General features: G+C 39.6%; 1 protein-coding gene across 1 annotated transcript; it reads left to right on the top strand.

Annotated features, from left to right (window-relative positions):
• Positions 1-50,833: 50,833 nt before the first annotated feature.
• Positions 50,834-124,410, top strand: PANK1 (pantothenate kinase 1). The gene is given in 8 exon segments (XM_049855927.1): positions 50,834-51,125; positions 51,128-51,541; positions 93,878-94,230; positions 105,088-105,341; positions 110,232-110,408; positions 110,905-111,028; positions 115,989-116,114; positions 119,835-124,410. Coding segments are annotated over 8 exon segments (1,785 nt in total). The 5' UTR covers positions 50,834-50,848; the 3' UTR covers positions 119,895-124,410.
• Positions 124,411-144,179: the final 19,769 nt, after the last annotated feature.

Here is a 144,179-nt window from a genome sequence, read left to right as displayed (position 1 = left end):
TTCAGAATAAAATTTGATTTCCCCATTGATATGAATTATTTCACCACTGCTCCTGAAATTCAGAAGTATTTTTGTTTTTTGCTCTTGAAATTCAGAAGTAACTATGGTCAATTTGGGTTTTAAGTAACACTTGTACGATGTGGAAAGAAGAGCCCACAACCACCAATGAAGAACAGCCAGGAGCCAGCATATTCTTTGCACCCGGGATCCCTGTGCTGAGAAGCTCCCGGACCCAAAAGACAGAGAGTGAGTTGTAACTCTGAAGATGCTTAGAAGCGGCAGCAGCAAAGACCCAGCAGCAAGAAACAGTGTGGTAGGCTTCCTGGCCTGTGGAGCGAGAAAGCTGAGTGCCTTTGGGCAGAGACTGAGGGCCAGGGAGAGGTGTGCCTGAGAACATGGCTGAGAAGAGGCTATCCTGATGGAAGAACTGTATCCTTGAGTATTTCTGAGTCTGAATTGTAACCTGTTACTTCCCTAATAATAATCACAAGTATGGTCGGTAAGTTTTGTGTGGCCATTACAATGAATTACCAAACCCAGCAGAAAAGTAGAGAGTGCTGTGGAAGGGACAATTGGCATCAGAACTGGTAAAGATGGTGGAGAGAGGAGGCTTATCTGGTGGTCTCTGCCTCATGGGAGTCAGCCTCACACTGTTGATCTTGGTTCTCCTCCCTCGTGAAGTTGGAGGTCAGACACTGCCCTCTTGCCATTTTTACATTAGTGTATCATTTCAGGAGTCACATGATGTTGATAAGTGTCATTACTAGTGATGTTAACCATAATTACTTGGTTATGGTGGTATCTGCCTGGTTTCTGCACTGTAAAGTTACTCTTATTCTCTTTGTAGTTAATAAATTTCATGTGTGGAGATACTTTGGGACTATACATATACTGTATCCTGTTTCTCATCATACTTTGGCTCACTAATGTTAGTATCCATCGATAATCCCTATCTACAACAATTATTAGTATAATTTTGGCCTAATGGTGAGGCCAAGATTTGAGCTTTACAATAAAGTTTGGGAAGAGTCCCCAGAAGTAGGTGATAGACATCTTGCAATCTGACAGTATAATGTGGTGAGTAAGAGTAGGAGTTTTGTAGTCAGACAGAGCAAATTTCAAATACTGGCTCTACCATTGGTTATGTTACCACAAAACATTTTTGTTTCATCTTTCAGAAAATTTTCATGTATTAGCCATGTGATCTTAAGAAAATTAGTTAACTTCTTTGAGCATCAACTTAAACATTGGTAATGTGGGGATTTTGAAGTCTACCTTACAGAGTTTTTATGATGATTAAAAATATAATGAATGTAAAGCACTTGGCAGTATCTGGTATGTAATAGTCAGTAATGTTAGCTAGCTATTATTATAATGATGATGATTCTTATTACTGTAACAATCTTTAGAAAGGAAACTAAAAGTTACTTCCTTGACATAGTTACGTAAAAAATGACCTTTCTTTTTCCTTCTTTTTTTTTTTTTTCCTCTTTCTTTTTTTAAATCGTTTATAAAATCTATTTGGGAAGAATATACTTCTTATGAACAAAAATTAAATAAGCGAGAAACTAGATTGAACACATGCCATACCCACAAATATCTTATGCCCAGTGTTTTGGATTTGATGACAAGGGAGAGAAACTAGCAGAGATAAAAGTTTATATAAAAATGTGTAGGATTATTGAGCACTGTGGCAGATATTGCTGGGTTTTCTACCCAATAACTTATTTCCCTGAAGGAACCCTGATAGTGTAATGGTTAAGTAATTGGCTATTAACTGAAAGGTCAGTGGTTCAAACCCACCAGGAGCTCTGTGAGAGAAAAGACCTGGTGACCTGTTCCCATAAAGATTGCAGCCTAGAAAACCCTATGGGACAGTTCTACTCTGTTACATGGCGTTGCTGTGAGTCAAAGTTGACTTGACAGCACACAGCAACAACACATAGTAGTAGAACAATCTCCCACACATAGTAGTAGAACTGTGTGGTGCAGGTAAATGAAAATGTACCAGCTAAAATAATTTGAACTAAGGGTGGCTACCCTGGCTAATAAGCAGAAACGTGCTAGGCATGACTTCTGGGAAAGCTATGAAATTTTGATAATAGGAGGTGGAGCCAAGATGGCAGACTTGTCAGTTGCACTGAGCCATCCCCCTGCAACAAAGACCCCGCAAAAAAACAAGTAAAACAGATACAGACATCAATCCTGGAACTCTGAACCTTAAATGAAAAGGTAAAGTATTAGATCGGAAGCCATTGAGAAGAAGAAACTGACAGAAGACGGTGAAGGAGTAGAGATGTGGAGTGGAGGTTCCCAGCCAAATGGCATGACCCAGCCAAATGGCACGAAATAAAGCCAACAACCCCACATGCACAAAGGGACCTCCACAGAATTCTCAATAGGAGATAGAAGTACAGTGTGGACACACTCTGGGCTAAGTAGGACCACGTTTGCTGGCTGCTCCTCAGAGAAAGCCAAGACTTGCCCAGTAACCACAGGAGCATGCTCCTACATCCCCCATCCCTTTCGTGAATAGGGGCAAGAACCACTCCATTCTGGCAGCCCCAACTTCTGGGAACCACAGTACTAACCCACCCTATGGCCCTCCTCCATCTAGCCCCCTCTGCCCCTGCCTTTGCCCCCCTTCTGCCTCTCTCCTCAGCCCTGCCGACGGACCCCAGGCCCTGCCCAGCTGACTCAGCCACTGCATCACCATGCTCCATGGCCCTGAGGGGAACCAGCCCAGATACCCAGACCCAACCTTGCCAGCTCGGCCACTGCATCACCATGCTCTGCAGCCCTGAGGCAAACTGATCTGAAACCCCAGAACCCTCTCTGCCAGCTCAGGCTCCACCTCACCATGCTCCCCAGCTCCAAGGGGCACTAGCCCACCCTGTCACAGGCATCATTTCAGCACCCAGACCTGGCCAAGTTCATGCTGCAGACAAATGAGATATCTCTTCCCCTTCCCTCCTGCTGGATCTACCCTTCTCCACCATAGCTGAACAACTGGCCCTGCACACCCAGACAAGATAGTGAGAACTATCATTCCCATAGGTGAGCAAGCAAAAAAGCATGCTCAGACTGCCCAGCCAGACATAATGAAACAAAACAAAAAAGCAGGATGAAACAAAGAAACCTACAATCAACAAATAAAGAAAATAACACCTGAATGTCGTGGAGTCAGCAGACAATATCGAAACATATAAAAAGATGGGACAAGATGACTAGAGTAAGTGACCAAAATAAAGCACCAGATGACCTTCTAGCAAAAGAAAAGACGCTGGAACTATTGGGTAGGGAATTCAAGGGCCTATTTCAGGGTTCACCAAATAAAATGTAACCAAAATCAAGGAAAACACAAACAAAGCAATAGAAGAATTTGGGAAATAATACAAGAACAAAATGTCAAAATAAATAAACAAGTAGAAATAACACAAAATCCGCAATTAGAAATCTGAAAGATAAAGAGCAAAATCTCAAAAAATAACAATACGATAGAAGGCTTGAGGAGCAAATTTGAAACAATGGAAGACAGAATCAGCAAAATTGAAGACAAATACATGCATGAGGAAAAATAAGAGAAAAGTATGAGGAAAAACCTAAGAACTATGTGGGATACTATCAAGAGCAAAAATTTGCACATCATCAGAGTTCCAGAACAGGGGGAGAAAATGGAAAACACAGAGAGAATCATTGAAGATTTGCTGACAGGAAAACTTCCGTAATATTATGAAAGAAGACAAGCTGACCATCCAAGAAGCTCAATTAACCCAATATTGGATAGACCCCAAAAGAAAGTCACCAAGACATATCATATTCCCACTTGCCAAAACCAAAGACAAAGAAAGAATCCTGAAAGCAGCTCGAGAAAAATAAAAAGTAACATACAAAGGGGAAGCAATAAGACTAAGCTCTGATTGCCTGGCAGAAACCATCCGGGCAAGAAGGCAATGGGATGACATGTATAAAACCTTGAAAGAAAAAAATTACCAATTGTGATTATTAAGGCTGTGTGTCAGCTTGGCTGGGCCATGATTCTCAGTGGTTTGGCAGTTATGATGTAGTTCAGCAGTTGTGTAATGATGTGATCACCCCTTGATGAGATTTGGCATAATGTGATCACCTCCATGATGGGATCTACTGTGAGTAGCCAATCAGGTGAAAGAGAGTTTCCTTGGGGGTGTGACCTACATCCAGTATAAATGGACTTTCTGGTAAGGCTCTTGGACTTTTCCTTGCACTGGATCCTGTAACTGGCTGCTGTTCATCTGACCTCTGGTTCTTGGGACTTGAGCTAGAAGACTACCTCCAGTATTGCCCGCCAATCTTGGGATTTGTTGATCTTTGCAAACTGTGGGCCAGAGCTTTGCTGTCTGACTTGTCAATCTGGGGTTCGCCAGCCCCTGCAGCTATGTGAATCAGGAGAAGCTTCCAGTCTGACTGACATTTCAGCTTCTACAACTACATCAGTCATTGCCTTAATATATATATTATGGAAATATATATTATATCATATATATACACACACACACACTTTACTGATTTTGCTTCTCTAGAGAACCCAGTCTAAGACACCAACAAAAAATAATACATCCTGCAAAACTCTCTCTCAAATATGATGGTGAAATTAAGACAATGCCAGATAAACAGGGATTAAACTTACAAGAATTATTAAAAGGGGCCCTTCAGATGGACAACCAACAACATCAGACAACAACCTGAATCCAGTACACAGGCCAGTAACAGCCAGATACCGATATAGGTAATGAACTCAAAGGATAAAACAAAAGAAAAAAGACTTAAAACAGTGAACTAGAGACGTCAATCTGCAAATGGTGACAACATCAGAACAATAAAAGGGGGAATACATGGTGTAGGTATAAAACTTTCAAATGGAGAGGAAGGTGATGTTGAGTAATAAAAGACTCATTTAAACTTAAGAAGATAAGGGAAAATTTCAAGATAATCACAAAGTTAACAAACCTACTCATCAACATAAAGAAGAAAAAGTCTTGGTAAACACAAAATCTACAATAACAAAAGAAATGAAAAGAAATTCCGTAAACAAAAGGAACTCAGCATAGGAGAGCAAGAAGCATGAAGAAAACCTCAACACCACAAAAAAAGCACTAAAAAATGACAGCAATAAACTCACACCTATCAATAATCACACTAAATGTAAATGGGTTAAATGCACCCATAAAGAGACAGAGAGTGTCAGAATGGATAAAAAAAATATGACCCATCAATATGCTGCCTACAAGAGACACCCCTTAGAAAAACTGACATAAATATATTAAAAATCATTTTTATTTTATGGGAAAAATATATCAAGCAAGCAACAACCAAAGAAGAGTGGAAGTGGCAATACTAATCCAGGTAAAGTATACTTTAAGGCAAAATCCACCATAAAAGACAAGGAAGGACATTATATAATGATTAAAGAGACATCCACCATGATGACATAAGCATAATAAATATATATACACCCAATGACAGCGCTCCAAAATACGTAAAACAAACTGTAACAGCACTGAAAAGAGAAATTGACAGTTCCACAATAATAGTAGGAGATTTCAACATACCACCCTTGCTAAAGGATAGAATATCTACAAAGAAACTCAGCAAAGATACAGAAGATCTAAAGGCCATAATCAACCATCTTGACCTCACAGACCTATAGTGAACACTCCACCCAACAGCAGCAAAGTACACAGTCTCTTCCAATGCATATGGAATATTCTCCAGCATAGACCACATCTTAGGCCACAAAGCAACCCTCAACAAAATTCAAAACATTAAAACAATACAAAGCATCTTCTCTGATCGGAACACCATAAAAGTAGAAATTAGTAACAGGAGAAGCAAGGAAAGAAATCAAAAACATGGAAACTGCTTAAAAACCACTGAGTAAAAGAAGGAATCAACGATAAAAAATTTCTAGAATCAAATGAGAACAAAAACACATCATTCCAAAGCCTTTGAAACACAGCAAAGGCAGGGCTCAAAGGTCAATTTATAGCAATAGACACAAATGTCAAAAAAGAAGAAAGGGACAAAATCAAAACATTACCCCTACAACTTGTGGGCAAAAAAGTCCACAGCCACCAGAAGAAAGGAAATAATAAAGATCAGGGCAGAAATAAATGAAATAGAGAATAGAAAAACAATAGAAAGAATCAACAAAACCAAAAGTTGGTTCTCGGAAAGATAAACAAAATTGACAAAGCATTGGCAAAATTGACAAAAACAGGAAAGGGTGCAAATAATCCAAATAAGAAATGAAATTGGGAACATTACAAGAGACCCAACTGGAATAAAAAGGATCATAACAGAGCAGTATGAAAAACTATGCTCCAACAAATTTGAAAACCTAGAGAAAATGGACAAAATTCTAGAAACACACTATCCACGTAAACTAATACAAACAGGTAGAACATCTGAACAGACCCATAACAAGAGAAGAGATTGAAAAAGTAATAGAAAAATTCCCAAAACAACAACAAAAGCCCTGGCCCAGATGGCTTCACTGGAGAGTTGTACAAAACATTCAGAGAAGAGCTTGCACCAATACTACTCAAACTATTTCAGAACATAGTAAAGTAAAGAATACTTCCCAATTCATTCTATAAAGCCAGCATAACCCTGATAACAAAACCAGGCAAAGACATCACAAAATGAAAATTACAGACCAATATCTCTCATGAATATAGATGCAAAAATTCTCAACATGATTCCAGCCAATAGAATTCAGCATCATATCAAAAAAATAATACACCATGACCAAATGGGATTCATACTAGGTTTGGAAGAATTGTTCAACATTAGAAACTCAATCAACGTAACCCACCACATGAACAGAACAAAAGAAAAGAATCACATGATCTTCTCGATCGACAAAGAAAAGGCTTTTGATAAAGTCCAACACCCATTCCTGAAAAAAATTCTCAATAAAATAATTACAGAAGGGAAATTCCTCAACATAATAAAGGGCGTCTATACAAAACCAACAGCATTCTCAAAGGAGAGAAGCTGAAAACATTCCCCGAGAAGAGGAAAAAGACAAAGATGGCATTTATTACCACTCCTATTTAACATTGTTCTAGAAGTCCTAGCTAGAGCATTAAGACAAGCAAAAAGAATAAAGAGCATCCAAATTAGTGAGGAAGAAGTAAAACTATCCCTATTCTCGGATGATATGATACTATACACAGAGAACCGTAATAGAGAGATTCAGCAGAGTAACACGATAAAAGATAAATATAGAAAAAACAGTTGGATTCTCACACACCAATAAAGAGAACTACAAAAAGGAAATCGGGAAAACGATACCATTTATAATTGCCCCTAAAAAAATAAAATACTTAGGAATAAATCTAACTGTGGACATAAAAGAAAACTACAAAACTACTTCAAGAAACGAAAAGAGACCCACATAAATGGAAAAACACACCGTGCTTATGGATAGGTAGACTCAACATTGTGAAAATGTCAATTCTGTCCAAAGCAATCTACAAGTACCATGCAATCCTGATTCAGATACCAACAGCTTTTTTTTAAAGAGATGGAAAAACTAATCACTAACATTATGTGGAAAGAATAAGTAAAGAACTATTGAAGAAGACCAAAGTTGGAGGCCTGGCACTACCTCAGAACCTACTATACAGCTACGGTAGTCAAAACAGCATGGTACTGGCACAACGACAGACACGTTGACCAATGGAACAGAATCAAGAACCCAGATATAAATCTATCTACTTATGGCCATTCAGCTTGAACTTGCATATGAGCAATTGATAGCCTGTTCCACAGTCGGCCCCTGGCCTTGTTCTCTTTCCACAGATGTAGTCAAATTGATGGGTCCTGTCTGAAAGCAGAGATACCAGAAGGATGTTTACCTGTGTTTTATTGACTATGCAAAGACATTGGACTGTGTGGATCATAACAAATTATGGATAACATTGCAAAGAATGGGAATTCCAGAACACTTAATTGTGCTCTTGAGGAACCTTTACATAGATCAAGAGGCAGTTGTTTGGACAGAACAAGGGGATACTGATTGAGTTAAAGTCAGGAAAGGTGTGTGTCAGGGTTGTATTCTTTCACCATACCTATTCAATCTGTATGCTGAGCAAATAACACGAGAAGCTGGACTATATGAAGAAGAATGGGGCATCAGGATTAGAGAAGACTCATTAACAACCTGCGTTATGCAGACGGCACAACCTTGCTTGCTGAAAGTGAAGAGGACTTGAAGCACTTACTAATGAAGATCAAAGACCACAGCTTTCAGTATGGATTGCACCTCAACATAAAGAAAAGAAATATCCTCACAACTGGACCAATGAGTGACATCATGATAAATGAAGAAAAGATGGAAGTTGTCAAGGATTTCGTTTGACTTGGATCCACAATCAACAGCCATGGAAGCAGCAATCAAGAAATCAAAAGACACGTTGCATTGGGTAAATCTGCTGCAAAGAACCTCTTTAAAGTGTTGAAGAGCAAAGATGTCACCTTGAAGACTAAGGTGGGCCTGACCCAAGCCATGGTATTTTCAATTGCATCGTATGCATGTGAAAGCTGGACAATGAATAAGGAAGACTGAAGAAGAATTGACGCCTTTGAATTGTGGTGTAGGCAAAGAATATTGAATATACCATGGACTGCCAAAAGAACAAACGAATCTGTTAGAATGCTCCTTAGAAGCAAGGATGGCGAGACTGCATCTTACATACTTTGGACATGTTGTCAGGAGGGATGAGTCCCTGGAGAAGGTCATCATGCTTGGCAGAGTACAGGGTCAGCGGAAAAGAGGAAGACCCTCAACGAGGTGGATTGACACAGTGACAGCAACAATGAGCTCAAGCATAACAATGATTGTAAGGATGGCTCAGGACCGGGCAGTGTTTCATTCTGTTGTGCATAGGGTCACTATGAGTCGAACCAGCTCGACAGCACCTAACGACAACAACTTATGGCCACTTGATCTTTGACAAAGGCCTAAGCCCATTAAATGGGGAAAAGACAGTCTTTTTAACCAAAGATGATGGCAAAACAGATGTCCATCTGTAAAAAAATGAAACAGGACCTTACACCATACACAAAAACTAATTCAAAATTGGTCAAAGTCCTAAATATAAAAACTATAAAGGTCATGGAAGAAAAAACAAGGTCAATGCTAGAGGCCCTAACATACAGCATAAACAGGATACAAACCATAACTAACTATACACAAATGCCAGAAGATAAGCTAGATAAATGGAATCTTCTAAAAATTAAACACTTATATGCTTATCAAAAGACTTCAACGAAAGAGCAAAAAGAGAACCTACAGACTGAGAAAAATTTTGGCTATGACATATTCCATAAAGTTCTAATCTCCAAAATCTATAGGAAAATCCAACATCTCTACAACTGGATGTCTTAGGCTGGGTTCTCTAGAGAGGCAAAAGCAGTAAAGCATATAAATACATATATAGAGAGATTTATATTAAGGAAAAGGCTCACACAATTGTAGAGACTGGAACATGCCAAGTTGGTGGACCAGGACAGGGACTTCTCTCGAGTCACGTAGCTGCAGGGGCTGGTGAACCCAAGATCTGCAGATTAGAGAGCAGGACTCTTGCTCTCAGGCTGTGAAGATTGACAAATCCCAAGGTCTGCAGATAAGCTGGTAGCTCAAGTCCCAACAGCCAGAGGTCAGATGAACAGGAGGCAGCAGCAGGATCCAGGGTGACCAAAAAAGCCAGAAAGTCTGCTTATATTCAAATACAGGCCATACCTCCAACGAAACTCCCTTTCAACTGATTGGCTACTCATGGCAGATTCAATCATGGAAGTGATCACCTTTAAATACCGAGAATCATGGCCCACCCAAGCTGACACACAATCTTAACCATCGCAACAGACAAAACAAAGTGTCCAATGTCTTTGACAAGCAGAACTTCAAATATTACTTACTTGTTCTCTTTGTTGACTACCACCATCTCCAGTTTAATCAGTAAAAATGATCAGGCAGTTCTCTGGCACTGCATCTTTCACTCGTGCCAATGAAAAACATTTTAAACAGTGACGATCAGCTTGTGGTGAGTGTCCCCAGCAAGTAGTTGTTACCCAAGCAATACATCCAAAATGCTAGGGCTTAGATGCAGAGGTCACAAACAGAAGGACAGTAGGTATGTTTTGATTGGCTGGAGGAGATTTTTAATAAATTGCTTGTGTTAGTATTGATATCACATAATAATTGAGATTTCTAGCTGCACTTTAAAAAATCTGGGTCTCTATTCCTGAGTGGCCGTAACTAACTGAACCTGCACCCCTCCAGGATGCCATTCCATTCAACACTGCTTATCTGACTGTAACTCAAAGTATCCATTTCCAAGTATCATCAAGTTTGTTCTATTGTGTTTTTTTGTTTGTTTTTTTATAATATAGAAATATTTCATCCCTATCAAATATTTTATTTATTTTTTTAAAAAAAGAAGGAAAAAGTTGGGTCAATTCCAACTTGTAGCAACCCTATAGGACAGAGTAGAACTGCCCCATAGGGTTTCCAAGGAGTGGCTGGTGGATTCAAACTGCCGTCCTTTTGGTTAGGAGCCAGGATCTCAACCACTGTGCCACCAGGGCTCCAAAACAAAAAGGAGCTGCCAATTTCTTATACTTGGCCCACTTAAGGCATTGCAGTTACCTGCCTGGCCCAGAAGGCATGGAATTTGAAAGAATATTCAAACGAGTACTTCCTAAAGCATTCGTTTAGCAGATCCACAAGTCCTTAGCTCATTCACAGTACTTCCATTTCATGTTACTTCAGCAAGCTTTTACAACAACTTTTGCAGTATTATTGTTCTCACTGGAATGGAACAGGTTAGGTAAGATTTCTAAGATCTTGCCCTTGTGTATTACTGTTAGAATTTTCACTGTTGTTTTGTTAATTTGCAAAGCTGTCATCTCTGAGTATTCTTTTTGGGCAAATGAAAATGGGTGGAATAGGTTGACCAGTGGACCTCTGTCTCACCTAAATTAATGACTTCACATCATCACTTCTTCACTACCCTCTTTCTCATCATTATTATAAAATGAGGGAACATTATTCAGAACTATGTGCCACAGGCACTGTGCTAAGGGCTTTACATGCATTGATTAATTCAGTCATCATAATACCATTCTGGAGTATGTTGAAGGATAATTTTAAAAAGTAAAATCACCATGATTGCATACAAATATAAAACGCACTAAAATTTTTTCTTGTAAGTAAAACAAACGTGTTGAACATATGTCTATGATTTTATTTAGCCTGTTAATTAATTATGAAATCAGTAAAATGTTACAATCAGTTTAAAGAAGAATCTAAAAGCAAGTATATTTACCAATCAGGAATGCTGAAAATGAATATACTTTCATTAAAAAATAAGAAAGTGTACTCTGTTAAAAGTAAAACCAGAAATTTCTTGAAGGTTCGAAACAGTTCAAACTGGGGAGACGTGTGGTCTCACAAAGTGAAACCAAATCCTCCATCAGACTGCAGGCATATTTATACAGTAAAATCAAGAATTAAAGGTACAGTATTTCTGATTGTTGCTCATTGATTTAGGGAACTGGGAGGCAAGATTATTCAATGTTGGGAATGGAAAGGGATTGGTGCAAAACGTAGGTGGGCTATTTGGATTGGTTACATTCTTAGATTATAGAAAGTACATGTTTAAAGCGGAGCATACACGGTTGTCATAAGACAATCACAAGACATTCTTTTGAGGATATTCTGTTAATATAGCTTCTTGAACAAGATGTTTCCTGAGTGCTGCTTAGCAGGAGATTTCTGATAAGCCATTTATGTCAAGACCTCCTCCAGGATGTCTTATCGACATACTCCATTAGCCAACTGTGAAGAAAAACATTTCCTTAACTATACCTTTAGTTTGTACAAAGGTTAATGGTTGTTAGGGAAGTTAACAGAAGTTAAGATGGAGTCTGAACCCAAACCTAGTCCAGCCATTTTACTAGGGTCAAACACCTCAATTTGGGGGCTGGCACCCACTTTATAGATGCAAAACTAATGAATTGCCACAGGATAATTACCAATTGTAACTCTACTAGACACAATTTATATTTCTATGTACAAGGATAATGTGCATTACCCTGTTTTCTAAAATTTAAAGAGTTGTAAAATAGCTCAAAGACAACAAAGTACAGAGAAAATCCAGATAGATAAGCTAGATAGGACACCCACTAATCTTTTCTTTTTTCTTTTTTGTTCTCATCTCAATGTATGTCACAATTTTTCCTGTAAAGTAGTTCTATCATTATTTCCCTTTCACAGATAGGGATATTATAGGCAAAAGAAGTTAACCAGCTTTTTCAAGGTCTTATAACCAGTAGGTGATGGAATCATATTGAAACATGGGTCTACTTGAATCTGGAAAAAATAATTCAGTTTGTTAAATCGGTTTTTCTTTTGGATTTTTTGTGCGTGAAAAATTCAATTCAGAGCAAGCAAGAATCAGGAAATGGGAACCTACTGTTTATTGTTTTATAGATATTATAAACAAGCAGCTTGAATTCAACACAAGGAAACTTAGTGGCTTATAACAATGAACATTAATTTTCTCATGTGGCTTAGCTGGGTGGTATTGACTCAGGGTCTCCCATGAGTTTGCAGACACATCAGCCAGGGCTGCATCATCTGAAGGTTTGACTGGGGCTGGAGGATTCATTTTAAAGGTGGCTCACTCACATGATTGGTAAGTTGGTGCTGGCTATTGAAGGGAAGTTTCAGTTACCCCTTATGTGGGCCTCTTCATAGACAGCTTCAATGTCATAATGACAGAGTAGCTGGCTTCTCCCAGAGTGAGAAATCCCAGAGAAAGCAAGACAGAGTGGCACTGTCTTTTATGACCTAGCCTCAGAAGTAAGTGACATATCATTGCTTCCTCCACATTCTACTGGTCAATCAAACCAAGCCTCATGGGTTCATGGGAGGTGACTACACGACAGCATGAATACTATAGGAAGAGGGTCATTGGAGATCATCTTAGAGACTGACTACCACTGAACATTTAAACATCACAAGATTACACACAAGAATCTAGGTTTCTGATTTCTCTTGAAACATCAGAAGATTTGGCAACCCTGGGCCTGCATTCCTACATGAGAATACTTAATTGGAGTTGAATAGTTGATGGTTGCTTAAGAAAGAGCATGCACTTCCTGAATTCATTCTGGTTCCCATTCAACTCATGCATATAACCTGCTTGGCCCTTGGAACCTCTGCTTCATGGTAGAAATAATGTTGAAGCTATTTGTGCCTTTTGGCAGGTCTGGAATAAGTTTAATAAATAACAGAAGTGGAAAAAAATACAAAACAAAGTAATAAGATTTTCTGGGAGCTCCATGTTTCCCCAGTTAAATTGCGATCATTCCCCCTTCCTGTTTCTCACCTGTGGCTCTCATTTGTATTCTCTTCTCTCAGCTGTTTTATTGCATAGTCACTGTGTCCATGAAGCTTTGTTTGTGAGTTGCTAAGTGTAATTCCTAGAGGAGCTTGGGAATGGGAAGGAAAAGACTATTTCACTTGAGAACTTTTCATGGAGACAAAATATATAATCTCTTCACGGCAGGTAATATAGATAAATTCCCTGGACCTGTCTGTGTCCAGATTACCTCATGACTAGGGTCAGGTAGGCAAAGGGAAATATTCCTACAGGGAAGTGGGAAATGATGCCTTAACATATTCTAGCTGGTTGATTGTCCCATCATTCTCTCGTTATTAGTTCTAGTGTTCCTTTCTGTGAATAGTGAGCCCACTCAAGTCAGTCAAGTTTTTGAGCTTACATAACAAACATTTGTTGGTTTGACTTTCAATATATCTTCTCTCCTCTACTGGTGATTTATTAGGGGGGCACACATCTTATACCTCTCAATCCAGGTTCAAGTAGAGTTGACTCTGGCACCTAGCACTAGGGTTGAGCATGTGAAACAGTCCTGGTAAGGACAACCGGCATTTTCCTAGCCACAAGGATTAGTTAAAGGAAGGGAATTGCCCAATGGGACCAATCAAGGGTTGATCCCAGGGCTTTTCTGAAACCATTGAAGGTCCTACCTGAGAATGAAGCCAACACAGAAGTAAGAAGAACTGAGAGATAAAGACAGATTCCTGATGATATTGTTTCAACACCTGGAACTAGCCATATCTGCAGGTAACTTATCCCTGAATTTTTCTATTACATAAACAAGTAGATTTCTTTTTCTTTTTTTTTTACTTCAGCCATTTTGAATTAGGTTTCTATTACTGTAACCAAGAGTCATGAATAATACAGCAAATAAGTGCATGAAATTGACTTAGGTCCTAGTTTGGCTCTGTCACTTACCAGCCATGTGACCTCGTGATGGTATCTTAACCTATTTAACCTTTAGCTTACTTATTTGTAAAGTGAGGATAACAATAGAACTCATAAGGAGATTATAAGAATTAAGTGAAACAATGTCCTTAAATGCTTGATATAGTATGTGGCACACAGAAAATATCCTACAAATATTTTCACAGTTTACAAAGGTGCTATGCTGCACGACAGTGATTTATTTTAGTCATTTCCTCATACAACTCATAGATAAGGAAGGTAGGTGTGATTTCCCACTTTAGACCAGGAAAATGAGTCTTAGACTAGTTAAAGCACTTGCCCAAAACAAATCAACTTTTAAGTGACTGAGGTAAACCATACTGCCTGCCATCAGCCAAGGGTTCTTGCCATTATGTGAGTCAGAATTGAGGAAATAGAGAACTCTGCAGGTACTTTAAGCAGAAAAGAGTTAATAAATGGAATTAATTGTTGCCAATTCCATTTATTAGTTGGGGGGAATTCTGTTTTCCGTATCTTGGGTAAATGGGAGCTGTGATGGATTTCATTTTATTTGTATCCACAGTCAACACCCATAGAAGCAGCAGTCAATTAAATGATGTATTGCATTGGGCAAATCTGCTGCTGCTGCTGCTGCAAAAAAAAACCTCTTTAAGTTATTAAAAAGCAAAGATGTCACTTTGAAGATTAAGGTGTGCCTAACCCAAGCCATGGTATTTTCAATCACCTCCGGTGTATGCAAAAGCTGGACAGTGGGTAAGGAAGACAGAAGAAGAATTGATACCTTTGAATTATGGTTTTCGTGAAGAATATTGAATATTCCATGGACTTCCAGAACGAACAAATCTGTCTTGGGAGAAGTACAGCCAGAGTGCTCTTTAGAAACAATGATGACAATATGTCGGCTCACATACTATGGACATGTTATCAGGAAGGAACATTCCCTGGAAAAGGACATCGTGCTTGGTAAAGCAGAGGGTTAGCAAACCAAGGAAGACAACGAGATGAATTGACACAGTAGCTACAAAAATGGGCTCAAACATAACACCAATCATGAGGATGGTGTGGCACCAAGCAGGTTTCATTCTGTTGTACATAGGATTGCTATGAGTTGGAACCAACTCGACAGCACCTAACAAAAACATGATCGATCCTCTAATCCCACAACCCGATCGTAGATATAACACAGTCTTTGAAGTATTCCTCATCTTAAGGTGGTAAAAGAGATCTCTAGGAATACTCCATAAACAAATGAATGAAAGCTAAATCTGAAACAACTAGGGAGCAGAGATTGAGTCAGTTAGCAGCGGTAGTTTTGGCCACATGGAGTGGGACATCCTGGAAGTCAGACCTCAGAAACAAGGAGGATGGGAACTAGCTTGAACCAGCAGGGAGGGGTGAGATTATTCTACAGAGTCCTGTAACAACATGGTTGTGGGAATACTAATGGTGGGGATAGCAACAAGAGGAGAAGCCAAGTCTGAGACTCCTAGTCTGAGCAAAACCCCCAATGGGGGGTGGAGGTGGGTTTAGGTCAAGGTCACCACTCTAGGCTACCAGCAGACACAGAAACAAATAATCTTGTAAGGAAAGTCTTAGCCAGTTAGATCCTTCAGTTAAATGCATGACCTTTTCAAGATTACAAATGCATGAGAAGTCAAGTCGCTAAAAGTGAAAAATAAGAAACGAGAGATTTAGACCCCTAAGAACCGTCAATATGCAAGGTTTCAGATATGAAATTCATGAATAGGTTAGAAAAATGTATGAATATGTAGGAAATGTATGCATAAAGACAACATACAGTTATGAAGTATGGAGATAAGCACACACAGCAAAAAACTATCAGGAATGAAAATACAATCTTGAACAAAATGAACCATCTAAATATGGAAATATAATTATTGAAGGAAAAATTTTAATGACATTAAATATCAGATTAGATACAAACGGGAAAGAAGTAGCAAGCTGGAAGATTTATTTAAAGAATTTACTCAAAATTAAGCAAGGAAGATAAGGAAGTAAAAATTATGGAAAAAAAAAAAAACCCCAGTGCCATGGAAAATGGAATTTGAAGGTCTAGTATATATCCAATGCTAATCCTATAAGGACAAGAAGAGAGACTATAATAGATAACAATTACAAATTTTCCAGAAATAATTAAAAACATGTATCTGCAGTACCAAGAAACACAATGAATCCCAGGCAGATGAAATAATAACTCCATGCCATTACCCTGATACCAAAACCAGGCAAACACACCACAAAAAGGAATATTATAGACCAAAATCTGTCATGAATATGGTACAAAAATTCTCAACAAAATTGTAGGCAATAGAATTCAGAATCATATTAAAAAAAATAATATACCACAACCAAGTGGGATTCATACCAAATATATATTTTTATATAAGGGTGGTTCAACATTAGAAAATCAATCACCATAATCCACCACATAAATAAAACAAGAAAAGAATCACATGATCATCTCAATCAAGCAGAAAAGGCATTCATTAAAATCCAACACCATTCCTGATAAAAACTCTCAATAAAAGAGAAATAGAAGGGAAATTCCTCAACTGGGAATGCAAAATGACAGCTCTTATTTCTGTAGGATATATTCCCTAGGAGTGAGATTGCTGGGTCATATGGCATTTCTATTTCTAGCTTTCTAAGGAAGCACCATATCATTTTCCAAAATGGTTGTATCATCATTTTGCATTCCCGCCAGCAGTGCATAAGAATTATGATCTTTCCACAGCCTCTCCAACATTTGTTATTTCCTATTTTTTTTTATTTGTGCCGGTAATGCCAGGGTGAGATGGTATCTCATAGTGGTTTTGATTTGCATTTCTCTAATGGGTAATGATCATGAGCATTTCCTTATGTGTCTGTAGTCTGCTCGAATGTCTTCTTTGGTGAAGTGTCTGTTCATTTCCTTTGCCTAATTTTTTTTTAATTTTTATTGTGCTTTAAGTGAAAGTTTACAAATCAAGTCAGTCTCTCATACAAAAATTTATATACACCTTGTTATATACTCCTAATTACTCTCCTCCTACAGAGACAGCACACTCCTTCCCTCCACTCTCTCTTTTTGTGTCCATTCTGCCAGCTTCCCACTCCCTCTGCCCTCTCATCTCCCCTCCAGATAGGAGACGCCAACATAGTCTCATGTGTCTACTTGATCCAAGAAGCTCACTCTTCCCCAGCATCATTTTCTATCCCATTGTCCAGTTCAATCCCTGTCTGAAGAGTTGTCCTTTGCCCATTTTTTAACTGGATTATTTGTATTTTTGTTGTAGAGGTGTTGGATTTTCCTGTAGATTTTAGGCATTAGATCTTTGTCTAATTTGCAATAGCCAAAAATTTCTTCCCAGTCAGTAGGTTCTCTTTTTACTATTTTGATGAAATCTTTTGATGAGCACGTAAGGGTTTAATTTTTAGAAGATCCCAGTTATCTAGTTTATCTTCTGGAGTTTGTGTGCTGTTGGTTATGATTTGTATCTTATTTATGCCATGTATCAGCACCTCTAGCTTTGATCCTATTTTCTCTTCTATGAACTTTATAACATTTGGTTTTATATTTAGGTCTTTGATCATTTTCAATTAGTTTTTGTGTATGGTGTGAGGTATGGGTCCTGTTTCATTTTTTTGCAGATGGACATCCAGTTTTGCCAGCACCGTTTGTTAAAAAGACTGTATTTTCCCCAGTTAATGGACTTTGGGCCTTTATCAAATATCAGGTGACCGTAGGTGAATGGATTTACATCTGTGTTCTTAATTCTGTTCCATGGCAACGTATCTGTTTTTGTACCAATACCAGGGTGTTTTGGCTACCGTAGCTGTATAGTAGGTTCTGAGGTCAGGTACTGTGAGTCCTCCTACTTTCTTCTTTTTTCAATAGTGTTTTATTTATCCAGGGCTTCTTCCCTTTCCATATAAAGTTACTGATTAGTTTTTCAATCTCTTTAAAGAATGTTCTTCAAATTTGGATCGGGATTGCATTGTATTCGTGAGTTTCTTTAGGTAGAATTGTCATTTTCACAATGTTGAGTCTATCTATCCGTGAGCATGGTATGTTTCCCATTTATGTAGATCTCTTTTGGTTTCTTGCAGTAGTGTTTTCTAGTTTTCTTTGTATAGCTCTTTTACATCCCTGGTTAGATTTATTCCTAAGTGTTTTATTTTTTTAAGTTATTACATTATAAAATGGTATTGTTTTCCTGATTTTCTTTTCATCATTCTCTTTATTGGTATATAGGAATCAAAGTGATTTTTGTATGTTTATCTTGTATCCTGCTACTTTGCTGAATCTTTCTATTACTTCCAGTAGTTTTCTTGTGGAGTCTTTTGGGTTTTCTATGTATAGAATCATATGATCCACAAATAGGGACAGTTTAACTTCTTCATTACCAAATTGGATGTTCTTTATTTCTTCTTCTTGCCTATTGCTCTGAGTAGGACTTCCAGCACAATGTTAAAGAGGATTGGTGATAAAGGGCATCCTTGTCTTGTTCCTGTTCTTAAGGGGAATGTTTTCAGCTCCTCTCCATTATGAATGATATTGGGATAAAAAAGATGCCCTTTATTATGTTGAGAAATGTCCCTTGCATACATAAATGTATTAAGAATTTTTATCAGGAATGGGTGTTGGACTTTGTCGAATGCCTTTTCTGTGTTGATTGAGATGATCATATGATTCTTCCCTTTTTTTTATGAGGTGGATTACGTTGATTGATTTTCTAATGTCGAACCACCTTGCATACCTGGTATGAATTCTACTTGCTTGTGGTGTATTATTTTTTGGTATGATGCTGAATTCTATTGGTTAGAATTTTGTTGAGAATTTTTACATCTATATTCATGAACGATATTGGTCTGTAATTTTCTTTTTTTGTGGTGCCCTTGCCTGGCTTTGGTATCAGGGTTATGCTTGCTTCATAGAATGAATTCGGAAGCATCGCTTCCTTTTCTATGTTCTGAAATAGTTTGTGTAGTATTGGTGTAAGCTTTTCTCTGAATGTTTGTTAGAATTCTCCAATGAAGCCATCTGGGCCAGGGCTTTTTTTGTTGGGAGTTTTTTAAAATTACCTTTTCAATCTCTTTTCTTGTTATGCTTCTGTTCAGATTTTCAGCATCATTTTGTGTTAGTTTGGGTAGGTAGTGTGTTTCTAGAAATTTGTCCATTTCTTCTAGGTTTTCAAATTTGTCGGAGTATAGATTTTTATATACTCTGTTATAATCCTTTTTATTTTAGCTGGGCCTGTTGTAATGTCCCCCATTTCGTTTCTTATTTGGGTTATTTTCATCCTCTCCTGTTTTTCTTTTGTCAGTTTGGCTGGTGGTTTGTCAATTTTGTTGATCCTTTCAAAGAACCAGTTTTTGGTTTTGTTGATTCCTTGTATTGTTTTACTATTCTCTTTTTCATTTATTTCTGCTCTGATCTTTACTATTTCCTTTCTACTGGTGACTGTGGGCTTTTTTTTTTTTTTGCCATTCTCTTTCTATTTGTTCAAGTTGTATAACTGATGCTTTGATTTTGTCCCTTTCTTCTTTTCTGATTTGTGCATCTATTGGTATAAATTGACCTCTGAGGACTGCCTTTGCTGTGTCCCAAAAGTTTGTATGATGTATCTTCATTCTTATTTTATTCTAGGAATTTTTTTATTCCATCTCTGATTTCTTCTATTACCCAGTAGTTTTTGAGCAGGATGTTCCTTTTCCATGTAATTGATTTTTTTTCCTTGCTCTTCCTGTTGTTAGTTTCTACCTTAATGACATCATGATCAGAGAAGATACTTTGTATTATCTCAATGTTTTGGATTTTGTTGAGGGTTGCTCTGTTGCCTAAGATGTGGTCTATTCTGGAGAATGTTCCAAAGCAGTGGAAAAGAATGTGTACTTTGCAGCTGTTGGGTGACATGTTCTGTATCTGTCTGTGAGGTCAGGTTGGCTGATTGTGCCCTTTAAGTCTTCTGTATCTTTGTTGAGTTTCTTTCTAGATGTTCAGTCCTTTACCAAGAGTGGTGTGTTGAAGTCTCTTACTATTATTGTGGAACTGTCAATTTCTCTTTTCAGTGCTGTTAAGAGTTTGTTGTATATATTTTGGAGCCCTGTCATTGGGTACGTAGATGTTTATTGTGATTAATTCTTCGTGATGGATCATTGACTTAATCATTACATAGTGCCCTTTTTTGTTTTTTATGGTGGACGTTGTTTTAAAGTCTATTTTATCTGAAATTACTGTAGCCACTCCTGATCTTTTTTGGTAGTTATTTGCTTGATTTTTTTTTTCCATCCTTTGATTTTTAACACATTTATATCTTTGTTTGTAAGATGTTTCTCTTCTAGACAGCATATTGACGGATCCTGTTTTTTTAAAATCCATTCTGTCTTTATGGGTGCATTTAGGCTATTTACATTCAGTGTAATTATTGATGGGCGTGAGTTTTTTGCCATCATTTTGTAGTGATTTCTTTTGTGGTGCCAACTTTTTCTTTGTTGCTTTTACTCTGCTGAATCCCTTTTGTTTGTGGATTTTTTAAATTTCCTTTGTTTTTTTAGATTTTGGTTTCACTGAAACTTTATGTTTTTCTTCTTTATTTTGGTGAGTAGGTTTGTTAACTTTCTTTATGGTTACCTCGAAATTTACTCTCATCTTGCTGGGTTTGAACGAATCTATTATTACTTAGTATTGCTTTGCCTTCTTCTCCACTAGAAATTTCTATACCTACACCACTTATTCCCTCTTTTATTGTTCTGACGTTGTCGTCATTTAGAGATTAACCTCTCTTGTTCCCGGTTGTAATTCTTTTGTTTGTGGATAGTCCTTGAGAGTTCGTTTCCTAGGTTGCTATCTGGCTGGTACAATCTTGCGTCCTAGATTCAGGCTGTGGTCTGATGTTGTTCTCAAACTGAAGGGCTCACTTTAATAATTCTTGCACATTTGGTTTGATTTTTACATACTCTCTTAATTTCTGTTTATCTGGAAATGTCCTACTTTCACCATCATATTTGAACAAGAGTTTTGCAGGATATATTATTCTTGGTTAGCAGTTTTTCTCTTTCAAGGTTTCATATACGTCATCCCAGTTTTTCTCTTTCAGGGTTTCATATACGTCATGCCTTCTTGCCTGCATGGTTTCTGTCAAATAATCAGAGCTTAGTCGTATTGTTTCTCCTCTGTATGTGACTTTTTGTTTTTCATGTACTGCTCTCAGGATTCTTTCTTTGTCTTTGGTTTTGCCTTGGTGATTTTCCTTGGGGTCTGTCCTATATGGGGTTTGTTGAGCTTCTTGGATGGTCAGCTTTTCATCTTTCATGATATTAGGGAAGTTTTCTGTCACCAATTCTTCAATGACTCTCTCTGTGTTTTCTGTTTTCTACCCTTGTTCTGGAACTCAGATCACTCACAGATATTTCCTTTTGATTGTATCCCACATAATTTTCAGGGTTTCTTCATTTTTCTTTGTTCTTTTTTCTGATTTTTCGTTAAGCAAAGTTGTATCCAAGTGTTTGTCTTCAACTTCACTGATCCTTTCTTCCATTGTTTCAAACCTGCTCCTCAGCCCTTCTATGACACTGTCCATTTCTGAAATCTTGTTGTTTACCATTTGGATTTTTATTGTTGTTTTTGTATGATTTCTAGTTGTGAATTTATTTTTGGCATTTTGTTCCTGTATTATTTTCCCAATTCTTCTATTTTTTTTTGTTTGTATTTTCCATGAATTTGTCTACTTTTTCCTCATTTTTGTCTGCTTTTTGCTTCAACTCTTGGATAGCTCTGAATATTAGAGATTTGAATTCCCTATCAGGTAGTTCTAGTGCATTTTCTCCTACTGGAAAGTCATCTGGTGTTTTATTTTGGATACCTACTAGAACCATCCTGTCCTGATTTTTTATATGTTTCGATATTGTCTGATGTCTTCACGATATTCAGTAGTTATTTTCTCTGTTTATTGATTGTAGATTTGTTTGTTTTGCCATGCTTCTTTGTTTTATTTGGTTATGCCTGATCAGGCAGGTTGTGTGTTCTTTGTTGTTTGCTCATCTGTGGGCGTGATAGTTTTCACTTCCTTGTCCAACAGGCAGGATCAATAGCTCAGCTGTGGTGCATCAGGGCAGGCCCAGCTGAAGGGGAGGGGCTGGGATGGGTTGTTTGTGGCAGTACTAGGGCTGACAGGGCAGGCTGGGAATAGTACAGGCATGTTCTGGTAGGCCATGCCTATGCTACTCAGGTCTATGATGTTCAATGCACAGTGCAGGTAGGCAGGAAGGAGGGGGAAGGCTGTGACATGTGGAGCTAATATGAGTATGGGAAAGAAGAGAGAGAAACCGGAGCCAAAAGCAAGCAAACAAAAAAACAGTGTGAAGGGAGACTGCCATTGGAGTAGAAAGATGAGAATCTGAGAAATGAAGAAAAACACAAAGAAGGAAAAAAAGAATAGAAAGTAAAAAAAAAAAAAAATCAGAAAAAAAGAAAAGACTCCAGTGATCCCATCAGTGCAACTGTGAAGACAAGGGAAGTGGCTTCCAGGTTGTGCAGTACGGCCTGTCTAGAAGGGGCTCCCAAGCCACAAAAAGAAAAAGAAAACAAACAAAATAAAACAAAATGAAAAAATGGGAGGGGGGAAGGCCCCAGGATCCCACAAACGTGGTAGCGCAGACTGGGGAACAAGCTCCCCAGCTAAGTGGCACTTTACAGCCTTTCAAGAAGAAGGAAAGCTGGCACATGGACCCAGGTGTTCTAGAGAAAGGTGGGGGGAGGTGGTGAGAGGCAGGGAGGAAACCAAAAGAAGTGGAAAAAGCAACACCAGCAACAAAGAAATGTAACTTATGGACCAGCCAATGTGGGCAGGGCGAATCTAAGCAGCAAGGGGCTGGAGCCGGTATCTCCAAGCCAAGAAACTGTGGCCTGCAGGAAGCAGTGGAGGCCTGGGGGAGGGGGGAGGGCGGGGGTGGGGAAGTGTATTTTGCTGTTTACCGGGTGCTCTCTCTCCTGCTGGGAGCTCCATGAATCTGCTTTCCTGTACTCCCTTTCCACCAATCTCTGATGTGTGCAGGGTGACTCCAAGTGGCATGAACCCTGCTCTACCCGGCTGGCTGAGTGACTGCAGCCAGCTAGGAAATGACAGAGGCCAAGCAGCAGGGGGGAGAAGGATGGGGGTAGAAAAGCATATATGACTGGTTACTGGGTATTCTGTATCCTGCTGGGAGCTCTGTGAAACTGTTTTCCCGTACTCCCTGTCCACTGATCTCCAACAGGAGTCCAAGGTGGCAAATCCGTGCTGAGTTAGCTGACAGGGGATTTCCACACGTATCTCTCCTCGCTGTCTGTTTTCTGTCAGCTTCTTATTCCATTCACTGCTTGGCTGAGTTCTTTATCTCTTCATTTGATGCTTAGGGTTCCAGGATTGACATCTGTCTTTGTTTCACTCAGTTTTTTGGGACTTTCTATGGAGTGACTGCATGGTACTTCTGTCTATAGTACCATGTTGGCTCTGCCCCTCACCATGTACTTACTGTTGATGGTAACCAACCAAATAAATCTGGTGTTTGTAAGGTTGTTACAGTGTGTAATCAAGTAGCTTGCTGTCTAATTCTGTGTATGTCCTGTTCTACTCCTCCTGTGTCATTTATCCAAATACAACAAGAGGTATTTGCTACAGAACAGACTACACTTTCTTGGGCTAATAAAAAAATCTTAAGGCTATTTTGTTATCTCATGTTAACTTCGCTAATGAGGTCAGAGATTACAGTTGTGTGTTTATCTCATTAGCAAATTTGTCTGTTATTTGTCTCATGATGATTGATAAATTTCTCAAAGATTTCTCCAATTCAAACATACCATAACTAGGAATTAAAGCTACCAACCATATCATGAGTGTTGGACCAATGGATTTCTTTTTGACTCTTGTTTTATAGTGTGTAACAACATAACATTACCTTTTCAATATTTACTAGTATCATTACTATGAATATCTGAAGGTAATCTTAAAATTCTCAAAGTGTATTGCCCATGCATTCACTAGGAATCTAAACAAAAGACTGCCTGCATAAACTCACTGTTAGTTGGAAAGGGATCATTTAAAACCAGTATAGTTTGATCCACCACACTCAAAGTTGTTTAGAGAAAACAGAAAGTATAGAAAAATTCACATGTGGCAACCAGATTTTCGTTAGAGAATACATGATTAACAAGATGATATACGATGGCCTTCTCCTGGTGGAGGTCTTCAGTTAACCTGTTTAAAACATACTAAGTGTTCTTCTTGAGGGCAAGTTGTTCCTCCTTGGTCTACCTATTAACAGTCATGGGTCACTTTCTCAGAAGCAGTAGTGTCACAAAAGTGTTTTTATGAGAGATGAACTTTTATTTCAAGAGTTACAATATGTAAACCCATTAGTTAAATAATTTAGGAGAAAGGAAAATGATTTCTTATATCTAGAAAGCAGGACTTTAAAACATGAGCAATATTCTCACATAAAATCCACAGTTTCCTTTTGTTTACTAAGTCTTACATAATTTCTGTTCTACATCATCTGGATGACCCACAGTCAGCTTCTGTATAGGAGTTCTGGAAATTTTATTCAGTCTAGTCAGTCCTTTTTGCAAGTCCAATATAGCCCATCTTTTTATTGAGATATTTTGGTCAAACGTTTTCAGCAAATCAGCAAAATAAAAACTTATCTGCAGATGACAAAACTTAATATGACAATGATTAACATAAAACAGTACTCTTATAATGAAAGACCTGATAAAATTTAATTACAAGCATAATGTGAGGGCAAAATAAAATCAGTTATATAAAAAAAAAAACTTTAGATAAAAATGTCTCTAAATATAACCATTAACTCTATTTTTAAAGAGCTTCAGATATAATACAGGATAATCTTGAGACATAATACCAGGATATACTAAGTCAGGATAAACCAAGAATATACCAAGATTATCAAATCTTTAAATACCTGAATAGTAATAAAAGAAAACTTCATAGGTAAATGATGTGAACTGCCAATCAAACCATTGACTTTGATAAAGTTGCAACCAAGTTAGCAATTAAGAAATAATAAAATTATGAAATAATATTATGTGTTTGTTGTCTAATATTAGGCAAAAACACAAGAGGAAATGCTAACATATAAATCTTAACCTAAAGAGAATCAATCAGTTATTTTTCTTGATTTTGACAACACCTTCCATGTAATTTATTAAATAAAACTTTTTAGCACTTTTCCTTTATAAAAATTTTTTCGTGGCTTTCCATGAAGTTTCAGAGTTGTCAGGAGTTTATTACAGGTCACCATGAAACAATACTTAAGTTATTTAACCAAAGATCTTAAAGTGAAAATCTTAGCTTTTTGTTTTTTTTCCTAAAAGCCATGTGGTTTTGTTTTCGGCTCAGGAAACTTGTTCTAATGAGAGGCTGAACCTCTGCCATCAAGGGAGATTACACAAAGAATAAATTAATACTTTAACTCAGAAATCAAAGAAAATTTTGTTATTTTAACAGCAAGAAACCAAATTCTTTGTTTTAGATTTTATTTAACGTTAAAGCTCTTAAAAAATCTCATAAATTAAATGAACACACTCATTAGCAGACCCAAACATACACATGTTTATCCTTTTTCTTGTGTCATAAAAGGCAGAAGTATACAAGCTTAAATTATGACAAATATCTATTAACTCAATTTAACATCAGTAAGTTACCTAAAAGGTCTTAGAAATTATTTTAAGCCTGTATACCATAAAACATAACTGTCCTTGAAAGAAAGTCTGTGTAAACATTTTTTCAGTCAACTTTTTCTTTAAATAAAACACGTTTCATATAATTTCTAGCTTAAGTTACTTAGAAAGGCTTTGTTTTTATGATTGGCTTAAAGTTTTTTCAGTATAGCTACTAAAAATCTAAATCTAAATCATAAGACAGATAAGACATAGTTATTTTTGGATAAGGAAAGAGCTGAGGTTCTAAGACAGCCTTATTGAAAAAACAGCAATTCTCAGCCATAGCCTCCAACCTGACACAAGACAGAAGCTTAGACACAATGCTCTAGACCAGAAGCAAGCTCTCAGAACAAAAGAAGACAGAAAGACCACATAAACTCACTGAACAATCCCACACAAAACAAGAATATGGGGATTCTAGTTTTTTAAGGTATATGTAGCAATTTTTGGTAAGATCGACTCAATTCAACAGAAATAACAGATTTTAGATAAAACTCATTAACTTGCCAGAGCGTCAAATGGAGGGATAATATCATGATTCTTTATTGAGAAACTCTATCATGAAACAGGTATGCAAATTTGGCAAAACAGAGCACTATTTTCCAGGTTTTATCTGAACCACAAAAAGAAACCCAAGGAGGAGCACCTCACAGTTTGGACAGTGTTTGCTTAGTTAGGCCAATGTGTATCTTCCTTGCAAAAGCATTTGCTTGTGGGTGGCAGGCAGCCTAGTGCTCTAGCCTTTCTCTCAATCACCTCATCCTGTCATGGGAGTCTTTAATACTCGTGATGAGTGCTGGCAGCCACCCTAATGGCTTTTACTGGTTGACCTGTGTCTGAATTTTTGCAGCTTACAGTGGCTCAGAGCTTTTTCAAAATAGAATTACCTGCTTAATGTTTTGAACACCCAAATCTGGATTTAAACTGCAATTTCACAAAGAGTTACTAGATATCACTCTTAAACAAATGATCAAACAAAAATCTAAGAAAGATTCTCCTTAAGCAAACAACCTGTTTTTCAGACAAAGGTGCCGAACGAAACTTAAGAAAACATGAGAAAAAAGAATAGGCAAATGCTCTTTTTTTGAGAGCACTTGCCCCATGGGTGTCAAAGGGACATGGAGTACAAACCTTTGGATCCAGAAGATAGGACTTCTCTTCTTGCCAGCTTCTGCTCTGCAGTCTAGGTCTCCTCGAGGGCACCTGGATTCGTTTTAGAATCCCTGCAGCAACTAACCGTTGCAGGGTGAAAACACCACAAAGATTAGTTAAACATAAAAAAAAAAAAAAATTATTTGGCACATATTTAAAGAGGCAAAAGTAGGAAAGGGACAAGCATGCTGCCAGAGCCATGTTTGTCCGACTCACTGTTCTCAGTTCTTAAGGATGCGTCTTAGCAGGCTGCATTTCAGGATCCCTTGAATGTTCTCCATTCTGTAGATACGCACACTTACACACTCACACACCTAATCTGGTGCACAAACTTAACAGGTACATGAGCCTTTTATGCCCTCAGCAGTCAGTTCCTCTCACTTCTTGGGACTCTTCTAAGGCCTTACCAAGGAATTACCCTGTTACTTCCCAAGTAACCTCAGATTCCCAATCCGCTCAACGGTTAACTTCTCCCACTTCTTGGGACTCTTCTAAGGGCTTACCTAGCCACTTACCAAAGAACCCAGGTGTGTTTCATGTCTCTCACAGAGCCATCGTTTGGGTCCCAGTTGGGGGATCAGCTTTCAGAGCTGCTCCAAGGTCTCTAGGAGAAATCTCCTGGTGGCTCTAGACATTGGGGCTGTTCTGTTTTCCGATCTAAATCAGGAACCAAGCAGATGGCTCCTGGCCGGCTCACCAGAAATGCTACTGGGTAGAAAACCCAGAGCCTTACTTGGCATGACTCATATTGGCCAATAATGAGACACCAAGGTGGAAGAACAAGAAAGACACCTTTATTTCTTTGTACAAGAAAATGGACTCAGTCAGAGCTACTACCGCCAAGACTGCTGGCCAAGGGGTTTACAAATAGGGAGTTCATACAATTACGTCAGCAACATTCTTAATCATACTACGCAGGCCAGGCACAATGGGGTTTTACATATAACCTGCAAGCAAAAGCAGGATTCAAATGCAAAGCTGAGGGTGGGGAACCCAGCAAAGGAAATGATATAGCAATACAACACTGTAGGGGAGGAAGCCAGGTAAAGAATACAGCACTGTGGGAGTTCTGTCTCTTCTTCACTTCTGTTTCCTGGTTCCTTGGCATCAATCTTCCCCCATCTCTGCTTCTCTGGATTGCTTGTTAAATCTCTTTTTCTATATCAAAAGAGATTGATTTATGCCATGCCGTGCACTAATCCTGTCTTATAAAAAAGACAATCCATTGCCAGATGGGATTATAACCACAGGCATACAGGTTAGGATTTACAACACATATTTTTGGGGGACACAATTCAATCCATAATAACATTGTATTATTTTTTCCAAAAAAAAATTTTACTATGTTTCTCTAAAAGTTAGGGTCCTTCCTTTTTAAACATAACCACAATACTGTTAAAAAATCCCATTGCCATCAAGTCAATTCCAACTCAAAGTGACCCTACAGGACAGAGTAGAACTGCCCATAGGGTTTCTAAAAAGCGGCTGGTGAATTTGAAATGCCGACCTTTTGGACAATACTATTATCACACAAAAAATTAACAATAATTCCTTAATATCATCAGATATCCAGTGTTCAAATTTCCAGTTGTCCCTTAAAAGTTATATTTTTACAATTTAAAGTATCTAAATAAGACCAATACTTGCAATTAATATATCTTTGGAGTCGTTTTTAATCTATAAGATCCCCCTTCATCTTTTATTTTTCTGCCTCACAATTAATTTTTCGAAGAAACCAGGTCATTTGTCCTGTAGAGTTTTCCACAGTCTGGAGTCTCCTGATTGCATTCTTCTGGTTGTCCTCTGTACTCCATATATCTTGTAAATTAGTAGTCGGATCTATAGGTTTAATTAGATTCAGGTTTGTTTTTGTTTTGTTGTTGTTGCTTTTTTTTTTTTTTAATTTTTATTGTTCTTTAAGTGCAAGTTTACAAATCAAGTCAGTTTTTCACACAAAAACTTACATACACCTTGCTACATGCTCCCAATTGCTCTCTCCCCCTAATGAAACAGCCCACTCCCTCCCTCCATTCTCTCTTTTTGTGTCCATTTCACCAGCTTCTAACCCCCTCCACCCTCTCGTCTCCCCTCCAGGCAGGAGATGCCAACATAGCCTTAAGTGTCCTCCTGATCCAAGAAGCTCACTCCTCACCAGCATCCCTCTCCAACCCATTGTCCAGTTCAAGCCCTGTCTGCAGAGTTGGCTTTGGGAATGGTTCCCGTCCTGGGCCAACAGAAGGTCTAGGGGCCATGACCACTGGGGTCCTTCTAGTCTCAGTCACACCATTAAGTCTGGTCTTGTTGTTGCTTTTCTTGAGAGGTGAGGGGCAAAACCTATAGGAGGTGTTGTGTTTTGCTATTCTGCTATCTGGAGACAGACACCTGTTATTTAAACAGATAAGCATCTCCCTTTTCCTTTTATGGTTGTGAACAGCCTCTGATGATTAATACCTAAATCCATTAATTCTTTATGCTACTAAATGGTGATTAGTAATTCTATCATTCCTTCTTCATTTATTAGCTGGAATGCTTCTATAGAGGAACTTTCTGCCTGTACTATTGGTTACCCAGTGGTACAGATAACAAAGGAAAGGTAAATGCTTGATTCTTTCCCGCAGTTTACCAGTTTTGATAATAACGAATTGATTCACTAGCATTCTCCAATAACTAGTCAGGCTTTTTTCTTTTTTTTTTTTAACTATCAATACCAACTCATGGATTTAAGCATATTTGGTACATTTCAATCCATTGCCGTTATTATCCTTATTCATGCTTAAATTGTCCCATCTTGGGCCACTGGGACCTTCTCCAACTTGTTCTCCGATTCATTTTTCTCAGAAAACACCAAAATTTCCCAAGACATCGCTTGGCTGATTTCCACTTCTGTCTCACTGGCCAGAATTGTGTCACATGACCTCCCTGAGCTGGTGATGGATGGGTTTTGAGTCATTCATCATCTCCTCAAAGACACCCTAGCTAAAGACGGCACACCCTATTATTCTGCAGAACACTATTTCCTTTATATTACTAACTGTAAACTATAGCTGTTTTTTTTAACTTTCTTTTTTAAAAATAAAATTTTATTTTATTTTATTGTTGTTGTTGAGAATATACACAGCAAAGTATACACCAGTCCAACAGTTTCTGCATGTACAATTCAGTGACGTTGATTACGTTCTTCGAGTTGTACAACCATTTTCACCGCCTTTTTCTAAGTTGTTCCTCCTCCATTAACATAAACTCCCTACCCCCTAATGTTCCTATCTAATCTTTTGAATTGATATTGTCAATTTGATCCTATATAGATAGTTCTTAAAAGAGCATAACGCTCAATGCAGATTAAGAGAAAGTTAAGATAAACTATTATTTGCTTTTAAGAAGACTTCAGGGGATATTTTTGGCTTAAAATTTAAAGATTATCTGGGGGCAATAGTTTAAGGGATTCATCCAGCCTCCACGGCTCCCAAAATTCTGGAGTCCATGAGAATCTGAAATTCTGTCCTACATTTTCCCCTTCTTGATCAGGATTGCTCTACAGACTCCTTGATCAAAATGTTCAGTAATGATAGCTGGGCATCATCCAGTTTCTCTGGTCTTGTGGCACAGGTGGCATTTGTTCATGGAGGCATTAGCTAGCTACACATTCCATATCCTCCTTCTATTCCTGACTCTCCTTCCTCTGCTGCTCCAGGTGAATAGAGACCAACTGTTGTGCCTTGGATGGGTACTCGCAAACTTTTAAGATCCCATGCACTACACAACATACTAGGAGGTAGAACTAGAAGCACCAACCTTATTATTAGGCCAATTAACTGGGATATGCCATGAAACCAGGACCCTAAACCTCCAAACCAAGGAACAAAACCCCATGAGGTGTTTTGCTGTACATAAGCAGCCTCAAGAGCTATTTTTTTTTTTTTTTTTGTCATTGTTGTAAATATATCTATCACACAACTTTTGCCACTTCAGCTTTTTACAAGTGTGGAACTCATCTACAGCAATTATAATAATTGACTGTGAAACTATAGTTATTTTATTTGTTCACTTGTTAAGGGTCTGACTGCTTCACTAGATTATAAACTTTGTTATGTTTTGCTCTTCATTGTATCCTCTAGCACAATACCTACGGGTGTTCATAGAAGCTGTTCAATAAATATTTGTTGAAAAAAATGAGTGAATGAGGTAGACACTATATTGCCATCCCCATTGCATATAATGCTGTCCAATGTACTGGTTACTAGCCACATTAGCTATTGAAATTTAAATGTACATCAATTAAAATGAAATAAAATAAAAGTTTTAGTTCCTTCATAGCATTAGCCACATTTCAAGAGCTTAAAAGCCACATGTGGCTGCTGTTGTTGTTGTTAGGTGCCATTGAGTTGGTTCCGACTCATAGCGACCCTAGTGAGTATTATATTGGACAGTGCAGATACAGAGCATTTCCCACATCACAGAATTCTATTGGATAGTGCTAAATGGAAGAAGAAACTGGCTAAGAGGTAAGTTAACTTAATCAAGGTCACACAGCTACTCAAAGGTGGAACTGGGTTTCAAATCTATGAGTGACTTCAGAGATAGAACTCTGAACACCACAATGTAGTTATCACTGTTATTACCTGCTTAGTCTTGCTTTCAATTTCAGCTCCTCTGGAGGAATTTACAGGGGCTTTTTTTTTTTTAATCCTGGCTACCTCATGTGGTGACCAATCTGGGACTGAGGTAATTCCCCAGACTTGAAAAATTTCCTGTGAAACCACACAATTGCATTATCAAATTCTCTGTTGAGGTTTGTAATGGGTAAATAAATTGGCTCACTCAACTCCACTTTAACTCCTTGTAATATGGCATACTGCATGCTAGAAGAGAGAAAGCTAAAGACTTCATTTTCCAGACTCTCTTACAGTTTCGGTCCTATACAAGGCCCAGCTCTGCCAAGCATGTCCCAGTGTCTGATCCTTAACTTCATAGATTTGGAAACACAGGGTATGGGAATGCATTTTGCCGGTGTAGATTCAGCCTGAAACAGTTAGTCTTGGAACCAGCAGTTGAGGTGGTGACTTTCTGATTTCTCAGTTTATGATGGTAACAGAGGTAGCAGTTCCCTTACTGTCTCAGTTATCTAGTGCTGCTATAACAGAAATACCACAAGTGGGCAGCTTTAACAAACAGAAGTCTATTTTCTCACAGTATAGTAGGATAAAAGTCGGAATTCACGGTGCCAGCTCCAGGGCAAGGCTTTCTCTTTCTGTTGGCTCTGGAGGAAAGTTCTTGTCATCAATCTTCCCCTGCTCTAAGAGCTCCTCCGAGCAAGAACCCCAGGTCCAACGGACGCGCACTGCTCCGGGCACTGCTTTCTTGGTAGCATGAGGTCCCTCGTGTCTCTCTGCTTGTTTTCTCTTTTATACCTCAAAAGAGATTGACTTAAAACACAACTAATCTTGTAGATTGAGTCCTGCTTCATGAACAAAGCTGCCACTAATCCCACCTCATTCACATCATAGAAGTAGGATTTACAACACACGGGAAAAATCAAAATGGTGGACAATCACTGGGAATCATGGCCTAGCCAAGTTGACACATTTTGGGGGGATGTAATTCAATCCATAACACTTAGTGAGCTAATTCTGCAGTGGAATTCGGGAGTCATTACTCCGAGCCTAGCCTAGAGCCTGTTCCTTCAGCACTTCCAATGATTTTCTATCCACCCAATACCCTGTATTAATTCCTTTTTTGATGAAATGAGCTCAAGTGGTTTTTATTATTTGCTGTTGAACCCTCACTATTCACAGGGAACTTCTGGCAAATAAGGAATAGGTGAGGCAAGTGGAAATGTCCTGCATGCTGGAACCCAGTATAAGGCTCTCCCTTTCACTGCTCTCACACTCAACGGAATGAATACATACCCTAGTCACTGGAATTCTGACAATAGTGGAACTTTTATTATGGAGAGATATAAAAGGAGACACAACTTAATCCAAGACTCTGTGTGTGTGTGTGTGTGTGTGTGTGTGTATTTCTTTCTCTCGTTTTCCATATGCTAGAATGCTCATCCAAATCTCTTGACATGACAGGTCACATCGGAACATTCCGGTACCAGTGTACATGTTGCTTCTTTAACTACTCTTGTCTAAACTGGGCCCCTTTTTCAGTTATTTTTCACAGCATTTTGTTTAATTTTTTCTGATCACTTTAAATAATCTGCATTTACTTACTTACCTAGTGTCTGTCTTCCCCTGTGACCTCCATCTAGAGGAATGTATGCTTCTTGGTGCCAGGAACATTTTTTTGTCCTTGCTCATCACTGTACCTCAGTACTTGGAACAGTGACTAGCACCTGGTAAGCATCATTTAAAAATATTTGTTGATTAGATACGCAAAATAGAAATCATTATAGCTTAGACAATTTTTAAAAAGGACAAAAAAGCTCTTTTGGAAACAAGAAGAATGTGAGATGCCAGACTACAAAAAAATTACAGTGACAAAGGAACTCAGTAATTGTTATTAAAGGCAATACTGTGTGGGCAGTGGAATATTATATCATGTATTTGTAACCCATGGTTTGTAAAGCCTGCAGGTAATGGGAGATAAACTGCTTTTTTGGAAGCCACTAGAGTTGAGTTATAAACTGTGCAAGTTCTGGAGTCACCCAGACCTGATTTCAAATGCCTGTTACAGAGAGGGTGGGCAAGATGGCTGACTAGGTAGAAGCTACCTTGGATCCCTCTTGCAACAAAGACTCGGAAAAACAAGTGAATCGATTACATACACGACAATCTACGAACCCTGACCAGCAAACACAGATCTAAAGAATTGACCTGAGTGACAGGTGAGTGAAAAGCTGCGTCCTGAAGCAGCAACTGCCTCTGAAGCCAGCGACAGGCACCACAGCCATGAGCCCTCGCAGTTCCCTGGTGCTGAGTGGCGGGGCTGATTGTGGCTTGCTGAGGCGGGGCAGGCACGGGACACAGCCCTAACCCCTAGCCCCCTGGGGTAACCTCCGTAGAGACTCAGCCATCGCAAGCAGACTGCACACTGACGCGGCTGACGAGAAAACGAGCAACCACAGAGAAGCAGCGACTGTTTTCGGAACCTGGAGCCAGCTTCCCAGTGAGAAAACCTTGGCGCCGGGCTTTGGACTGGGTGCAGGGGAGCTGAGCATGGCATCCTGAGACGGCGCAAACACGGGATGCAGCCCTAGCTCTCTGAAGTGACCTCGGGGGAAGCCCAGCCAGTGCACGCAGGCAGTGCAGTGACGCGGCTGACAGGATGAGAGGTCACTGGGAGGCAGCGACTGGTTTTGGAGCCTGGAGTGTGGCGTCCCAGCCGGGGAACCTTGGTGCTGGGCTTTGGACTGGGAGCGGAGAAACTGACCACAGGTTCTGGAACAGCACAAGCACAGACGCAGGCCTGACCCTAGGGGGCAATCTTGACCCAGCCAGCGCACACAGGCTACACGCCCCTCAGGAATTTCAGAGAAAACAGTCATCACCAAACAAGATAAGTAACTTTGTCTATATTCCTGGGTGCTACTCTGTCCTATCTATCTGATCCCTCCCCTCCCTTCTCAGGTGGCTTCACTAACATTGGAATTTCCTGGGCCAGAGAGTGAAGTGCTCTGCGGTTTTTTTTTTTTAATCTCTACCTAACCCATTCTCCTGGCCTGAGCGAAGCAGCTACAAAAAAACTAGGCACCAAAAATCCTTCCCTTACTTCCCGGAATTGGAATGAAAATACAGAACCAGCTCCAGCCAAGCATATGAGATCCACAGTCTTGGGCTTTCATCCCTACGGGGAAGAAGGTGGCTATTATAATGCAAAGGCAATTCTGATACGGATCTGACTGTAATTTTTTAGCGGATTACTGGAAAGACAAGTTCTCCAGGTCTGATATCTCTACCTATTAAACAGAGCCCTCACTGACCCACAACGGGGAACTGAGGGCTGAAGCTCTACCCAAACCACCTAGCCTTCTGCCACAGGGATATGAGGATAGTGACACCTACCAATCTGTAGAGGTACTTGCCTTGGGGGCCTAAGGTACAGCTTCAGAGCCCACCCACCAAAGTGCTTTAGGAATAGAGACACACCTGCCTCACTGGCACTTGGGGGAAGCCTATCAGCATCCTGCCCCCTGCTGGAGTGTGACCCCCTGCTGATGCTAGAATCTGGTGCACACAACTATCACCACTACTCCTCTAAGTGAACACGTAACAGTCTACACCACACACTTGGTGATCCAAAATCAGATTCTACTCAAGAATAGTGAATGGACTCTTAGACTTATTTATCTGGTAACAGCCCAAACCAGCTGGTAATAGGACATAAGTGATTCAAAGGCTACAGCAATCAAGACAGCACAATCTAGTACCCCATCTATGCATACTGAAAGAAAACAAAACAAGATAAGACTCAGTGAGCAAAAATAAAATAAATCATTACAATATCTTATAGATGGCTCGGAGACAGGAGTCGATATCAAACCATATAAAGAAGCAGACCATGATTGCTTCTACAACTCCCCAAATTAAAGAATCAAAATCTTTCCCAAATGAAGATACAACCCTGGAATTGCCAGATGCAGAATATACAAAACTAATTTACAGAATGCTTCAAGACATCAGGGATGACCTCAGAAATGAAATAAGGCAATCTACAGAAAAAGCCAAGGAACACACTGATAAAGCAGTTGAAGAAATCAAAAAGATTATTCAAGAACATAGTGGAAAAATTAATAAGCTGCAAGAATCCATAGAGAGACAGCATTCAGAAATCCAAAAGATTAAAATTACAGAATTAGACAACTCAATAGGAAGTCAGAGGAGCAGAATCGAGCAGTTGGAATGCAGAGTGGAGGAGCTGGAGGATAAGGCAATTGACACCAATATAGTTGAAGAAAAATCAGATAAAAGAACTTAAAAAAATGAAGAAAACCTGAGAATCATGAGGGACTCTATCAAGAATAACAACTTGCATGTGCTTGGAGTTCCAGAACAGGGAGGGATAACAGAAAATACAGAGAGAACAGTTGAAGATCTGTTGGCAAAAAACTTCCCTGACATCATGAAAGACAAAAGGATATCTATCCAAGATGCTCATCGAACCTCATATAAGATTGATCCAAAAGGAAAATCACCAAGACATATTATCATCAAACTTGCCAAAACCAAAGATAAAGAGAAAATTTTAAAAGCAGCCAGGGATAAAAGAAAGGTCTCTTATAGAGGAGAATCAATAAGAATAAGTTCAGACTACTCAGCAGAAACCATGCAGTCAAGAAGGCAATGGGATGACATATATAGAGCACTGAAGGAGAAAAACTGCCAGCCAAGGATCATATATCCAGCAAAACTCTCTCAAATATGAAGGTGAAATTAAAACGTTTACAGATAAACACAAGCTTAGAGAATTTGCAATAACCAAACCAAAGCTACAAGAAATACTGAAGGAAATTGTTTGGTCAGGAAATCAATAATATCAGATACCAACACAACACAAGGTCACAGAACAGAACATCCTGATATCAACTCAAATAGGGAAATCACAAAAACAAATTAAGATTAATGTTAAAAAGAAAAAAATGCTCAAAACAGGGAATCATTGAAGTCATTATGTAAAAGATCACAATAATCAAAAAGAGGGACTAAATACAGGAGGCATAAAACTGCCATATGGAGAGGAAAACAAGGCAATATAGGACGATACAAGTTAGGTTTTTACTTAGAAAAATAGGGGTAAATATTAAGGTAACCACAAAGAGATCTAACAATTCCATAACTCAAAATAAAAACCAAGAAAAACATAATGACTCAACAAACATAAATTCAACTACTATGAAAATGAGGAACACACAATTTACAAAGAAAAACGTCTCAGCACAAAAAAGTGGAAAAATGAAATTGTCAACAACGCACACAAAAAGGCATCAAAAGGACAGCACTAAACACATACTTACCTATAATTACGCTGAATGTAAATGGACTCAATGCACCAATAAAGAGACAGAGAGTCTCAGACTGGATAAAGAAACACAGTCTGTCTATATGCTTCCTACAAGAGACACACCTTAGACTTAGAGACACAAACAAACTAAAACTCAAAGGATGGAAAAAAATATATCAAGCAAACAACAAGCAAAAAACAGCAGGAGTAACCATATTAATTTCTGACAAAATAGACTTTAAAGTTAAATCCACCACAAAGGATAAAGAAGGACACTACATAATGATTAAAGGGACAATTGACCAGGAAGATATAAGCATATTAAATATTTATGGACCCAGTGGCAGGGCTGCAAGATACATAAAACAAACTTTAACAGAACTGAAAAGTGAGATAGACACCTCCACAATTATAGTAGGAGACTTCAACACACCACTTTTGGAGAAGGATAGGACTTCCAGTAAGAAGCTCAATAGAGACACTGAAGACCTAATTGCTACAATCAACCAACTTGACCTCATAGACTTATACAGAACACTCCACCCAACAGCTGCAAAGTATACTTTTTTTTTCTAGCGCACATGGAACATTCTCTAGAATAGATCACATATTAGGTCATAAAACAAACCTTTGCAGAATGCGAAACATCGAAATATTACAAAGCATCTTCTCAGACCACAAGGCGTTAAAAGTGGAAATCAATAACAGAAAAATCAGGGAAAAGAAATCAAATACTTGGAAACTGAACAATACCCTCCTCAAAAAAGACTGGGTTATAGAAGACATTAAGGAGGAAATAAAGAAATTCACAGAATGCAAAGAGAATGAAAACACTTCCTATCAAAACCTCTGGGACACAGCAAAAGCAGTGCTCAGAGGTCAATTTATATCGATAAATGCACACATACATAAAGAAGAAAGAGCCCAAATCAGAGAACTGTCCCTACAACTTGAGCAAATAGAAAGCGAGCAACAAAAGAATCCATCAGGCACCAGAAGAAAACAAATAATAAAAATTAGAGCTGAACTAAATGAATTAGAGAACAGAAAAACAATTGAAAGAATTAACAAAGCCAAAAGCTGGTTCTTTGAAAAATTAACAAAATTCATAAACCATTGGCCAGACTGACTAAAGAAATATAGGAAAGGAAACAAATAATCCGAATACGAAACGAGATGGGCCAAATCACAACAGACCCAACTGAAATTAAAAGAATCGTATCAGATTATTACGAAAAATTATACTCTAACAAATTTGCAAACCTAGAAGAAATGGATGAATTCCTAGAAAAACACTACCTACCTAAACTAACACAATCAGAAGTAGACAAACTAAATAGACCCATAACAAAAAAAGAGATTGAAAAGGTAATAAAAAAAACTCCCAACAAAAAAAAGCCCTGGTCCGGATGGCTTTACTGTAGAGTTCTACCAAACTTTCAGAGAAGAGTTAACACCACTGCTACTAAAGGTATTTCAAAGCATAGAAAATGGTGGAATACTACCTAACTCATTCTATGAAGCCACCGTATCCCTGATACCAAAACCAGGTAAAGACACCACAAGAAAAGAAAATTACAGACCTATATCCCTCATGAACATAGATGCAGAAATCCTCAACAAAATTCTAGCCAATAGAATTCAACAACATATCAAAAAAATAATCCACCATGACCAAGTGGGATTTATACCAGGTATGCAAGGCTGGTTTAATATTAGGAAAACCATTAATGTAATCCACCATATAAATAAAACAAAAGACAAAAACCACATGATCTTATCAATTGATGCAGAAAAGGCATTTGACAAAGTCCAACACCCATTCATGGTAAAAACTCTCAGCAAAATAGGAATTGAAGGAAAGTTACTCAACATAATAAAGGACATCTATACAAAGCCAACAGCCAACATCTCTCTAAATGGAGAGAGCCTGAAAGCATTTCCCTTGAGATCGGGAACCAGACAAGGATGCCCTTTATCACCACTCTTATTCAACATTGTGCTAGAGGTCCTAGCCAGAGAAATTAGGCTAGACAAAGAAATAAAGGGCATTCGGATTGGCAAGAAAGAAGTAAAATTATCTCTGCTTGCAGATGACATGATCTTATACACAGAAAACCCTAAGGAATCCACCAGAAAACTACTGAAGCTAATAGAAGAGTTCAGCAGAGTCTCAGGTTACAAAATAAACATACAAAAATCACTTGGATTCCTCTACATCAACAAAAAGAACATCAAAGAGGAAATCACCAAATCAATACCATTCACAGTAGCCCCCAATACTTAGGAATAAATCTTACCAAAGATGTAAAAGACCTATACAAAGAAAACTACAAAGTACCAGTGCAAGAAACTAAAAGGGACCTACATAAGAGTGGAAAAACATACCTTGCTCATGGATAGGAAGACTTAACATAGTAAAAATGTCTATTCTACCAAAAGCCATCTATACATACAATGCACTTCCGATCCAAATTCCAATGACATTTTTCAGTGTGATGGAGAAACAAATCACCAACTTCATATGGAAGGGAAAGAAGCCCCGGATAAGAAAAGCGTAACTGAAAAAGAAGGAGAAAGTGCGAGGCTTCACTCTACCTGATTTTAGAACATCTTATACAGCCACAGTAGTCAAAACAGCCTGGTACTGGTACAACAACAGGCACATAGACCCATGGAACAGAATTGAGAACCCAGATATAAATCCATCCACATTTATGAGCAGCTGATATGTGACAAAGGCCCAGTGTCAGTTAACTGGGGAAAAGATAGTCTTTTTAACAAATGGTGCTGGCATAACTGGATATCCATTTGCAAAAAAATGAAACAGGACCCATACCTCACACCATGCACAAAAACTAACTCCAAGTGGATCAAAGACCTAAACATAAAGACTAAAATGATAAAGATCATGGAAGAAAAAATAGGGACAACGTTAGGAGCCCTAATACAAGGCATAAACAGAATACAAAACATTACTAAAAATGACAAAGAGAAACCAGATAACTGGGAGCTCCTAAAAATCAAACACCTGTGCTCATCTAAAGACTTCACCAAAACAGTAAAAAGACCACCTACAGATTGGGAAAAAATTTTCAGCTATGACATCTCTGACCAGTGCCCGATCTCTAAAATCTATATGGTTCTGTCAAAACTCAACCACAAAAAGACAAACAACCCAATCAAAAATTGGGCTAAGGATATGAGCAAGCACTTCACTAAAGAAGATATTCAGGCAGCTAAGAGATACATGAGAAAATGCTCTCCATCATTAGCCATTACAGAAATGCAAATTAAAACTACGATGAGATTCCATCTCACTCCAACAAGGCTGGCCTTAATCTAAAAAACACAAAATAATAAATGTTGGAGAGGCTGCAGAGAGGTTGGAACTCTTATACACTGCTGGTGGGAATGTAAAATGGTACAACCACTTTGCAAATCTATCTGGCGTTGTCTTAAAAAGCTAGAAAGAGAATTACCATACAACCCAGAAATCCCACTCCTCGGAATATACCCTAGAGAAATAAGAGCCTTTACATCAACAGATATTTGCACACCCATGTTTATTGCAGCTCTGTTTACAATAGCAAAAAGCTGGAAGCAACCAAGGTGTCCATCAATGGATGAATGGTTAAATAAATTATGGTATATTCACACAATGGAATACTACGCATTGATAAAGAACAGTGAGGAATCTGTGAAACATTTCATAACATGGAGGAACCTGGAAGGCATTATGCTGAGTGAAAGTATTCAGGTGCAAATGGACAAATATTGTACAAGACCACTATTATAAGATCTTGAGAAATAGTACAAACTGAGAAGAACACATACTTTTGTGGTTATGAGAGGGGGGAGGGAGGGAGGTTGGGAGAGTGTTATTTACCGATTAGACAGTAGATAAGAACTACTGTAGGTGAAGGGAAGGACAATACTCAATACATGGAAGGTCAGCTCAACTGGACTGGACCAAAAGCAAGGAAGTTTCCGGGATAAACCGAATGCTTCGAAGGTCAGCGGAGCAAGCGCGGGGGTTTGGGGACTATGGCTTAAGGAGACTTCTAAGTCAATTGGCAAAATAAATTCTATTAGGAAAACATTCTGCATCCCACTTTGAAGTGTGGCGCCTGGGGTCTTAAATGCTAACAAGCGGCCATCTAAGATGCATCAATTGGTCTCAACCCAACTGGATCAAAGGAGAATGAAGAACACCAAGGTCACATGATAACTATGAGCCCAAGAGACAGACAGGGCCACATGAACTAGAGACTTACATCATCCTGAGACCAGAAGAACTAGATGGTGCCCGGCCACAACCGATGACTGCCCTGACAGGGAGCACAACAGAGAACCCCTGAAGGAGCAGGAGAACAGTGGGATGCAGACCCCAAATTCTCCTAGAAAGACCAGACTTAATGGTCTGACTGAGACTAGAGGAATCCCAGCGGTCATGGTCCCCAAACCACCTGTTGGCCCAGGACAGAAATCATTCATGGAAGGGATTGGACAATGGGTTGGAGAGAGATGCTGATGAAGAGTGAGCTACTTGTATCAGGTGGACACTTGAGACTGTGTTATCTCCTGTCTGGAGGGGAGATAGGAGGGTAGAGAGGGTTAGAAACTGGCAAAATTGTCACGAAAGGAGAGACTGGAAGGAGGGAGCGGACTGACTCATTAGGGGGAGAGTAAGTGGGAGTATGGAGTAAGGTGTATATAAGCTTATATGTAACAGACTGACTTGATTTGTAAATGTTCATTTAAAGCTCAATAAAAATTATTAAAAAAAAAAAAGAAACCAGACACACACACACACACACACACACACAAATGCCTGTTACACCATTTTCTGCTGTGTGAACTTGGACAAGTTCATGATCTACTTTAAGCTTTAGTTCCCTGTTATGGAATATGAGGTTAATAATAGTATTCAACTCACAGGGCTGCTGTGGTGATCAAAAATGATGACATTCATAGTGTGCTTCGTATGGTGTAGGGCACATGAGGACTAAGTAAATATTAGATAATGTGACTATTATAATTTTGCTGAACACAGCTCCATTCATGAAATTATGCCCAGTACTTGGGGTCACTGTAAATATAGCCTATCAAATTTTTAGGCAGTCACACCCTATACCCCTTCACCAAAGCAGAATTAGTAGGTGTTCAAAAAATATTAGTGATAGACAGGAAGTTTGTTCATGTGGGATGTGTTTCACTCCTGAACACAGTTATTACTGGTAGTGGCAGCTGCTGATGCTTTTTTTTTTTTTTTTCCATTTATGCTGACAAAAAAACTTAAATAGGCAACATGAGTATCTTGGGTAATAGTGTCTGAAGAAACTACTCCATTACCAGGGAGAAAAGCAACCAAAACAGAAGCATTAGAGAATGAGGTTATTGTCTTCTGATCAATTATTGTGAAAGACTCATTACCAGAGGAACTGGACTCTAACCCTCTCTAATAGTTCATTCTGGAGCCCTGGTGATGCAGTTATTAAGAGCTCGGCTGCTAACCAAAAGGTTGGCATTCAAATCCACCAGCCACTCCTTGGAAACCCTATAGGGCAGTTCTACTCTGTCCTATAGGGTCACCATGAATTGGGATCGACTTGTGGGGAATGGATTTTGTTTTCGCAGTTCGTTCCAGTGAACAATTTTTCTCTCATTTGATTTGCGCTATGAAGAGGGACAGTTTCAACTCATTCAACACTTAATTTAGCAAGTATTTATTGAGAGTCTACCATACTTATGAAATGGGGTAGCCAAAGGATACTCCCTCCACATCCACGCCAACAGTAGTTGACTTCCATTCAATTTTCAGAATTCAGTTGAAATAATCACTTCTCTACTCAAGTCTAAGACTAGGCCTGGCCACCTTGGTATGGACCCCCTACAGCCCTTAGAGTCTTGCCTTTTTTTTTTTTTTTTTGAGTAGTTTTAGGTTTACAGAAAAGTTGTGCAGAAAGTACAGAGTTCTTATATACCCCCTCCTACCCACAGTTGCTCGTATTATTAAAATCGTGTGTTTGTGTGGTACATTTATTACAACTGATGAACCAATGTTGACACATTATTGTTAACTAAAGTAAAAAAAACAAAAACTGTTAATATTAGGGTTCGCTCTTTGTGTTGAACAGTCCTACGCATTTTCACAAACGTTATGTGTCCACCACCATTACAGTATCACACAGAATAATTTCACTGCCCTAAAAATGCCCTGTGCTCTACCTATTCATCCCTCCCTCTTCCCCCTGGCTCCTGGCTACCGATGATCTTTTCACTATTTGTATGGTTTTGCCTAGGAGCTCTCATGGCACAATGGTTAAGCCTTCAGCTGCTAACAGAAATGTTGGCAGATTGAATCCACACAGCTGCTCCAAGGGAGAAAGACCTGGAGATCTGCTCCCATAAGATTAAAAGAAAACAAATCAAACTCGTTGCCGCCAAGTCAATTCTGACTCATAGCAACCCTATAAGACAGGGTGGAACTGTTCCATAGGATTTCCAAGGGGCAGCTAGCGGATTTGAACTGCCAACCTTTAGGTCAGCAGCCGAACTCTTAACCACTATGCCACCAGGGCTCCCCGGTAAGATTAAAAAAAAAAAAACACAGCCTAGAAAATCCTATGGGGAAGTTCTTCTCTGTCACATGTAGTCACTATCAGTTGAAAATCAACTCAATTGCATCCAACAACATGGTTTTGCCTTTTCCTCAATGTCCTATAGTTTGAATCATAGAGTATGTAGCTTTGTCAGACTGGCTTCTTCCACTTAGCAGTATGCCTATGAGGTTCCTCCATGTCTTTGTGTAGCTTGATAGCTCATTTGTTTATCACTGAATAATTTGTTTTTATTACTGAAGAATACTCCATTGTATAGATGTACCACAGTTTGTTTATCTATTCATCTACTGAAGGACATCTTGGTTGTTTCCAATTTTTGGCAATTATGAATAAAGCTGCTATAAGCATTTCTGTGCAGATTTTTATGTGGACATACATTTTCATCTCACTTGGGTAAGTATCTAGGAGCATGCCTTCTGGATCGAACGGTCAGTCTATGTTTAGCTTTGTAAGAGACTGTCTTCCAAAGCGACTGTACCATTTTGTATTCCCACCAGCAATGAATGAGAGTTCCTGTTGCTGTGTATCCTTGCCAGGGTTCAGTAGTGTTAGTATTTTGGATCTGAGCCATTCTAATTTTTTTTTTAATAGGTATGTAGTGTTATGTTATCATTGTTTTGATTTGCAATTCCCTAATGGCATTTTTTTTAAATATGCAAGCATTTTTTCATATGCTTATTTGCAATGCATATACCTTCTTTTGTGAGGTTTCTGTTTAGATCTTTTGCCCATTTTGAAATTGGGGTGTAGTTGCTATAGTTGTAATTGTTGAGTTCTAAGAGTTCTTTGTATATCATGGTGTCTTAGGCTGGGTTCTCTAGAGAAGCAAAACCAGAAAAGGGTATAAATATGTATACATTGAGATTTATATCAAGGAAATGGCTCATGCAGTTGTAGAGGCTGGAATGTCCCAGGTCCGTGGGTCAGGACGTAGGGATCTCCTGATTCATGTAGCCAAGGACTGGAGAATCCAAGATTGGCAGGTCAGAGAGAAGCGCTCTTGCTCACTGGCTACAAAAATTGACAAATCCCAAGATTGGCAGGCAAGACTGAAGGTAAGCTACTAGCTCGAGTCCCGGAAACTGGAGGTCAGATGAGTAGGAGCTAGCCGCAGGATCCAGAGTGAACAAAAGCCCATGAGCCTTGCCAGAATGTCCACTTACATTTGATGCAGGCCACACACCTAAGGAAATTCCCTTTCAACTCATTGGCTACTCACAGCAGATCCCATCATGAAATTGATCACATTATATCAAATCTCATCATGGAAATGATCACAGCATCATATGACTGCCAAACCACTGAGAATCATGGCCTACCCAAGTTGACACACAACCTTAACCATTACATATGCATTCAAGTCTTTTATCAGATATGTGTTTTGCATGTATTTTCTCACAGTCCATGGCTTGTCTTTTCATTCTCTTCACAGTGTCTTTTGCAAAGCAGAAGTTTTTAATTTTAATGAAATCCAACTCGTCAATTTCTTCTTTTATGGATCATGCTTTTGGTGCTATAACTAAAAAGTCACCAAACCCAAGGTCACTTAGATTCCCCCTATTTTATATTCTGGAAGTTCTATAGTTCTGTGTCTTATGTTTAGGTCTGTGATCCATTTTGAGTTGATTTTTTAAAAGGTGTAAAGTCTGTATGTAGATTCTTCTCATTATTTTTGCACATGGGTGTCCAGTTGTTCCAGTAGAAAGACTACACTTTTTCCATTGAATTGCCTTTGCTCCTTTGTCAAAGGATAGTAGTGTGATCCTCTAACTCTGTTCTCCTTTAGTACTGGGTTGGGTATTCTGGGTCTTTTGCTTTTTCATATAATCTTCAGAATTAGTTTGCTGATATCCACAAAATAACCTGCTGGAATTTTTATTTGGATTGCGTTGAATCTATAGATTAAGTTGAAGAACTGACATCATAATAATATTAAGCGCTCCTATCTATGGATACGGAGCCCTGGTAGCACAGTGGTTAAGAGCTTCGTTGCTAACCAAAAGTTTAGCAGTTTGAACCCATCAGCTGCTCCTTGGAAACCCTATGGGGCAGTTCTACTCTGTCCTACAAGGTTGCTATCAGTCGGATCGACGGCAACAGGTTTGATTTGGTTTATCTGTGAATATGGAATGTCTCTCCATTTGTTTAAATCTTCCCTGATTTATTCATGGGCTTTATTGTTTTCATCATATAGATAGTGTACATATTTTTTTAGATTTATACTTAAGTATTTTATTTTTTTGTACTAATATAATTGTGTTTTTTTTTTTTATTTCAAATTCCAGTTGTTCATTGCTTCTATACAGGAAAGCAGTTGACTTTTGTGTATTATCCTTGCATCCTGCTACCTTGCTATAACTGCTTATTAGTTCCAAGAATTTTTTAAACTTTTTATTCTCTGGGATTTTCTGCATAGACAATCATATCATCTGTGAACAAAGACGGTTTTACTCCTTCCTTCTCAACCTATATACCCTCTATTTCTTTTACTTGTCTAATTGCATTAGCTAGAACTTCCAGGAGGAGTGGTGAGAGGGGACATCCTTATCTTATTCCTGATCTTAGAAAACAGCTGGTTTCTCGCCACTGAGATGCATTCAGATGCAGGTGGCCAAAAAGAACACATCTTGACAGGGAGGGGAGATTTGGTATCCTGTTTGATGGTCTTTGAAGAGACAAAAAAAAAAAAAATTACAATAAAATGTGATAAATGTTTAATTAAACCAAGATAGACATAGAGTGATATGGCATACACCAGCGAAGAGTGGCGATCTGCTCAGAGGTTTTGCACCGAGTACTTAAGTTGAGCCTTGAACAATAAGCAGGTGATAATCAGGCTGGGGACATGGAAGTTCCTGGAAGCAAAATAGCACAGTACGTTTGAGGAACTGCATAGAGTATAGCTTCACGGGAGCATCGGGTATGAATTGGGAGAGGTAGGACATAAAGGCTGAGGCAGACAAGGCCAAGGACATGAAGGACCTGCTAAAGGGTTTAGATTTGCTGTGAATTATGGCACAAGCAGTTTGCGATCAGTTACTAACCTGAAAAAGGTTGGCAGTTTGAACCCACCCAGTGGCTCTGCAGAAGAAAGGCCTGACAAACCACTTTCATAAAGATTACAGCTAAGAAAACTCTAGGGAGCAGTTCTACTTTGTAATACATAGTCTCCACGACTCAATAGCAATGGGTTTTTGGTTCTGGTGGAACATCAATAAAGGAATTTAGGTACAGAATGTCATGATAAGATCTGCATTTTTAATGGATTATTCTTTTTAAAATGTGAGTCGCAGGGAGAATATAGTTAGAAGGTTTGACTTTTTCTGTATTCTTTGTGTTGCATATGGATACCACTACATCCCCAGTTGCCCAAATTGGAAACAAATCATTCTAGTCTTAGCTTTTTCTCACCCTCCAGTTGGCCACCAAGTCATATAGATTCTACCTTTAAATAACTCTTGAATCTACCCAAAGTTCTTATTCTGACTGTTATGTCCTTTACTCAATCTGTTATTACCTTTTATCTGGTTTCATCCAATACTCTACCATTTGGTCTTCGACTCTGGGCTTCCTCCTCCAATCTATTCTCCACACCGCTCCTGGGAATCCTCTCAGAATGCAAATCCAGTCCTTTTTTCACTGCTTAAACCTCTTCTCTTCTGGGGGCAGTGTTGGTTCAGTGGTAGAATTCTTGCTTCTAATGGAGACCTGGGTTTGATTCCCAGCCAATATACCTTAAGCACAGCCACCACCCATCTGGCAGTGGGGGACTGTGTGTTGCTGTGATGCTGAACAGCTTTCAGCAGAGCTTCCAGACTAAGGAGAAAGGCCTCTAATCTACTTCTGAAAATCAGCCAATGAAAACCCCATGGACCACATGACGTTGTGCGTGGGGTTGCCACGAGTCAGGAGCGACTCACGGCAACTAACAACAACAACAAAGCTCTTCTAAGGTTTCCCTTGGCCCTCAGTATAAAGTCCAAACTATCTCCCGTGGCATAGAAAGTTATCTGGGGATTCGGGCCCCACATAACCTTTTCAGCTTTATCTCCTCCCTTCCTAGGTAGTCGATCAGCCTTGATGAACTGGCAATTTCTCAAACATGCCAGGCCGTTTGAATTCCCTCCAGCTTTCCCTCACTATTCACCTGGAGAAAACCCATTTTTATTCAAAGATCAGTTTAAGGGTCACTTCCTTACTGAAACTCTTCTCAACAACCAGCTCCACACAGTCTCCTCTGGTCTCCCCTCCCTTACTCCATCATCGCTCATTCTGGAGTCTATTGGGGTTACTTCCCACCACACAGGTGATATACTTCGCACATTTGCTTCTCCAAGCAAAGAACATATGCATCACAACCTTTTTAAAAAAACTCATTTTGTTTTTGAATTTATTTATATACTTATTATCACTATGCAGATTCCTGTGCTCCAAATCTACTGAATCAATCGCTGGACCGAGGCCTGGAATCTGCCTTTAAAAAATTTCCTAGGTTACTGATAATGCTCTGTTTCCTGACCAGGTGCTGGTTACATGAGTTGTTCATTTGCACAAAATGCACTGAAATGTGCCTTTAGGATATGTGTGCTTTCCTTCATGTATGTTATTTTTCGGTAAAAAGTTACGATGTAAAGACTCCCTAGGTTATTCTTAACCTGAGAATGGTACCTGAGAACCACTGACTTATCTCTCTACTGGCTTGTAAATCACTTGGAGGCAGTTAAGCCATCTACAACATAGCACATACTTAATAAGGAATTGTTAAATAAGTGAATGAACGGAAGGAGGGAGAGGAGTGCCTTGTGGATGCCTTTCGCCCTCACTCCCTTCCAAACATTTGTTTCACGTTCCCACTGGAGCACATGATAATCTCATGCTTCAAAGTTATACCCCCAACACTCCCCCTGAATAAACCTGCGCAATGGCACCTGGCTTCTTCCCCACCATGCCCAGGGCGTAACTGATCCAGCGTGCCAGTCTGACAAGAGGGGAAAAAGGCAGCAGGTGGAGGATGTTCTGTCCCCAGAACCAGCTACTTCTGCCCTGCCTGGGTCTGAGCCACCTGGCTCAGGACTCCTCACCACACGTGGGAATCAAGCTGGACAGAATATGTCCCTGGAGATACTGCAATGCCAAGCTTCTATTTGCATCTCTAGTGTGATTTTTAGCAAATTTTGTGAGTTCTGGTGAAATATCACCTAAATTGTTCATTTAGTCATAAGTACCAAGAACTTCCTAGGCTCACAGTGATGAACCAAAGACAGACATACCCTGCCTTAGTGGAGCTGGCAGTCTAGCGGGGGAGACAGCCAATCAAATAACATCTAATCTTTTTTTTTTTTTTTTTTAAATAGTACTTAGGATATGCTGGGCACTGGTTTTTTACATTTATTCATTCATTTATTCTTTACATCCATTAATCCATTACATCATTGTAACAACTCAGTCATGTCCTATTATTATTATTCCCATTTTACAAATGAGAGGACTGATGCGTTGTATAGTTACATCATGATAAGAGTCATGAAGGTAAAGCATAGGGAGGTGGAATAGGGTTTACCAGGAAGACCTAATCTAGTCCTAAGGATCAGGGAAGGTCCTTAGATATGTGAGGCTGAAGAGAAGATCTGAAGGGTAAGGTGGAATCTAGTAGGCAAAGAGTCCTGGGTGAAGGATTTCAGGCAACGGAAACAGCTGATAGAAAAGGCTAATCATTTGTCTCAGGAACTGGAAGGCGGCAGCCAGTGTAGTGGCAGCACAGGGAGCCTGAGATGGGGCAGAAGAGGTGGGCACGGTCCAGATCACTCAGGGTTTTTTCCTCTATGTCTTCAAATAGCATGATAAGGTCAAAGAGGCAGAGAGGAAGTTAGGAGATTTAGGATTTAGTTCTAGCTTTCCTCCAAACAACCCCAACCACCTCTCCATGTCTCATTTTCCTCATCTGAAAAATAAGCGGCTCCTGTCATTCTAAAGCTCTAAGCTCTGTTGTAAGGAATTGACAATCAATCAAATCCTGGATGCTGCTAGATGCATCAAGGCCCAACTCCTTTGAAGATGCAGTAAATACAAATTACAGAAAACAATAAATATGGCTCCGAGCATGGTTTATTCCCTTTTCTTGAAGTCTGAACCGCTAATAGTGTTGTAAGAGTAGCGATCTCTTTTGAGCATGTACTGTGTGCCAGGATTATGCTGGGTACTTTTAGATAAATTTCCTCACAACACCCCTGTTAACAGGTAAGAAAGCTGAAGCCTCAAGGATTACACAACTTCGGGAAAGTCTTCACCACCCAAATATACCCTGCGACTGAGCATGCCCAGTCCTGTTTCGTAGGGCCAGGTGTGTTAACTTGAGCAAGGGCATTCTCTTGTTTTGCTCACTGGCTGAGTTGAACTTTGAACCTAGCTCTGACTTCAAAGCTCATCCTCTTGACCAGGCCATGCCGCCTTCCCTTATAAAACATAGGCAACTCTTTATAAATAACGTGACATTGTCTCTTGAAGTCCTTTCTGGGTGAGGAAAGTGCTTTTTATAGCTAGGGGTTGCTTTCTGTTTACTTGGTCTCTTCCAGCACTGCTTAATCCTGCCTACAGCTGTGTCCTTCACTGTCCTTACACTGTACTCCTAGGTTTCCTCCCTGCAAGACAACTCCACCAGACCACATGGTGTGTGTGTGCCAGCAAATTTCACTCCACTTCCTAGGCCTCTGAGCGATTTGGTCACCTAACACAGACACACACAGACACACACGGGGGGAGAGGGAGCAACGTGAGTGACCTTGGTCACCTCACGCACACACACACGCAGCGGGGGCGGGGGGAGAAGAAGCAAGGAGAGTGACCTTGCAAAGGTATCTAGCCACAGAGGACAGGATTAGCAAACCTGAAACTTCTGTAAATATTTATTCGGTTTTCCTCCCGCATTTCTACCGAAGCTGCACGCTCCTCGCGCCTGCCTTGCCCAGTCCCCTCTCGGCTTTCTCCGCCACACAAAGTCCAACCCGTCCATCTCCTCTTTGCAAACCTAGAGAACTTCAGTCCCCATGTTGAAACTCGTCGGTGGAGGTGGCGGGCAGGACTGGGCATGCTCAGTAGCAGGGACAGGTCTGGAAGGCGAGGAAGCCGCGTTTGAAGTCGCGCGGCCGTGAATCGGGGGGACACAGGCCGTGGGGACCCCGGCCGGGGGTGCGCGGAGACCGGGTTCCACGCCAGGGGTGGGCAGGCTGAAGGCGGGAGCCGCGGGGCCGACGGGTGGGGGGCAGGGCGTGAAGGAGGGGAGGGAGCCGGTGGGAGAAGGGGAGGAGCGCCCGGCTCGCCATCCCCGGCGTCGGCTCTGCGGCTGCTGAATCGGAAGCCGCAGGGAGGATCCGGGGAAATAAGGACGCCCGAGAATGACCTCCAGCGAGGCTGCCTGAGCCGGTGCCCGCGCGCTGCCCCGCCAGCCCCCAGCATGGACGACGGCGGCGGGCAGCCGGAGCGCTCGGCCCCGCACGCCCCCGGGGCCCCCGCCGGCACCGCTGCCGTGAACGGGCTGCTGCACAACGGCTTCCACCCGCCGCCAGTCCAGCCGCCGCGCCTCTGCAGCCGGGGCCCCGCGGGCGGCGGCGACGCGGCGCCCCCGCGCCTCCCGCTTCTGCCCGAGCTCCAGCCGCAGCCGCCGCCCCCTCAGCACGACTCCCCGGCCAAGAAATGCCGGCTGCGGAGGAGGATGGACTCGGGGAGGAAGAACAGGCCGCGTAAGTCCGGCCGAGAGGGGAGCGCGGGCGCGAGGCGGGCTCCGCGCGCTGGGTCCGGGGAGCCGCGGGGGCGGGGTTCGCAGCGCGCCCCGTGCGCCTTAGCGGCCGCCGTCTGGGGCTGCATGGAGGGGGTGCCTGGGACCGAGTCTTTCTCCGGGGCGCCAAACAGGATCGCAGCCTGACCCCGACCATGCTCGCTTGCATCCGTAGAATGGACCGATTGGAGATGCAGCCGCAGCTGGTTCTGGGTCACGGCTCTATAAAAGGAGAACGCACTGCCGGCCCTTATTTGTAGCTGGGAAAATAAATGCGAGTGTGTGAACATATGATGGGGTCCGGGAGTGGGGGTAAAGCGGGTGCGCACAGTCGGAGCTGCTCTCTGCATTCTCCTCGCCCTTCTCCCGTCTCAGAGCTCGCCTTTCTAGGGTTGGCGCTCAGGCGACTAGCTTGTCCGTTGAATCGCAGAGTAGCGGTCAGCACCTCGGGTCTATTGGCGAGCGCAAAGTCCGGAGGCGTGGAGTTTGACAACCCCCCAAAATCACAGCCTATTAAAAGCTGTTTCTTAGCAGCCAATGGGAGGGCTTGTTGGGCGGGACACACCCACTGATACCATGTGGGCTGGAACTGTGTGGACCAATGAGGATTGGAGGTGTATCTTTGGAGGAGGGGGATGTAAAGTTGTAGGTTTGTAATTGTAATGTTAAGCGCAGAAAACTGAAATGAGTTATTTCACAATCTAAAGCGCGTATATATAATGTTAGTTTATAAAGAGTACCTTCCCGGCAGAACGTTCTGGAATGTAAATTTGTAGATCGTGTTTCAAACAGTTGTTTTGTTTTATCTGAGCCGAACCTCATTCAACTGGTTACCTCTTTCTGGGTTTCTTTAATGAAGCTCATAAATGGAAAAAAGCAAAGTAAGTAGAATGCATGTTATAAGCGATTGCGTTCAAACATGCACCTTTTGTATATAGATGATTCTGATAGGAAAATTGCTAGGTAGAGTTTTGATTTGTAAAAGCTTCATCTTGTTTCTGTTTTGACTTTTAGTTTTTCTGCACGGAATCAAACGTTTTAAAGACTTTGGAAAGCACTTTAACTTGACAGTAGGTTCATGGTGGCTCTGAACTTGTGTTTTGTAGGTTTAAAATGTTAAGTTTGAAAGGAAAGGTTTTGTGTGGCCCTTTGAAGCCACACTACAGTTTTGGCTATGGCTCTAAATAAGGCATCTAGCGCCCGAATTTTTATTTTACTTTTATTTTCCATACATGTCAGAGAATGACTTTCTTTATGAACGCGATATTGGTTATTTAAAATATACCAATCCGTTTTGCTTCTTTTGAAACCACATTTTAGGTACTTCTCTGATCTGCAGTAACAGGTAGCACTAGAGTTTGCAGTGTAAATAGCCTGTGCTGAAATACAGTGAAAGAAAATTGTATGAATTTTTTGTTTAGAATTGCCACTTTGAATAGTCTATGCTCAATTCAGGGCATAAGACCTCTCAAAATAATTTTCGAGGAATTGAAAATACACTAACAGTGTCTTCAAGGCAGAGAAAAACTAACCTGGAGCCTTAACGTGTGCTTACAAATTCATAGGAATTACTGTTTTAAAGTACAAGAAAATATCACCTTCTGTCTGTCTGCTGCGTGTTAGAAATTAAAGTGGTATTTCTTTCAAAAGTTAATATCTTAAGTGCTTTGTAAATTAAAAAAAAAAAATTAATCAAAATTGGCGTTTCCTTATCCTGCTGTGTTTTCTCAGATTTGAACGTTTCTAAAATAAATTTTACATGTTCCCAGTCACATCTGTTGTGTTCGCCATCAAAATTTCTTAGTTAGAATTTAATATCTTTATGCCTTGCCTATTAACATTCATGATTTTTTAAGAAAAAGAAATATTGTTCAATCATTTGATATTTAGTTCCTCTAAGAGAAATCTACTCACAGTTAAACATCTCCCTATTTTCTGATGACTGATAGATGTGACATGAGCAGTTATTACAGTGAATATTGGGGTGTTTAAAATGTGAAATTTAAGAGTATGTTGGTGGTGGAGACAAGTAATTCCTGCTTACCAGCTTACAGCGTCAGGCTCCTGCCTCTGACTAAACCAGAGGCGGGTTAGGACAGGCAGTGTATCACTTCCATCAGATAAGCACCTGGAACGCATATGTAGGCAGGCGTGTTTGCTATTTGGTGATATTTTGGAAAGAGTGCAATACATACTAAAATACTTTATGTATGAAAATGATGAACGGAATGAAAGAAAGTTCATTCCATTTTTAGACTATTTGAAAATTGTAAATCTGACCCCTCAGTGTGGGGACCATTCACGATTTTATCTATAAATCAGATCAGTGGCAGGTTGATTTCCCTAAGCAGGAGAAGGGAAAATTGCCCACTGTTTTTATTCAACGTGCCATCACCTCACTCTGTTCATCCTTGGAGGGCTTTTCCAAGTCTGACTGCTTCACCAAGCTTCCTTGCTTACTTCACATGCCTCTGCTACTTAACAGCTGTGTGACCTCAACCAAGTTACTCTCCTTGACAGGATGGAGTTGGACTAGGTGATTTCTACGCGCTGTTTCTCGTACCTTTGAAATTCTATGTTTGAGAGCTCACAGATACTGTTCCTACGTGACTTCTATGCTGGTTATCCACTTTGTCACGTAACTTAGCATCTAATGATGTGCAGTTTTTTTTTTTTTCTTGTGCTGATTCTTTTATGTGTGTCATCTCCTCAGTAAATTGAAAATCTTTGATGAGACAAAATTTTTCCTGTATGCCTTGCACCTTGGTTGGGTTCATGGATGTTTGATTGATGTCACAGAATAAAGCTGATGTCATCACCGTTTCATTGTTTGAGGTAGACATTTCCACCCCTACAAGGGACTTTGGCAAAAGTTCTTCAAAGGTATTTGTGGATTCCATAAGGTATCAGTAGGGAGATTCGTGTAGTCTCCTCCTTGGTGCTCTGTATTCTTTGAAGGATATACAAATAGCAGCACCTCATGGGGTCAGCTCAGTTCCCAAATATTTTGAAACGAATGATAATCCTGACTTAGATTCTGTGAATGCGTAACGTGTTGTAAGTGGTATAGTCAGTCATTCAAACCTCAGAGCTTGGGTTTGAACCTTAACTGGGTGAACTGGGGCCAGTTACTTACTCTGTATGGTTCAGTTTCAGTGTAAGTCAAATAGATACAATCATACTAACACATCAAGGGGCCCTTGTGACACAGCACCTAAAATGCTTGGCTGCTAACAGAAAGGTCGGCAGTTCAAACCCACCAGCCTCTCCGCAGGAGAAAGATGTGGCAGTTTGCTTCCATAAAAGATTTACATCCTTGGAAACCCTATGGGGCAGTTCTTCTCTGCCCTAAAAGGTCACTGTGTCAAAATTGACTCAACGGCAGTGGGTTTGGTTTATACTAACTTATCAGGCTGATGTGAAGATTAAATGAGATAGCATATTTAAAGCACTTGAATTCCTCTTGGATATATAGCAGTTATTCAGTAAATGCCAGCTGTCATCGTCACCACTGTGTGGAATGCCCTTAATCCACAGGACAAAACAGGTTAGCTGGCAGAATCAACCTTAGACTGATTTTCATAATTTTAAAAAATATTCACGCCTAGAATAAGAAAAACTGGTTTTTAAAAAGGTTTTATTTGATTAGCTAAATACTCCTAGCCCTACATTTACTTTTTTTTTTTTTTTCTTTTCCTCCTGGGTATTGGTAAAAATATTTGATGGTACAAAAATGTAGAAAAAAAGGCTTATGGTATATCACTCCGAGACAACCCTCGTGCCATATTTTAAAGTTAATTTTGGATCATACTAAGATAAGGTTTTGATAACTTTTTTACTGAAAAATTTTAGTATAAGTATTTTTTATGGTATTAAAACAAACATCATTTTTAATGGTTGTATAATATTCCCAATATTCCATTATAGGGATATACTATAATTTAACCACTCTCTCAGAGGTTTAGGCTATGGTCAGACTTTCTATACCATAAACAGTGTTGCAGCAACTTTGTGCATAACTTTTTCTACCCAATTAGTTATTCTCGATGAAATTGGTGAATGTATACTTTTAGGGGAAGGAACAGAAATGACACGACATAGCGTGTGGGTGTTGCCTTGAGATTCTGTACATTTTAGACATCAAGAACGCTGGTTTAGATGAGCCACAACATTAGCAGAGACAGGAGAAAAATGAAAAAATCATCGACTCACAAATCATTACACTGCAGAAAGGCAAACATTTGAGCATCATCTGAAAGGCTCACGGCAGTCTGCTACCCTCTTCTTACAGGTGTGTGGCCACATTCGGGAATAATGGCTGGATGGTACTGGCAGCCTTCTAGGGGCAAAGTTCTGACTTCTCAGATTATCTTGATAGAACACTAGCAGAAAATGGTGAGAGTTCATTGTGTCCATGACATACTCTTGGTAGAAACTGAAGAATCCCAAATCTTTTACCACCATTATGAAAGTACGAGGCTCCGGTTTTCTAAATAGTAGAATATTTAGGTTTGACACTTGGACTTTCCATTACTCCTGAATCAGGCTAATTAGAAAAACCAGGATAAATAGATATTTTAAGATAGTTGGAATTTTCTGGTTGTATCTGCATAAAAACATAGAGAGTGGATATATATGCTTTCTTTTTTTTTTTTTTTTTTGGTGTAATTAATACTGTTAGAGGGGAAGCACTTCAAATTTGAGAACAGAAGACTAAAGTGGAAAGCAGGGGCATATTCTAGTATGGCTACTTCCTGGGACATGGTCAAATTCTCAAGTTTTCAAGCCTTTATTTTTTATTTCTAATCTAAAAAGCCATAAATTGTCATCCACTACTTATTTTACTAAGATACCAGATGTAATGATACTTTGTCTTTGATAGATTTGAATGACCCAGTCTCTGTGTTGTCTGTTAAGACTTGTACCATACACATTGAAGCTGAGGATTAAGAATTTATAGCCCAAGTGTTCAGCATCTAAGTGGTTAAATCAGGTATCAGGATTCTGTTAGACATAAGAACACCACTTTTCCCCCTTTTCAATGTTAGTCTGAAGCGTGTATATATATATATATATATATATATTCTTTTTTTGGCCTAGTAACCAAAGATGGAAACAGTGCTATTAATTCTTAACGTGGGATATTTAACAAGTGAATAAAAGAAAACTCAACTTGGTTTTAGAGAAAGAATTAGTAGGGAAACAAAGGAGTGCTGTTTTTTTTTTTTTTTAATTTTTATTGTGCTTTAAGTGAAATTTTACAAATCAAGTCAGTCTCTCACACAAAAACTTACATACACCTTGCTACATACTCCCAATTACTCTCCCCCTCATGAGACAGCCCGCTCCCTCCCTCCACTCTTTCTTTTCAGGTCCATTTCGTCAGCTTCTAACCCCCTCTACTCTCTGATCTCCCCTCCAGGGAGGAGATGCCAACATAGTCTCAAGTGTCCACCTGATCCAAGAAGCTCAAGGAGTGCTGGTTTTAAATGGCAGGCTTGTTTGTTTTAAGACAGCCTTTTTTTTTTTTTTTTTTTGGCTTTTGTGCGTTGTTATTAATTTTTTAAATATAAGCCGTATTAAAGCCTTAGCTGTCAGCTCGTATTCACCTTGGGATGACAATATTTAGAATCAGATATGGAAAGTATTCAGTGCGTACCCAGCACAGTGAACAGAATTTCTAAGTAGACCTTTCCTCTAGATAGTGCAGCTGTCAAGCTTGGTATCTCATTACTTAATTTAAGACATCTCTTAGATGCTTAGAGTTGGCTAAATCGTACTTGTGTATGTGCGTGTGTGTTTTCTCCGTGGGAATGTATTTGAAAGCAGCAGATGATTTGAAGGGACTAGGGAATGCTATTTTTAGAGGCAGTTACATCAAAATAATGTTCTGGGCCTCTAACAGATTTCTCTGTAGTTTAGAGAGAGGGTGGAAAAACTTACGATGGTAGTTGGTACCTACAGTAATTACTTTGATATACTGAGTAATTAGAGTAGCTGTTATTGAACAAGGAGTCCCTGGGTGGTGCAGTTAAGCACTTGATTACTAGCCAGAAGGTTGGCAGTTCATATCCATTCAGAGGCATCTCGGAAGACAGGCCTGGCAATCTGCTTCTGAAAGGTCACAGCCTTGAAAACCCTAGGGAGCAGTTCTACTCTGCACACATGGGACCACCTAGAGTCGGAATTGACTTAACTGCAACTAACAACAACAACATTATTGAGCATCAGCTATACACCTGTTGTGCTGTATGTGTTTTTACTGGTCTTTTCAAAATCGTATGATTATGCTCCCACTCTCTGTTTTACAGACAAGGAGAAAGAGGCTCAGAGAAGTCAAGCAACCTACCTAAAGACCTATAGTCAGTGAATGGCAGGACCAATATTCAAGCCCAAGCCTAACTCCGTTACCAGCAGGCTTTCTTATCTACCACATATACTTATTACTTAAATTGAGAAAAGGAAGTGTGTTCTATAAAACTTCCAGAAAAGATGGATGTGTGTAGTCTGTACCTTTGGCAAAAAGTTCATCTGTGCAAATGTTTGTGTGTGTGTAAGTAGCGGTAACCAAATTTTAATGAGTGCTTACTATGTGCCAGGCACTAAGCTAAACACTTTACATGGCTTATATCATCAAACACTTCCCCCACCCCCTGAGATTGGTGCTATTGCTATCCTCCTTCTATAGATGAAGCAACGGAAGTTTCATGACTCAGAGAATAAAATTATCTGAGTTCAGATTTTGAATCTACTGGGCCAGGGTACCAGACGCAGGACGCTAGGGGTTCCCCAAGGAAATGTGGGCACTGCTACCTTGCAGAGCAGGGTTCTGTTTTGGAAAGAGCTTTGCAACTCCCAGACCTCCATTTAGATAGATGCTCATTCTGCTACTTACTAGCAGTGTAGCATTAGGTCAGATTCTTAACTCTTTGAGGCTCACTTTGTCTCATGGAGATAATGATGCCCATCTTATCCATTTTGGGGAGGACCAAATGTGAAAAGTATATGTAAAGTTTATACTAGAATGCCTGGAGCCTGGTAGGTGCATAGTTCAAGCTAGTTTAATATTAATATTATTGCTATTATTTAGTCACAGAGGCTTTTAAACTTTCTGAAGTCTCAGGATTTCCTTGAGCTCATCTTGCTGTTTTGGGGACTGAGTGTCAGAGTATCCTCCAGTCTGATCTGACATCATCATCTGGAAACCTCCCTAATTCCCTCTGACATTTCTAGAAGCAGGGCCTGCGTCACAAGTCTTGACCTCTTTGTCACTTTCATAGATTGCCCCACTGGAACTCCTGAGACCAAGTATAGTGTGACCTGCCTGAAAGTAATGTTGGTAACTTGGTAAGAAGACAGTAATTTATTATACTGCTAATATAGTGTCAGGACAAAGTTATTTTTTTAAAAAGGAAGTCTCCTCCTTTGATCTTTAGTGTTTGATATCTCAGCCCTTGAGTGAAGCAGATATGCCCAAAAGAGATGAGAAGGATCAAAAGTGAGCACTTTTCCTTTATAAAAGCCACATGAACTGAACAAGCCTTCAGAATTTAAAACAGCTGTATTCAGTCCATGGTTCATTCCCCCTCCCCGCGCCGTGGTTCATTTTTCAATCCATTCTCTCGCAAACAGCCTAACAAACTTTATTCTGGCAGATGATGAGATGGATATTTCTGGGTGCTTGGTGCTTTCAGGACCAGCACGTGGCCTTTCTGGTGTGCCTGGCCTTGACCCTACACTGAGAGTGAGATCACAAGGATTTTAGATAGAGGCGTGGGACAGACTGGACCTGCATGAACCTCTGTGAACCCTGGCCAGCCTGGGCAGTGCCAGTTACTTGGAGCCTTCTGGGGCTTCTGGACAAACAACTGCTTTGCAGCCTAAGGTGGTTGGTCCTGGGGTGAAAGAAGCAAGGGTCGACTTAGTTGACTGTAAGCTTGATATGAGCCAGCAGTGTAGTGAGGCTTCTAGTAAAACTTCAAAAAACCACCAAACCCAGTGCTGTCGAGTCGATTCCGACTCATAGTGACCCTATACTTAAGTACCCAGTAAATGTTAGCTATTATTATTGGTGGTGGTGTTACATGTTCTTTATCCTAAGTCAAAATCTGCCTCTCAATAACTTCTACCAGTAAAGCATGTCTAATCCAGCTTCTGTGTGACAGCTCATTAGATATTTAAAGATAGTTTTTTTTTTTTTTTTATTGTATCCCAAAGGAGTCCCAGTGGCACTGGTTAGGCACTTGGCTGCTAACCAGAAGGTCTGCATTTGAACCCACCAGCTGCTCCTAGGGAGAAAGATTTGGCAGTCTGCTTCCATAAAGATTTACATCCATGGAAACCCTATGGGGCAGTCAGAATCAAGTCCTTGGCAATGGGTTTTAGTGTTTTCTTTTCTTTTTAATTGTATCCCAAATATCCCTTTGGTTCTAGACTCGGAAGAACCAAGACCCACATTCTGGACTGCCAGACTCTATCACCCATGTGATCCAGTATGTGGAATGGCTGGAAAGTATTAAAGCTTAGACTGAAAGATGGCCTCTTGAGGTTGTCATAGAGGGGTTCATGTAACTATTGACCTAGGTGGTCTCGAATGCCACCAGTATTTATTCCTTTGGCCCAGGCATTGTGCTAGACTCTAGAGGTGATATTTGATTTCGTGTGGCTCCAAGCTGGAGTGTAGCCTGAGGCCAGTCACTTGGCTTGATCTTACCTAGTTGCTGTGGTAGTTCCGGTCCAGACCAGTCCAGTTGCCATTGAGTCAGTTCTGACTCCCAGCAACCCCATGTGTATTCAGTGTAGAATTGTGCTCCACAGTGTTTTCAGTGGCTGATTTTTTGGAAGTAGATGGTCAGGACTTTCTTCCAAAGTATCTCTGGGTGGACTCGAACCCCAGTCTTTCAGTTAGCAACTAAGCACGTTAACCATTTGCACCACCCAGGGATGTTGTGGCAGTTTCAGAAGTCACTGAACTTTGTGTGAGTTAGGAAGTTCTGAACGTTAGTTGAGGCTCTTAATTATTCATATGTCCCCAACTAGCAATGTTTGATGAAAAAAAATTCAAAGGATAGTCTGTATGTTGGGGTGGGGGTAATATAAATTTGGACAAGGGGATATCATATCTTCTTACTTTTTATAGAAGGACTAAGATCAAATGTCCTTACTGTGAGGAAGTGGCCCAGATATGATTACTCTTTGGGGTGATGACATAACATTTCAACATGTTTGAAGAGTGGTAGGGGGTACCGTTAATAATTATACCAGGACCACAGGCATAAACGGATTATTTTAGGCAAACTCAGAGTCCCAGTGGTGTGCTGAAGGCAGCTTATACAGGCTCTAGGAGCTAATTATACATGTCATTCCCAGTTCTGTAATCATTGTCCTTGTGTTGGTAGCTTGAAATTGGCCGTGGTGGGTATGTTTATACTACGGAAATTGGCAAACATTGCAAATCCAGGGCTTTATTTTCAGAGAGCCAATGTTGAGCATTTGACAGGGATACAGGTCACAGAAGAGGCTAAAAGTCCCAGAAGACATCAGTAATCTCAATTGAATTATTGAAGTATTTGAGGCATATAACGAGTGACGTAGTAGTTAAGAGCTATGGCTGCTAACCAAAAGGTCGGTGCTCTTTGGAAACCCAATGGGGCAGTTCTACTCTGTCCTATAGAGTCGCTATGAGTTGGAATTGCTTGATGGCAACAAGTAATGGGTAGAAAAGACAAGTCCTTCACTAAGGAGAACAATGTCAGAAGATGAAAAGTTAGATGAGGGAGCCTTATCCTTGGGAAAGAAAGTATTCTACAGATATTAATCAGTGGTCCACTTTGGTACAAGGATAGAATTTCTTAGCATCATGTTGTTATCTGCCTCTCTTTCTCCTTCTTCAATTCCTGCCATTAATATATTGGGCCCCATGCTGGATTACCTAATAGATAGACCGAACAGATATACCAGCAAAGCAGCAAGGGGACCCAGGAAAGAAGATGAAAATTACACACGTATTTTTTTTTTTTTATATGTCTTTAGGAAACCCTGGTGGCCTAGTGGTTAAGTGCTACGGTTGCTAACCAAAAGGTCCACAGTTCAAATCCGCCAGGCGCTCCTTGGAAACTCTGTGGGGCAGTTCTACTCTGTCCTATAGGGTCACTATGAGTCGGAATAGACTTGACGGCAGTGGGTATATGTCTTTATGTATACAATATGGATATATACCCCTGCACACACCAAAGTATTAATCACAGGAAAGTCATAACTCTGGATTCATTTACATTTATTTCTTGATTTAGTATTTTTATTTTGAATGACTTGAAGTATTTTAAATTATTTACCCATTACTTATGTGCTGGAGAGCACTGTAATCTTTTCAGTACTTTAAAGCCTTTTTAATAGGTGTAAATCTGGCCCCGGTTTGGGTCTCACACCTTTTTAGTGTGATTTATAGTTTATTTATCGCTGCTTGAATGGCAGGGTGGACTTGCCAAAAAAATCTTCATTTCATGTTTCTGCTTGGACGGGCAGGTTGAAATTGGTCACAGGCAAGAGAGACAGAAGCTTGGTATGTTTGTCTCCCCAAGCAGGATCTGCGAGATAAAACAGGGACTTCCTCAGTTCCTACGGATTTGAATTATTCAGAGATAACTCACTGTTTTCCACTTATCCTCTTCTTGTTGTGTGCCGTGGAGTCAATTGTCACTCACAGCGACCCCATGTGACAGAGTGGAACTGCCCCACAGGGTTTTCTAGGTTGTAATGTTTACGGGAGCAGGTCTTTTTCCCACAGAGCCGCTAGTGGGTTAGAACCACCAGCCTTTCACTTGGCAGCTGAGTGCTTAACCATTGTACCACCAGGGCTCCTTATCTTCTAGCTGACCTGAATGAGAACTGGAAGAGTATGAGGATTTAAAAAATCTTTTTATTTAGGAAAATTTCAAACATTATACTAGATAGTGTAGTATAATGACCTGCCAGGTAACTGGTATTCATCACTCAGCTTCTGTAATTATCGACCCATGTCCAATCTTATTTTATTTATTATATGCCTCCCCCCAAAATAGATGGATTGTATTGAAGCAAATCTCAGATACATATCATTTCAACTGAAAATGTTTTCATGTTTTTCTGAAAAATAAGAACTCTTTAAAAAACATAAACAGAATTCTATTACACTGAAAAAAAAAAACCCACTGTGTTGATGTAATCAGATATCCAGTAGAGATTATAGTGTTTTATGATATCATATTAGATCAATACATTCAGTTATCTAACCACAGTCAAAATTGTTACATCCTGTTTGTAGGTAGATAGATGAAAATCTGATATTGTGTTGTATCTGGACATTTATTTGCCATTATCTGTTATTTCTTTGTTTATGATTTAATTTTATGTGGACAGATATGCAGATAAATTTTTTAAAAGACTTCAGGGTTACAAAGTTGCCAATTACTGGTCTATTTATAAGAATTCCGAAGAAGCTTATTCCAAGGTCTTTAAAAAAGTTAGTTACCTCAGCATCAGCATTGTTCCAGCTAACATTAAGGGTTTATTACATGCCAGTCACTGTGATAAGATCTTTACATACACACTGAAGTAGGCACTGTTAGTATGCCCATTTTACAGATGATGAAACTGAGACTTGGAGAGGTTAAGGAACTTGCCCAAATGTTAGTTAGGCAGTCTCCAGTATGCTGGAATATGGTATAAAACACATACATGCTTTTTAATTACAGCTTTTAAATGGACAGAAATATTTTTAAAGAAGAATTTGGAATGAAACACTTGGACCCCCTGAAAGTTATGCCCAGCATGTAGCAGCTACGTAACAAATATCCACTGAATGGATGAATAAATAAACAAAAAAAACAAACCCAGATAGTTTGCAAAAATTACCTAAGACTTCCCTGTATTACAGCCCAGTATAAAATCTGATATTAACGATGTCCCTAAATTATCAGGAAAATATTAAACGGTACTCAGTATGCTGGCAAGGAAGGCAGGAATATATGAAATGCATTTTCAGGGCAGTATTCATAAAACTGGTAAAAGTAAGATAAATTCTTGCAGTTACACAGGTAAGAATTCACTTAGGTGTAACTGGCTTGATCCAGGACTGTTTGATAAACAGTGACACTAATCAGGTTCAGGATCCTGTTCATTGTCCTTGTGGCTAACTTGAAATATAGGCTTATGGTCTAAAGATTGCCTAGAATCTCTGATTTCCCAAATTTCAGCGGTACCACTCCTGCAAACCCCAGGTTCAGCCCTGAATCCAGCACCTCCAGATTCCCAAGCCTGAGCTCAGCCCTATACCTTACGTGTCTTCAGGATGAGTGCTGGCTTGCCTGTCCCCACCAGCCCCACCTTAATGACTTCAGAGAAAAGAAGCATGGAATCCTTTTAATGCTGTTCCTAATCTCCTAATTTGTGTTACAAGACAAAAACTATATAGGAGATACTAGTCAAAAAAAAAAAAAAAAAGTTTTTTTTTTTTTTCAAGTCACTTCTAGTCCAGTGATTTTGGGGGTGATCCCAAAGTACCATTTTTTGCACAGGACTGTTTTCCAAGAATAAGGTTTCACATCTCAGACCATGAAGAAATGATTTGTAGCTCTGATGTCTTTTATCTACCTATATATACAAGGCAAGACACCAGTACAGCACACATGTACCACATTTGGTTAAAACTTAGGCAAGGTTTCTGCATACCTGCTTGGCGTATGCTCTTTCTCTAGGTTATGTAACAACCAGTAAATTGGTAACCTGTCAAGTCCTGATTAATACTGTCTTAGAGTTTTAGCATGTATTATAAGGTTTGGATGCTTTTTGTTTGACTTATATCTATTGTAAGAAAAAAGCAAAAACCAAACCCAGTGTCATCGAGTTGATTCCGGTAAGAAAAATGAGTTTTTTTTTCGTATTCAGCTTTTCTTGTGAAACATTTTCAGTGAATCTTTCAAGCTTCTGAATCAGTTTTGATTTAAGAAATCGATGAGACTGCAGGAAAAGCTGTTAAAAAAAAGGGGGGGTTATGATTATCTCAGGGCAATAGTTTCAGGGGTTCATCCAATCTTCATGGCTCTAAGAAGCCTGGAGTCCATGAGACTTTGAAATTCTGTTCTGCATTATTCCCCTTTTGATCAGGATTCTTCTATGGACTCTTTGACCAAAATGTTCAGTAGTGGTAGCCGGGCACCATCCAGTTCTTCTGGTTTCATGGCACAGGAGGCAGTTGTTCATGGAGGCAATTAGCCATACATTCCATATCCTGAAACTATTGCCCTGAGATAATCTTTAAACCTTAAACCAAAAATATCCCCTGAAGTCTTCTTTAAAACCAAAGGATAGTTTAGCTTAACTAGTAAAAAATAAAATAATATATTATTTTTTTAGTAAAAAATGTCTGCCTTGAGCACTATGTTCTTTTAGCAGCTATCTGGATGGGATCAAATTGACAACAGCAACTCGAAAGATTAGATAGGAACCTTAGGGTGCAATGAATTTATATTAATGGAGGAGGAACAACTCAGAAAAGCAGGGTGAGAATGGTTATACAAATTGGAGAATGAAATCAGTGTCACTAAATGGTACACGTAGAAACTGTTGAATTGATGAAATCATATATTTTTATAAAAAGAGCTATGATTTGCAGCTGCTCTCCTTGAATAAAACTTTATCTAGAAAAATTAGAGAAATAAATTGTATGCCGAAGCTCCTGAGAGTCTCTAGCTATCCTCCATAAATGACATTTCCAGCTTTTATGTTCATCAAAACAGCATCATTAACTTTAAGTGTGTGATATATATGTATTTTTTTTTTTATCACTTTCATATGTTGGGCCCAGAATTAAGATTAAAAAAAAAAAGGAGTCCAAGGCTAGAAAGTTTGAAAATCTATCCCTAATGGTATAGAAGGACATACAAAAAACAAACCCATTGCAATTGAGCTGATTCAGACTGATAGCGACCCTGTAGAACAGGGTAGAACTGCCCCATATAGTTTCCAAGGAGCGCCTGGTTGATTCAAACTGCCGACCTTTTGGTTAGCAGGCATAGCTCTTAACCACTATGCCACCGGGGTTTCCACAGTGCCCTAAAACTCAGTAGCCCCAGACCAAAATATTATTTTTTTACTAATAAAATATTTTTGACTGCTCATATTTACTCTTTAAGAGTGTTAATCTTTTTTCCCAATCATGTATTACTTCTAGGTATGCCTTTCTTAAAAATTGTTATAGTAGAAAACACTACTCATTACAATGACTATTACGTCTCTGGCAACTAGCCATCGATAACCTAGAAGGCAGCTGAGAACCTGGAAATAAGCAAGCACTAACGAGCAACCAAGGTCCACGTTGGAAAGAAGGTAAAGACCCTCCTGTGCCTTACACTAAAGAGAATTCTCTGGTGGTGTAGTGGTTAAGTGTTAAGGCTGCTAACCTAAAGGGCCGGCAGTTCGAATCCGCAAGGCGCTTTTTGGAAACTATGGGGCAGTTCTACTGTGCCCTATAGGGTTTCTATGAGTAGGAATCAACTTGACGGCGCTGGGTTTGGTTTTTTTTTTTTTTTTACACCAAAGCCACAGTTTTAACAGACTTGATCTTCTGGTTTCTCTGCATTCATGCATAGCAGGCGGAGTAGATACACTGTAGTAACACTGACAGCATCAGCCAAAACACAAAACACAGAAAGTTATAATAAGACAAAAGGATACTTAAACCATAGTCTGGGAGGCAGAGGCTTCGGTAGTTCCTGAGAGCGCTCCTGGGCACAATAATTGATTCTCATATGATGACCCTCAGTCATCAGAAAAGAGCTAAAATTCTCTTTAGTCTATTTTGTTTAAGAATATGCAAAAGGGGGTCATGCATTTTTAGCAAGATTTCCTTTATGAAGTATTATACTTTATCGTTTGTATTTTAAAGTGTGAGTTACCTATAAAATGAGGGGCTTTGAAAATACCATTATGGAGATGTAATTCACATATTATACAATTCACCCATTTAAAGTGTACAATTCAGTAGTTTTTGGTGTATTCACGGAAGTGTGCAAGCAACGCCACAATCAATTTTAGAACATTTCTATCATTCCCCCCCTCCCCCCAAAAAACCGCTTTAGTAGACGCTGCCCTTTCCTCGCACACCCACCAGCCCTAGGCAGCCATTTTCTGTCTCTATAGATTTGCCTGTTCTGGACATTTCATATAAATGGAGTTATACAATATGTGATCTTTTGTGATTGGCTTCCTTTACTTAGCGTGATTTCAAGGTTCATCCTCGTGATAGCATATATCAAAACTTCTTTCTTTTATGGCTAAATAATATCGCATTGTATGTATATACTACGTTTTGTCTCCTCGTTCATCTGTTGATGGACACTGGCACTGTTTCTATGTTTTGGCTATTGTGGATAATGCCACTGTGAACGTTGGTGTACAGATATCTCTTTGAGTCCCCCTTCTCAAGTCTTTGGGATATATAACTAGGAGTGGAATTGCTGGGTTGTATGGTAATTCTATGTTTAACATTTCGAGGAACTTCCAGACCCTTTTCAAAAGTGACTACACCATTTTACATTCCCACCAGCAATATGTGAGGGTTCCAATTTCTCCACATCCTGGCCAACACTTGTTATTATCTGTCTCTTTGATGGTAGCCATTCTAGTGAGAGTAAAGTGGTATCTCATTGTGGTTTTGAGTCACGTTTCCCTAATGGCTAATTGGAACCCTGGTGGAGCGGTGGTTAAAAGCTGTGGTGAGCTACGGCTGCTAACCAAAATGTTGGCGGTGCGAATCCACCAGCTGCTGTTTGGAAACCCTATGGGGCAGTTCTACTCTAGGGTCACTATGAGTCAGAATCTACGCGGTGGGAACGGGTTTGGTTGGTTGGTCGCTCAATGGTTAAGGTCACGGCCGCTAACCAAAAGATTGGCCATTCAAACCCACAGTCACTCCTCAGGAGAAAAGACCTGGCGATCTGCTCCTGTAAGGATTACAGCCTAGGGAACCCTATGGGGCAATTCTACTCTGTCCTGTAGCTTTGCTATGAGTCAGAATCGACTCCATGGCACACAGCAACAATGGCTAATCGGTGGCACAAACTGTTAACTTGCTCAGCTGCTGACCAAAAGTCGGAGGTTCAAGGCCACCCAGAGGCACTTTGGAGGAAAGGCCTGGTGATCTACTTCTGAAAAATCAGTTATTGAAAACCCTATGGAGCACAGTTCAACTCTGAGGTACATGAGGTCACCATGAGTCGATGGCAACTAGTTAATGGCTAATTATGTTGAGCATCTTTTCATGTGTGAATTGTAGGCCAGAGCTCTTAAATCCTTCCAAGACTAACATGCTATGATTTTAAGCTTTTTATAAATTTGAGTCTTGTTTCCACCTTAATTACAATTTTCTTCAATGGCTAGAAAAAAGTGTCAGGCTTTCCATTGTGACAATTACTTTGCTAAAGAGAGTGCTCTATTACTTTGCAGAAGAGAGCTGCCATTAGTAAACATTAAAGGATTGTTTGTTAAGTAGTTCCTGGTTTTAGGACAATGTGGATTTCACTCAGAGCAGTGTTTTCATGCCTTCTTTCCAGACTATTCTTCTTGACTAATGATCAGTCTGTGAGGACTAGAATGTAAGTGCCAACAGGGCAGGTTCACCAACGCATCCTAATACTGTCTGTCACAGTACCTCACACTGTCTAGAAACAAAATCAATAACTAATGAATTCGTGAATAAGCATGCAGTCGGTCTCAAATTATTTGAGGAGATCACTTGGAATCTTGTTTGTATTTCAAGTGTGCCATGCAAGCGGCTGGCACATCTTTTCTTCAGTCCCCACCCATCCTGACTTTAAAGATTTGCCAGACTTTCATAACCCAGGCTAAAATAAATGAACAAAGGTGGTTTCTGGTAGACGTGTTCTTCTTCCTGGCAGTACAGCCTAGCAATGCTGTTCTCCCTGAAGCCTCTTTAATTAACCACTCACTGGAGTGTCAGCAGCATCCCTGGAGTTAAGTAAGCATGCTCTGGTGGCTAGTCAAGACAGATAGCTAAACCTCTTGATGGTTTAAACTGGGATTTGTTTAAGCAGGTAATGAGATTACCATCTTGAGCCTTCGCACTGGGCATTAGGTAGTGCTGGAAGAACCGTTCCCAGGTAGATGCTGCGATCAGCTTGGGTTGTTTAAAGGATCACATTGGAGGTATTCAGACAAATAAAATGTAGTTATGTAGTCAGGCCCATCTATTTAGTCAAAAGTATGAAATTAATTTTTAGTTCAGACCCTATTTTTCTGATGAAGAAGGTGGTGTAATTAAAACTGAAGGCCATGTGGAAGGTTGGTGTTCCATCTTCCATCTCTTCTGGATTGAGCAGAGCAGATAGCTTCTTGTGAGGGTAGGGGTGACATAGCTTTCTGTAATTGTATTTTCCTCCTATCTTCTCCCAGACAACTTGAGAACGTTACTGTGGAAAGGGAAACAAATTTCAGTTGCCCACCATTTCACATCCTTTAGACCCTGAAGTACAGGGCTTGACTGTGGGGATAATGGAAGGAAGGCCATCATGGTAGTCACTGGAGTCACACTCCTCTTTCTACTCTGATTTCTCATGTAAGGGTGGCATGGAGAGGCTCCAGTGACCTTGGAAAAGAAACTGTACCTCACTGAGCTACTCAGAGACTTTAGGAAGAGACTGAAGGATAAATGTTTTTTAACCTCGTGGGTTTGACATTTTTGGGTCCCCTCATCTCTAGCTCCATCTCGCCTCTACTTCTGCCTGGCCCAGATCCAAGCTAAAAATACATGTACTTGTGTCACCAGAATGGTGCCTCAGTACGTGACTTCCTGTGCTTCTGAGTTTTTTTTTCCAAATCTCAACCTTAAAAAAAAAAAAGCTGCATAGCTTTTACATTGGTGTGTCTGTTCTGATTTTATGTGGTTGTCTTGTATCAAGGTCAGCCACATGGATTGCAAACCAAAGAAAGTCTGCCTGCATGGCCTAAATACATGAGTACTGTTGTCAGCTTCTTTATGGAGGATTGCTTGCTTACCTTTACAGTTTGGTCGTCGGGAGAGAGGATCCCATTTATAAAATTTAATTGTATGTTTTCTAAACCAATAACCGTAGGGTTAGTCCTGGCTAGCTAACACCTGGAACTTCAAAACCTGTATTTAAAATTTGAACATCACCTGTGGTACTCATCTTATAAATTGCCATAAACAATTTCATTAAGAAGCAATTAGATGTGTTCAAGCTCCTCCTGGGAGTGGGAACAGTGTACAGTGTCATTACAGTGTATTGCCATCAGCTGTCAGCCTCACAATTACAGGCAAGGGCAGCCCATTCAAACTCGGATTTCTCAGACAGCTTTCTAGCACTTTTAATATGCGGTCCAGCTACTAAAAGCATTTATTTTGATTCCACTAGAATAGTAGTAGTTCTGAACTTGACTAATGAGAATTTCAGGGGCTCCTTTTTGGAAACGCTTTCTGGGGCACCACTCCAGTGCCATAGAACCAGAAACTCCAGGTGAGTTCTTGGCCTGGCAATCTGTGTCTTTAACAAGTGTCTTAGGTGATTTTTATGATTAGGCAAATTTGGGAAAAATATAGTTGCATATGTACAGTATTTTAAAAAATAAATATAATTAAACCTTTGACTTCAAAATTTAGTTGCACCAAACACTAAAATTGAAGTTGCTTTAAGGAAATGCAGTTATAAATGATAGAGATTCAGTAAAAATTGCGAATGCAAAGCAGACTCTGATATGGTAGAGCCTCAATTCTAACCTGAGGTTGGATGTGGAGCAAAATGTCAACAAAGACTCCAAAGAAAACATGTCAGAAGGACTGCATTATGATTTTCATGGGTCCTGGACACACTTGAGGAGCCCTGGTGGCACAGTGGTTAAGAGCTTGGCTGCTAACCAGAAGGTCAGCAGCTCGAATCCACCAGCTGCTCCTTGGAAGCTCTATGGGGGCAGTTCTGCTCTATTGTATAGGGTTGCTATAAGTTGAAATTGACTCAGCAGCATCAGGCTTTGGGTTTTTTTGTTTGTTTGTTTTTGGGCACTTCTGCCTTCATGGACAGTGCCGGGGTGGATTACCCAGTAAACAAAGCATGCACTGGGCTTAATTGTATTTACTTATTTACTTAGTGCTCAGTATTATACCCCCCACATGTCTGTCAGTTTGTCATACTGTGGGGGTTTGTGTGTTGCTGTGATGCTGAAAGCTATGTCACCAGTATTCAGATACCAGCAGGGTCACCCAGGGAGGACAGGTTTCAGCTGAGCTTCCAGATTAAGACAGACTAGGAAGAAGGACCCGGCAGTCTACTTCTGAAAAGCATTAGCCAGTGAAAACCTTAAGAATAGCAGCGGAACATTGTCTGATATAGTGCTGGAAGATAAGCCTCCCAGGTTGGAAGGCACTCAAAAGACGACTGGGGAAGAGCTGCCTCCTCAAAGTAGAGTCAACCTTAATGATGTGGATGGAGTTAAGCTTTCGGGACCTTCATTTGCTGATGTGGCATGACTCAAAATGAGAAGAAACAGCTGCAAGCATCCATTAATAATTAGAACCTGGAATGTACAAAGTATGAATCTAGGAAAATTGGAAATGGTCAAAAATGAAATGGAATGCATAAACACCGATATCCTAGGCATTAGTGAGCTGAAACAGACTGGTATTGGCCATTTTGAATCAGACAATCATATAGTCTACTATGCTGGGAATGACAACTTAAAGAGGAATGGTGTTGAATTCATCATCAAAAAGAAAGTTTTAAGGTCTATCCTGAAGTACAACGCTGTCAGTGATAGGATAATATCCATACGCCTGCAAGGAAGACCAGTTAATATGACTATTATTCAAATTTACACACCAACCACTAGGGCCAAAGATGAAGAAACAGAAGATTTTTATCAGCTGCTGCAGTCTGAAATTGATCGAACGTGCAATCAAGATGCATTGATAATTACTGGCAATTGGAATGCAAAAGTTGGAAACAAAGAAGAATCAGTAGTTGGAATATATGGCCTTGGTGATAGAAACAATGCTGGAGATCGGATGATAGAATTTTGCAAGACCAATGACTTCTTCATTGCAAATACCTTCTTTCACCAAAATAAACGCTGACCATAATTTTTTTTTATACACATGGACCTTACCAGATGGAACATACGGAGATCAAACTGACTACATCTGTGGAAAGAAACAATGGAAAAGCTCGATATCATCAGTCAGAACAAGGACAGGGGCCGATTATGGAACAGACCATCAATTGCTCATATGCAAGTTCAAGCTGAAACTGAAGAAAATCAGAGCAAGTCCACGAGAGCCAAAATATGACCTTGAGTATATCCCACCTGAATTTAGAGACCATCTCAAGAATAGATTTGACGCATCGAACACTAGTGACCGAAGACCAGACTAGTTGTGGAATGACATCAAGGACATCATCCATGAAGAAAGCAAGAGGTCACTGAAAAGACAGGAAAGAAAGAAAAGACCAACCTGGATGTCAGAGGAGACCCTGAAACTTGCTCTTGAGCATCAAGCAGCTAAAGCAAAAAGAAGAATTGATGAAGTAAAAGAACTGAACAGAAGATTTCAAAGGGCCTCTAGACATGTGCAAAGAGCTGGAGATGGAAAACCAAAAAGGAAGAACACACTCAGCGTTTCTCAAGCTGAAAGAACTGAAGAAAAAATTCAAGCCTCGAGTTGCAATAGTGAAGGATTCCATGGGGAAAATATTAAACGACGCAGGAAGCATCAAAAGAAGATGGAAGGAATACACAGAGTCATTATACCAAAAAGAATTAGTCAATATTCAACCATTTCAAGAGGTGGCATATGATCAGGAACCGATGGTGCTGAAGGAAGAAGTCCAAACTGGTCTGAAGGCACTGGCAAAAAACAAGGCTCCAGGAATTGATGGAATATTAATTGAGATGTTTCAACAAACAGATGCAGCGCTGGAGGTGCTCTCACTCATCTATGCCAAAAAATATAGAAGACAACTTCCTGGCCAACTGACTGCAAGAGATCCATATTTATGCCTATTCCCAAGAAAGGTGATCGAACTGAATGTGGAAATTGTAGAACAATATCATTAATATCACACACAAGCAAAATTTTGGTGAAGATCATTCAAAAACGGCTGCAGCAGTGTATCGACAGGGAACTGCCAGAAATTCAGGCTGGTTTCAGGAGAGGACATGGAACCAGGGATATCATTGCTGATGTCAGATGGATCCTGGCTGAAAGCAGAGACTACCAGAAGGATGTTTACCTGTTTTATTGACCATGCAAAAGCATTCAACTGTGTGGATCGTAACAAACTATTGATAACACTGCGAAGAATGGGAATTCCAGAACGCTTAATTGTGCTCACAAGGAGCCTTTACATAGATCAAAAGGCAGTTGTTTGGACAGAACAAGGGGATACTGATTGGTTTAAAGTCAGGAAAGGTGTGTGTCAGGGCTGTATTCTTTGACCACACCTATTTAATCTGTATGCTGAACAAATAATACAAGAAGCTGGACTATATGAAGAGCAGGGCATCAGGATTGGAGGAAGACTCATTAACAACCTGCACTATGCAGACGGCACAACCTTGCTTGCTGAAAGTGAAGAGGACTTGAAGCACTTACTAATGAAGATCAAAGACCACAGCCTTCAGTATGGATTACACCTCAACATAAAGAAAACAAAAATCCTCACAACTGGACTGATGAGCAACATCATGATAAATGGAGAAAAGATTGAAGTTGTCAAGGATTTCATTTTACTTGGATCCACAGTCAACAGCCGTGGAAGCAGCAGACAAGAAATCAAAAGACACATAGCATTGGGCAAATCTGCTGCAAAGGACCTCTTCAAAGTGTTGAAGAGCAAAGATGTCACCCTGAAGACCAAGGTGCGTCTGACCCAAGCCATGGTATTTTCAATCACATGATATGCATGTGAAAGGTGGACAATGAATAAGGAAGACCTAAGAAGAGTTGACACCGTTGAATTGTGGTGTTGGCGAAGAATATTGAATATACCATGGACTGCCAAAAGAACGAACAAATCTCTTGGAAGAAGTGCGGCCAGGATGCTCCTTAGAGGCAAGAATGGCGAGACTGTGTCTTACATACCTTGGACATGTTGTCAGGAGGTATCGGTCCCTGGAGAAGGCCATCATGCTTGTCAGAGTACAGGGTCAGAGGAAAAGAGGAAGACCCTCAACAAGGTGGATTGACACAGTGGCTGCAACAATGAGCTCAAGCATAACAACAATTTTAAGGATGGCGCAGGATCAGGCAGTGTTTCGTTCTGTCGTGCATAGGGTTGCTATGAGTCGGAATCAACTCGACGGCAACTAACAACAACAACAATAACAACAACAACAGTAATATACAGTTTCACCTGGGTTTCACTATATATTTGTTCACACAGGCTTAATTGTGAAATCCAGGTGAAATTGTATACTACAGATTAGTAAGTAAACACACTTAAGCCCTGGCATAACTTGCTTACTGTAAGCCGGTACATACCATGCTTACTGGTTAATCTGTCTGTGCAGTGAACCCTCTTCTCCATAAAAACATTAAAAATTACGCTTTATGACTGTGTTTGGTATAAAGATGAATATATTAATATACATTAAAACATTTTCTTTGGCCTAGAAGTTCATGTTTTTTGTCTCCTGATTTTCGAAAGAAATCAAAATATTTTCTTGAATACCTAAGAATATTACAGGCTCTAGGCATTATGCCTAATGGATGTCAGGCCTGCATGGCTGAAGCGGTGAGATGCAGACTGTCGCTGGCTGTGTGTCTAAGCTGATAATAATTCTCCCTGCCTTAGAAGTTCCAGAAAGAATTCTCGCTGTTCTCTTTTATGTCTCACGTATGGGAATATGATCAGCCCTTTTGTTCTCACCCTTGTCCAGGTGAGAGGGAGAAAACCAATCGGAACCTGGGGCTGTGCCAGTGGGGAAGGATTATTCTCACAGGAACGTGGCCTTTCCCACAGTGATCCTTTCCTGCAAACCTGTCTGTGCCCCCTTAGGTGTGTTTTGAATTGCCAAGTTTTTGCCCTGACAAAAGAGTAGGTGGGTGAATTAACCTTAGGCCTCTTCTCACCCCAGGAGCCCTTGTGGTATCGAGAATGTAACTGGCTGAACAACTCTGCTCTTGGATGTCAGGCTTTCCCTGTGGTTCTTCATGGCTTGTGTCTGACAGGCTTTGATAATAGGCTTGGTATGGGTAAGGGTATTGCATAAGAAGGGGAGAAAGTGTTGAGTTGGGGAATGAAGTCATACTGTTGCCTTGGGCAGGACCACAGATCTTCTCTCTGCTTGTTGAAGCGAAGTTAAAACAACTTCTTGTTTTTCGCATCGTTACAAAGAAGTAACTTTTTTTTTTCCTGATTATAAGGATAAAACGTGTTGATTACAATCAAAAACCTTCATCAGAAAAGCCAGAAGAAAAAAATCATCCTAATCCACGATCCAGAGATAATTGCGGTTAATATTTTGGCCTGAAGTTTCTGGTCTTGATTTTTGTGTCCAAATTGCCATTTCATTTTTAGACAAAATTGTAGTCATATGAAACGTACCATTTAATCTCCTGCCCTTTTCACCTGGTGATATATAATAAACATACTCCTCACATCAGCTAACTGCTGTCCTACAAAATTATTTTAATAGCGATGTATTTTTCCTTGTGTCACTGGTCCGTGAACAATCATTTCAGACCACTCTTGTTGGGCAATGTGTTTTTTTTTTTCATTATTATAAATAAAACTTCAATGATTTAAAAAAATTTTAGTTAAAATTTTGGATGCATGCCTAATTATTTCTTTAGGGTAACCTGGAACTAATATATCGAAGAGCATAGAAATGTGGAGCTTTTTAGTATATATTTCCAAATAACCCTATGGAAAGATTGTACCGGTTTACATTCCTATCAGTAGTGTGAGTGCTTGTGTACTTGTGCTCTTGCCAACACTGGGTATTATCATGTGACTAAAACTCAAACTAAAGAAATCTGGTATGCGTTAATTTGAAAGAAACCCTAACTCAAATTTCTTTTCATACTTAATGGTTAGCAGATTGCTCTGTGTGTAATAATTATGGGTTACTTTACAGTGTGTGTAATAATTATGGGTTACTTTTTTTTTTTTTTTTGGTTTTACAGTGTAACAGAAAGCCTTTTACTAAATTTTTACATTTACCACTTTCTTCAAGGCTTTCAATGCTTATGTTTTATGCTGCTAAAATTATGGCTTTAGGAGGCTGTGTAGGTACGGGTGTGTATATGTGTTTAGGATCATAGACTATCAGAACTAGGCAGAATTTCAGTGATCAGTTAGTCTTCCTTCATGTTAAAAATTAGTAAATGGTTCAAGTAAGAAACATGCCCATAATCACTCTATCTGTTGGGACTTTTTTGGTTGCAAGTGACAGAAAACTCAATGTAGACTGGCCCAACAAAAATGGGGAATTTATTGGTTTATGAAACTTAAAGGACGTGATTAGACTGACTTCAGGCAAGGCTTAAATTAAGGGGCATAAACAAAGTTCCTTCTCCATCTGGTGATATTGCTTTCCTCCACATTAGCTTTATTCTTAGGTGGCACATGTTGGCAAAATGGCTGCCAGCAGCTCCACTTTTGCATCTTGCCAGGTTCAAATCCTGTAGGAAAGAGTGTGCCTTTCTTCCCACAGTCCCAAATTCTAGGTAGTTCCTATATCCACCTCTGAACCATTCACTGTGGCTGAAAAGAATGCAGTCCTCCTCTGATTGGCCAGGTCTAGAAGTAGCACCAGCTCCACTCAAAGTACATGGGGTGAGAGTAGATGGGATGCTTTCCAGAGGGGGACTGTATTTTTATAAATGAAGAGAATTGATTTTTGGTAGTCAAAGAACATGAAATATCTCTATATTCATAAATCTAGTGACCTTGAAAAGACTAAAAAGCCTGGGTATCCCATCACTCACCCAGGCCTGTGCTGTTTCTACCATAGCATTGTTCCTGCATATGAAACAGTAAAGCAAACATTATGTGTGTAATAATAGGGAATTCGTTTGCTTGTAAATGTACTGTATAGTTATGTAGTTTAGTGGCAACAGAAGAGCCATGATAATGGTATCTTGTAACTCTCCCATCTCTGGACCCATGTCCACCTGAGTTCTCTGTATTGCCTGCAGATAGAGGAGAAGCCACAGTAAAATACATTTAAGCACTCAGTCTTCCTTCACCCCCACCCCCTATACACATGCACACTCCTATACCTGCATGGTGGTTATAAACATTTTACCCAATGAGACAAAAATGTAAAAAATTCCAACTTGGTAGAACCTTGAGAGTCGTTACTGACTGTGGCTGAGACAGATTCATGCCCAAAGGAGCTAAGAACACTCGATGCCCAATTTACATTCAGGAGGAAATATTCGCCTGAGGGAAACTTGCCTCACCTGGCACACATCTTAGAACTCTGGCTGGTTGTTGTAAAACTCAGATTTTACATTTAGTTCCCTACACTGTCAAATCAGCAGTAGGTGGATTATCTCATGTCAGTATCCCTTAACTCTTTAAAATAGTTTCTTCAGCTGGTAGGACACATTTTCTATTTTGTTTTTTCATTTTTGTGTTTGTTCATTATGGTATTTGAAGTTCACTGTGTACCCCTGAAATTTACTGAAGGAAATATGAGTTCCCTCAGATTATTCTAGTGCTAAAAAGGTCTTTAAGAAACAGTCGGTGTTTCAAAGTCATTGAGCACTAATACAAATTTTAAATATTTTCTCAATATATTCAGAATACAGATTTACTGCATGGTTACTACCAGATTGACAATCTTGATTTGTATTGAGAGTAATTTTTAGACAGAAATAAATACAACAGGACCTACATATCTTTTTATTAAGACTCAGCTACCACATGTTTGGACTCCCAGCATGTAACAGGTAGTTAAGGGCCCAGCTACTAACTGAAAATTTAGTGGTTTGAATTCACCCAGAGAGACCTTGCAAGAAAGACTTGCTGATCTGCTTCCGAAAGGTCACAGCCATGAAAACCATATGGAGCACAGTTCTACTCTGCAACACATGGGGCCGCCATGAGTTGATCAGCCATGGTGGCCGGTTTATGACATGTTTATCAGTAATAATGGTAGTCCCCAACAGAGGGGGCCAAGATGGCTGACTAGGTAGATGCTACCTCTGATCCCTCTTGCAACAAAGACTCGGAAAAACAAGTGAATCGATCATATACATGACAATCTACGAACCCTGCTCAACAAACACAGATTTAAAGAGTTGACCTGAGTGACAGAGACCGAGAACAAACAACTACAGGGAAGCAGCGACTGTTTTCGGAGCCTGGAGCCAGCGTCCCAGTCAGGAAACCTTGGCGACGGGCTTTGGACTGAGTGCAGGGGACCTGAGCACGGCATACTGTGACGGCACAAACACGGGGCGCAGCCCTACCCCCCTGAACTGACCTCGGGAGGGGGCCCAGCTGGTCCGCGCAGGCGGCGCGGCGACGCGGCTGGCGGGAGGAGAAGTTGCCGGGAGGCAGCGACTGTTTATGGAGCCAGGAGTGCAGCGTCCCAGCCGGGGAACCTTGACGCTGGGCTTTGGACTGGCAGCGGAGGAACTGACCGCGGCTTCTGAGACACCTCAAGCACGGGACGCGGGCCTGAACCTCGGGGGCAATCTCTACCCAGCCAGCGCACACAGGCAACGCCCCCTCGGGAATCTCAGGTAAAACAGTCATCCCAAGCAAGATAAGTAACTTTGTCTATATTCTGGGGTGCTACTCTCTCCTGTTTTTCTGAACCCTCCCCTCCCCTTCCCAGGCGGCTTCATTAACATTGGAATTTCCTGAGCCAGAGGGAGAATTGCTCCGCGGTTTTTCTTTTCCTTTTTTTTTTTTTTTGGTCTTTTCCTAACCCATTCTCCTGGCCTGAGAGAAACAACCACAAAAAACCCAGGGAGCAAAAATCCTTCCCTAATTGAACTAAAAACACAGAACCAGCTCCAGCCAAGCATATGTGATCCACAGTCTCCAGCTTTCATCCCTACAGGGAACAAGGTGGCTATCATAATGCAAAGACATTTCTGATAGGGATCTGACTGCAATTGTTTTAGCGGATTTACTGGAAAGACAAGTTTCCCAGGTCTGATATCTCTGTGTATTCAACAGAGCCCTCACTGACCCACAACAGGGAACTGAGGGCTGAAGCTCCCCCCAGACCACCTAGCCTCCTGCCTTAAGGGTCTAAGGAGGGTGACACCTACCAATCTGTAGAGGTACTTGCATTGGGGGCCTAAGGTACAGCTGCAGAGCCCTCCCACCAAGGTGCTTTAGGAATAGAGATACACCTACCTCACTGACACTTGGGGGAAGCCTGTCAGCATCCTGCCCCCCCTGGAGTGTGAACCCCAGCTGCTACTAGAATCTGGTGCACACAACTATCACCACTACTTCTCAAGGCGGATAGGTGACAGTCTGCATCACAGACTTGATGACCCAAAATCAGATTCTACTCAAGAAGCAAATGGACTCTTAGGCTTATATATCTGGTAACAGCCCAAACCAGCTGGTAATAGGTCGTAAGTGAGTCAAGGGCTACAACACTCAAGACAGCGCAATCTAGTAGCCCATCTACGTATATTGAAAGAAAACAAAACAAGATAAGACTCAGTGAGCAAATATAGAATAAATAACTACAATATCTTAGTGATGGCTCGGAGACAGCAGTCGACATCAAACCACATAAAGAAGCAGACCATGACTGCTTCTACAACCCCCCAAACTAAAGAATCAAAATCTTTCCCAAATGAAGATACAATCCTGGAATTACCAGATACAGAATATAAAAAACGAATTTACAGAATGCTTCAAGACATCAGGGATGACCTCAGAAATGAAATAAGGCAAGCTACAGAAAAAGCCAAGGAACACACTGGTAAAGCAGTTGAAGAACTAAAAAAGATTATTCAAGAACATAGTGGAAAAATTAATAAGTTGCAAGAATCCATAGAGAGACAGCATTCAGAAATCCAAAAGATTAACAATAAAATTACAGAATTAGACAACGTAATAGGAAGTCAGAGGAGCAGACTAGAGCAATTAGAATGCAGAGTGGGAAATCTGGAGGACCAGGGAATTAACACCAATATAGCTGAAAAAACAATCAGATAAAAGAATTTAAAAAAATGAAGAAACCCTAAGAATCATGTGGGACTCTGTCAAGAAGGATAACTTGCGTGTGATTGAAGTCCCAGAACAGGGAGGGATAACAGAAAACACAGAATAGTTGAAGATCTGCTGGCAGAAAACTTCCCTGACATCATGAAAGACGAAACGATATCTATCCAAGATGCTCATCGAACCCCATTTAAGATTGATCCAAAACGAAAAACACCAAGACATATTATCATCAAACTTGCCAAAACCAAAGATAAAGAGAAAATTTTAAAAGCAGCCAGGGAGAAAAGAAAGGTCTCCTACAAGGGAAAATCAGTAAGTTCAGACTACTCGGCAGAAACCATGCAGTCAAGAAGGCAATGGGATGACATATACAGAGCACTGAAGGAGAAAAACTGCCAGCCAAGGATCATTTATCCAGCAAAACTCTCTCTAAAATATGAAGGCAAAATTAAGATGTTTACAGATAAACACAAGCTTAGAGAATTTGCAAAAACCAAACCAAAGCTACAAGAAATACTAAAGGAAATTGTTTGGTCAGAAAACCAATAATATCAGATACCAGCACAACACAAGGTCACAGAACAGAGCATCTGATATCAACTCAAATAGGGAAATCACAAAAACAAATTAAGATTAATTAAAAAAAAAAACAAAACACTCAAAACAGGGAATCATTGAAGTCAATATGTAAAAGATCACAATAATCAAAAAGAGGGACTAAATACAGGTGGCATAGAACTGCCATATGGAGAGGGATACAAGGCGATATAGGACAATACAAGTTAGGTTTTTACTTAGAAAAATAGGGGTAAATATTAAGGTAACCACAAAGAGGTATAAGAACTCCATAACTCAAAATAAAAACCAAGAAAAACATAACGACTCAGCAAACATAAAGTCAAATACTATGAAAATGAAGAACACACAATTTACAAATAATGGTAGTCCCTGTACCTGGCTCTCTAGGGTCGCTGTAAATAAGAATCCACAAGATGGCAGCGGGTTTGGGGTTTTTTTTTTGGTACCTGGCCCTATAGGAGAAGGAGGGCTCCACAGAAAAAAAAAAAAAAAGCAGCCAAGGAATTTGATGGAGGGTTATTAGCTTAGGCAAGGTTATCCTGCAATAATAGATAACACTCAAATCTCAGTGGCTTAAAACAGCAAAGGTTTATTTCTCATTCCTTCTACATGCCATTGAGGGCTGGCTGGGAGCTCTGTTTTGCCGCATCTTCACTCCAAGATCCAGTTGATAGGGCAATCATTGTCTTGAATTTTACTGGTCAGGGAAATGGAGGGAAAAAGAGCTATGGAGGGTGTCACACCAGCCATAAGTGCTTTTACCTAGAAGTGACATATACCGTTTCCATTCACAACTCACTGGCCCTATTAGTCACCTGGTCCAGCCCAATTATAAAATGGCCAGTAGTTACAGTCCAACCCCACAGGCCTGGAAGGAAGAGAACCAGAAATATTTGGCCAGCAGCATTAATGACTATTACAGCCTGCCCTCCTGATGACCAGATATTTGGCTCACTCCCCAACTCCATTCCTCATAGGCAAATACACTCATCCCTTCCCCAAGGGAGACAACCCCCAAAGGAGACCACCCAAAAGTTCTATCCAGTCACAGCATCTGGGTGGTGCACAGCAGTCTCTAAATTAGGGGGTGATACAAAGCAGATTCTATGTCAACTCTAAGTGATTCCTCTTGACCTACTTCTGGGTTAAAGAAGACAAGTTATCTGTTGTTCAGTGCCCCCCACCCCCACACTCACATAGTATATTAATATACAATGGTAAAACAAAGATTGGAAAACTGTACATACATTTCCATTTGGAAAGAGAGTGAATGAGACACACCCAGCAGTCTCTGGTCAGAAGCCATTTTAAATTGCTGAAGCAATTCTGAAATCCTTCTGGGCTCCTGCCTGTAGATGGAAAATGTTCCTTTGGGCCCTTGGTTCTTCCCCGTGGGAGGGGCTCCCCAACCTGGGAGGCCTCCTTTTCTAATAGCCTCCTTGATCACCTCTGAAGTAATCACTGAAGAATATGCCCTCCTTAGGGACTGACCGAAGCCCTGGGTGGCGCAGGCGGCTAACATGCTCAGCTACTACCTGAAAGGTTGGAAGTTTAAGTCCACCTGAAGGCACCTTGGAAAAAGGTACTGTCAACATCTGAAAAATCAGCTATAGAAAACCCTGTGGAGCACGGGTCTACTCAGACACACATGGGGTAGCACAACTGGTTTTTTTTGGCTTAGGAGCTGACAAGCTTTCTCAGTGGCTTCCTGTCTGTAGAAGGTTGCGGGCTCAAGAGTTCTTTTAGGTCTTGAACAGTTTTCCCAGACTTTTTGGATTCATGTTCATGGTTTCCTTGATAGTACAATTCTCTTAAAAACTCAACAGATTTCTTATCTATTTGATCTCAGTTTATTTTCAAATGTCAGTAGTCAAGCCCTCAGTTCTTTTCTAGACCTTGTTCTTTATTTGCTGGATGTCTTTGTATTTTTGCTTCCATACTTTTCTTTATTGACTTAATTGATGATACTTTGAGCTTGTCAGGCTTTGGTAGGGGAGCTACACCTTAGTCTCATTTTCCATGAGCCATTCTAATTGAAAGAATTAACTGAGAGGCCACAATTTTAACTGTAGCTGTGTTTGAAGACATCTGAAACTTTCAGTGTTAACAGTGGGTGCAATAGTCATTCTCTTGGTTTGAACCTCACCACAAAGCTGAGTGCTAATTGACCTTTTTTCACTGAAGGGGTTTCTCAGTTTTATTGTTTATCTCTTGGGGAAGAGAAGCAGCTGCTTCTTCCAGCCCTGCAAGTCCATTACCTTGTGGACTCTAGTTTTTTTTCCTGTTTGTAAACCAGTCAATATTTTCTGGGCTCATCTCTCTCTCTCTTTTTTTCTTCCTTTTTTTTTTTTTATTGTATTTTAGATGAAGGTTTACAGAGCAAATTAGTTTCTCATTAAACAATTAATACACATATTGTTTTTTACGTTGGTTGCCAACCCCACGACATGTCAACACTCTCCCTTTCTTGACCTTGGGTTCCCTGTTACCAGCTTCCTGTCCTCTCCTGCCTTCTTGTCCTTGCCCCTGGGCTGGTGTGTGTGCCCATGTAGTCTCGTTTTGTTTTATAGGCCTGTTCTCTCTCTCTTTTTGATTGTACTTTTTAATTGTAGGCAGTAGTAACCAACACATGTTACTAACCTTTGGCTTTCAGTCTCTTCCACTAGATCTACTAATTCTTTAGGTATATTATCTGTCTTCCCAGTTATACATAATACCCAAAACACCAAACAAACTTGTTCCTGTCAAGTCAATTCCAACTCATGGCGACCCCATATGTTACAGAGTAGAACTGAGCTCCGTAGGGTTTCATTGACTGTAATATTTATGGAAGCAGATCACCAAGCATTTCTGCTGTAGTGCCTCTGGGTGGGTTCAAACAGCCAGCCTTTAAGTTAGTAGTGGAGTGCTTAACTGTTTGGGAACTTATGTTTGATATCCGTTGCTATGGAGTCAATTCCCACTCATAGCGACCCTATAGGACAGGGTAGAACTGCCCCTTGGGGTTTCCAAGGAGCAATTGGTGGATTCGAACTGCCGACCTTTTGGTTAGCAGCCGGGCTCTTAACTGCTGCACCATGTTCATGCATGATAATTTTACCAAATGCTTTACCAGTCTCCAAAATCCTATTTGCCTGCCGCCTGGCCTGTAAGCCACATTTTTTTGTTGTCAAAGCAGCGTTCCACTTTTGGTGTTGGTCAGAATAGTCCATGCTCCATTGCAGTAACAGTTAACACCCAAATCTCAGTGACTTAAAAGAACAAAGGCTTATTTTGTGCTCATGCTGTATGTCCATCTGTTGAGGATTGGCTACATCCTCATCTGTCATCCTGTAGGCTGACAGATCAGTCACTGGCTGAATGTTTCTTGTGTCTGTGTCAGAGGGAAAGCTCTGGAGGGTCTCATGCCTGGATGTGACCCACACATTATTTCTGCTCATGCTTAAAAATTATTTCCTTCAGCATTGTTTTTGAGCTATACATGTGTTGAGACACAGATCTAGTTGATTCTCTTGACTGTATATAGTACTCCCTCATATTGATACATCACATTTGACTTACATATTTCCATATTGATAGACTCTAGGTGGTTACCATTTTTCCATTGTCACAAATTGCCGCAGTGAACATCTTTGTATGTGTTTCCTAATGCATGTGTGCAAGTGTTTCTCTAGGAAATCGTTCCTTTTATTTTTTACAATATGCTAAGAGAAAAAATGGACTTAAAGTCAGCCATTTATCTGTAGCACCTAGTTTTCTAAAATGTTAGCGTCTAATTTATGTACACCTCACCGTGATAGAAACCATTTTGAAGGAGTAGATCTGTGTCCTTGTTTGTGGAAGTCTTCTTGGGCGGTTTGGACCTGGACTCTTACTGAGCATCTTTGATGAATATCCTAGAAGCTTTTAAAGAATGACATCTGGTTTAAGAAGGAATAAGGAGTACATGTAAACATTCAGTATCTAGAACTGCTTCTCCTGAAAACACAGGACAGGCTCTTCTTATCAGCGATTCAGCTGAATTTATCAAAACATCTGGATTTCTTGGATTAAAAAAATGAGTCATGGTTGACAGCTGCATTAAGATACTCTTCTTTCCCCTTCTCTTTTAACTTTACCCAAAGCTTGTGTAGGAGAAGTTTAGGTTAGATAGACATTGAGAATCCCACCCACCCACTGCTGTCGAGTCGAGTCTCACTCATAGCAATCCTATAGGACAGAGGAGAACTGCCCCATAGAGTTTCCAAGGAGCACCTGGTGGATTCAAACTGCTGACCTTTTGGTTAGCAGCCATAGCACTTAACCACTATGCCACCAGGGTTCCCAGACATTGAGATCAGGAAGATGAATAAAGCCTTACATTTAGAATACAACAGTGTCCTGGGAAAGCATTCAAATGTAAATATAGGAGCATTACATCTTCCGTGAACGTAAGAAATGAACATAGATAAATGAAAGCAATTTCTATTGTCATTTAAACTAATACAGTATTTTCAGTTTTGATTCCCTGTTTACTTTAATCAAAGCTGCTGAGAAAATATTTAACTGGTTAAATTTTCTAAATGCTACACTTTTTTCCACGGTTTTGAGTTGCCAGCTAAAGCTTTGAAATGGCTCAAAAATGAGTAGAAGAAACAGGAAGAAACCAGGTTTTAAAATAACTTATGAAATGTTTCTGCATTCCCTGCAGTGTTTTTAAAGTGAGACCTCTTTTCAGTTTTCTGTGTTTACCAATATCCAACCAAATAAAAACAATGTGTGGGGGTTGTTCCTCTCAGAGGTAGCAGCTGTGGCTCGGGGAAATGCTCGATTTCTGGTACAGAACTAGGTTATTTTTTGTGTTTCACACAGTTTGTTCCTTCCGTTCTCTGCTGAGATGTTGCCTATCTTAGGACACATTACTGCTGAATTCTTATCTTTTCACTTTTGCATGTATAGAAAAAATATAGAAAGCTCTGTCTAAATATAGTATTTTCTCCATCCCCTCTGCCTGGTTCTCCAGCTTCTACAACTGCTCATCCTACCACCCTCTGTAAATATTAACAACCTGGGGGCTGTCCTTGCATACTTTTCTGTAGAACATATAATCATAAGCATATATGGGCCTGCCTATCTTCCTTTCTTTGTCACTTTCTTCTCTCCTTCCCTCCCTCACCTCTTTTTTTTTTCTTTTTCTCAAACTAAATGGGGTTTAGGCATTTCTGTCTTACTTTTCTCATTAACGGAAGATTGCAGGAATCTCTCCAGTCAACTGGTATAGATCTCACTCGTTCTTTGTCATGGCTACCTAATATTCCATGGGGTCGCCATGAGTCAGAATCGACTTCATGGCAACTGGTAGTGGTGGTAGAATATTCCATGGTTTGGAAGTCACACACCTTATTTCACTTTCCCTATTGAAGGGCATGTACTTTGTTCCCAGTTATTTTTGTTTTTAATTTAGACTCCAGAGGGTACTGCAGTGAACTCCAAAGGGTATTGCAATGAACCTACCCTTAAATACTGGTACTTTTATTTATATGGTCCAGGAGAGGGCTTAGCTGTGTTAAAAATGTATGTGTACTTTTAATTTTAATAGATGTTGCCAGAATCTTTCCAAAATATTTATCCCAGCAGTATCCTTAATACCGGTCTCCCATTCTGTCCAGGGTAGGTATCTTTTCTATTTTGATAAGAATGGAGTATGTGTAACATTGGTTACCTAGCACAGGTGACCACTAACATGCCACAGAGCGTTTCCAGGGAGTTTAATACTAGGGATCTGGTTAGCCTATGTGATTGAGGGTCATTGTGATTTTTCTTTTGTATTTCTTGAAGAATTCAGAGGAAGCTTATAACTGGGAGGAAACTGGAGACCATTCTAATGCCCTCTGCTCTTTTCACAGGTGAGGGAATTGAGATAGAGAGGTGGTGGGACTCAGAGTGAGCTAGTTACTGGCCACTGGTACAGGAAAGGAGTTGTTCTGAATCCTAGTTTGGGGCTTTACCTATTACGTGGTGCTGATCCTACACTGTGGGCCATGCTGACAGTGAGCGTTAAAGAATGGGCCAAGAAATATTATCTGTGAGCTGAATTGACTTTTAGGGATGAACTGTTTGCAGTTTTCTATTATCTTCTGCCAGGACAAGCAAACTTCCCAGCCTGTACTGGGCTGTGTGGGATTTGCCTTGCAAACTTCTGCAAAGATAACGGGACATTCATTATCTTAGTTTTGTCAGTGGAATTTATTGGTCTTAATCTTTCGGGAGCTTGGAATTTTATTTTTCTATAATGTTATAGTTTACTGTTTACCAAGTGTGGAACAGCTGATTTGGATCACAACTAAAATGATAACAGCGACGCACAGGGGAGAAATTTTTGTTTCAGGGATGATTCTCTGCCATATATCCCTCCCTCCGCTCTCCCCAACTTACTGATAAAGTGAGCTAAGTAGTAAAATCAAACCAAACCAAACCAAGCCAGTTGCCATCGAATCAATTTTGACTCGTAGTGACCCTGTAGGACAGACTGGAACTGCCCCATAAGTTTTCTTAAAAAAAAAAACAAACCCCAAACCCATTGCTGTCCAGTCGAATCTGACTCATAGCAACCTGTTATCTTTACGAGAGCAGATGGCCAGGTCTTTTCTCCTGAGGGCTTGTTGGGTAACAACCCAGCGGCACCTGAACCCAAGGTCAGCTGCATATCCAAGAGACCGAAGACAGACTCCGGAGCCAGAGATCATGACATACGGTTTATTTGGGAAGCTTACTTAAAGGTCCATGGCCCAAGGCGGTGGCTGGACCAGTTTAGCACTCCGCAACCATCTAGCAAGGGACACAAGCGTATATACCATTCCAGCTGGGACCAAGCCTTGTTGTTTTTCTCCCACATCCATGGGCAGTCAGTGTTCCCAGGGACTTCACATCCAGGCCGAGATGTTTTCCTTCCTGTCACTAAGGCATTCCTCGGCCTTGGCCGCTCGCCCAATCCTGCTACTCCCAGCATTGTACCTTAGCCTGAGTCCATCCCGAATTCATTCCCAGCATACTTCAGGGAAGAGCACAGCTGATTCCATTAGGAGGGTATGCGTATAGCTGAATGGCGTCACCCTACAGAGCTAAATAGTAGAGGTACCTAAAAAAAAAAAATTTCTGTAGGGTCTAGTAGTGTTCTGGTAATATAATCTCTAGGTGTAATATGCACAGTTTGACAAGGGCTCATTTGTTTTCTGTGCTTTAGATAAAGGTTTACAGAGCAAATTACCTTCTCATTAAACAGTTAATACACATATTATTTTGTGACGTTGATTGCCAACCCCATGATGACATGTCAACACTTCTCCCCTTCTTGACTTTGGGTTCCCTGTTACCAGCTTTCCTGTCCTCTCCTGCCTTCTCGTCCTTGCCCCTGGGCTGGTGTGCTCATTTAGTGTCATTTTGTTTTATGGGCCTGTCTAATCTTTGGCTGAAAGCTGAACCTCAGGAGTGACTTCTGTACTAAGTTAAAAGGGTGTCCGGGGATCATACTCTGGGTTTCTCCAGTCAAGACCAGTAAGTCTGGTCTTTTTTTGTGAGTTAGAATTTTGTTCTACATTTATCTCCAGCTCTGTCTGGGGCTCTCTATTGTGATTCCCGTCAGAGTGGTCGGAGGTGGTAGCTGGGCAGCATCTAGTTGTGCTGGACTCAGTCTGGTGGAGGCTGTGATAGCTGTGGTCCATTAGGCCTTTGAACTAATCTTTCCCTTGTGTCTTTGGTTTTCTTCATTCTCCCTTGCTCCAGATGGGATGGGGCCAGTGGAGTATCTTAGATGGCTACTCACAAGCTTTTAGACCCCAGACACTATTCAGCAAAGTAGGATATAGAACATTTTCTTTATGAACTATGTCATGCCAATTGAGCTATATGTCCCCAAGACTATGGTTCTCAGCCTTCAGCCCAGTAATTTGGTCCCTCAGCAAGTTCGGATATATCTGTGGAACTTCCATGACCTTGACAAGGACTCATTTGGATGGTCTTTCTCCAAAACAGAAACCAAACCAGTTGTCGTTAAGTCGATTCCAACTTGTGGTGACTTCATATGTGTCAGAGTAGAACTGAACTCCATAGAGTTTTCAGTGGCTGATTTTTTTGGAAGTAGATCACCAGGTCTTTCTTCTAAGGCACTTCTGGGAGGGCTAGAACTGCCAACCTTTCAGTTAGCAGCTGAGTATGTTAACCATTTGCACCACCCAGAGATGGATAGTTTTTAGGGTTAAATTAAACAGAAACTTTTTTTAAAATAATTTTTATTGTGCTTTAAGTGAAAGTTTGCAAATCAAGTCAGCCTCTCACACAAAAACCCATATACACCTAGCTACACACTCCCAATTACTCTCCCCTTAATGAAACAGCCCGCTCTCTCCCTCCACTTTCTCTTTTTGTGTCCATTTCACCAGCTTCTAACCCCCTCTACCCTCTCATCCCCCCTCCAGGCAGGTGATGCCAACATAGTCTCAAGTGTCCACCTGATCCAAGAAGCTCACTCTTCACCAGCATCCCTCTCCAACACATTGTCCAGTCCAATCCATGTCTGAAGAGTTGACTTTGGGAATGGTTCCTGACCTGGGCCAACAGAAGGTCTAGGGGCCATGACCACCAGGGTCCTTCTAGTCTCAGTCAGACCATTAAGCCTGGTCTTATGAGAATTTGGGGTCTGCATCCCACTGTTCTCCTGCTCCCTCAGGGGTTCTCTGTTGTGTTCCCTGTCAGGGCAGTCATCAATTGTAGCCAGGCACCATCTAGTTCTTCTGGTCTCAGGATGATGTAGTCTCTGGTTCATGTGGCCTTTTCTGTCTCTTGGGCTCGTAATTGTCTTGTGTCCTTGGTGTTCTTCATTCTCCTTTGATCCAGGTGGATTGAGACTAATTGATGCATCTTAGATGGCCATTTGCTAGTGTTTAAGACCCCAGACGCCACTCTTCAAAGTGGGATGCAGAACGTTTTCTTAATAGATTTTATTATGCCAATTGACTTAGATGTCCCCTGAAACCATGGTCCCCAGACCTCTGTCCCTGCTACGCTGGCCTTCAAAGCATTCCGTTTATTCAGGAAACTTCTTTGCTTTTGGTTTAGTCCAGTTGTGCTGACCTCCCCTGTATTGTGTGCTGTCTTTCCCTTCACCTAAAGTAGGTCTTATCTACTATCTAATTAGTGAATGCCCCTCTTTCACCCTCCCTCCCTCCCCACTGTCGTAACCACAAAAAAATGTTTTCTTCTCAGTTTAAACTATTTCTCAGGTTCTTCTAATAGTGGTCTTATACAATATTTGTCCTTTTGCCTCTGACTAATTTCACTCAGCATAATGCCTTCCAGGTTCCTCCATGTTATGAAATGTTTCACAGATTCCTCACTGTTCTTTATTGATGCGTAGTATTCCATTGTGTGAATATACCATAATTTATTTATCCATTCATCCGTTGATGGACACCTTGGTGGGTTCCATCTTTTTGCTATTGTAAACAGTGAACACATGGGTGTGCATGTATCGGTTTGTGTAAAGGCTCTTATTTCTCTAGGATATATTCCAAGGCCTGGGATTGCTAGATCGTATGGTAGTTCTATTTCTAGCTTTTTAAGGAAGCACCAAATTGATTTCCAAAGTGGTTGTACCATTTTACATTTCCACCAGCAGTGTATAAGTGTTCGAATCTCTCCACAGCCTCTCCAACATTTATTATTTTGTGTTTTTTGGATTAATGCCAGCCTTGTTGGAGTGAGATGAAATCTCATTGTAGTTTTGATCTGTATTTCTCTAATGGCTAATGATCGTGAACATTTCTTCATATATCTGTTAGCTACCTGAATGTCTTCTTTAGTGAAGTGTCTATTCATATCTTTTCCCATTTTGTAATTGGGTTATTTGTCTTTTTGCGGTTGAGTTTTTGCAGTAGCATGTAGATTTTAGAGATCAGGCGCTGATCAGAAATGTCATAGCTAAAAACTTTTTCCCGGTCTGTAGGTAGTCTTTTTACTCTTTTGGTGAAGTCTTTGGATGAGCATAGGTGTTTGATTTTTAGGAGCTCCCAGTTATCTAGTTTTTCTTCTACATTCGTTATGTTTTGTATACTGTTTATGCCATGTATTAGGGCTACTAACATTGTCGCTATTTTTTCTTCCATGATCTTTACCGTTTTAGATTTTATATTTAGGTCTTTCATCCATTTGGAGTTAGTTTTTGTGCATGGAGTGAGGTATGGGTCTTGTTTCATTTTTTTGCAGATGGATATCCAGTTATGCCAGCACCATTTGTTAAAAAGACTGTCTTGAATAAAGCCTAGAGAAATAAGAGCCTTCACATTAACAGATATATGCACACCCATGTTTATTGCAACTCTGTTTACAATAGCAAAAAGCTGGAAGCAACCAAGGTGTCCATCAACGGATGAATGGTTAAATAAATTGTGGTATATTCACACAATGGAATACTACGCATTGATAAAGAACAGTGAGGAATCTGTGAAACATTTCATAACATGGAGGAACCTGGAAGGCATTATGCTGAGCGAAATTAGTCAGAGGCAAAAGAACAAATATTGTATAACACCACTATGATAAGATCTTGAGACATAGTATAAACTGAGAACACATACTTTTGTGGTTACGAGCGGGGCAGGGAGGGAGGGTGGAAGAGGGCTATTTACTGATTAGTTAGTAGATAAGAACTACTTTAGGTGAAGGGAAGAACAATACTCAATACACGGAAGGTCATCTCAACTGGACTGGCCCAAAAGCAAAGAAGTTTCTGGGATAAACTGAATGCTTCAAGGGTCAGCGGAGCCAGGGCAGGGGTTTGGGGACTATGGCTTAAGGGGACTTCTAAGTCAATTGGCAAAATAATTCTGTTATGAAAACATTCTGCATCCCACTTTGAAATGTGGCGTCTGGGGTCTGAAATGCTAACAAGCGGCCGTCTAAGATGCATCAATCGGTCTCAACCCACCTGGATCAAAGGAGAATGAAGAACACCAAGGTCACATGATAACTATGAGCCCAAGAGACAGAAAGGGCCACAGGAACCAGAGACTTACATCATCCTAAGACCAGAAGAACTAGATGGTGCCCGGCCACAACCGATGACTGCCCTGACAGGGAGCACAACAGAGAACCCCTGAGGGAGCAGGAGAACAGTGGGATGCAGACCCCAAATTCTCATAGAAAGACCAGACTTAATGGTCTGACTGAGACTAGAGGAATCCCGGCGGCCATGGTCCCCAAAACCTTCTGTTGGCTCAGGACAGGAACCATTCCCGAAGACAACTCATCAGACATGGAAGGGACTGGACAATGGGTAGGAGAGAGATGCTGATGAAGAGTGAGCTACTTGTATCAGGTGGATCCTTGAGACTGTGTTGTTATCTCCTGTCTGGAGGGGAGATAGGAGGGTAGAGAGGGTTAGAAACTGGCAAAATTGTCACGAAAGGAGAGACTGGAAGGAGGGAGCGGGCAGACTCATTAGGGGGAGAGTAAGTGGGAGTATGGAGTAAGGTGTATATAAGCTTATATGTAACAGACTGACTTGATTTGTAAACGTTCACTTAAAGCTCAATAAAAATTATTAAAAAAAAAAAAAAAGTTGCCATTGAGTCGATTCCAACTCATAGTGATCCTATGGGACAAAGTAGAACTGTCTACTTTGGTGGATTTAAACTGCTGCACCTTTGGTTAGCAGCCAAGCTCTTATTAAAATTTTTTAAAAAATTTTTTTAAACACAAAAAAGTATTAACCCACCGCCAAACCAAAAAAGTATTAAGGTAAGAAAATTGCAAACAATGAGGATAACATGTGGGAAAACATAAACGTTTTAAATAGACTTGTATCATGGTAAAGAAAGGAGAGGAGGGGGCTAAAAAAGTAGATTATAGCCAGGTTCTAGAAGCCTTTATATTTCAGACTCACAGATTTGGATATTATACTGAAATCATAAATAAAATGTTTTTGTCTAGGAAATAGAAACAAATAATCAGTTATAACCCTGTCTGAAAAGTACTCTACTAGCGATATCAGAATCTCTGTTTCTTTTTCCCAAGGAGGCAGCTCTCAGGACATTTGACACGGACTTTACAGAACTATTTTTGCTTACAAGTGGATCAATATAATCTAGTTAATTCAATGATGATAATAAATATTTTAATGAATGATTAAAAAAAAAAAAGACTGTCTTTTCCCCATTTAACTGTTTTGGGGCCTTTAAACAGAAACTTTTTAAAAGAAGGGACTTGAGCTCTGAGTTTTAAACTCTAGTTTTAATATTATGGTTTCAGACTTAGCAAATGGATTCTACTGTGGGAAACAAAAAGGGAGACTCCACCATTTGGGTTCACTCTGTTCATTGCAGAGGATTTGACAGCTCAGCCTGTTGCTATAATAATAAAAGTAATTACTATGGAGATTCATTATATCATAGAAAATCATCTCAAGCTGATTAAATGTATGTTTTTCACCTAACTAGAGGCTTACCATCCAGTTTCAGACTTGATCAGGAACTGGTGGTTATTTGTCGGCTTGCCGGTCAGTGGCCATGGTTCTTCTGGTTTATGGTTCCCAGGCCTGCAGATTGGAATCACTAGGGAACTTTAAAAAAAAATACTAATGCCTGGCTCCTATCCCTGACGAAGTCAGAAACTCTGAGAAAGGGAACCAGAAATTGGAATGTCAGCTTCCCAGCTAACGCACAGCTAGGGTGAAACTCCTGGGTGGCCATTTGAGATGGAGAGAGAGTCTCTGCTTAGTGTTGAAAGAAATAAGAGGTAACATGAGCTGTTCTTTTTACAGTTCCTGCCACCCTGGGGATCATCGTCTGCCCATTGTCTCTCGAATTGTACTTTCTCTCCTTCACCTTCCTATTTAGTCTGTGGATTAAAACAGTGGTGGTACATCTTCGATAGCACTATTTTTTGTGTGTGTACCTTATAAAGTCCGTTCACGAAGCAAAAACTGAATGCTGTAAAAATGATCATTGAGAGTCTCCTAGAAAGGCACTGTGTGTTTTGGAAGCCAACATACCATCTCTCAGTACACACACAGCATAGCCAATTTTTCCTCTGGCATTTGGAACGGATCACTGTTTCTTTGGCTGATACCCTGATAAAATAGTTAGCATTTGAGAGGCATTTTGAATGCAAAATATCTTTAGATATTGGAATTGTACTCAGCTTGGGGAGCTACTCAGCTGTGCGAAGCACATGGGAGTTGAGAGTGGCTTAGGGAACTGCAGAATCATTTTTTATCTCACTCAATTCTGGGGCAGACTTGTATTGAGTAGAGTGTGGGCAGAGTCATGGGCACCATTTAAATCATGACTTGCTTTCTGCCTGTGTCTTTTTTTAGGAGCGTATAGTTTAAGTCAAGCAAATTGAATGTTAAATGTGCATATAGATATGACACTGCATTATTTAATGTTCAAGAATTGAACATTTTGGGGGGGTCAAATTGCCCCTTTTTGGGAATGTGTAGAATTGAATAGCACTTTCTTTCTGCCCTCTAGCATTCCCATGGTTTGGCATGGATATCGGTGGAACACTCGTTAAGTTGGTCTACTTTGAACCGAAGGATATTACAGCCGAAGAGGAACAAGAGGAAGTAGAGAACCTGAAGAGCATCAGGAAGTATTTGACTTCTAATACGGCTTATGGGAAAACTGGGATCCGAGATGTCCACCTGGAACTGAAAAACCTGACCATGTGTGGGCGCAAAGGGAACCTGCACTTCATCCGCTTTCCCAGCTGTGCTATGCATAGGTTCATTCAGATGGGCAGTGAGAAGAACTTTTCCAGCCTTCACACCACTCTCTGTGCCACTGGAGGTGGGGCTTTCAAGTTCGAAGAGGACTTCAGAATGGTATGTCGGCTTTGTCCTTATTAAAACAACAAAACCACCTCTAAGAGAAAAAAAGAAAACCTCTCACCTGTCCATAATCTCCACACCTCATGCCTAAAAACTAGGCTACTGTCCTTGGGACTTTGGACAAGTTTACTTCACCTTCAGCTTCCTCAACTGTGTGAAAATAAAAGTAGCTCCTACCTCATAGGGTTTTTGCAGTAAAGGCTAAATGAGATAATATGTGCCAGGCACTTAGTAAGTGCTCAATAAATATTAGCTAACATCATCATCATTTTTGTCACAGTTACTACTGTGTAATATACTAAAGACTACCCTGTTGCCGCTGAGTTGATTCTGACTAATAACGACTCTATAGGACAGAGTAGAACTGCCCTATAGGGTTTCCAAGGTTGTAAATCTTTATGGAAGCAGACTGTCACATCTTTCTTCCATAGAGAGTGGCTGGTAGATTCGAACTGCCCATTTTTTGGTTAGCAGCCAAGTGCTTAATCACTGTGCTACCAGGGCTCCTTCACTAGAGACTAGATGGTATAAACCCCCTTCTGAGGTAGTTTAGTTAGAATTTTTCAGACTCTTACTACCCGTAAACCCATTGCCATCAAGTCACAGCGACCCTACAGGACAGGGTAGAACTGTCCAAGGAGCACCTGGTGGATTTGGACTGCCAACCTTTTGATTAGCAGCCAAACTCTTAACCACTGTGCCACCAGGTCTCTAACTCTTACTACAGTTTCATGGAAAGCATAACCATTACACCAGTATTATGTACATATACAGACTGAGGCCCACAGGAAGGTTTTCCACGACTTCTAAAAATCACTACTTCTGTCTACCCATTTGCTCTCATAAAAATCCTTTTTGATTATGTCATTTAGAAGTTTCACTCAGAAAAAATGAAGTCTTTGCTGCCATTTGTAGGTGAATTCCTTTATTAATGAATACCATTTAGGAAGTATGGTTCTATAGCATGAGAATAATGCTGTATCGAGACTGGCGGTACATACGTCTACGTTGCTCATTTAGATTCCACAAATTTGGCTAAACAGAGGATATGGATGAGTGATATACAGTCCAGAGCTTCTCTTTATATAGCAATCCCTTAGCATCTGTGTGTTCCAATTTCACCATCTTTTCCAGTTAAGATAACAACCTTTGTAATGTCGTACCTCATTTCATAGGACCTTGTAAGAATACAGTAAAATAATACATGTAGATGTAGTTTGGAAAATAAAGAGAGCTAGATAAACGTAAAAGGTGGCTGGGTGGCGCAAACGGTTAAGCACTGAACTACTAGGTGAAAGGTTGGTGGTTTGAACACCCAGAGGCAACCTTAAAAGACAGGCCTGGTGATCTGCTTCTGAAAGGTCTCAGCCTTGAAAACCCCACGGAGCAGTTCTACTCTGCATACATGTGTTGCCATGAGTCAGAATCTTCTCAGTGGCAACTAACGATAACAACACATAAACAGAAGTGATGGAACATAGGAGAAGGATGGATTAGAAGTTTTAGAATTAGTCTTGCCCGCTCCCAGTGCTGTAAGAGTTACCTGGGTCTTTCAAAGACTCACCCATGGGGTTCTATTTTGTCATGGGACTAATGTAATACAGTCTTGTTATAAAGCCTATCATTAATTTTATTTCTGGAATGTATTATTCCTGGTATTTAATAAATCTGTAAATGCATGGAAACCCTGGTGGCGTAATGGTTAAGTGCTACAGCTGCTAACCAAAGGGTTGGCAGTTCAAATCCACCAAGTTCTTCTTGGAAACTCTATCGGGCAGTTCTACTCTGTCCTATAGGGTCGCTATGAGTCGGAACTGACTCGACGGCACTGGATTTTTTTGTAAATGCATACCATTTTATTTGTATCATCTAAAGTGGCACCATTTATCTCATTGATTGTAGTGAGTAGTTTCTTCAAAGCTGGCAACAGAGTACTAGAGCAGTGTCCTAGGTGGGGCCACTCATGTTCAGGTTTTATCTTTTTTCTTCTGTGGCCCCTTTCCATACCCAGCAGTAGAGTTTTATGCTGTTGCTTACTTCAGTGACCAATGGGGACTTTTGTCCCACCAAAGAGGTCTAAGGGTCAAAGAGTTTTGAAGCTGAGAAAGTTGAGATCCATAGGAATTAAAATCAAATACATCATGGAAAATCATTGAACCTGAATTCTAGTCCTGCTTCGGTGTTTAACCAGCTGGGCGACTTTGGGTAAGACATGTCCCTCCTGTGGGCCTCAGTTTCATCATCTGCAAAACAATGGCAGTGGGTGGGAAGAGGACAGAGGATTTTTAGATGTCAGAATGTCAGAACTAGATGTGATCTTTGGAGATCAGAAAGTATGGCATTTATATGCCACACGGATGAGGAAACTAAAGTTTAAAGAGATTAAGAGGTTCCCAGAGTACTTCTTGGGTAGGAGCTGGGACATCGGCTCAATTCTGAGTCAGAAGAAAATGCTGACCTCCCAGTGCCTGTGAGCCCCCTCAGTCCCTCAAGGACACCTCATCTGGTCCATCTCCGCAAGGGAGCCTGAACTGAACCCAGGTGAACGGGAGGATTTATGCAACCTCTCTGGTGCCCTATAGGGCAGTTCTACTCTGTCCTATAGGGTTGCTATGAGTTGGAATTGACTCAATAGCAGGAGGTTTGGTTTGGTGGTGCCCATCCCTCCCCTAAGGTAATGTGTATTCTGGGAGAAAGTTACTAAATATATGTTGGCCATAAGCAAGCAGTGTTACTCAATACTCAAGGTTCTGAACTGAGAAGGATCATATCCTATTACAACTAAAATAAGGAAGTCTATGCTTCTTCAGGCAGGCTAAGCTGTTGGAACCTAGTGAATAGACTGGAGCCAAGAGCCAGTGCAGAGTGTTTGCCAAACGGCCTAGCCAGGCCAGCATACATCTGCAAAAGAAAAGTACATGAGATGCCGTCTGTTTCCACGCTCAGTCTTGGCCAAAGTAGAGACAGAATTGAAGACAAACCTTTTCCTGCAGCCTCTTTGTCGGTGATATGCCCTTATCCTTCCAGAGTTTGTGAGGCTTTTAGAATTTGGATAGGTTTTATTGTCCTCTTTCCTAAGCATTCATTTACTCACACAACAAATATTTATTGAGCTCCTACTGTGTGCCAAGTCCTGTAATGAACAAAACAAAGCCCCTGTCCACCTTGAGCTTAGATTCTAGTGGGGGAAGGCAGTCAATAATTGAAAAAGCAAGTGAATATAGAATATATCAAATGATAAGAAATGTTATAGAGGGAAAAAGAGCAGGGCAAGGGGGGTAGGGAGTGTGGGGATGGACTAAGTGTGATGAATTAACATTGAAGCAGAGACAGAAGTAATAGAGCAAACCATGAAGGTGTCTGAGGAAGAGTATTTTAGGCAGAGGGAACAGTGCTGAGGCCCATAGGTGTCCTATAACCAAGCTCTCTCTTCCCAGAATAGAAAATTGGAGGTGCTTACTTAGTAGTAAAGGATCAATATATTCTACTATATGTATTGAACAAGTAGACAAATAATAAAGCAGTGCATATGCATGCCTGTAAATTCCTGCTGTTATTGTGTAAAATCACTGTTTTTGCTCTAGTGCCACTTTGCACTATATGAGTTTTAACAATCTGTCTGCATGAGTAGGGCTAAATAAAAGCTGTTCGGCAGACCCTGAATAATTAGCAATTGTTATGTTTGATAACTATATCCTTTCATATATGAAAAAATATACTTAAATCCTTAGATAATGATAACTAGTCTTCATACAATTTAGAATGTACATAAAAGAACTATAAATCATGAGATAAGTGTTAAATTAAACCCCTGTTAGAATACTTTCAGTTGAACAAAAGCTTCATTCCTTTCGCCCTTACACCCTCCCTCCATCCATCCATTTTATGCTTTTAAATATTTTAGGATCACTGTCACAGTCAGATTTCTGACTGGTTAAAGTTAGCCTTCAAAATCAATGATTTACCAAAATGGAACAAAGAAGAAAAATGTAATCTAAGTACAAAAGATCTAAGAAATTGATAAGGCAATGAAGAATCCCATCATTTTTTTAAAAAGTGGTACTCCTAGCTATAGTATTCTTCTCTTCGAGAGGGTACTGGCGTTTGGCTGTGCACCAAGCACCTAGCACTATAGGTTTCAGTTAACTTTATGTTTATCCCCACTGTCTGTATTCTGTGGGTTTTGTTTAAAGAATTTATCAGAATATTTAGTTTACCAAATGTATATTTCTCTACAACCACACTTCTTAACTTCAACAAGAGTATTCTTAACAGTGGAAATTTTGTAGAAAAAGTCATTCTTTCTGTCCATTTAGCTCTTCATTACAACAGATAATTTCTCCATGTGAGTTTTATTCAGCCCAAGGCTAAAACTAATTAGAAATTAAAAATGATTCTTTCAATTACTTAAAAAAAGACCCACTGAGCAAACAGGGTATAATGGCAATCTTTTTTGGTTGGTTTGAGATTTAGGGCAGAGGAAAGAATTTTCTGATTGTTATCATCATGTTTTTCAGGGTATGAGGACCTAGGGACTGGCTGTCCTTATGCCAGAAATCTCCAAGGGAACAGCCTCAAAAGTTAATAATGGTAGAAAAAATCATCAGGAGAGGGATAGGGTAATCGTGGATATGTGAAATCTCTGAATCTAAGTGAACCATTCAAGAAGATTCATTAGTTTGGTTATTTCTGTTAATCTAGGGACTGATTTGTGCAGAGACATAAGTGTGGTAGACACTGACATTCTCCACTTTGTTCTGCTGTGACACTTTTGATCTGTGTCCCTCATGTATGGCCCCTTTCTTCAATGGTTAGGGAAGGAAGAACCCATCTCTGAGGTTTTGATGTATTTCTCAGTCACCAAACATGTTTGAAATTCATTTTTCTCTCAGGTCTCTGTAAGGTCTCTTTCGTGAAAAGAGTCCTGAGTATAATTTATAATTCAGAAGCAAACATTTTATCTATGCAAGTTGTTCTTGGTTTAGTAGGATAACATTTTTTGCCACTTAAAGTTTGGTTTATGGAGCTAGTGTCTGGCAAAAGCATCCTGGCAAGGGTAAGGCAGTGTACAAATGTGTGTTTTATTCATGTCTGAAATGACTCTTTTCTGAGCTCCAGTTGAGTGATATAACTGGTTTGGGGTAGGTCCATTGAATCCTCTCAGGTAGGAGGTACGGAACCTCTTGGAATCATTTCTAACAGATTTGTTTAGTTATTTAACTATTTTGTTATTTTTGATAGAATGAGCTGAAGTACGTAATACTTTTACAATGTTTCCAGATCATGCCTTGTGCTTAAGACTCATATTTTTTCTAAATTAACATATAGGGAATCATTGAATTTCCTCTAAAAATTAGAGTCTTCAGTTTGGAAATGGAGTTTCCAAATGCATTTCAACATAAGATAAGAAGACCTGAATTATTTTACTTCTCTCATAATTATAACTCAGGAGTATAGCACTTTATACTTTTTAAAAGCATTTTAATCTCATTTGAGTCTTGAAAACAGCCCTTTGAGTTATTTAGGGCAGATATTATTAGGGAGATTATAACTTTATCAAACCCTGGTTATTGCTTCACTGGGGATATGGTAGTGGACTCCATCTCAGCTCCTCAGCTCCAGGCACTGTACAGCTCTTGGTACATCAGTTCGCAAAGTGTGGTCCCAGGACCAGCAGAACCAGCATTAGCATCACCTGGGATATTGTTAGACACACAATCAGACACTCTGGGAGTGGGACCCAGCAGCCTGTGCCTCAACAAGCCCTCCAGGTGATTCTGATGCACCTACAGTTTGAGAACCTCATGTACCCATACTTGCTTCGGTGACTTTAGTACAAGGCAAAATAATGTTATCATAATTGTAGTTTGAAAGTTTTTCTAATTTTACCACTTCCTCCACTTGCTAACCTTGGGATCCTGAGTAGGTCACTTAACCTGCTGACCCTCTGTGATGTATTTCATCTGCAAAATGGGGAAAATAATAGCTTCCTTGTCTAAAGACTTGCAGATGGAATCCATACACCTACTCTCTACTTACCAGCTATCTTGCTGTCTGATATTTCACATTTACGACAATAGTAAAAAATCTACTATCCGACTGTTTTGTACATTGACGTACATCTGGCAATAACGAAAGCCGATGTGTCAGGCGAGAGTAACGCTGGTTGTGATGGTTAAGGCTATATGTTAACTTGGCTGGGCCATGATTCTCAGTAGTTTGGCAGTTATGTAATGATATAAGTTGGCAGTTATATAATGATGTAATTTGGTCATTATGTAATGATGTAGTCATCCTCCATTTTGTGATCTGATGTGGTCATCCTCTATTTTTGCATAATACCAACCTGCTCTTTGGAACCTAACCATGTCGATAAGTGAGGAGTGGGTGTGCAATTTTTTATTTGAGAACTTCCACTATTTACAGAGGGTTTGATTCTTAAGGCAATCCCAGGCTTGTTTTTAAGTTTTGTGAGTGGTGATTTAGGAATTGGAAGAACTTATACTCTCCAAAAGTTTGCTAGGGAGAGTTCCAAGCACTGGTGTGCATGAGCCAGTTCCTATTAACTTAAAAGGGCCCATTATGTGCATCTCTTCCCAACTCTGTGTTTAGTGACATCGTTTTGATAGCTTGAAATTGGCCATGGTGGGAGAGATTCCTGCCTGCCCCCACTCATTGCCCTCAGGTTGACTCTGATTCATGGCAACTCCATGTATTATAGAGTAGAGCTGAGCTACACTGAGTTTTGTTGGCTGTAATCTTTACAGAAGCAGATGGCCAGGCCTTCCTTCCACAGAGCTGCTGGATGGGTTCAAGTCATCAACCTTTTGTTAGCAGCTGAGGTAAACAGTTTGCAGCAGGGGTAATTACACCATGGAGGCTGGCAAATGCTACAAGCCAAGGCTGTTGCTCCCAGAGAGCTGGTTGTTTACCAGCAAACCTTGGTTACAAGGTTAGGTTCAAATTAACTGAAGCTTCATCTGCACATTGACTGGATCTGATATTTCAAATTTGTCATCACTTACACCCCATTATAAACATCAACACTAGAACATACATACAGTTGACAGCCCGACAGCTAGGTTCAGTCTACAGATGTGATTTATTTGGCCTGTAATATTTATTTAAAAAAATTTTTTTTTTCTATTAGCTTAAAATGGGAAGATTTCACGTAAAAATCTGGATTTCTTGAAAAATTGGCTTATTTGGCAACACTGGGCTCCGTTACCACATGGCAACAGTAGGCTGGAGGTGAATCATAACCGTCTTTCTAAATAGGAGTGGGTTGTCTTGTTACTTTACATCTAGTCAGGGGCTTCACTGATTTATGTTTTCTTACTGTCTCCCCTAGAGATTTGAGTTTGTTGCCCCTGACAGAAAACTAAGCCCAGAGAGAGAGAGAGTTTCTCAACAGCTGACATCTTAACATGCTGTTTTAATAAGCTTTCTACAAGTTAACCCAATTGTACTCATGAACTACAAAGTCTGTTGAGTGGATTAATTTCCAACTTGTTCTGAACTTCAGCTAGCCTTGTTTCAAAACCCAAGTAGCTACCTGGAACATTGCTTACATTTGGGGGCCTGTCTTTTTCCTGGATGGTGAAGACTTTTGAGGAAGTCTTCTGGAGGTCTCTGTGAAAGTGACTAATATCTTTGACTCTCGGTCTGTAGATTTGTAACCTCAGGCTTCAGAAATAACCATCCCTCAGGAAAATGTGCAGAGATGTTTGTTCCTAGCGCTCTATTTGAAGATGATTTTGAGGGGAAAGTTGAGCTAACAGTGTTTCCTTTCAGATCTGTGTTGTATGTGCTTAGTTTATTTGCCTCAACAGATTTTTCTTCATCCCTAGTGTAGTTTCAGGATGTCCAGCTGGACAAACTGTCTTTGTCCATGTTTATAGTGTTGGTTCTGGACATGACTGTCAATATTGTTGATTGACCTGTGATTAATTTTTAAGCAGACTAACCTATGGTCCCAAGACTCACTGATGAAATTGCTACCTTTCAGTTCAGAATGATCGGGGGGAGGCAATAACTCTTTCACTGTCCCATTTAACAACTGTTTATTAAGCAAGTATTACTGAGAGGCCTTTGAGCATGGTGCTGAAGGGCACCCAAAGAACCAGAAAACAAACAAGCCAGAATGTGGTGAATGCTGTAAGTGCCATGCAAGAGGTTAATAGGGCTGAGAATCAGGAGGGACAGAGGATATAGCATTTATACTGCTACAACCCACTGTAGTCTCTTTTAGGTTTCCAGATAGCTTTGTACCTATAATATTGGGGGGAAAAAAAAAAAAACGAACAGTAGCTGTTGAGTTGATTCTGACTCATGGTGACCCCATGGGTGTCAGAGTAGAACTGTGATCCATAGGGTTTTCAATGACTGATTTTTCAGAAATAGATCACCAGGCCTTTCTTATGAAGCTCCACTGGGTGGACTCGAACCTCCAACATTTTGGTAACAGCTAAGTGCATTAATTGTTCACACCACCCAGGGACTCCTACTATACAGTATTAACAGCCCTTAAAATATTTATAATTACATACATTTCATCCAAAGTGAAATGGAACCTTTTATGGGATAGGTTTACTTATCGTCAAGTCTCATTTAGAATGTTTGTTTCTGTGTATCAAGAATAATTCCACCTCCTGGCTGGTAATTTATTCTAACTAACTCTGCTCTATGGGGGTAAATTGCTTGGATTTTGTTGACTAGGAAATTCAAGCAAGTGATACAAAGTCAGAAGTTTCTCCTACAATCAACTTTTGTAGTAAAGATGATGTCTTTTTGGCAGAACATCTAAGCATAGTACTTGTATAGGTTGTTTCCAGACCCCAGAAGCAGGACCCATTATGACAACAAACTATAGAACAGTGGATACTTGCTAGTTATATGACTTAGGGAAAGTTCTTTAATCTCTGTGAGCCTTAGCCATAAAATAAGGATAACAGTGCCTACTTAGAAGATTTTTTCTGTGATAATTAAATGAGCTGATACAAGTAAAATGCCTATGTAGTAAAAAGAAAAAAAAAGTAAGCACTCAATAAGTATTTGGAGATTTTTTTAAATCTAGGTTTTGAACTGCTGATCTTTTGGTTAGCAGCTGAGCACTTTAACCACTGTGCCACCAGGGCTTCTAAAATCTAAAAAAAAAAAACAAAAACCCATTGCTCTCCAGTCGATTCTGACTCATAGTGACCCTATAGGGACAGAGTAGAACTGCCCACAGGTTTTCCAAGGAGTGCCTGGTGGATTCAAACTGCCGACCTTTTAGTTAGCAGCCGTAGCGCTTAACCAGTACGCCACCAGCATTTCCAAAATCTAGGTTAGACCTTATAAATTAATTTTGGATCGTTGGCTTAATTTCATTGGCTTAGTTTCTTGTTGATAATTGTTAGGTTTTTTTTTTTTTTTTAATTCATGGAAAATAATCATCAACCTGTGAAAGCCAGGACTGCCTTGTTTTTCTGGGTCTTGCAAGTTTTCTGCCTTTAACGGGGCAATCTTCCCACTTTTCAGTTGTTCTCTATTAGTGGAAAATACTTGAGTTTTCCTTCTCTGACAGATTTTCACCTTATACAGGTTCTGGCTTTTGCAGGTTTTACTGTACCGTTTGTGAAGATTACAGAGTAAATTCTTGTGGGTACAAAGTGGCCACTAGCTCCTAAGGGTAGCCTACAGCCAACTCATTCCCCGTTTTTGTCCTGTCCCTAGGAGGGTGGCACTTCTTGTCTCATAGAAATGGGGGACTGTGGGGCCGCTCAGCTAGTAACAAAAAAGCCATCATTTTTGAGCCCTTCGTATGTGCCAAGCCCTGTTTTAAGCATTTTACATATATTATTATCATGTGATCTTCACAACACTGTACAGCGGGCATTGTTATTATCCCTATTTTATAAATGAGTAAGCTGAGGTTTGGGAAGTTAAATAACTCGCCCCACAATCTTCAGTTAGGTAAGTGTTGGAGTTAGAATTCAAAGCCAGGTCTGACTACTTCAGAGCCTGTACCTGGGAAGGGTAGTTGAGCTTTGTGACCTCAAAGGAGATTCTTCCCAGCTCCCAGGTTCCTTTGGGACCTCATGAACCCCTGTGGGAGGAAAGTGTAGGATTCTTGCTGCTTTCCAAACAGTCTCACCCTCCTGGGGAGCCCCCTTTGCATGGCACGTTTTAGTCATTTCCTGTGGCTGCTGTAACAAATTACTGCAAACTTGATTGCTTAAAACAACAGAGAGATTTTGCCCAGAAGTCCAAAATCAAGGTGTCAGCTGGGCTGCACTCCCTCTGGAGGCTCTAGGGGGATTCCTTTCCTTGCCTCTTCCAGCTTCTGGTGACTGTCCTGATTTCTTGACTTGTGACTGCACCACTGCAGTCTCTGCCTCTGTCATCACATGGCTTTTTCCTCTGTGTCAATCTGATCCCCCTTGTGTGTCTCTGATAAGGGTGCTTGTCAGTGGATGTGGGGTCCACCTGGATAATTCAGGATGATCTCTTCATCTCAAGAGCCTTAACTTAATTACACCTGCAAAACCTTTGTTCCAAATAAGGTTACCGTCACGGGTTCTGGGAATTAAGACCTGTGGGAAGCCACCTTTAACTACGACAGACACATGCCACGAGTGCCTTTCCAGTAAGCTCCCCTCCTTTAGCTCGCTGGTGGGCGGTGTGGTGTCTGGTGAACGCTACTTTTCCTGTGGGGTGACTAATTATCACCACGATTTCACCACTTGGTATTTCAAGGGTGTTTCCATGCTTTCAGTGTTAATGACCCAGTCTTAAATCCTGCTACAACCTCTCAGGCTTTCCCTGCGGTGCTGGTAGCCTCTCTCACAAAGTCTTGTTCTCTTTCAGATTGCCGATCTGCAGCTCCATAAACTGGATGAACTGGACTGTCTGGTTCAGGGCCTGCTTTACGTCGATTCTGTGGGCTTCAATGGCAAGCCGGAGTGTTACTATTTTGAAAATCCCACAAATCCAGAATTGTGTCAAAAAAAGCCGTATTGCCTCGACAATCCATACCCTATGTTGCTGGTTAACATGGGCTCAGGTGTCAGCATTCTCGCAGTGTACTCCAAGGACAACTATAAAAGAGTGACAGGGACCAGGTAAACATGTTTTACACTAGAAGAACCTTTTTGTGCTTACACCCAGGCCTTTTCCTTGATAACCAGTTTACAGTGGAAGGCTATTTGCATTAAATACATCTTTTTCAAAGGTCTTTTCCTCCTCCGAAAACCTGGTGGCATAGTGGTTAAGTGCTATGGCTGCTAACCAAAATGTCAGCAGTTCGAATCCAGCAGGCACTCCTTGGAAACCCTATGGCGTGGTTCTACTCTGTCCTATAGGGTCGCAATGAGTCAGAATCAGCTCGAAGGCAATGGGTTTGGTTTTTGGTTTGGTCCTCCTCAGCCAGCCAAAAAGGACTAATTGAGTGATATGTTAAAGGAGTAAGAGGGTAATTTATCTAAAGATGTGTAAAACATAGTCCTTGCCCTGGTGGCAAGGTGGTTAAGCGCTTGGCTGCTAACCAAAAGGTCAGCAGTTCGAATCCACCAGCCACCCTGTGGGAGAAAGATGTGGCAGTCTGCTCCTGTAAAGATTTCAGCTTTGTAAACCTTATGAGGCAGTTCTAATCTGTCCTATAGGGTCATTCGTTATGAGTCAAAATCAAGTCGACAGCAACAGATTTGGTTTGGTTTTTTGGTTTTGCCCCACTGGAGAAAGGAGATTGTGGTCAGGTTGAGGAAAGAACGGTCACTCACATCAGAAGAAGCCACACACACCAATAAGGCAGTACATATTAAGTGCCAAATGAATGGCAAGGACAACTAGTACAGTAGAATCCAGATGGAAGAATCACTGGGATGGTCAGAGAGGACTTCAGAAGAAGCCTTCTTTTGGAACCACCTTGGCGCCTGGCACAATGCTGGTACATACAAGGTACTCACTAAGGATAAACTGATGGACATAACATGCCATTCCAACAGCAAACCAAACGGTTTACAGAGAATATTTCTTCCCCTCAGGTCAATGCTCCAGCTGAAAACTGGAATGGCACACCTCAGGGAATTTCGGAATGCAGTGGACAGGAAAACAGCCTTGTGACTGTAGTTGAGCAGAGCTGTCTTGTTTCTCACCCACACTTACCAGGGCAAATGGGCTCAGCTTTCTGTTTTTGGGGATTCAACATAGGAAAAGGGTCTGGGGTGAGAAATTTTTGAGAAATTCTAGTGTAAACAAAATTAAACAGGTTTTCCTTACTGTAGAACTTTTTAAAGCCTTTACAATGTGCACATGATTTGTCAATTTCTAAGAGAAGGATTTGGTAGGAAGCATTTCTCTAACTTTTTGGACCACAGAACCCATTTTTTGAGGAACAACTTAAGGAACTAGTGCCTTGGGACATGTTGTTGAAGCCCTTGTCTTTTATAGATGAAGACATCATGTAACTTCTCTGGGTGTCAGTGTCCTCTTTTGTGCCACGGGGGAGCTGTTTCTTAGGTTGTTTTTATGGGCTTTTCCAGCACTGAAATTCTGCTGTACTGCTCACCCATTAGGAGGCGAGCACTGCTTTTCCAGTGTATTTCCATGACTGGTGATGGATCTGCACAAATCAGTGGTCTCCACTGGGAAGGGGGAAGCCTTAGCTCCTCAAGAGATGTTTGGCAATGTCTGGAGATTGTCACAACTGGGGCTGAGATGCTCCTGGCATCCAGTGAGCAGAAGCCAGGGATACTGTTAAACATCCACAATACACAGCCCAGCCCCTCACAGCAAAAAGTTATTGAGCCTCAAATGTCGATGGTGCCATTGCTGAGAAACTGGCCTAGATGCTCATGCAAGTGTGCATGTATGCGTACACACCTGTGTACTTGTGCACACACACACATTCTGATTGAATCCTGCTTGTGTCCAGAGTACAGGCTTTGGTAAGTTAATTGCCACTAGGTGTACATTTTCTTACTGGGAATACAGAACTAAAGCTTGCTTGCTCACATGGGAATCAAAACTGTGACTCCATGGTCTCATTTGGACTGTGAGGAGTATCAGAGATAAATAAGCATTTCAGCTGAGCTAGTTTTACTTCAGAGAATAATCTGATACAGGAACAATTTTTAAGATACTGTAGACTTCTTCCCAGGAATCACTTGAATTGGGGCTAATTCCAAGGTAACAACAAGCTAAACATTTTTCCACAATTAGAAATATTTATGATTGTGTCGATTAACATTTAACGTATTCATGAATTGCATTAAAGGTACACTTTCTCAGACTTGGAAATTCCTAGAATCTGGGTCGTCTTCACGAATAATGGCTAATGAACTAATTGCAGTTTTTGGCTTCGGTTACGTATGGGATACAAAAAACCAAACCAAACTCGTTGCTGTCAAGTCAATTCTGACTCATAGCAACCCTATAGGACAGAGTAGAACTCCCCAATAGAGTTTCCAAGGAGCGCCTGGTGAGTTTGAACTGCCGACCTTTTGGTTAGTGGCCATAGCACTTAACTACTACACCACCAGGGTTTCCAACACATGTAATAATGCCTATAAATTCCAGCTATTGGTAATTGCTCATTAATGACCAGTGCTTTGCCATCATCAACAAATCCTGTCTGGATATCCAAGCTTCCCTATAAGCTCTGTCTTTAATCAGTAGTTCTGGAAATGTACTATAGTATTCTGAAGGTTAATAAAGAGCTCTTTCAGGGGCTGCCACATGCCAGGGGCAGGGGAAGTGAGACATCAGACCTGTGGGGCTCTAGGTCCTCCATGTCCAACTAGAACACTTATTCCAAAGATACCTTTAGATCCAAGTTAAAAAAAAAAAAAACACTGACATATACTGTTAGGGTCAGCAGTGAATAGCGTATGGAACATACTTTCGGAATCACTGATTTAAGCAAATTGCTTAATCTTTAAGCTTTGCTACTCCTATTATGAGACTGAGAAGGAGCCCTGGTAGCACAGTGGTTACAGCACTTGGCTACTAACCAAAATTTACTAGCCGCTCCATGGGAGAAAGATGTAGTACTCTGCTTCCATAAAGATGACAGCCTTGGAAACCATATGGGGTCACTATGAATTGGGATCAACTTGACGGCAATGAGTTTGGCTTGGTTTAGTTTTATTACGAGACTGATAGCTGTCACTCCATTAAGCATTTTTAGTTTTAGGAAACCACATCATTACATGATATCAATTTTGTTTTATAAATGTATGTTTTTTAAATGGTTTGTTTTAGTCTTATGTGTAATTTTATTGCATCCCAGATTGGTAGGAACATTTTTTTCCTAGTAACATAACTCCGATTTTATAATACAAGTCAGTGAAAAAATAGGACTTTGCAGCTGACATTGTTAGAATGTATAGCCTAGTAAAAGAAACGTAGAGAATTTGTCATCTCATCATTTTGAAATCTATTTTAAAGGCACCAGCACTCAGTAATTGAAGGTTTCTTCTGTTCCCTAAAATCCCTTACTACAAGATTATTGGTTTTTTTGAATAATGATAATATTCAGCAGCTGTTTCCAGCTATATGTTTTTCTCTCTGATTTACCGAGGATCTTATTGTTTATCTGCCGAAGTGAACAGTTGTGTCTGATTTTGAGTGAGGGAATCAGTTAATTAAATAATGGTTAGCAGGTTGAGGATATTAATAAAGTGCTGGGAGACGTTTTGACTTTCCTCCTATCTGTGGTGTACCAGTTGTGCAGACGCATGCTCGCTTCCCCCATTCAGCACAGATTGCTTTGTCTGGAATCACCTGTCATTTTCCAGTCATACAAAACACTTGTCCTTTTTCACCCATACCAACGCATCAGTTGATGAGTTGCCTTCTTTCTAAGTCAGCCAGTGTTCCTGTTCCCTGTGCTTGGAGTAGGTTGCCCCACGCTTTAATTAATATGAATACCTGACATTCAAAGAGAGGTTATTAGTTGAGGGAGGAGGGTAAAAGCCATTTAGAAGCTAGAACATGAAGAAAGCCTTCCTGTTTAAAAAATACACACACAGAAAACAAAACATTCAGATGACACACAAACTAAAAAGCGTTCCCATTAAAACACACTAGCTTTGTAGTTTCATTTGAAACTGACAAGCAGTATGAAATGTCCTGTTAAATGTAAATAAAAAGCTTCTTAGAGGAAAGCCAAACTTTCTACTCTGCCTGATTTGACAAGGTGATGAAGTACGTGGAGTTCTTATTTTCCTCATGGGGAAAACAATGGAAAGCTTTTACAAACATGGTTCCGAGCATTGGAACCATTTTATGACCTTTGTTACTATTTTATGACTATTGTGTGGCAAATAAAATATTAACAACTTTTCCCAAAGTCTACTAGAAAAAAAATTTTATATCACATGGATGAATAGGTTTCCTCCCCTACCAAAAAAAAAAAAAAATCTCCAAGGAGGGTAAATGGGGTTACCTCTGCTAGAGAAGACGTCAAGTGAAAGATACAGCTTTCGTTCAGGTTGACTAGACCTGGTAGAGTCCTGGGTCAGTTTTGTCGTCTGAGGGTTTGGCTCCATAGTTGTGAACATATTTCATGTACACACAGTTTCTTTTTCTGGGTGCTTATATTCAGCTGCAGGTGTGTTTTGTTTTATAGTAATCATTTCTCTGGTTAATTGCTGCTTATAAGGCACCCAAATAGGAGAGATTACATTGGTCCATCTTATAGGTGGGAAGACTGAAGCATTTAGGGTAGTGGCTAGTTGAAGGTCTCACAACGGAAATCAGTGAGAGTCTTTCTCTGGTTTTGGGTTTAAATTTAGGGGCAGGTTTTTCCTGATGTTTCTTTTTAATCTCTGCCCTCTTTCTTAGGTAATCTACCCTAAAGCTCTTTGGCACTCTAGCACTTCAATTCAAGTGCCCTTTGTTTTTCTTCACCTGTTTTTATTAACCCATATTAATGGCGTTGATGTAGTTGGGGACTCGGATGGGCATATCTTAAAAGTAAAATTTAAAAATAAACCTTATTGTTCCTTCAGTCTTGGAGGTGGAACATTCCTAGGCCTATGTTGCTTGCTGACTGGTTGTGAGACCTTCGAAGAAGCTCTGGAAATGGCAGCTAAAGGCGACAGCACCAATGTTGATAAGCTGGTGAAGGACATTTACGGAGGAGACTATGAACGATTTGGCCTTCAAGGATCTGCTGTAGCATCAAGGTAGAGGCTAAGTAGCTAGGGGCAGTAGTGATTAAACACAAGGCAACCTCTCCACCCTGGCCATTCATTCAATTGTTTTTTTAAATGTCAACTTACCAGCCTGGTGCAAATATCTGTCAGAATGGAACTCAGACTTCATCCTCTGCCCTTAATGAAGCACTAAGATGTATAGCTCCTGATGCTTATGCTTAAAATAGAGCAACTTTGAAAGAAGGTTCTGGAAAACTGCAACAGTTTCCTCTGTTCAGTTCTTATCCTGATATCTAGAAAAAGCATTAAAAATTCTATGTCCCCATCAATAGCCATGCTATGTTGTCCCTATTAAGAAAAGGGCAGCCAACCATTCATATCATAATTCTGCTTATGAATCATGGTAGCCAAATCTGGTCATTTGAGTTTGAACAGGGTTATTCGTAGAGCTTTCCACATTTCTTTAGTGGAAGCATAGACCTGTCTGAAGATCATTTGAACATTCTCACTAATATTTCCAACATAGCTTTGGCAACATGATGAGTAAAGAAAAGCGAGAGTCCATCAGCAAGGAAGACCTCGCCCGGGCCACATTGGTCACCATCACCAACAACATTGGCTCCATTGCTCGGATGTGTGCCTTGAATGAGGTAAGGCTCCAAGCCAAGGAAAGCCATGTGTCATCCGCACGCATCACCTTTGGCAGTGCAGTAACTGTTGACCCTTAAAAAACTATAGATTTTGGGAAACCTGCTTTTTTGTTTCAGACACACAGTGTAGAATGTGAGGGGGATGGCAGAGAAGTGGGAAGGAATAAGTGTTTTAAGCAGGTACTGGATGATAACAGATGATAAAACATCCAACCATGAAATGTGGTAAAATTATAACTCATGTCACATCCTCTCTAACCATCATTATTGCCATGTGCCTACCAAAAAGTGTGAGGGAAGTCTCCTGCACATAGTTGGCCCCTTTGTATCCTTGCAAATAATTTCACATAACGTGCAGTTTCTACAGATGGACCCATTTTATTATCAGAAACACTGTGGGAAAATCCACTTGCTCAACTTGAGACAGTCGATATTCTCTCTGCTTTCAGCTTCTTTACAGTGTTGCCTTGTGGCATGGAGTTCAAGCAGCATTGTACAGGGCTATCAAAGCATAGAGAGCTTGCTGCAGCCGAGGTCATCCAGAGCCCCAGGCACCAGAAGGGGTGGAGCTGGTGATAGACAAAGTGGGTTTTGAAACATGGCAAAATTCCTCTGAAAAAAAATGGAACCATTTTCTGAAATATAAATTAGATAGAACAGCTCTCTTCTTGCTGAGAAGTGTTAGGAAGATAGGAGACAGGAGTTAGGGCATGGAACAAGGTAATAGGAGAAGTGTTAAAGAACCACAGTGGCATCAGTAATGGTTTTTTTTTCTTTAATATAATTTTTAATAGAAATATACATACAGATGCGGGCTCAAATCCTAGGTGTATGACTCAATGAACTTTCACACTCCTGTATGGCCACCACTTAGATCAAGACATGCAGCACTGCAGGAGCACCTTTGTGTCCCCTCCCAGTTGAGCAGTGGAGTGTTAAACGGTATGAGACAGTCCTTATGATAGGTATGTGCTAGCCTTGCCTCTGAGCTCTGGGGTTACAAAAGGGACACCCTATTTTTATGGCATTTGATAGAGTGTATTACTGGCCAGTAAATCAGGGTCCTAACTTTTTAAAGTTTAGAAGTCCCCATTTCAGATAGAATTTAAATGCAAAATGGAAGAATGTATTCTAGAGATGTGCCTTTTCAAAGTCCACTTCTGTCATGGGACTCACTGCAACAGAGGGTTTATTTCTTAACATTGACTTTTAATGTCCAAGTGGCCAAACAAGCCCTCAGACTAATATGTGTGTACTTGGCTGTACCCATGGGCTCTCAAAGGTGAATTAGATGGGAACATCCTTACCCGAGAGAGCAATAGGTGCCCTTTTCCTGGCTTTCCACAGAGCTGGCTTCTGGCTTGTACATTTGGCTTCAATGAGCCAGCAGGTCTTTTTACAGGTATTGTAATCACTTTAAGGGCAGGGCAGATGACTTTGTTTTTCACTTTTGACCTCAATTTCAATACCACTTATTGTTGGAGTCTAGCGAAAGTGGCTATTTAAAAGCGTTGCCACGTTGTACACTACACTGGTTTGAGTAGTTATTTTAGATGGTTTTGTGGAGTTGAATAAATGAGGGGAATCACTGGATTGCCTTGGGGCAGAGGCTCTTTTAAATAAGGGTTGGAGTCCCCATAGTCCCATGTCAGTGCAGACTGCCTATGGGCACACCAGTGAGAGCGGTGACTCAAGTTCGTTGGTCATTGTTTTGCCCTCTGGAGTCACTGATTTGAAAATCTTTGATTTCAGCCATATGATAGATGGGACACCACATTTACTGCCTCTAACATAGTGGAATGCTGTGAAATGTTCTTTATCAACTTTAAATTTTTTTTTTTTTAATAGATAATACAATCACAGTACAGAGTTCAAAAGATATCAGAAGCATATACAGGAAGGTGAATCATCATTTCCACCTCTAGCCCTTGATATTAACCTCACTAGAGGTGGCCATTGTTTTTAGTTTTTATCCTATATTGTATGCAGTTTAAGATACACACATACATATACAGGGGTGTGTGTGTGTGTGTGTGTGTGTGTATACACACATATATATAATATATTCTTTCAAAGGTAGCAAACTCTACAAACTATTATTTAATAATAGCTTTGTTAAGATGTAATTCATATACCATACAGTTCACCCTCTACATACTATTCTACATCTTGGTGTGTTTATTTGACTATTTGTTTATAAACTTTTAATTATAAGAATTGACAAACATACGTGAGAGAGAGAATAGTATAGAGAACCTCCATACATTCATCAACCCTGATTCAGCAGTTTTCCAGACTTTGCCACTCATGTTTATCTGTTTTCTTCTTCCTCCTCCCTCTGCTCTTTTCTCTTCCTCATCTCTATTTCACTAAAGTATTAGAAAGCAAATCCCAGATATTGTATCAGTCTACCCTACATGTTTCAATATGCACCTCTGAAAATATCACCTCTTGCTTTTCTACATAATAATACATCTTGAGATTGTTCATAGCAGTACATTTAGAACTCCGTCATTTTTTAATGGCCATAGAGTATCCTATCATATAAGTAAGCTATTCTTGATTTGATCAATTTCCTAATCATGTTTCAGTTTTTCTAGTCTTTTGCTATTATTAAAAAATAGCAAAATGTTTTATATATAATACAGGCAGTCCTCAGGTTATGAACAAGGTCAGTTCCCACCTGTGTCTTTAAGTCTTGAGGTTGAGTTTGTAGGTAAATCAGAACAGGTGCCTACGGTTCTTATTTGGCCGTACTTCAGTGCAAGAAAAGGCTCAAAGGCTTTTCTATGATTTAAAAACTGCACATGCAGCAAGTAAAGGTGACTGTGATCAAGAATTTGTTGGGAGCAGGGGGTGGTTCAGTCATTCCAAAGTGAGGGCAAATTTATGTAACGTTAAAGGGCAAGTGTGAGTTTTCCGTAAGTCAGATGTTCATGGCCCAGGGACTGCCTATATATATATATATACATATACGCATACCATTTTGCACACACACATCGTTATGCATTATGCGAGTATATCTGCAGTATAAATTCCTAGGAGGGAAATTGCTGAGTCAAAAGATATGTCAATTGACAGATATTACAAAATTCCCTGGTGGTGCTAATTTATATTCCCACTAGCAGAGTACAGTCTAAGAGTCCAAGTTTCTCCACAGAGGGTTAGCAGACATTTTGTTCTTTTCTAATCTAAGAGATAAGAAATGGTGTCTTGTTTTGTTTTCATTTGCATTTTTCTTATTATAAATGAAGTTAAACCTTTTTCATGTACTTAACAGCCTTCAGTGTTCCCCCTCTTGTGTGTGTAAACTGTTAATACTGTTTACCTATTTTTCAGTTGGATTGTTGTCTTTTTTTTTTCTTATCGATCTGTAGGAACTCATTAACTAGGTAATTAACTCATTTTGTATGATATATACTGAAAGTACTTTCTCTTTATTGCTTTCCATTTAGATTTGTTTATGGTGACATTTTCCTGTGAATAAATGTTTGAATTTTAAGTAAATATATCAATCCTTTTTTAAATCTACGTATTATTCCTTTTCTATTTTAATATTTTTTAAAAGAATTCTCCCATGTTTTCCTCTAATATCTTTTTCATTTCTTTTTTTAACATTTACGTCTTTGACCCACCTGGAGTTCGTTTGAAGTAAGAAATACACATCAGCTTTTAAACAAATGTAATGTGTTTGATGATTATTGTTGTTGTGTGCCGTCCGAGTCAACTCATAGCAGCCTCCCATCAGCTTTTAAGGCCACTTCTATTCTTCTGTCTTTCTACCAGGGTAATGCAGGACTGGGGTTTTGAGCAAATCCTACCTTAGGTGCCTTCGTTTTGGGAGAAAGGTTCAGAGCTCATACATTTAATTAAATTCCTCTTTAATCTGAGTTTCTTACTTTGAGTGTTTCTTACCACCTCTCAGCCTGGGTCATTTGGGCTGTGTCTGTTTTTGTTGTGTAGAAACTTGCTAAACTAAAATCACTCCCACCCCTTTACCCATGGAAAATTTTCAGAGTGGCTAATGGGCTGATGAATGTGTATTGTTAAAACTTGAGACAGTTAAAAGGTGATGTTCTCAGACCCTGATTACTTTTGATAGACTGAGCAGAAAATAATGCCAGCTTCAAAGATTCTCCTTCCTTTTGATATGAGTGACCATAGCAACTGGCCCTTTCAGTGGTGAGCAGCCTCTGTGTGGTAGACAGGCCGAGCTCAGTTTTAAGCTTCTGAAACATCTGAGGGAGTAGGGAGTGCCATGAGCACACTGGAGCTTGAAGCTTATGGGATTTTAAATTATGTCTGCAGGGACAGGATAGGAGAGAAAAGTGTGCGATCAGAATGCAAAGCTATATCCATGCCTTGACAGAAATATAAATATATATCTTAACCCTTATGTTGACCAAACAGGATATTCCACCGTATTTTCTGAGGGCAGAGACTGGGTATTGTTTCTTTTTGTATTCCCGGTGTTTGGCACAGAGTAACCCCTGAGCAAACTGATTAGATGAATAAACCATACCATGACTAGCCTTATTAGCGTGAATATTTATGAGTTGGGTATAGTAATATTCTATAGTTGGAAGTTTGGAGGATTTGTGAAATGAACAAGCATATTTAGCTAAACTCCAGTTACAATTTTATGTATGTGTGTTGGGAAGTGAATTTTTCATATCAGGCCTTAAGGCTACCAAACATAATACCTGCAAACAGGCTCAATATCAGTCTCTGCCTCACCTATCAAAAATCTCACCCTCCTAGAGAATGAGATCTCTTGTGGAATGTACTACAAAGTTTGCTTGACTTCATCTTGGAAATGCTGAAATAGTTCCATTAAAAAGAAGAAAATTCACTGTGCAAGGCCCTAGGTGGAGGACAATGGCATACGGAACATTGGGTCCTTGCTAAATGCTATTTTGATGCCATGCTTCAATTGTTTTCCTTTAATCTTCTTTTTCAGAATATTGACAGAGTTGTGTTTGTTGGGAATTTTCTCAGAATCAATATGGTGTCCATGAAGCTGCTAGCATATGCCATGGATTTTTGGTCCAAAGGACAGCTAAAAGCTCTCTTCTTGGAACATGAGGTAGGTTGAGGTTACATGGATTGAATTGCCCTATATGGAGTATATTTTGGGTTGTCTCATTTTTGGAGCCCTGGTGGCACCGTGATTAAGAGCTTAGCTACCAACCCAAAGATCAGTAGTTCGAATTCACCAGCCACACCTTGAAAACCCTATGGAGCAGTTCTAATCTGTTCTGTTGGGTTGCTGTGATTTGGAATTGACTTGACAGCAACAGGGTTTTTTCGTTAATTTTTGAGTGGATGTTCTTAGTTTGAAAATTAGTCAAATAGGAAAAGTTGTCATTTATACTGCATTTCTGCAAAGGATAAGGAGAAACTGTATATAAAATGAAGACGTTTTATCCAACAATCAGGACTGGTTGTCAGCTAATCAAAAAAAGCCAGTTAAAATATCTCCCTACTTCAACCATTGTATTTTAATTTTAAATGTATAAATATATATTCATTCAGCAATCTTTTGATGTAGGGCCAAGGCCTATTTTTGAGCATGGATTCTGCTGATTAGAATTCTGTAGGTGTCTAAATCACAAGTATTATACACTCTCCTTGATTTCGACTGTTTCTTTACGTTGAATCAAGAAACTAAAGACACTTGTGAAGCAATCTGGGTGTAGAATCCTTCTAGATTTTTCTCTCAATTTTTTATGCTTTGTCATTCACACCTAAGCAGAGAGCAGGGTTTTGTGACTACCTTTTTTGAATCTTTCTCAAGCATTTAATTGAGTTTTCATAGCTGTAACCATTCTTTTTGCATCGAGTTTTCATTGGCTTATGCAATATGTAATTAAATTGCATTATTACATTGACAATAAAACTGTCATAAATGAATTCAAGGGTAAACACAGCTGATTGTTAGTAAGTACACAACTCAGCTGGGCAGAGCAGAGGTTCCTGGGCTACTGAGAATAGCCTACCACTGTGAGAGACGAGTGTACCTGGGCATCACTCAGTCTGTTTACAGAGTAAAATGGAGAGCATTTGCCAACCCAGAGAGCCCTTTATATAGAGTTCCTACAGTAATATAAATAACAGGTTCCCAAGAGTCTCCCTACCCTTTCTGCCACCCCTTCAGAATCAGCTCTACAGAAAGCCACTATTTATCATGGACAGTATCTAACCCCTTGGGTATAAATTCCCTGGGTGGTGCAAATGGTTAACATGCTCAGGTGCTAACTGAAAGGTTGGAGGTTCACGTTCACCCAGAGGTGCCTTGGAAGAAAGACCTGGTGATCCACTTTTGAAAAATCCATCATCGAAAACCCTATAGAGCACAGTTCTACTCTGACACACATGGTGTCACCATGAATGACAGTTGACTCAATGGCGAGTGATTGGTTGGTTAGGTAGTTAGGTATGTTGCAGCAAAAAAAAAAATTTGAGAGAACTATTAGTGTAAAATTGAACTTCAATTTTCTCATCTCCAATGGAATTATTTATTTGAAAAGTCACTGATGCATTTATAAGTTAATTAGAACTGACTATGCCTATATTTTGTTTTATGCGCATATTTTGTTTTAGTATAAAACCCACTACCATTGATGTTTTAGTATAAAAGCATATAAAACAAGGACTTACTAAACTATCAAGGCCCTATGATAGAAATTAATACTTTAAAAAGTCTGTTTGATTTTTTAAAAAAATTTTTAATGCAGGCTTAAGGAAGCAATAGCTTTTTTTTTTTTTTTTCCTTACATTTGGGGATAGAGTCCCAGAACTTCATTCCATCTCCCCAAGCTAGAGAAGCTCTTTTTTTTATCTTCTTCACTGAGTTTCCATGTAAGAGTTTGCTTGTTTAAAAAACAAAACAAAACACTTCACCCTTAAGAAAAATAAATAGAAAAAAGAAAGAAAATCACTGGTCTAACCCACATAGAGTTGCCACATTTAGCAATAACAGTATAGGACATCCAGTTATTGTATTTGTGTTGTATCTGGCAACCCTAAATCTGGATCCTCTTGGACTAATGCAGACAACAAAGCCTGGAAACAGCCAGGGATTAAAAACCATCTACAGGATCACAAAGGTAGTTAGTTGGTGGGAAAGTAGGGAATAAGATTCAACATTTTGGGAAAATTCACCTCTTTAGGTAAAAATGTAGTCATCTGTGTCACTTTGTACAGTCCTAGGCTACTGTGGAATATAGGTTTGATTTATTACTAAGTATCATAACTCAGCCTCTATGGCCAGTAAAAGAGGAACATTCTTATAATCCCTTGAAGGTGGCCCTCAGAAAATTCTCTACAGTCCTAATTTCACTCTGGCTTAGATAGACTTTACCAGATGACACCATGGAGAGAGAACTTTTGGAAGGAGCTGGTGTGGTGGCTTTCTAGTGCACTGACCTGGCCTTAGGAGTCCTCACTCAGTCTCTCATTCATTCAGCTAGAACAGTTGAGCATCTATGAGCAGTAGGTTAGCAAAGCAGTTAAGAGCACAGCCTCTTACTGACTTTGAGAACCTACAGACAACAATTGTACCTCTCTGTCTCCATTTTAGCATCTGTAAAATGGGATAATAGTATTTGTCTCACAGAGTTATCATGAAATTAAATGCATAAATCCATGTAAAGCACTTAGAACAATTCCTGGCATATAGCGAGGCCTCAGGTGGCACGGTGGTTAAGCGTTCGGCTGCTAACCAAAAGGTCAGCAGTTTGAACCCACTAGCCACTCCACGGGAGAAAGATGTGGCAGTCTGCTTCATAAAGATTACAGCCTTGGAAATCCTATGGGGCATCTCCTCTGTCCTGTAGGGTCACTATGAGTCAGAACTGACTTGACAGCAACGGGTTTGGTTTGTTTTTGGTAGTGAGGCCTTTGAGGCCTAAAATTTTAGCTGTTGTCATCAGCAATGGCAGCAAAGATCCTGCCGTCTAGTGTCCTGACACATTCCCACCTGTTCCCATTGTGACTGTTGAGTCAGGCACATACCAGCGCAGCAGAGCCTCCTGCCTTTTGGAAACCAAAACCAAACCAGACACACTGCTGTTAAGTCAATTCCGACTCATAGCGACCCCACAGGGTTTCCAAGGCTATAAATCTCTACAGAAACAGACTGCCACGTCATTCTCCTGGGGAACCACTGGTAGATTGGAAACCAGGTTCTCTAAAAATTTCTATCTTTCGTTTTCCCAGAAACGTGGGCTTTTATTTTACAGATGAGCAAAGGGAGTCTCTGCTGATTTAGGTGCCTTCCAAGGTCTATGGAGGGAATGTTAGACTTCTTTTCAGTGAGATACAGCTTGGAAGTCAGACAGATTTAGGGTTGAGTTCTGGCACAAGCCGTGTGATCTTGAAAAGGTAATTTATTAGTTTCCATTTCTCATCTGGAAAATGAGATTTTACCATTGAATTTTGAAATGGTATTTTACCATTGCAAAGATTAAGATGAAATAATGCCGATTTCACCATGGCAAAGATTAAGATGAAATAATAATAAACAATACCCACCACTTGTAGAGCACACACCATGTGCTGGACGTTGTTCTAAGCACTTTACGTATACTAACTCATTTAATCTGTATAAATTAGTAGGTGTTCAATAAACTGTATTGTTATTAATACTGCTACTACTCCTTCACCCTCCTTCATGGTGAAGAAGTCAGGTTTTAAATTTTTCTTATCTATAACATTAGCCAGCATCATTCTTAGCATGGAAACCAAAAGTATCTGGCTAATGGTCAAAGATAATCATACAGAAGTTTTCCCATTGTTTTTGTAGGGTTATTTTGGAGCTGTTGGGGCACTGCTGGAACTGTTCAAAATGTCTGCTGACCAGTAAAGATGAGCAGCAGAGGAATAGGCTCCTGTGAGAACTGCTGCTCGAGAAGGTGAAAGCCACTGTGGGGATGGAAGCCAAGCCATTATGGCAGTTAAACCTGCTGGATTTGTAAATAATTTAAAATCCTTCTAGCTGATCTTTCACTCTTGGGTTTTGAGCTTAGGATTCAAAATGGGGAATACAAGAGTTTTTCTGTATACTGTATTGAAAAAACAAACAAACAAACAAAAATTGTGCAGCGTGGCCAAACCTACCAATTTTGTGCATTAACTTTGTAAAGTTGTATGATGTTTCAGGAGGACCTGAAATTTAAGAGCTGTTTATTTTTCTTCTGGGGTTTGTGGTAATTTTAACTTCATTTAGTAATGACTCTAGGAGATTTTACCTTTACTTATATTTTTCATGACGTTTCATGATTTGCTGTTGGTTTCAAATGAAACTACAAATCTGGCATGTTTTACTGTGAACATTGTTTGTTTGTTTACCTTTTTTTTGGTCTTGTTTTTCTGTTTGAATGTCTTATGAAAAAAGAGAGTCCTTCACCCCCACTTCTGTTCTTGGGTGATCTCCCTCACCCCACTGGCCCAAATGATAACCTTCCTTTAACATAATCGTTCGTATTAATCAAGGTGCTGACCAACTCAATACAAGATCTAAAGCTCTCAGAAGTGCCCAGGAAGAGAAGACTCTGAATATATTATTAAATTTAATGAGTCTGGCAGACATTGAAAATCGTATGCAATTCTGTCTTATCCTTTATAAATATAACAGAGTTTTGTTGGATTTATGTTAGGTTATATTAAATTGAAATGCTCTGTGATGAAATGTCCTTATCCACGCATAGCATAGAATGGCAGCAGGAAATAATTTTTCACATCAGGAGACTTAGGGGAAATCATGGATACAGCTGTCAGGTTAGCAATAGCTATTTTTTGTGTAATGTACCTGGGAGCTTTGTGAAAAGGCATCTTATAAATAATGATGTTAAAGTTTTTCATTTTTTAATAATTTAAATTTAAAACTGTATTTCAATCCCAGTTTCTAAAATTAAAAAAAAAAAGTTACAATACTGATCTTTTTTTTTCCCCTTCCTTGAAGACTCCATGGGGACTGATGGGTAACATTCAGATGAGGGTCTTGTACAAATACTGGAGCACATAAGAGCTAGTGACTTAAAACAAACTGATCTTTTGGGATTGAACGTATTGTCGAGAGGGATTTTTGAAAGGCAGTACAGTTGTTCAATGGTGAATCTTTTCTTTCTGCCTTCTGAGCACCATCTTTAACTTCCGTGTCTTTAAGTCTTGAAGAAGTTGATGCTAATTGAAGTATTCACTTGTCTGGTTGAAATAAAGCCCGTTTTTGTTGTGATGTGTTTAGTGCGTATGTTATTTCTATTTCTTAACCCTTTTTTCATATGATCTGCTTTGTACCACAGAATTCATGTATGTTGTGTTTTTGCTACTCTGCATCTCCTAGTGTGAGGCTTTCATACAGGTGGGGTTAAGGTCCAAAACACTGTGCCTTCAGTGGAAGCTGTAGCCCTATGTAGGGATTTTTTAATAGCTTTATTGTTCTTATATAACTAACTCCTTCATGCCAAAATGTCAATGCTCTATTCAGTAATTCTGAAGGGGAGTGTATTATGTTTCATGTGGTCATCACAAATAAATTTTATCAACTATTGCCTGGCTTAAAAAAATCCAAGCAACCAAGGTATCCTTGAAAATGATATGTTAAAAACCTACATGTTATCTTTAATGAGTGCCTTTTTGATTGGTGTCCTCTGCCATCTCTAAGCCTGTCTGTCAGAGAAGTGCAGACCTTGAATCATGTTCTGCAGAAAAAATCAGGGCAAGTTAATGTGACTATGTATGTTTTTAATTATCTGAAATCACTTGATCTCTTGTTATAAATATTTAAAACACTGGTTGAGCTAAGAAAATAAATTATTCCGTTATACAAATATGAGTTAAATTTTGGCTGTGTATAGTAGCCAGCCCCGCCTCCCCGGCCTTTTTTTTCTGAAAAGGAACTTGTAGCATAAGGATTTTTATATTCAGTTGAATTACAGAAACTTTCTTTAGACTCAGCATCAGAAGGAAACTCAGAAAGACTAAAAAAATTTATCTTGTATTACATGAAGTCAGAATGGTCAGGTAGTTCAGAGCATGGCTTTTTTTCCTGTGAGATAACTTGGGTTTGGATCCCAGCTCAGCCATTTACTAACTGTGTGGGCAAATTGCTAGCCCTTTCTTTAAACCCTAGTTTCTTCATATGTAAAATGGGGCAAATAATTTTTAATGCCATATTTAAAGGGCTTAGCACAGGGGCTGACACATTATAAATGGCTCATTTATGTTAGCTGTAATGGAAAAAAGAAATGTTTTTAACTTATGTCTTAGGTCAGTGCTTCCCAACCTGCTGGAGTGTGGGAAACCCTTTTTAGCATGGAAATATTTCACAGATTGCCACATAGCTAGTACATGTCCACAGTCCTTCATCCACAATTCCAAAATCCCAAACCTTTAACATTTGTCTTGATAACTTGCATGGCTGCAAAACCTGACTTGAACTTTATTTATTATACTTAATAGAACTCTTCACATATTCTGTTGCAAAGCTATTTATATATTTGGTTACAGGGTACTTTCACAGACCCTGCTAGGGGTATAAGTAGTGAACAATTTTGGATTCTGAAACATCTGGCCCTAAGAGTTTCAGATAAAGGGATTGTGGAAGTATGTTTTCTTCAGCTTATACAGTATACATGGATTCCCTTTGTTGGGAACCATTGTTGTATGTAATTTATACTCAATACCATTCAGTCTACAAAGAATTTTAAAATGCTATCTTATGCCAGGAGGGAGCTGAGGAGACTAAGAGGAATAGAATACAACCCGAACAGTCCAGTGGGGGAAGACAGACACATTTCAAACCAACACATATGATAAAGCATCACAGGTATCCTTCATTTCATTCATTTGTTTATTGACAAATATTTTCATCAGTGAACAAACCAGGACCTCGCCCTATTAGCATTTACATTATAGAAGGGAAGACAGATACATTTCTAAATATATAATGTTAAATCCTTATCAGCACTACAAAGAAAAATTAAGGCAGGGTTAGAAGTTAGAGAAGGGATAGTTGCATTTATAAAAAATGAGAAGGGTAGAACCTTCTTACTTTAGCATAGTCAAATATAACCCCTCATAAGAGATGACCTTTGAGCAGAGAGTCAAATGAGGTTCAGACCATACCATGCAAATGCCTGGGAGGAAATTCTTCATTCCTAGAGAATGGTGGTTTTGAGGAACTGCAAAGAGGCCAGTGTATCTGGAGTGAATGAAGGGAAGAGTGGTGGGAAATGCAGTTTTAGGAGTAGCTGTGGGCCAGGTCCTTTAGGAAATCTGTAAGTAGGGGATAAAGGCTGCACTTGAAGGAGGGATTGGTCAGTCTTGCCAGGGAGGGATGCTAGAAAAGGCTTCATAGAGTCTTAACCAATAAGTAGTGACCCACCAAATGGACCAGGAGGGAAGAGCCTCTCAAGCAGAGGGAGCAGGGTGAGCAGAAGCACCCAGGGAAGAAACAACCTGGCTTCTTCAGGGAGCTGGTTGTTTGCTTCAATTGGTACATGGTTAGTGAGAGAGAAAATAGATACTGTGAGAGAAGAAACCAGGCAGATTATCAAAGGATTGATATTCCATGCTAAATATTTTCTGTGATCAGTATAGAGCCATTAAAGAGTTTCAAGTAAAGTAAAAGTAGAATTAATCTGGCTTCAAAGTGATAGAGTGAAATGTCCTGTTGAAGTAAGAAATGAACAAACCAGTTATCGTGCTTTTGAATACTTAATACCATTCCATTATCATGTTTATTTTATTTCCTCTATTGTGCCAGAACTCATGAAGTAGCTGCTTAGTGGACCGTGTTTCTCTGTAAAACTAAGATGGTTATATAAACTCTTGAGAATTTTCCCAGAGGACAAAGGCTACTAATAGCTACAACCAGTTCTGTTCATTGAGCAGGAAGGTTTCAACACCCGTGATCACCATAAACTCCATTTACTCTGGAGAATTGTTTGTAGAGAAGGTGTTTTTCCTCCCAGTGAACAGATGCCCCCACATTTGTGAGAAAGATTTAATTAGTCAGCATTGTCTACTGGTCTATCAGATGCTCATCCATTTACTCTTCATTTATTTACTTTTTGCTATAAATGCCTATGATCTGAGAGGGATTGAGCAGCATTCAGAATACATCTGTGAATACGACAGCAAGGCCCCTGCTGTCATTGGGCTTATATTCTAGTGAGGGAGCTAGACTTCAAGCATATAAACCAACAAATAAACAAGGAAATATCAGTTTGTAGCTAAGTTCTATGAAGGAAAAGACCAGGTGATATGAAGAGAGAAAGGAGGTGGTAATGAGATGCAAGTATGAATAAGTCATGGCTTTAACTTTTAAGTAATGACAGTCATGTTCACCATCTTTTCATTCCTATTGCCTCTTTAATGAAAAGGAAAGACTTTTTTGAGAAACTGATAGGTAAATCATTTTCTTTTTATTTGACTTATAATATTTAATTTACTGTTCATGTGTATTTCAAATTAAATATTACATAAAATAATATATTAATTTAGACATATGGCTTTTTTTCCTACTCATTCATTTCATGAAACAATATTATTTGCTGTTCACTTGGATTTTCAATGTCAATGGCTTTGTCATCACCGGAGTAATTTAATCATTTCCAGAGTACATAAAATTTGAGACATAGCACTTTATGAATCTGTATATGGTGTTGACACTGGATTTTTTTTTTTTTTTAATCCAAGCCACAATCACCTATTTCTATAATAAGGTCGGTTGTTTATTTCATTTTCCAGATGGTATATACTAGTGATTGCCACAATGTGACCATTTATATAGAGCCTTTTAAAGTCAACTTAAAAGGCTAGTTTATAAGTATTCATCAATATTACAATATAAAAATAAAAAGAAAATTTGTGTTAAAAGTTCTTTGCCTCCTTTTTTTCTTTTTGTTTTATCAGATGAACACTGAGCATTCTAAACTAGAATTAATTGATGTGCTTTCAGTTAATGTCTTCATATAATTCTCAGCCAGTAGCAGTTTTATCTTCTTTTTGTATTTAAGTATTTTTTTTTAATTTTCAACAAGTATTATAAGTAGACAGAGTCCTGATGGTGCAGTGGTTAAAAGCTTGGCTGCTAACCAAAAGGTCGGCAGTTCAAATCCACCAGCTGCTCCTTGGAAACACTATGGGGCAGTTCTACTCTGTCCTATAAGGGTTGCTATGAGTTGGAACTGACTTGACAGCAGCAACAGCAACAATTATATGCACATAATTTAAAGAGTCAAATAGTTCTACAAGACTAACTCTGAAAAGTAGCAGTACCCAAGTTTTATTTTTCCTGTTTAACTGTTTCGTCGTTTTGAACACAGTAGCTCCCCAAGAAAAGGGTGGGGTGATAGGAAAAAAATTTTTGAGTACTTGGATTATAAAAATAATTTATTTGACTCTTATATCTGACTCATAGTATGGCAGGGTATAGGATTTTAGGTTAGAATGTCATTTTCTCTCAGAATTCTCAAAGCATAGCCCTATTAGGGCCAAGCTTCCAGAGTCACTATGAAAAAGCCTGACACTGTTGTGGCTCCTGATCTCTGACGTGACTGTTTTTCTCCTTTTTGGAAGATTTTAGAAACTTCTCAACTTCCGGTTTCAGTTGTGACATATAAAGAACTTAAAAGCCATTGCATCCTTACAACAAGAAAAAAAGCTGTGCAAACTGATAATCCACAACTTGCTCGGACTCATGAGAGAATTGAGGTTGCAGGGCAAACTGTCACCCTGAAATTTGGAGGTCAGGCAAATGCAGAGAATCACAGATAAGATCAGCTTACCTGGAGCAGTAGCCATTGGGAGCCATAAACGGGTAGGAACAAATGATAATTCTGACAAATTGCTAGAGGAAGAGTATGTTGTAGCATAAGAGTGAGAAAATCCTGAGGGCTACAGACTTGGGGGGGTCCCCACAATTTTGTGGGTTTCACTTCCAGAAACCCCACCAGGTTCTCATGGTAAAGAGCCTAGAAAAATCCATTTGTGTTTCTGCCAGGGACAGGGAAAAACTAACCATTATGAAATACATCCAGATAGAAGTTATCCTAACAGCTCTCAATTCTTTCTGAGCCCTCATAAGAATCACCCTCATAGTTCATAATTCTGCCAATGGTCTCTTCAAGACAATCCAAGCTCAAGCACATCAAAATTTCTTCAGTCTATCTATACCCATTACCCAACTCCAAAACCACTTCCACGTTTTAGGTATGTTAGAGTAGCACGCAACTTCCCAGTACCAAGTTCTGTCCTAGGGTTTTCTAGAGAAATAGAGCCAGTGAGATATATATATATACATATATATGTATAAAAAATACACGTATATATATATATATATATATATATATTACTGAGTTTATATGTATGTGTATATATATACACACAGATATATATATCACTGATTTATATAGAGAGAGCGAAGAGAGATATTTACTTGAGAGATTTACTTCAGAGTATTGGCTCATATAATTGTGTGGAGGCTGGCAAGTCCAAAATCCATAGGTCAGGCAACAGGCTAGAGACTCCTCAGGCCTGCATTCCAAAATCCATATGTCAGGCAACGGGAATAGTGAAGAGAGAGTTTTGCCAAAACATCTATTTATAGTCTGGAGGCAGTACACACCTTAGGGAAACTCCTGTTTTGCTCTTAAAGCCTTCAACTGATTGATTGAGGCCTACCCACATTATGGAAGCTAACCTGCTTTACTTAAGGCCAACTGGTTCAATCAGTGCAACAACTCCATAACAGCAACTAGCCTAGTGTTTGGCCAAACAACTGGGCACCATAACCTAGCCAAGTTGACACAAAATTAACCATCACACCACTTCTATTCAACATTGTACTGGAGATTCTAGTCTGGACAATTAGGCAAGAAAATGAAATAAAAGATCTCTAGATTACAAAGGAAGGAGTAAAAGTATCTGTATTTGCAGATGACATGATCTTGTATATAGAATTCTAAGGAATTCTCTAAAAAACAACTAGAATTAATAAGGTTGCAGGGTACAAGAATCAAGTGTATTTCTATACGCTAGCAATGAACAATCAAAAGGAAAATAAGTGGACAATTCCTTTTACAATAGCATCAAAAAGAATAAAATTCTTAGGAATAAATGTAATAAAAGAAATGTAAAGTTTTACAATGAAAACTAAAAAACATTGTTGAAACAAATTAAAGACCTAAATAAATGGAAAGATTCCATGTTCCTGGATCAGAAGACTAAATATTGTTAAGATGGCAATACTTTCAAAATTAATTTACAAATTCAATGTAATTCCTATAAAAATCTCAGCTGGCTTTTTTTCTTTTTTGCTGACATTGAGAGACTGATCTTAAAATTAATATGGAAATGAAAGGGATTCAGACTAGCCAAAATAATCTTGGAAAAGGAGAATAAAGTTGAAGGACTCACACTTCATTATTTCAAAACTTATTACAAAGTTACAGTAATCAAAGAAGTGTGGCCTGGTATAAGGATAGAGATATAGATCAGGGAGAGTCCAGAAATAAACCCTTACAATTACGATCAGTAATTACATAATTATAATTACAATTATAATCAATAATGGGTGCCAAAACATTCAATGGAGGAAAGAATAGTCTTCCACAAATTGTGCAAGCACACCTGCATATCCATACAAAAAATAAGGAAGTTGGACCCCTCCCTCACACTATACAAAAAAATTAACTGAAAATGGATCATAGACATAAATGTAAGAAGTAAAACTAAAAAACTCTCGGAAAGAAATATGCTCAAATCTTCATGATCTTGTGTTAAACAAAGCCTTCTCAGATACGACACTAAAAGCACAAACAACAAAAGAAAAAATAAATTGGACTTCCTCAGAGTTATGAACTTTTATGCTTCAAAGGATACCATCAAGAAAATAAAAAGACAACCCACAGAATGGGAGAACATACTGTATTTTCAGGAAAATAACTTACCCCTGTGTTTGCTGGCTGTGCGCTCCCCTCATGTATTTTCGTAAGTATGCTATATTAATTTTTTTTTACAGCAACATGTGAAAGAGGATTGGCACGGCAGTGCTTCCGAGGGTGACTAGCAGGAGGAGGGCGCGGACAGCAAACAAACGCAGAAGGCGTGTGTTTGCGTAAAAATACAGTATTTGCACATCATATATCTGATGTTGTTGTTAGGTGGTGTTGTTAGGTTCTGACTCATAGTGACCCTATATACAAAAGAACGAAGCACTGCTTGGTCCTGCACTGTCCTCACAATCATTGTGATGCTTGAGCCCATTGGTGCAGCCACCGTGTCAATCCATCCCATTGAGGGTGTTCCTCTTTTTCGATGACTTTCTACTTTACAGAGCATGATGTGATTCTCCAGGGACTGATCCCTCCTGATAGTATGTCCACAGTATGTGAGAAGTAGTATCGCCACCCTTGCTTCTAAGGAACATTCTGATCACACTTCTTCCAAGACAGATTTGTTCGTTCTTTTGGCAGTCCATGGTACATTCAACATTCTTTGACAATATCGCAATTCAAATGTGTCAGTTCTTCTTTCGTCTTCTTTATCACCCAGCTTTCACATGCATATGAGGCAATTTAAAACACCATGGCTTGGCTCAGACTTGCCTTAGTCTTCAAGATGACTTCTTTACTTTTCAACACCTTAAAGAGGTCTTTTGCAGCAGATTTGCCCAATGCAATGCATCTTTTGATTTCTTGGCTGCTGTTCCATGGGCGTTGATTGTGGATTCAAGTAAAATGAAATCCTTGACAACTTCAATCTTTTCTCCGTTTATCATGATGTTGCTTATTGGTTCGGTTGTGAGGATTTCTGTTTTCTTTATCTTGAGATGTAATCCACACTGAAGGCTGTGGCCTTTGATCCTCATCAGTAAGTGCTTCAAGTCCTCTTCACTTTCAGCAAGCAAGGTTGCGTCGTCTGCATAATGCAAGTTGTTAATGAGTCTCCCTCTAATCTTGATGCCCCGTTCTTCTTCATATAGTCTAGCTTTTTGGGTTATTTGCTCAGCATATAGATTGAATAGGTATGGTAAAAGGATACAACTCTGATGCATACCTTTCCTGACTTTAAACCACGAAGTCAGTATCCCCTTGTTCTGTTTGAACAACTGCCTCTTGATCTATGTACAGGTTCCGCATGAGCACAATTAAGTGTTCTTGAATTCCCGTTCTTCACAATGTTATCCCTAATTTGTTATGATTCACACAGTGGAATGCCTTTGCATAGTCAATAAAACACAGGTAAACATCTTTCTGGCATTCTCTGATTTTAGCCAGGATCCATGTGACATCAGCAATGGTATCCTTGGTTCCACATCTTCTTCTGAATCCAGCTTGAATTTCTGCCAGAAATTCATATATCTGATAAGGGACTTGAATCTAGAATCTATAAAAACACTTAAAACTCATAATAAAAAGACAATCCAATTAAAAGGATTTGAACTGACATTAATCCAAAGAAGGCTGACAAAGGGCCAATAAGCACATGAAAGGAAAAGAAGATCAACATCATAGTCATTAGGGAAATACAAATTAAAACAACAATGAGGTATCATTTCACATTTACTAGGATGGGTAAGGAGCCCTGGTGGCACTGTGATTAGGCATTTGGCATTGACTCAATGGCAATGTTTTGTTTTCAGGATGGGTAAAATAAAAAAGATAGGTAATGGCAAGCATTGACAAGGATATGGAGGATTTGTGACCTTCATCCGTTGCTGGTGGAAATGTAAAATGGTGCAACCATTTTGGAAAACAGTCTGGCATTTCCAAAAAGGTTAAACACAGAATTACATATGAACCAGCAATTCTACTCCTAGGTGTATACATATGTCCACACAAAAACTCGTACACAAATATTCTTGGCAACATTATTCATAATAACCAAAAAGTGAAAACAACCCAAATGCCCACCAACTGATGAACGGATAAATAAAATATGCATATCCATACAAAGAAATGTTATTTGGCCATAAATAGGATGAAGTACTAGTACATGTTACAACATGGATAAATCTTGAAAATAGTATGTCAAGTGAAAGAATTCAGTCACAAAAGACCACACATAGTATGGTTCCATTTATATGAACTGTCTAAAATAGGTAAATATATTTAAAAAATATATTTACAAAAAACAGTTACCATTCAGTTACCACTCATGGCAACCCCACGCGTGGTGGTGCAAATGGTTAAGTGCGGATCTACTAACTGAAAACTTGGTGGTTCAAATCCACCCAAGAGGTGTTTCAGAAGAAAAGTCCTGGTGATGTACGTCTAGAAGATCTCATAGCCACTGAAAACCCTACACAGTGCAGTTCTACTCTGAAACACAAGTAGTCAACATGAGGTAAGTCCATAGAGACAGAAAATAGATTAGGGGTTTCCTAGAGCTGGGAGTGTGAGGGAAATGGGGATTGACTGCTAATGGGTACAAGGTTTCTTTTGAGGGTGATGAAAATGCTCTAAAATTGTGGTGATGGCTGCACAACTCAACATTGAATTTTATACTTTGAATGGATTAATTAGATAGTATGTGAATTAAATATGCATAAAGTTGTCTTGTAATAGCAATCTAAATTTGAAGACGGAAAAAAATTAGTTGAACATAGCACAAAGTGAAATGACATATAACGGGATGTTCATTTTTTAAAAAAGTGACTGGTAACATTTTCAATTTTGTAAGATATTCTACTTATTGCTCTTGCTTTTCTGCCTTCTTTTCCTCATCCGTTCCCTAAATTATTGCAACGTTTTTAGCCACAACCAAGTGCATTTAGTCAAATGTGTGTGTTCCAAAGTTGATGTCAGGCTGCATTAGGAGCATTGTGACATAAAGGCAAACAGCCTCAGCCTCGGTTGCCTAAGTGTTTTTTTTTTAATTGAATTGATTTCCTTTTTAATTTTGAAGTTATAGCTTAAGGAGAGTTTTAAATTTACTTTTAGGTTGTAAGGCAACTAAAAAAAATTAAACCCTATTTCTATTAGACTTTCTCTTCATTCTCCCTGTCTCTTTCACTCAGTTCATGAAATTTGCTATTGCTATTTTAACTGGATTTGGTATCTGAAGAATTTATGCCGTTTGGCTGCCATGACATGCCTATGAATTATGTCTATTTTACCATGGTCTATAAATGAGGCAGGTGGTGTATGTAACATTCTTGTGTTAAGAGGCATTAAATTTTAAAATAGTTTTCCATTAACTACTCAAGCTTATATACCTTAACATATTAAATATTTCTTTCACAGTATGCTTTCAAACTATATTTCTAGCATTTATGTTGTGTGTGTGTGTGTACAGGTGTATGTGATGTATTGGGGAAGGGGTAGACTGCTACAAGTAATGGATCTAGAGTGTATATTAAAACTTTATACTTCTGGTACAGTACATTTTGAAATTCAACACTTGCATAATTTGTCAAATGTCACATTATTTTAAATGTAGGTCAAGAGTGTTTTTGTATTAAGTCCTGTAAGTATGTGGGTTGGAACTAGGTAAATGCCATCATGAATTTTAAACAGGAGAATTTTTCAACATTCTCCTTTGGTGTTTGATTGTTATCTATATTAAATTTATAAATTTTAAAATGAGTAGTCAATCTTCTGTCTGTCTGTTCAGCACCAACATCAATATTCAGTTTATCAAGTAGAAACTTAAGCAATGTTTAGACAGGAGAAATGAAATGGAGAGGTGAGGCAATTATCTGTAAATCCTACCCTCACAAATTTTGCAACTGTGGAGGAAATGGTTTGGTTGTCCAGAACAATTGAGATTTTGTTGGCTCTACTCTAGAAATTCAGTTAATTGTAAAATTCTTCAAGGCCTTTAGCTTGCATAGCTACGGTCTATGTCTGACCTTAGCCGGCTGTGGCAGTAACTCTGGAGTCATTAATTGACCTTGAGGACTGCCTTGGTACAATCAAGTTGTAGTGATCCCTGTTGATTATAAAGCTTGGTCTCAGAGAACCTGAAGGACCATGTTATCTCTAGCACCATCTGTTTTAAAGGCCATAGAGATATTGCCAAGCTATAAACTCATTTGGATATAAGAAATTAGCCCATTTAAAAGGGTGCATGGTGTTAAGATTTGAGTTTTAAAAGGAAAACCCCATACCGTGCATATATTTTAGATGTCAAACAAATTCTCAATACACTGGTATGCAAACTGTAAGATGCAAAGATTCATTAATTCATGACATAATCTTAAATATTAATTACTACTCATGTTTTTGTGCTGGCTTTTACTCATTGGTTCAGTGCTGCAAAAGAGACTTCAGAAACAATAACTTTAAGCTTATTTTTTAACTCAGGAGAAGGTAATTTTGATCACTCAAGTGGTAAATTGCACAACTTTGCTAAAGGGAAGGCCCAAAGTAAGGCCACCCTGTGAGTGGCCATCTAAGATACTCCATTGGTCTCACCCCTTAAGAGCAAGGAATAATGAAAAAAACTAAACATACAAGAGAAAGATTAGTCAAAGGACTAATGTACTACATCTACGATGCACTCTACCTGACTGAGTCCAGTACAGCTAGATGGTACCCAGCTACCACCACTGACTGCTCTGAGAGGGACCACAATAGATGGTTCCAGACAGAGATGGAGAAAAATGTAGAACAAAATTCTCACTCACAAAGAAAGACCAGACTTACTGGCCTGACAGAGACTGGAGAAACACCTTAAGTATGGCCCCCGGATACACTTTTAGCTCAGTAATGAAGTCACTCCCGAGGTTCACCCTTCATCCAAAGATTAGACAGGCCCATAAAGCAAAACGAGACTGAAGGGCACACCAGCCCAGGGGCAAGTTCTAGAAGACAGGTGGGGAGAGGAAAGCTGGTAACAGGGAACCCAAGGTCAAGAAAAGAGAGCATTGCCATGTGGGGTTGTTAACCAATGTCAGGAAACAATACGTGTACTAACTGTTTAATGAGAAACTAGTTTGTTCTGTAAACCTTCATCTAAAGTACAATTAAAACAAAACAAAACAAAAAAGTAGGGCTACCGGTATGGGAAATAGAAATCACATTCACAGGTTTCAACTTGCTATTATTGTGATTTTTTAATTCCTAAATAAATGTTGAACAAATATTTAGGGAATGTCAGATAGGCATGTGTGCAATTGTCAGTCTGTTTTGAACTCTCACAAGACCAGAGGTGACCTTTAACTTCCCTCCAAACTCCGAGAGTATAAGAATCGGGCATTCAGCCTCCCCTTACGAAGCTACCACAGGAGACTAGGAGTCCATGAGTGTTGCAAATGGTTAAGTGCTTGACTACTAACTGAAAGGTTGGTGGTTCAAACCCACCCAGAGTCATCTTGGAAGAAAGGCCTAGTAATCTGCTTCCAAAAGGTCACATCCTTGAAAATTCTATGGAGGGCAATTCTACTCTGCAAAACACGAGGTCTCCATGAGTTGGAACTGACTCCGTGGCAACTGATTACACAAATGAGTTCACAAAACTAGTACTGACAGCTTGGATAGATTAAGCCTCCTATGCATTTGGCGCCCTATATGCACGGTTTCGTTTGACCCACCTACACAATGAATGAGGTGGGGATTCTTTTTTTTTTTTTTTAATTTTTGTCAGGCCTTTCTTTCTCAGTGCCTCTGAGTGGACTCAAACCTCCGACCTTTTGGCTAGCAGTCAAGTGTGTTAACTACTTGCACCACCCAGGGCCTCCCTTAGCTATATAGCCATTATTAAGGATGGTTACAAAAGGAACTATTATTATTTTTTTAGTTTGGAATCTTTTTTTTGTGCTTTAAGTATAAGTTTACAAATTGAGTCAGCCTCTCATATAAAAATTTATATACACCTTGCTATATACTCCTAGTTGTTCTCTCCCTAATGAGACAGCACACTCCTTCTCTCCACTCTCTATTTCCATGTCCATTCAGCCAGCTGTCCCCCTCTGCCTTCTCATCTCCCCTGCAGACAGGAGCTTCCCACATAGTCTTGTGTGTCTACTTGATCCAAGAAGCCCACTCCTAACCAGTATCATTTTCTATGTTATAGTCCAGTCCAATCCCTGTCTGAGAGTTGGTTTTGGGAATGGTTCCAGTCTTGGGCTAACAGAAGGTCTGGGGACCAAGACCTCTGGCATCCTTCTAGTCTCAGTCAGACCATTAAGTCTGATCTTTTTACAAGAATTTGAGGTCTGCATCCCACTGCTCTTCTGCTCCCTCAGGGGTTCTCTGTAGTGTTCCCTGTCAGGGCAGTCATCAGTTGTAGCCAGGCACCATCTAGTTCTGGTCTCAGGCTGATGTAGTCTCTGATTTACGTGGTGCTTTCTGTCTCTTGGGCTCACAATTACCTTGTGTCTTTGGTGTTCTTCATTCTCTTTTGATGCATCTTAGATGGCCGCTTGCTAGCGTTTAAGACCCCAGACACCACTCTCCAAAGTGGGATGCAGAATGTTTTCTTATTAGGTTTTATTACACCAGTTGACCTAGATGTCCTCTGAAACCATGGTTCCCAAACCCCCGCCCCTGCTACGCTGGCCTTTGAAGCGTTCAGTTTATTCAGGAAACTTCTTTGGTTTTGGTTTAGTCCAGTTGTGCTGACCTCTTCTGTATTGTGTGTTGTCTTCCTTTCACCTAAAATAGTTCTTGTCTACTATCTAATTAGTGAATACGCTTCTCCTTCTCTCCCTTCCCACTCTCAGAACCATCAAGGAATATTTTCTTCTCTGTTTAAACTATTATTTGAGTTCTTATAATAGTGATCTCATACAACATTTGTCCTTTTGCAACTGACTAATTTCACTCAGCATAATGCCTTTCAGATTCCTCCATATTATGAAATGTTTCACGGATTCATCATTGTTCTTTATCGATGTGTACTATTTCATTGTGTGAATATACCACAATTTATCCATTCATCCATTGATGGGCACCTTGGCTGCCCATCTTTTTGCTATTATAAACAGTGAACACATGGGTGTACATATATCTGTTCATGTAAAGGCTCTTATTTCTCTAGGGTATATTCCAAGAAGTCGGATTACTGGATTGTATGGTAGTTCTATTTCTAGCTTTTTAAGGAAGCGCCAAATCTATTTCCAAAGTCATTGTACCATTTTACAACCTGAGGTGGGGATTCTTAACTTCATTTTGCAGGAGAAAAGATTCAGACTTGGTGAGGTAGAGGACCATGTCCGATATCATGTGCCAATAATCAAGAATCCTGAAATGGACTTCCAGCAAAAATCAAGACTTTTTTGGAATCAAATGAGCCAGAGATTTGCTTGTTCTCCAAAAGGGATTGTGTACTGAGGCAATGTCTGAATGTATCATTATTACTCCTATCATTCATCTTCTTGAATTTTCCATGTAGCCAGGCTCAAAATTTCACATTGGCTTAAGTGCCTTCTGCCTATTGTCAGTTAATGTTAACATTCCTACATTTGGCCTTCTCTCTTATTTCCTTCATCATGCTAAGTCATAGCTCCATCACACTGTACACAACCATTGATATTAGACTTGTACACACAGGGGTGCTTATAAAACAAACAAGCAAACAAAAAAACTAACTTTTGGACAAAACTTCTATGTGGTTACAATAATATATGTTCCTTCTTGTCCAGAAAGAAATACCTGACTCCACAAAATATTGGTGTTGTGAAGATCCATTCAAAATTATTTTTGAAAAGTGGAATGATCGCTGATTACTATATCAGTTTTCACTGTTTGAAACTTGAAATAAATGGTACCTTCTATTTTATTCAATAACTTGCTTTTTCCTTAACTCTGATATTCCTTTTGAAAATTTATCTCTCTAATGAAAACAGTTCATCTTGATGTGATTTTTCCCCCTTATTTTTCAATTGTTAAATTTTGGGAGAGGATATATATAGAAATAATGCTTTTTGGCTTTAGTAAGCATTTGTCATTAGATTAAAATTTTTTAAGAGTGATGAAATTTTTAGTTTCAGTGAGTAAGCCTCCTTTCAAGACTGATTAATTTTCAGTGATCTATGACTTTGATCTAATTGTAATTTATATTTTGAAGAGCCCTTCTCCTTAGCTCTATACCAGTTGCCATCGAGTCAATTCCAACTCATGGGAATCCCATGTGTGTCAGAGTAGAACTGTGCTCCACGGGGTTTTCAACGGCTGATTTTTTGGAAGTAGATTGTCAGGCCTTTCTTTCTTGGTGCCTCTGAGTGGACTCAAACCTCCGACCTTTTGGCTAGCAGTCAAGTGTGTTAACTACTTGCACCACCGAGGGGCTCCCTTAGCTATATAGCCATTATTAAGGATGGTTACAAAAGGAACTATTATTTTTTAGTTTGGAATCTTTTTTTTTTTAATTGTGCTTTAAGTGAAAGTTTACAAATTGAGCAAGCCTCTCATACAAAAATTTATATACGCCTTGCTATTGTACTCCTAGTTGCTCTCTCCCTAATGAGACAGCACACTTCTCTTCACCCTCTATTTCCATGTCCATTCAGCCAGCTTCTGTCCCCCTCTGCCTTCTCATCTCCCGTCCAGACACGAGCGGCCCACATAGTCTCATGTGTCTACTTAAGCCAAGAAGCTCACTCCTCGCCAGTATCATTTTCTATCTTAGAGTCCAGTTTAATCCCTGTCTTTGGGAATGGTTCCAGTCTTGGGCTAACAGAAGGTCTGGTGACCATGACCTCTGGGTCTTTCTAGTTTCAGTCAACAAAAGGAATTATTTATTAAGAACTATTTTTATTCTTGTTGAGTTTTGTTTTGTTTTGTTCCTAGAATTGATGTAGATCAAAGACAGTTTTCTTCTTTTAAATAGAATCCTATGTTCTCAGTGCTTTAGCTCAACATAATTACTTAGGTAATCTTAGCATCTCAGGCTTTTATTTAAGGAGATGCTCATAAGACAGAGTCTCTTAAAGTGTGGTTGAAGCTGACTGGCCTCAGAATAACCTGGAGAGTTTGTTTAAAGTGACTGTTTGGGGAGCTTCTTCTCAGACCTACTGAGGAGACCCAGGATTCATTTTTTAAAACCCCCCCAGGTGATTCTTTAACACTTAAACTGTAAGAATCACTGCCGTAAAGGTTTCCTTACTACCAGTGCTAAAAAGCATAGCCAAGCCCATCAACAAATGAATGGGTGAACAAAATGTGGTATATACATACAATTAAATATAGTTTAGCCATAAACAGAAATGAAATTCTGATACAAGGATAAACTTTGAAAATCAACTATAGTCACTGTGTGATGACTGTCACCCCTTAAAACAATGGAGACAAATGTGACACTCACATTATGCCAAAACTGATTTTGCCAGCACACTTTTATAGTCTAATTTTCAATTTCTGTTCAACTCCCATATTTTTCTAATACTTCTCTCAGCATGAGGAAGAGAATGTTCTGATTTTGCTTTGCAGATGAGAAGGAATCTCTTAGCCGAGCTGTTGCTCTGCTTGAGATTGTCTGGAGTTCATCTGGGGTGGGTTACCTTCCCCGTTCCAAGTATGGAAGTGACAAAAGACACCTTCATGTGGTCAGCTTGCACTTACTACTGCTGCCATCTCTGGTTACATGAGTGGACACTTTGCATTGCTGAAATGCTCTGCAACTACACTTGAAAGTTTTTAAGAATAATGGCAAGGAAACGTAAAGATTCCATTTATTCTAAAATCTCCATTAACTGAAGAGCAGTGTTGTAGTATAATTATTTTTGCTGTTATTGCTAGCTGCCATAAAGTCAAAAAAAAAAGCTATGGGAAAATAGCAATCGTACTTCATAATTTTGTAGCCCTTCTTCACCTAGGTGTATCTTCCCAATGTTCTCCAACAACAACAACAACAATCTATGACAAAGAGCTCAGTTTTCTAGCTGTTAAAGAGCACTTTTACAAAAGTCTCTACGACAGAGGTTAAGCCAACTCTAGCTTGTCAATCTCCATTTCATGAAATGCCTACTAAATTCAACAAATAGTTATTGACCGTGTCTTATGAGCCCAGCATGGTGTTTAGGCCCCCTTTCATTGCTGGGTTGTCAGAATCCAGGGCTCTCTCGATGTCTTAAGAGATGTCTCTACATTTCCCAAATTTCAACATAAAAGTCACTGAAGGTATTTATTTATTATTTTTAATATGTAATGCTCCCCATAGATTGGGAAGAGGAGAGGGGTGGTTTTAAATTCTTCAGGCTCTGGAATGTCAAAATTCCCAAATGACTGCAAATCACTTATTCATCTAGGTATTTAGACATCTTTAAAAACTCTATGAATGCACAGTATATCCTGAAACCATTTTACTTTGAAAAATCTGTACCATATTAAATTAAAGATCATTAGAATAAAGGTAGTTAATTGTCTTTGATTTTTACTACGTAATTGCCAAAATTTTCTCCCCAGGGTCATCTTATTTATCCAGAACCAGAGACATGGTATTTCCCCATGTAATGAGGTGATAATGAAGCAAAAACATGAAGAAAAAAAATCCAACTTTTTTTACTCTGTACACACTATATTGTTCTTGAAGTATAAGGTCCATTATTTTGAAAGCTAAAACTACATGAACCACTTCACTGTGAAGATACAATCTACATCTATACTTACATCTGTACATACCACCACCCATCTGTCAGTTTGTTGTACTGTGGTGCCTTGTATGTTGCTGTGATGCTAGAAACTATGCTACTGGTATTTTGAATACCAGCAGGGTCACCCATGGTCGACAGTTTTCAGCAGAGCTTCCAGATAAAGACAGATTAGGAAGAAAGGCCTGCTGATTTACTTCCAAAAAGTAGCCATTGAAAATCCTGTGGCTCACAACAGAATATTGTCCAATACAGTGCTGTAAGCTAAGCTTCCTAGGTTGGAAGGCACTACACAACAGCCACAACAACGGACTCAAACACATTAAGGATCATGAAGATAGCACAGGACCAGGCAACATCTTCTCATGTTGTTTATAGGGTTGCCATGAGTTGGAGACAAATGGGCAGCAACTAACAACAACATAACTATGTAGCTATTTCATGGATTCACTTGCAATGTGTGTTCATAGATTGTTATTTATATGTTATCTTTTAATAAACATTTATATTAAAAACTCTATTCTAATAATCTTTTATTAATTGTAGTATTTCATGCAACTATGGCCTCTTAAAGCTTCCTTTCTGCACTTAAATACAGTCAAGAGGAGGTATACAAAATCCTCAGATGATTTTGGCATTTGAACCAATCACATTACTTGAGCCCAGGCTAGTTGCTCTTTAAAGTTGACAGCTGGCCTTTCTAATGCCTGGTTACCCACACCACCCATTGATCAGAGGTGTTTGTTCAGGCAGCTGGGACACATTTTTGCCTTCCAGAATCAACTGCGTAAGGATTATTTCTCTTCTTGTTTCTTCCCCCCTGTTATTTTATTTTCAATAATCAGGCTTCCCTGAAGTTTCTGATTTGAAGATGGAGTAGGAGATACGGAATGATTTTTTTTTTCAAAAAAAGTTGAAGTTGGTATTTTAATCAACAAAAGGCAGGAACTATAAAGAACATTCTCATCCTATGACCACATCACATTTTTATGTTTAAATTAAGTCAGGGTTATGGCGGTGGTTAGTAACACACACTGACTGAAAAAGTCAAATGGCCTGATTATGAAGGGCAAACTTTTCTGGTTTTAGTGGGGAAACAAAATAATTGAACTTTACATTCCATTTTAGTTTTAAAAGGCTTTCCGGCTTAAAAAAACAAACAAACAAACTTCATACTTCTGTTACATATCAAACTAGGAATTATATTCTTTAAAAATGTGCTACTAACAAAATTTCATCTTGGCAGCTGGTTCAAATATTTATTTAAGAATATGTAGCAGTTGTGGCACTCATAATTTAAAACAGATGGCAGGATTTCACTGGCACTATAGCAAAAGTAGTCTATTTGAATTTTCTGAAAATGTTGTTGCTTTGAAGTTTGAGGGGACACAACTTTCCCTCTGTCCTGGGGTAAGCACATATTAGGTATGGAACGCTAACGTGTAAATAACGATTCTGCAGGCGTGGGCATCTGTTCAGGAGACTGAATGAATGTAAGCTGTTAGGTATCCAACCCGGGCCAGAGGCTAGAGACCAGGATTTGCTCCCCTCACCTCCTTCCAGGTCATCTACTCTGTCCTCTTGTTAGGACATTTAGTTCATTTTCTGGCTCTTTGAGGACCCAGTGCTGGCACACACTCCCAAACTTAAGACAATTCATTTTCCTCATCAGAGAGAAGACAAGGAAAAGAATCAAGACGTATGTGGAGGTCAAGTGCATGTTGCCAGTATTTCTCTCTTCACCTCCAGCTATTAAAGACTGAAAGGTCCATAGATGGATGGACACGTAATGATTCTAGGCTCGAACACAGGGCCTGGCACATAGTAGGTACTTAGTAAATATTGAACAAACAAATGTTGCCTTCAATTAGATTTTCTTCAGTTTATTTGGGTTTGCTGGTAATTATTCACTCACTTATTTAAGAAATATTTTTATCGCTGTTAAAAATATACACAGCAAAGCATACACCAATGCAACAATTTCTACATGTACAATTCAGCGACATTAATTACATTCTTCAAGTTGTGCAACCATTCTCACCCTCCTTTTCCTAATTTTTCCTCCCCTACTAACATAAACTCACAATCCTCTAACCTTTCTAACTTTTTGAGTTGCTGCTGTCAATTTGACCCCATATAGATAATTTTTTAAAAGAGCACAATGCTCAAGCCAGACTGTTTATTTATTTATTCATTCATTCAACCAATAGATATTTCTTGAAAGCCTTAATAGGCTCCACATTCATCCCAATATAAGGGCTTGGCAAATGGTTTACCTATACTCTTAAACTTTAAACTGCAAAAATTTTTTTTTATAAAAATAAACATCATTTTATTTTTCAAGCATTTTGTTTCTATTTGGCAATCAGTGGTTTTCTCACAACACAGGATATTTATTTTTCTGGTAAAGCCAAGAACCATCCAGATGTCCTCAACTAAGTGGTTAAGTAGGTTTAAACTTTTGGTCTGTGACAGTAGCCATTAAGCCTTCATGAGCAATCACTTGAGAGGCTTGTTTCACATGCAGATTCCCAGGACCCATCTCCAGAGATTCTGAGTTAATTTGCTGGGAGAGAGGTCAGGTTTTCAGTAATTTTTTAACCTCCCCAAGTGATTCTAGTGCATAATTGGGGCTGAGAACCACTGAACTAATGGGCAGGGAAAAGGCAGGCCAAAGGTAACACTCAATATTTCAACATCAATAAACATTCAGTGAGAGCTTCTGGCTGCAAAACACTGTGCCAGGTAAAGGGAACTAGCAAAAGTTTTTTAGGATGATGTGATCAAAGCCATGTTTAAAAAAATTTTTTTGCCAATTTAAAAATTACAAGAGTAACACAGACTCCTTGCAAACATTGAGTAATAACACATCAGAGAGTCTCAATTTACTCATCCTATTCTACTCATCTAGTTATCTTTCTTGGAATGGGAATTTGTGTCTTCCCTCTTTTTAATTGATCAGTATGGCAGAAATTTTATCAAATTCTTTTTAATTTGATAAAAAGAACCAGATTTTGGTTTCTTTCTTTTTCTCTATTATTTTTCTGATTTCAGCTTCATTTGTTTTTGTCCTTATCTTTATTCTTTCCTTCTATTTGTTTGTGTTAGGCTTAATTTATTTATTTTTCTAAGTTTTTAAGGAGGAAGCTTGGATTATTGGTTTAGTACTTTTCTTATTTTCTAATCTAAGCATTTAATGCTATAAATTTCCCTCCAAGTACTACATTAGCTGCATCCCCAAATTTTGATATGTTGTGTTTTATTTTCATTCAATTAAAAATATTTGCTAATTTCCCTTGCAACTTCCCCTTTGACCAGTGGGTTATTTAGAAGTGTGTTGCTTAATTTCCAAATATTTGGAGATTTCCCGAATATCTTCATAGTGTAATTTCATTGTGGTCAGAGAACTTGTTTTGTATGATTTTGATTCTTTTAAATTTGTTAGATTTTGTCTTGTGGGCCAGAATATGGTCCATTGTGATGAATGTTTTGTGTGCACTCGAAAAGAATGTTCATTCCACTGTTGTTGCATAAATCTGCATAAATGTCAATTAGGTCCAGCTGATTTCTACTTGTTCTATCAATTACTGAGGGAGAAGTGAAATTTTTATCTATAAATTTGATTTTGTCTATTTCCCCTCTCAGTTCAATTTTTGCCCCATGTATTTTGTAATTCCGTTGTTAAGTATATATACATTTAAGATTGTTATGTCCTCCTCAATAATTGACCCCTTTATGTAACATCTCTTTTATCCCTGGTAATATTCCTTATTCTTAATTTTACTTTGTTTGATATTAATATAACATACTCTAACTTTTGTTAGTGTTTGTATATCTTTTTCTACTTTTATATGTAAAAAAATCTTGATATTTAAAGTGGATCTTGCTCTTCTTAAAAAAAAATCTAATCTTATAATCTTTGTGTTTTAATTGGGTGCTTAGACTACTTATATTAGAAACTATGCTTATAATTCTTTGAGCTGAATTTAAATTCCCTTTCCATGCAAATTCAAAGCAATTCTTGCATGGCTTTTAATATAAACTAACTTTTCTAGGTTTGCAATTACAGAGTAAATTGCATCATTGTTTTTTAAAGCAATTTTATCACGTTATTTACCATTTCAAAAACGTTGCCAACAATGGCAATACTTCCTGTGCATTTAAGTTGCCACCACTATATACCTATATTAGTATTATTTTACTAGCTGTCACATTCATAGTAATTAGGTGCAAGCCATCTCATTTTACTATTTAATACGGCTAGCCCTGGTGATGCAACCATTAAGTGCTTGGCTACTAACCAAAAGGTTGGTGGTTCAAACCAACCCAGCTGCTCTGCAGGAGAAAAGACCTAGCAATCTTCTCCAGTAAAGATTACAGCCTAGAAAACTCTATGGGGCATTTCTGTTCAGTCACATGGTATCAGAATCAACTTGACAGCACTTATCAACAGCAGCATGACTATTTACTTATGGAAACATTTTCTGCTATTAATCCATGCCTCCTTTTGCTCCTTTGCATTAATTTTAGTGTATATAGTGGTTCTTTTAAACTTCCGTGAGTAGGTAAGTTATATCTAGGAATTTCATTTCAGGATAGCCAAAAGGGCATTACAGTGTATTTCTTATTAAAAAAAAGGTTGTTGGATTTGATAGCATTGAGGAACACTGGTTCCTTCTCTCTCCCAAGCTGACTTAGAGGCTCTTTCTTCTTGACACCCCCATACTTTGTACATATCATCACTAAAGCAATTGTGTGAATGTACGATAATTATTAACAAATCTCTTCTCCCTCCTAGACTATAAGCGCGTTGTAGGCAAGAACAATGTCTTTCACTTTTATATTTTCAAGGGCAAGTACAGTTTCTGGCACTCCATAAGTAATTGCTGAAGGATGACTAATGATGAATAAATGAAATGGTCACCAAAGGCAGCAGGCAGAGAGAAATACCTAGAGGGAAGGAGGGATGGGCATGGTTTCCAGACATCTGAATCGTGAACTACAAACACATCCTGTTCAGGCTCTGCTCGCTCACTTCTGATCTGATTCTCCAAGTCAGTCTGCCAGGTCACGGGCTCTGATTCCATTAGGTGCGACTCCTCTAAACCACCTCTCTTCGTCATCATCTGCCCCAGCTCTTAGTGGCCAGAACTCCACAGGCTGCTCTAGTGGCTGGTGGGACTTTACTTCCAGCTATTTGCCTATTTCTGGAGCCCTGGTGGCACAGTAGTTAAGAGCTTGGCTGCTAACCAAAAGGCCTGCAGTCAATCCACCAGCCACTCCTTGGAATCTGTATGGGGCAGTTCTAATCTGTCCTATAGGGTTGCTATGAGTCCGAAGTTACTCAACAGCAATGAAGGAGGATGGAGGAGAGGTGTGAGCAGTCTTTTAGAATGTTGTTAGCTAGGTCTCACTGCCAGAGAGATGCACACTGTTGGGCTTGATGGCAAGGAACTCAAATTTAAGCTGCAGTCCTCTACACAGTATGTTCATTTCCATCAAGCCCAGCTTGGAAACCACCTTCTCTGTGAGCCCTTCCTGCACTGCCACCCTCCCTGGACCTCCACTGTGACGTGTTGCTTCTCTTCTCCAGTTGAACAGAGTAGT

This window comes from Elephas maximus, chromosome 16 (genome assembly GCF_024166365.1).
Source record: "Elephas maximus indicus isolate mEleMax1 chromosome 16, mEleMax1 primary haplotype, whole genome shotgun sequence".
NCBI lineage: Eukaryota > Metazoa > Chordata > Mammalia > Proboscidea > Elephantidae > Elephas > Elephas maximus.
Note: the sequence above shows the minus strand (reverse complement) of the source record. Positions and strands in the feature narration are given on the sequence as shown.